Here is a 144,179-nt window from a genome sequence, read left to right on the forward strand (position 1 = left end):
TTACTTCCTCAGTTCCCACTCTCCCTCACTGTACCTTATCCATCAACCTTTTTATGACAAATGGACACAGAAGCTCTGTCTCCCAGACAAAACTTTCTCCAAGACAGTTCCCTCGAGGCAAACGCTGAGATAGAGCCCTATAGGCAGGAAGTGTATAGAGGGAACAGTCAGAGCGAAGGCCTCAACTGATCTCACGAGGAGGGCAGGAGCCGGGACGACCTTTCAGTTCGGTTTTCGCCTTCAACAAAAGGGCCTGGCCATTTTGATCCCTCATCGGATATGGGCTTCCCTAAAAAGGCAGTGTCACCTGAAGCCAGGTGAGGTGTCTACTGATGAGCTGACTGTAAAGGCAGAGGGCCTTCGGCTGTCAATGCTTCTAAACATCGGGGAGTGGGACAGTTCCCCTGCCTTCTCCAGACCGGAGGGTCGTGGGTGAGGTACAGACCGGAGGGGTTTTCGCGCCTTCCGTTTCGTAAAAAGCTCGGCTGATGCTGGCCCTGGATGAAGCGAACAAAATGGGCTCCTACGGTTAGCCACGGTTCTGCGCCCCAGCGGGGATTTCCACGTGAGCCCCGAGCTACGGTGGCGGCCGGATGTACCCGACTTCCGGCTGCTCAGCGCGCATGCGCCACGCCCTCAGCCTTTCCGGTTTCCGGCGCCCACGCCCGGGGATAAGCCCATCACCCAGCCCCGAAGGCAGCCAGAGCCGCCTGTGGAGCGACCACCTGGGCCGGCGCTGGGCACCGGGCCCGGGCACCTCCCACTGGGTGACCTGGGGCTACACAGAGAATGGGCGCCTCGCTGGTCCCCTGCCCACACCAAGAAAACACCAACTCGGCCTCGAGTGGATTCTAACTCAGAGCCACCCACGCGGGCGGAGCGGCCAGGCTGCCCTCGTGGGCCTCCGAGACGGGAAGTGTGTGGGCGTAGGAAGCCTCTTGGGTCCTCAAAGGAGCTGGTAAGTGTGAACCCGTGCCCGGGCCGCCATCCCCGCCAGGAGAACAGTCCCTGCCAACTAGACTCTGCCCGAGATTTCAACAGGCCCCATTTCCCCTGCAGCGGTTAGGTTTCTAAGGTTAGAATTACCTCGGTCTTTGGCTTCCCAAGAGAAAGAAGTCACGCCAAAGCCAGGTTTGTGATCCAAGTGGCGTTTTATAAAGGACAGGAGTCTCGGGTTCTACACAGACCCCTCAGGGCGCTTCCACTCACAGGAGGAGCCCTGACGCCAGGGAAACCAGCAGCCCCACTGAGAAGCCTCTGGAGAAGAGGCGGGGCGGGCGGGGGATGTCTCAAAAGTTTCTGGCTTTTCAGGGCCCTCCGCTGGGAGGCGTGGTCCATGGAACTGCTTGAGTCTAAGGTGACCAGACGTCCCGCTTTTGAACAATTTGACCCACAGTGTTTTAAAAAAGTCCAGGTTTTTTAAAAGAATGCACGACAAGCTAGGGAATGGCAGGAGAACGGGAAGGGAATATACATAATACAAAACGCCATTCAAACAGCTGCTGAATTGTTGCCCGTAGATGTGGAAAATATTGTTATTAAAATATATTCTTATTTCTATGTATACACTGCTCGTAGAAATGCTTAAAGAATTTTGTGAAACAGCGGAAGTCGAATATCAGAAAATACTTAGATACAGTAAAACGCGCTGGTTAACCTTTTTGCCAGCTGTCGAAAGAATTTTGAAAATATATGATCCTTTGAAATCCTACTTTCTATCACAGGATAAATGTCCTAGAATTTTAGAAGAGTTTTTTGAAAAAGAATCTTAAAAAATTTGGCTAGAGTTTGTACACAATCAAGCAGCTCTTTTTTAAAATGCTATCTAACTTATTAAAGGTGACAAAATTTCGATAATCGAAGTAGCAAATGAAGTTAATAATTTAAAATTTCAGTGTCAAGAGCGGTTAGAAAATAATTTTCTTCCATTAACTATCCGTGATAGTATAAGTCAGCTAGAAGAACAAATTGTAATAAATTGTGCAGATATAATGAATCATGTTAAAAAGTCCTATGGTAATTGCATAGATTATTTAGAAGAGTGGGCGGTACATTCCAATGATATTGAACATTTTCATTGGGTTACATTAAAACAAGAACTTAATTGGAATGATGCGCAAAAATCATTTGATCATATTACTCAAAATTTCCCATATAGTAATATTTCCAAAAATGATCTTTTAATGAAGTAGCATTATTTTAAAAGTATATTGATAAGGAAAAGGTTAAATTTTGGGCATCAGCAAAAATAATAATAGAGAACAAATGGTTAGAAATATTTCATCATTTTGAAACAAACCATTTTCCATATAATCTCTAAAAATTGTGAAATACGTGCTGTCTTTACCAGGAACTAATGCTGTGACTGAACGCGTTTTTTTCTACGATAAAGTGTGGACATCAGAAAAATCACAATTAAATGTTGAGACTTTGAAAGCCATTTTATGTGTGAAATATAATTTAACAAATTCTTGTGAAAAATTTCATGACCTTTTAAACAGTGGCAGCAATGTACTAAAAAAATTCACTCAAATGAGAAATATGCCAAAGAATAACATAATACAATATAATACATAATACAATATACAATTTTAATGTATTATATTTGTACATTGTACTTATGTTGAAATTTAAAAAATATTACAATACTATTTTTGCATTCTATGGAAATTTTTGTTGCTCCATATAGAATAAATTTTTAATCAAGAAACACCCCCTCTCTCCTGGTCAATGTTAAAATCTGGTCACCTTATGCTTGACCTTATGCTGAATTAAGCCCATATGGCCTAGATTGGGACCCACTCAGGTGTACCGCACACCTAGGTGTACCCCCCACCCCACCTCGGGTCCTGAATGTCAGCATGCCCTCTAGCCTTTATGTCTGGCTGTGCTCCTCTGATTCTCTGCAGCAACCTCCTGTAAGGGCACCTTGGTATAGAAAGGGACAACTCCCTATCCGGGTATCTAACATTTCTCCACTAAAAGAGCCACATCTTTGGAGTACTGGAGGACAACATCTCTAGCTGCTTCATGCTGTCAAATAAGACACAAATTGAGGTTTTGAGTTCACACCCATCGTACTCAGTTGGAAGGGGCTGTCCACTCAGGGCCCCCGATGGATGAGGTTGGGGTGGTCTAGGAACTGGCAGTCCTGGAGCTGGCACACTGGGTTCAGAGACATTGGTAACCTGAGAACTTCTAGAAGAAACAAACAGGTGGACAGTTCAGGTGAGACAAGGGTAAGGCTGTGAGATGGCAGTGCCCTTGGAGGTGGGGTTTAGTGTCACAAGTTCAGAAAAGAGGGAATCTTAGGGCTGACAGGCATGGGTACTAGTTCTCTTTAAACACAGGAATGGTGTAGAAGCATTTACTGGCTTAAAGACTGTGGTGGATCTGAGGTAGGGTTTTCTGTGGAGGACTTATCTGCTCTGGGGTGGCAAAGGAGCTCCCCCCCCCCCAACAGCTCTCAGGGGTGCTTGTATTTATGGTTCACTTCTGAGGGGTCTGGGTGCAACAGCTTCCCCAGTGACACCTGTGAATGGTGCCCAGGGTTGGGGAAGAAGGAGAGGACAGGATAGGCAGCCCAGTATCTAGGAGGACATCCACTGATGTTGCTGGCATATTGATTGCTCCAGACCCGCTACGGCTCTCCTGCTGCTTCGCTGGCCAGCCAGTCTTCAATGAGCAGCTCACTGGCCTGCGGGCGCCCTCCCTCTTGGCTATCTGCCATGGAACAAGGGACACTGATAGCCAGCTTGCTTGCTGGGGTGGCATGGCCCTTGGATGGGCCTGTTCCAACTAGGGAAGTTCCATGCCCAGTGGCACAGTTCCCAGCACACATAGCACTTGGCACTTTGGTCACAGGTCTGGGAAACCTGGGAGGTGGTTGACGGGCAGTTAGCAAGTGTGGCCAGCACTTGGGCATGCCTGATGTCCTTCTCTCCTCTCCTGAGCCTGCACCTCCCCCTCCTGTTCCCTATTGTACAAGGTAGTATTAGCACCAGCAACCGTCTCTTCTAGGGTGACTCCTTCAGGCTCCTGTGCTAACTTTTGGAGCTTCTTCCAAATGTCCAGTGCAGTCTGCATGAGAAATTTGTCCCTGAGTAAGACTTGCCCTTTGTAGGAATCTACATCTATAGCAGTGTGATTCCTGAGGTCCTCCTTTATCCGCTCTAAGAAGCCTACGGGGCTTTCCTGAGGTTCCTGGTGAATCGATGTCACTTTAACATAATTAATGGCTTCTTGCCTTCCTGACATCAGTCCACTTGGGATACACGCCAGAAAATGTTCCCGTGCTCACTTGTCCTTGAGACAGTTTTTTTAATCATTTTATTAGAGGCACATAAAATTCTTACCACAGTCCATACATACATCAATTGTGTACAGCACATTTGTACATTCATTGCCCTCATTCTCAAAACACTTGCTTTCCATTTAAGCCCCTGGCATCAGCTCCTCATTTTCCCCCTCCCTCCCCACTCTCCTCTTCCTCATGAACCCTTGGTAATCTATAAATTATTACTTTGTCATATCTTACACTGTCTGACGTCTCCCTTCTCCCACTTTGCATACCACCCTCCCTCCACCCTCCTGGTATCGCCACTCTCACCACTGGTCCCAAAGGAATCATCTGCCCTGGATTCCCTGTGTTTCCAGTTCCTATCTGTACCAGTGTGCATCCTCTGGTCTAGCCAGATTTGTAAGTTAGAATTGGGATCATGATAGTGGGAAGCATTTAGGAACTAGAGGAAAGTTGTATGTTTCATTGTTGTTACACTGCACCATGATTGGCTCATCTCCTCCCCACAACCCTTCCATAAGAAGATGCCCATTGCCTACAGATGGGCTTTGGGTCTCCACTCCGCATTCCCCTTCATTCACAATGATATTATATTTTGTTCTGATGATGTCTTTTACCTGATCCCTTCAGCACCTTGTGATCACACAGGCTGGTGTGATTCTTCCATGTGGGCTTTGTTGCTTTTGAGCTAGATGGCCTCTTGTTTACCTTCAAGTCTTTAAGACCCTTGACGCTGTATCTTTTGATAGCTGGGCACCATCAGCTTTCTTCACCACATTTGCTTATGCATCCATTTGTCTTCAGCGATTGAATCGGGGAAGTGAGCACACAATGATGTGATTTTTTTGTTGATGCCTGATAACTGATCCCTTCGTCACCTTGTGATAACAAATGCTGGTGTGCTTCCATGTGGACTTTGTTGCTTCTGAGCTAGATGACCGCTTGTTTACCTTCAAGGCTTTAAGACCCCAGATGCTATATCTTTTGATAGTTGGGCACCATCAGCTTTCTTCACCACATTTGCTTATGCACCGGCTTTGTTTTCAGCAATTGTGTCGGGAAGATAAGCATCATGGCATGCCAGTTTAATAGAACAAAGTGTTCTTGCATTGAGGGAGTACTTGAGTGGAGGTCCAATGTCCATCTGCTACCTTAATACTAAACCTATACATATATGCATATAGATCTGTTTCCACATCCTCATATATAAACATATTAACTTCTGTACATGCTTTTATTTAGACCTCTATATATGCCCTTTGCCTCCTAGATCTTTCCTCTATTTCCTTTTACTTTCCTCTTGTCCCACAATCATGTTCAGCCTTCATTTGGATTTCAGTAATTCCTCTCGGTTACATTACCCTTGGTCATGTCCTACCAGGCCTCCTCCAGCCTCCTCACCACCGATTTGGATCACTTATTTTTCCCTGTCCCTGGGTTTAACACCACTTCCTTTCCCCCACTTACCCCTCTTCCATTTCCCTCTGGAACTGTCAGTCCTACTATTTTCTCCGGATTGTTCATCCCAACCTATCTTATTTAGACAGACCTGCGCAAATAACATGCACAAAAACAAGATAGAGCAAAACCAAGCAGCAAAAGAAAACAAAACAACAAGAAACCAATGACAAAAGATAAAATACAACACAACAACAAAAAAGAAAAGCTTGTAGTTAGTTCAAGGACTGTTGGCCTTTAGGAATGTTTTCCGGTCGTGTCGGATGGGGTACCAAGCCCTGCCCCCAAAGTCTATTTTTGGTATTCCCTGGGGACTTCGTTGCTCTGTTCCCCTTACTGTTCTGTTCCACGCCCTTAGTGTTTTGCCTTGGTGTGGTGGGATCAGATCGAGCGGAATTCCCACACTGTGTCTCCAGTGTTGTCCCCTGTAGGTCAGTGAGGGATGTCGTGTCTCATAGTGGGGCCGGCCATATGATCTTCTCTATGGATTGACTGCTCTGAGTGGGAATCTTGTCAAGGCTTGGTGGGCCAGGATGTGCTCCATTCTCTTTTCTTCTCCCTTCATTTGCTCTTGTGTGCTCTGATCAGACATGTCTCTCTCCCTGAGATACAGATTGAGTGCTATGCTCTGAAACAAATTCTTCTGTGGGGAGGGGCAGGTGTCCATGTAGTTGGGATTGGGGCTGGCCCCTCAGACCTCTCCACTGGTTCCCTATTCCATGCCGGCTTGTTGCATTCACACCTCGGAGCACTGGATTGAAGTCTGGTCCCTCTTTACCTGTGGAGATATAAGCAATACCCTCTCTTTGAGGAGGTTAGTGCCCTGTTCCCCCGCTATCCATTTCTTTTCTTCCCCTGCCCCTTTTTAGTTGGCTATCATATGTATCCCTGGATTTGGTCTGGCAACTGCCATAATACTTCATCTGCCCCTGCCATACACACCCAGGAATGTTTGTATACAATAGTTTTTTTCCCTATGCCTCTTTTCCATTTTTTAAAGCTTCAGCGGATTCATGTTGTACTTGTCCTTTTATGCTTGGTTTATTTCGCTTAGCATAATTCCCTCCAGTTCTTCCCATGCAGAGATGTGCTTCATATGTTCATCACTGCTTTTTAGCGATGTGTAGTACTCCATTTTATGTATGTACCAGTTTTTTAATTCACTTGTCAGTTGATGGAAATTTATGTTGTTTCCAACTCCTTGCAATTTTGAACTGTGTTGCAATGAACATTGGAGCACAGATATCTGGCGTGGTTTGTTTCTTGCTTCTTCTGGGTATATGCCCAGTAAGGGGATTTCTGGGTTGTATGGTAGCTCGATTTCCATCTGTTTTAGATATCGCCAGATCAATTTCCATAGTGGCTGTACATACTTACAGCAGTGGATGAGAGTTCCTGTCTCCCTTCAGCCCCTACAACACTTGTTGCTTCCTGATTTTTTGAATTGGGCTATCTTTGAGGGTGTTAGGTGGTACCTCATTGTTGTTTTAATTTGCATTTCTCTTATGGCTAAAGATCGGGAACATTTCCTCATATGTTTATTGGCCATTCAGATTTCTGCCCCTGTGAAGCTTCTGTTCAGGTCCTTTGCCTACCTCCTCAGTGGGCAATTAGTTTTTTTCTTTTTGGAAGCTATCAGAGTATTGTAGATTTTAGTAATAAGGCCTTTGTCTAATATGTCATTGCTAACGATGTTTCCCAGTCCGTTGGGGTCTCTTAATATTCTCTTGGTGAATTCATTCGATGTAACAGGTGTTTTATCTTCAGTATATCGCACTTGTCAATTTGTGCCTCCTCTGTGTTTGTGTCCTTCCCTATTTCTGATAGCCTGTGTATTCTCTGTGCCAAAGTTCTCAGGTTGGTCCCAGTTCCCTTATTGATGACGCTAATAGTTTGGGGTTTAACCTCAAGGTCTGTGATCCACCTTGAGTTTATTTTTGTGTATAGAGTGAGTTAAGGGTCTTGGTTCACTTTTCTGCAGGTAGCTATCCATTTTTTCTAGCACCACTTGTTAAAGAGGGCATCTGTTTCTGATTGGATATTTTTGGGACCATTATCAAAGATCAGTTGTCTGTTTGCTGATGATTTTATTTCTGGGTTTTCAGTTGTTTTCCATTGGTCTGAATATCTGTCATTTTACCAGTACCATGCGGTTTTGACAACTGTGGCTGTATAAGATGTGCTAAAGTCAGGTAAAGCAAGCCCTCCCACTGTGTACCCCTTCTTGAGGAGTTCTCTGCTACTTCTGGGCTTCTTCCCTCACCATATGAAGTTGGTAATCAGATTTTCCAATTCTTTGAAGAAAGATGAGGGTAATTGTATTGGGAATGCATTAAACTTATATAGTGCCTTGGGCAGAACTAACATCTTTACTACATTGAGTCTTCCAATCCAGGAGCATGGATGTTTTTCCATTTGTTGAGGTCACTCTTGGTTTCTTGTAATAGTGTTCTGTAGTTTTCCTCATATAGATGTTTTTTTTTTCAGTCCAGTATATCCCTAGATATTTCAATTTGTGCTCGGTTATTGTGAAGGGTACCACCTTTTTTGACCTCCTCTTCTGTGGTCTTATTCAATGTGTATAACAGTCTGATGGACTTCTGTTTGTTGATCTTGTATCCTGCCCCTCTTCCAAACTCCTCTATTGCTTCCAGTACTCCCCTTGTGGAACTTTTGGGATTGTCCATATATAAAATCATATCGTCTGCAAATAACGATAGTTTATTCTCTTCCTTCCCCAGATGAATACCTTTGATGTCTCTTCTTTGCCTTATACTGTTAGCTAAAACCTTCAGTACTCTACTAAATAAAGAGTGGGGACAAAGAGCATCCTTGTCTGGTCCCCCTTTTCAGTGGGATTGTTAGTCGTTTCTCCATTGACTACCACGTTGGCTGTGGGATTTCGTATATAGCTTTTATCATCTTGAGGAATTTTCCTTCCATCCCTATCTTCTTAAGTGTCTTAAACAGGAATTGGTTTTGGATGTTGTTGAATTCTTTTTCTGCATCTATCAAAATCATGTGATTCTTAACAGTTTTTCATGTCAATGTGTCAAATGATACTAATGGTCTATCATTTGTTGAACCATCCCTGCATTCCTGATATGAATCCCACTTGGTCATGGTGAAATATTTGTTTCATATACTTTTGTATTCTATCGGCCAGGATTTTGTTAAGGATTTTTGCGTCGATGTTCATTAGGGATATTGTAGGTATCGATTCTTGTGGGATCCTTGCCCAGTTTGGGTATCAGAGTTATACTAGCTTCATTGAAGGAGTTTGGGAATTAGCCGTCTTTTTCTATGGTCTGGAAGAGTTTATGTAGGATTGGTGTTAGTTCTTCTAAATGCTTGGTAGAATTCTCCTGTGAAGCTCTCTGGTCCAGGGGATTTTTTTGTTGGTAATCCCCTGATAACCTTGTCTATTTCCTCTGTTGCTATGGGTCTGTTGAGCTTCTTGACGTCCTTTGGGGATAGTGTAGGGAAGGATTGTTTTTCCATAATTTGTCCATGTCTTCCAAGTTGTTGAATTCATTGGAATATAATCCTTCATAGTAAAGTGTAATTATCCTTTTGATTTCATTAGGGTTTGTTGTAATGTCCCCTCATTCTTGCTATTGAAATTTGTTCCCTCCTTTCTTTGGTTAGGTTTGCTAGTGGTCTGTAGATTCTGTTTATCCTTTCAAAGAACCAACTTTTAGCAGCATTATTTTTTCCAGAATTTGCTTATTTTCCCTCTCCTGAATCTTAACCCTGAGATTTATTATTTCTTTGCTTTTGCTATTAATGGGATTGTCCTGCTGACGCTGCTTTAGTTGTTGTAAATTTTGTGCCAGCATATCAATCATGAATCTCTTCTCCTTTTTCAGGTGCGCATGTATTGCTATGAACCTCCCTCTGATAACTGCCTTCGCTGTGTCCTATAACTTTTGGTACGTCGTGTTCTCATTCTTGTTGGTTTCAATAAATTTCATCTCTGATCTGTGCCAGTATGCACTCCTTTTACAATAGAGAGTTATTTATCCTCCAAATGCTTGCTCTTGTTTTCTTCATCTTCCTTTGGTTGATTTACAGCCTTATGGCACAGTGGTCAGAGAGGCCTATATGATATCAATGTGCATAAATTTATGTAGATTCACCTTGTGTTCCAGCATGTGGTCTATCTTCAAATATGTACTATGCGAGCTTGAAAAGAATGAACTTTTAAAATTTTGGATTAAATGCTCTATGAATATCTGTCAGGTCAAATTATCTAATTGTATTATTTAGATCTCTAGCCTCCTTATTGCATTTATTTCCCTGTGCTGTATCTTTCTCAGAGAGCGGTGTATTGAAGTCACCTACTATAACTGTTGATACTGTGATTTCTTTTTTTCACTTTTTGGAGTGTGGATGACATATTCAGCGGGTCTCTCATTCTGGGAATATATGTTTATAATGCTTAGTGGTTCTTTGTCTACCGTTTCCTTGAACATTATATAGTGTCCCTTGTTATCTCTTTTTATGGTTTGCACTTTGAGGTAAATTTTATCCGAGATTAGATTGCAACCCCTGCTTTTTTTTAATTGATGCTTGCTTGGCATGCCTTTCTCCAGCCTTTGATTCTCAGCGCATTTTTGTCTGTAGTCTTGAGATGTATCTCCTGTAGGCAGCAGATTGATGGGTTGTGTTTTCTGAGCCAGTCTGCTTAGCTCAGTCTTTCAATGCCTGAGTTCATGCCATTGATATTCAGAGTTATTATCTCCATCTGTGGACTCTGTGATGTCATATTATAACTTTTGTGTTGGGTGTTTTCCTCCCTTCCTTTCTTATTAGTGTGTTGTGCGTGTGTGTGTGTGTGTGTGTGTGTGTGTGCATGTGTGTGTATCATTCTTGACTTCTTTCCATCCTTGAGCCAATATTGTCTTGGGGTCTGTTTTCTCTTTGTTCCCCTTTGGGTGAGGTTGTTCTATGTGGCGGTCTCTTATTTATGCTTGGTGAGTGTTGTTTTTCTACCCATTCTAGGTCAGCAAGGATCTTTTGTAGGGCTGGTTTTCTTCTAACATATTCTTTTGAGTTTTTCCTCGTATGGGACTTTTACTTCTACATCTGTCTTGCTTGGTAAATTGACTGGTTGTAGAATATTCTTGAGTTTTGCAATAGTTTATTATGCCAGCCTGGCCGATAAACACAAGTAGGATTATTTGAAGGGCGGAGAGATAAATGGCTCAGTGAGCCTCGCCTTGCTTGTCTCTCATTCTTTAGTCATTGGACCTGCGTGTGGCTGCCTTGCTTGTTTTGTGTCTCAATTTAAAGGGTACACCACCTGTGAGATGCCTAACCTATGGACTGTCGCTGTAAGTTAAGGCCCTTTTAAGTCCACACGATTGGAATGTTCATCTCTGGAGCTGGGGACCGACAGTTGGTGACAGTTGGTGACCTGCCTTGCTGTTTGCTGCCTGGGTGTATATAGCCCAGCTCTCTCTACAGAAAGGAGCTGGTGGCTCTCAAGACTTAAAAGACTGCTAGTGTCTCACTGATTTATAATTTAACTGCTAATTTCTTGTATTAGCCATCTATATATAATTTAACGGTTCTTTTCTTGTGTTATATATCATCTTTATAAATATATTTATATATAATTAAAAGCAATCTGGTTTTGTCTCTCTAGAGAACCCTGTCCAACACATTTTGTTACCAGGAGTGCTTCTAGAGAAATAAACCATAAATATGGGTTTCTTAAATTGGCTTTCCAACCTGATTAGTCTTAACAGCACTTCAACACCCCAAAACATGGATACATCTACTTCAACACCCCCAAAACATGGATACGTCTGCTACTCTTACTAATCCGTGGTGTGAAATAGCAAAGATAAAACCTAAAGTAGCACCACCGTTAGATGAGGTGCTGGTTAAAGGAGATGCTCTGGGTGATCGTATGTTTGATATTTTCCAGGAGTTTTGTAATGATGACAAGTATAGAGAAGCTGGTTGGCTGGTCCTTCTTATAATGGAAAGTGTGATTAAGGAGAGGGGTGATCTCAGAGCCTCAAAAACGCGCCTCAGGCGCAGACTAATGGATTTGAAAACTTTCATCTGGGCTACAAAGGAGAGCCTTCTCTCCTCTAGTAAAAGAGCTGACATTGCTGAGAACCAGGTCCAGAGTCTCATTATACGAGTGGCTGAATTGCAACAGCAGCTGAATTGCATATCTAGAGTAGTGTCTGAAACCAAAGTAAGGGCATTAATTGGGAAAAGTTGGGACCCTGAAACATGGGATGGGAACATATGGGCTGATGATCCAGAAGAGGAGGATATTGAGCCCTTAGAAACACCTGAGCAGATTAGCCAAACTATTCAAGTTGATATGCCAGGTGGGGCTGTATCAGTAGCATTACCTGAGGAAGATGCCTTGCAAGACATTGCTGAGAGCACCCAGGAAACACCCTCACCACCCATTATTTCCGCTAGACCTGTCACTAAAATTAAGTCTCAGAAACCTCCTAAAGGTGAGGTTGAGATGATTATCTAAGAAGAAGTGCGCTATACTCATAAAGACCTGTTCGAGTTTTCAAATACATACAAGCAAAAGCCTGGAGAATATCCCTGGGAATGGTTACTAAGGCTGTGGGATGCACGAAATGTAATATTAGGCCAGTCTGAGTTTCTAGATATGGGACCCCTAAGCACAGACTCTTCTTTCAATATCTCTGTGAGACAGGCTAAAAAATGATCTAATTCTTAATTTGGTTGGTTCAGTGAAGCATGGACGGCCAGATAGCCTAGATTAGACCAACTTGAAGTACCTGACCTACCTTGGTACACTGTAGAGGAAGGCATCCAAAAGCTTAGAGAAATTGGTATGTTAGAATGGATCTATCAGGATATTCCCATAGACCCAAAAAGTTTTTGAAGTGGGCCCCAGTATCTCTTAAGACTCCTGTAATTGCTATTTTATGTGTACCGGGATTAACAGTGGGCACTGCCCTAAGCGAACTCCGACATTTGCCCACAATGGGGTTGATTGGTTCCCGTGATGGTAGAGGGCAGGTGTCAGCACTGAATCAACGGAGACAGAGTCGGCGTGGTTATAATAGACAACAAGGTTTCAATAGTAATCAAAGCAACCTGTCTCGTGTGGAATTATGGCATTGGCTACTTAGCCACGGTGTCCCTAGGAATGAAATAGATGGGAAACCTACTAAATATTTATGTGATCTGTACAGGTGAAAGAATGGTAGATCAGGTGAGCAGCAGAATAGACAGTCACGATCGCTCAATCAATTCCCAGACCTGAGCCAGTTTACAGACCCACAACCCCTTGAATGAGGGGGAGGCCGGGTCCCTTGGAAGGAGGACCCTGCTACATCACCAAAGGTTTATACTGTTAGTCTTTCTTCTAGCCTTCCCCAAAGAGACCAGTGTCCTTTCACAAGACTGACTGTTCATTGGGGGGAAAGGAAACAATCAAACTTTTCGGGGGTTACTAGATACTGGCTCAGAACTGACACTAATTCCAGGAGACCCAAAGTGTTTCGAAGGCCTACCAATCAGAGTGGGGGCTTATGGAGGTCAAGTTATCAATGGGAAAAAAAAGTTATCAATGGAGTTTTAGCTCAGGTACGCCTCACTGTGGGTCCAGTAGGCCCCCAGATCCATCCTGTGGTTAATTCCCCAGTTCCAGAATGCATCATTGGAATAGACATACTTAGTAACTGGCAGAACCCCCATATTGGATCCCTAAAATGTGGAATAAGGGCTATCATGATAGGAAAGGCCAAGTGGACAGCATTAGAATTGCCATTACCTAGGAAAATAGTAAACCAAAAGCAGTATCGCATTCCTGGAGAGATTGCAGAGATCAGTGCCACCATCAAAGACTTGAAAGATGCAGGGGTGGTGATTCCTACTACATCCCCATTTAACTCACCTATTTGGCCTGTAAAGAAGACAGATGGATTCTGGAGAATGACAGTGGATTATCGTAAACTTAACCAGGCGATGACTCCAATTGCAGCTGCTGTCCCAGATGTGATTACATTGCTTGAGCAAATGAATACTTCTCCTGGTACATGGTATGCAGCTATTGATCTGGCTAATGCCTTTTTCTCAATACCAGTCTCAAAGAACCACCAGAGGCAGTTTGCCTTCACCTGGCAGGGGCAACAATATACTTTTACAACTCTCCCCCAGGGGTACATCAACTCTTCTGCCCTGTGCCATAATTTAGTCCGAAGGGACCTTGACCACCTGTCTATCCCACAAAATGTCACACTGGTCCATTATATTGATGACATTATGCTGATTGAACCCACTAAGGAGGATGTATCAAAGACTCTAGATTCATTGGTACGATATCTGCGTACATGGGGTTGGGAAATTAACCCAACGAAGATTCAGATACCCTCCACATCAGTGAAATTTCTAGGAGTCCAGTGGTATGGGGCATGTCGACATATTCCTACTAAAGTGAAGGATAAGCTATTGCATTTAACGCTCCCAACGACTGAAAAAGAGGCACAATGCCTAGTGGGCCTCTTCGGATTTTGGAGGCAACATATCCTTCACTTGGGTGTTCTACTTCAACCTATTTATCAAGTGACACGAAAAGCCTCCATTTTTGAGTGGGGCCCAGAACAAGAAAAGGCTCTTCAACAAGTTCAGGCTGCCTACCATGCAAGCTGCTTTGCCACTGGGACCATATGATCCAGCTGACCCAATGGTGCTAGAGGTGTCAGCTGTAAATAAAGATGCAGTGTGGAGTCCTTGGCAGATTCCTATTGGTGAATCACAGCATAGACCATTGGGATTTTGGAGAAAAGTCTTGCCATCCTCTGCAAACAACTACTCCCCCTTTGAAAAACAGCTGTTGGCCTGTTACTGGGCCTTGGTGGAGACTGAACGCCTCACCATGGGCCACCAAGTCACCATGAGGCCTGAATTACCTATCATGAACTGGGTATTGTCTGACCCACGTAATCATAAAGTTGGACATGCGCAGCAACACTCCATTGTTAAATGGAAGTGGTATATACAAGATCGGGCCAAAGCAGGACCTGAAGGAACAAGTAAGCTCCATGAAGAAGTGGCCCAAATGCCAACAGTCTCCACTCCTGTCACATTGCCTCCTTTCTCCCAGTCTGCACCTATGGCCTCCTGGGGAGTTCCTTACCATACTTTAAGTGAAGACCAAAAAAGTCATGCTTGGTTTACGGATGGCTCTGCACAATATGCAGGTACCACTCGTAAGTGGACAGCAGCAGCACTACAGTCCCTTTCTGGGATCTTCCTAAAGTCCACTGTTCTTTGAATATTCTATACTCCGAGTGAATTTTTCTCTCGATATCATTGTTTCCTTGGGATTCCAAATTGCTATTAGTAAAATATATATATATATATATATATATATATATATATATATATATATATATATATATATAAAACAGTGCTACATAAACAATATACCAGCAATAACTTTTCCCACACAGACTTATAGACTGCACTGCCCATCAATGCAGTCTGATGAGTGTCCATCAATGGAACCTTGCAAGGCCACATCATTTCAGCTTCCCCAGTGTCCATATTGTTGGAACTCTACTTTTACCTCAGGCTCACACTGGTGCGATGTAGGAACCGGCACAGTAACAGAGCCAGTTCCTCCACCACCTTTCTAGTTCACACTGCCCTGTGTGAACTGAACTGCAATCTGTGAACTCACACAGGAATCTGGTCGCATGGGTGAGAAGACCCATGCAATCAGATTTCACTGCAAGAAAAAAGAAGGCACGTATGCCTTTTTTCTTCCGAATCTAAAGTGAGTTCAGTATATAAGCATATAAGCATATGGCTGAACTTGCACAGCTCAGGGATCGCAACAGTGAACTGGGGCTTACACAGCACACAACATAGAACCTCACACTCAACTGAATAGCAATCAGAATATAAATGCACTTACTGTAAGGTGAGCAGATTTTAACATTGATAAAGTGGGACACCAGTGGGACACCATTGATAAAACTCATGTCCTGGTGTGGTAGCCAAAAACCGTATACCCTAGTTTGTCATTCATTCTTTCTAAAAATCAGGACCTTTTTAAAACGCCGCAGGATGCAGGAAGAATTGTTAAAAATCAGGACTGTCCCACGAAAATCGGTATGTCTGATCACCTTAACTTGCTGTCAGTTAAATTGGACTTCCTACTCTTCGTATGTCTGCAGAGCTGAATTAAGTTTCCATGGGGCCCTAGGGAGATTGCCAGTTTGGGGGGTCCCGTGCAATAGCACAGAGCACTGACCATTTGCTGTAACACTGATCACTGACTATTTGCATACCTCTGAATGCTGACCTTTGCATTACCTCTGAGCACCGAAAATTTGCATTAGCACTGAGCGCTGACTATTGTGTTATCACTATGATGCAACCCCCCTAGAAACCACCCCCAACTAACCAACTTAAAAAAAAAAAGACCTAACTTCAGGGGAAAAGGCCCCCCTTAACTGTGTAAAAGGCCCTACTAACTGCAAAATAAAAATAATAGACCTCCTAACTTAAAAAAAACACAACAACTTAATTTGTTCTTACCTCAGTCCTCAGGCAGCAGCAGGCTCTGCACAGGCAAGCTCGTGACTCGTCTGATCACACCCGAGACTGAGAGTCGTCGAGAGACAGAGAGAAAGAGGGGAGTCGAAGAATGTGGCGCACAGTTCACACGTGCACTGCGGCCCAGGCTGAGTCGGCTGCTAAACAGGACAGGCAGCGGAGGTAAAAAAACACCCAGCGGGCCAGGTAAATGTCCTCGGTGGGCCACAGCCGTAGTTTGAGGATCCCTGGCTTAACTGTTATGTGCCTTGTGGTGACTTGTTGAGATTCAGTCTAGGTAGTGTTCTTTCTGCCTCCTGAATGGTTGCCTGGTTATCATTCATTAAGCTGTGGAAGATTTGTTCCAAGAATTCTCTCACTGTTTTTGCAGATGACACTTCTTTCTTGTATCTTCCTCCGTAATCCAATAGCTGTCTAACGTTGTTCCTCTTTATAGCATCAGACATATATCTGAGGTTTTCTTCAGCTTCTCTGATGATCTTATTAGATTTTTGTTTGTGTTTGTCATAGTCTGCTTGGCTGTCCCCCAAGTCACTGATGTGATTCTCTGCTTCCTCCAGTTGATTCTCGAGGTCCGTGAGTCTGCTACTGATATTTGTTATCTCCTCCCTAAGCTCTTATATTTCCCTCTATCATTTCATCCTTTTTTCTGTATTGTTTCCCTCATATCCTGTATGACTCCAAGCAGCATTCTGAAAATTGCTTTCAGTGGTAGCTCAATGTCTGCTTCTTCTATGCATTCCGTTAGGTTCAGGACATCTTCTGCCATTGCCTTTTGTTTCTCCTGTTTGTTCATTGAGGACGTTGGGCTCGATGTCTGTGTGTTGTGTTGTTTTAGAGAAGTCAGTTGCCATTTTCCAGGGAGTTGAAGAGCACTGACTCTCTCTGGGAGACTTGTATGAATTTTTCTTCAAACTGCCTACAGCTAATTTCACTATGGAATTAGCCTACCACTTTATCCTCCTGTGGCTTCCCTCTCAGGGGAGTGAGTGCCCCAGAAGGCTGGTGGGTTGCCTGCTTTGGTGTAGAACATCATGAATGGTGGGCAGAATTGCCCTGGCCAGGTAGATCACTGCAGCAGCTTGGGACGTTGGCAGAGCTGCCTTAGGCCGTGTGAGGCACTAAGGTAGGCAGGAGGAGGTTCCCTCAGTCACGTGGGACAACAGATGAAAAATAGGAGCTCCTCCTGCCACACAGGCAGGAAATCCCCTGTAAGAAGTTGGGCAGAGTATCCCCTGTGGGAGGTGGGCCAGGCTTTCCCCAGACTCTTGCTACCTGCAGTGTGGAGCTCACCTAACTGGGTGGGGTCAGGCATAAATGCCCTAGGCTAAGGGGAGTGGTCTGGAGGTCGGCAGTAGAGTGTAAGAGAACAGGGAAGAGACAAAGAGGAAAAAAACAGCCTGCTGAGACTATGGAGGGATAGAGAGAAGAGAGGGAACCAAAAGTAAATATAGCCCAGCCCTGGTCCCTGCTGTTGGGGCTGCAAGGATTTAATGCATGCCCCGAGGCAGAGGCAAGCTGTGCCTGTGTTGAGATAAAGCTCCTGCACGGTTCCAAATGGTCCTGACTCGAGCCAAGACAGTGGCAGGGCTAAGGTCAAACCGTAGCCAACTTCCACTGTGGTAAACCAAAAGCCCCCAGACACTCAAAACCTTGTGGATTTGTGCCTACTTATCTTTATGATGTTCCTCCTGCAAACCAGCAGTGTTGAATTTCCCTCTTAGTAACTCTCCTGGGCTGATTTCTGCGAAGTCCCTCTGGTATATGTTACTCAGTCGCCATCTTCCCGGAAGTCCACCCTTGGGGTCATTATGATCCCAAGCAGGGTCAATAAAAGGCACAGCTGTTTCCCCTACTGGGTACTTATCAGTCATCACATGTAATCCTTTAACTACTGAAGACGAGTATACACGTGGCCCAGTGCCTTTCCTGGGGGCCCGTGGACGTGTATAAAGTGCTGACTTAGTTCCAGCGACATTTGGAAGCAATATGTCTGCCACTCTCAGTGTCAAGTAATGTTAACAGGTCCCAATAGCGAAAAGGTTAAAAAGAGCACTCTGGGTTGTGCTGTTATGAATCATACCTAGCAGCAGTGCTAATTAACACAAAATGTTGCACAATCAAAGTGATGTGCACAAAGTGATGCACAATCGTAATGGCTTCCATCTAAAAATGTTAACTAGCACTGCTGCTTACAGCATTCTGTAGCAATATGATTCTTTAGGACCTCCTTTAGCCACTCTAAGAAGCTTACAGGAGACTGTAGGTCCCTGGTGAATCACTGTCACTTTGGCATAATTAATGGCCTTTTGCCTACATGACTTTAGTCCATTTGTGATGCACACCAGGAAGTGTCCCCATGCCCACTTATCACTAGGCTCACTATGATTCCAAGCAGGATCAGTTAAAGGTACAGCAGTTTCCCCTACAGGGTACTATTCATTCATTACATGTAATTTCTCTTCTGCAAACTTCCTAGCACTTTTGAGCACTCATTCTTTCTCAAAATCTGTCATAGCCTGTCCCGGTATGACCATTACATCCTTCTAGGTTAAATCATAGGCTAGGGTGGGGTGCTAGAAGTGTTCTATGTACTGTTCAGGTTTGTTAGAGTAACTGCCCAAGTCATTTTTAATTTGCTTGAGTTCAAGAAGAGTAAAAGGTTTGTAAACTGCCTGGGGACCAAATTCCCCTGCTGCCTCTACTACAGGTAGAATGTTGGAATAGTTGCTCCTAAACCCAGGATCCCTCAGGGGTCCTGGGTACACTGGGAACAAAGATCTCGACTGCTCCTCAAAAGGGAAAATGCTCTTAACATATGGAATCTCTGCCCACTTCCCTGTCATCCCACAAAAATGTTCTAGGTGAATCAGGGTTGGAAGGGAAAGTGTACCACTGGCTGTCCACGATTCTCATTTCTTTTAAAGATATTATGGCCAAATAGAGATGCAAAGTAAAATCAGCTTCCGTTTGTCCAGTCTCTCCGGATCAAATCTATCCCAATTGGACAGGATACATCCAAGGGGGCAATTTGTGGGTATCAAGCTGGTAAGTCCCATCTAGAAAACACTTAACAAAGAGACTGTTGAGAGCTTGATGCCTCAAGGTCAGTAACTGCAGCTTCAGTGTGCACCTCTGGGGTGCTGTGAATCTGAGGCCTCAGGCAGGTGTCCCCGGCCCGAGGGTGAGGGTCAAAGTCCAGTTGCTACAGCCGACATTAGGTCGGACTGTTTTCTAGACCACAAGCTAGGAGTGCCACTGTTTGGTGTGGCCCCATGGCCTTTAAAGACGCCTGCTGGCAGGAGCAGATTCTCAAATCTCTGAAGGGAAGGGATGTCTATCTGGCCGCTCAGGGAACCTTTAGGGAAATTGGAATTTCTGGCTGGAATATCATGGCGGCAGAGCTGTGTTAAGAACTGTCCTAAGAGTGCCGGAAGCAGCATCACTGAAAAGTGAAAGTTAACAGTTACTCGGGCTAAGCTTCCAAACACCTTTGGCCTAGGCCTGGGCAGCAGAACACCAGCTGGTAGCAAGGATCAAACCAACACCGGTAGAACACTAAAGCAGCTTGTTTGTAAAACCAGGAGAAAGCTAAAGAGAATGGAGGGAAAAAGGGACACATTTGGCTCTCGGCACTTGGCAAGGCTAACTCCCGGGCCTAAGAAACCAGCTACCTAGGCACTGCCCCTACACGTGTTTGGAACGGTGGGTGCCATCTTGCCAGGAAACATAGTCACATGGCTGGAAAAATGGTGGTCACAGCTTGCAGCCTAGCAAAAAATCAGCAGGGGGCCAGCCACCAGAGCCAGAATCCTGCAGAAACCAACAGGGTTAATGTGGACATATCCATCCATCTAGCTGGATGCAGCACAAACCATACCACTGAGACTGGAAAAGGCTTCGGAAATAGAAATTCTCCCACCCTGCAGGCAACAGCGTCCCAGCCCCAACCCAGAAAGACAGACGGGAAGGCATGCAAGTTCCCAGAAAGGAAGACATAGAAAGGCAAACGTAAAACCCGTATACCAGTAAGAATAGGCGGAAAGACGGACACTAAAGGATTGGGGCTGTGGTAATACAAAACAACATTACGAGTGTCCCCGTGAGTCTGTTCGGGGAGCCATCTGCCTCTATGGTGTTGTGGGAGGAGTTCAGCCTGGCTTCCTTTCCAGCTTATATCCAAGTCACATGGCACCAAATTATGTTATATCTCTCAGGGGAGAGACATATACCTCAGTCCTTGCCTCCACGTGAGAAGGAATTCACGCCGAAGCCTGGTTTGTGATCCAAGTGGATTTATAGAGAATAGAAGTTGTTTTAGGTTCTACAGTAAATGGAACACAAGCCAGACAGAGTCTGTCGGTGACACAGTTGCGGGACTGCAGCCTGGCCACTCTGGACCGCAGCTACATTGTTGTGCTACATTGTGTAGCAGCTTCTGGGAAAGAAAAAAAGCCCAGAGCAAAACTTGTGGCCTTTGCAGGGGCCCCGTTGAGAGACGTGGTTGACAACACAGGTCAACCCCATTGGCTGAATTGAATTTACCTGACCTAGGTGGGCCAATCCAGGTGTAACACCCACCTAGGTGTACCACCCCTCCCTGCAAAAGCTCGAACCTCAGCATGCATAGTAGACGCCCCAGTCCCTATGCTAGCTACCTACAAACACTAGTAGAAGGAAAGCACTGGCAAGTTTCGGGTAAAAAAGAATAATTTTAGCTTTATAAATATATTAAATAAAATAAATGTTTAAGTAAAAGCAATATATAGTGTTTTAATTATCCTATCCACATCCCTGAATCCTCACTTCAAAATATAAATTTAACAAAATTTGTAAATGTGACATGGCCAGCATAAAACTTGCCTATTGCATCAAACGGCCTGGGTTTTAATTGAGTTTGACACCCCTGAATTAGGGTGAAAGGCCTGGGCATTGCTTGGGGACTAAACTCCAAAGTTGTCTCTACTAAGGGTAGAATGTTGGCAGGTTCAAAGCTGGGGGTATAATAGCCCTTGGCTTCAGGGACCCTTAGGGGGTCCTAGGTGCACTGGGAACAAGGGTCTTTACTGCACCTCAAAAAGAAAAATGCTCTGACATAAGGGAACCTCCTGCTACTTCCCCATCCTTCCACAGAAATGTTCTAGCTGAATCAGGGTTGGAAGGGAAAGAGTGCTGTTCTTTGCCCATGGTTCCCTTTCCCCAAAAATGTACTGTGACCAGATGGAATTGCAAAACGAAATCAGCTTCTGTGGCCCCATCCTCCAGGTCAAATCTATCCCAATTACATAAGAGTGTGGTATAGCGCTGAACTCTTGGGGATAGCATTACCCATCTAGAAAACAAAGCAATAGCGCAGTCATGAGAGCTCGATGCCTCCAGGTCAGCGTGCACCACTAGGGTGCCATGAAACGGGCCTTGGGTACAGCCCAGGGGAGGGGTCGGGGTCCCCAATCTTTGCTGGCATACTGGGCCCCGATTGTTTTCTGGACAATCAGCATTGGCCGTGGGCTGGGATAACAGGGCCTACGGACAGAACTACTAGCACGGGTAATTCACCATCCTCCGAAGATAAGGTGGTCTGCCCAGGTTCAGAAGAGGACTTGGAACAAGAGATGTCATTGCTGATGTCAGATGGATCTTGGCTCAAAGTAGAGCATACCAGAGAGAGGTTTGAGTTTGATTGACTATCCCAAGGCATTCAGCTGTGGGCCATAACAAACTATGGCTAGCCCTGAGCACAATGAGGACTCAGAACACTTCACTGTGCTTGTATCAAGTATCTAGAGGCAGTTGAGTGATGAGAGCAAGGGACTAATGCATGGTTTACAATGAAGAAAGATGTGCTTGGGGGGTCATGTGAATGCAATGCTGAAGAAAGCAATTACCATATATACTCGAATATAAGCCGGCCCGAGTATAAGCCGAGGTACCTAATTATTACCTGGGACACCAGAAAAACTGATTGACTCGAGTATAAGCTTTGGGTGGGAAATGCAGGATGTGAATTAACACAGAGACCAGAGGGGAGAGACTGAGCGCAGCCACAGACACATCCTTACCAGTTCAGCTGCTGGCGTAAGTGAATTACTAAGGGTGCTTCTGTGAATTGGAGCTGTTCACATCAAAAGACGGCTCTGATTGGTTAGATGGGAGTAAACAGACATTCTAAGCCCTGCAGTGTCAGCGGGGCTTTGAATGAACAGCGGAGGAACGGCAATCATCCGTGAGATGTTACACCTCGCTGGGGTACCACTCACCCGTGTAAAAGCTGAACCCCAGTTTTTCAGCACACTTTTTGTGCTGAAAAACTCAACTTATACACGAGTATATACAGTATATATAAGCAAAGGTTCCTAGTACTTTTTTAATGTATGGTACTTTGTATAACATTTTTCTCTGTGAAGCAGTACCTTACAAAATTTGCTAATATACCTGGTTTCACTTCTTTTTCCATGGGCAGTGCAAACTCTACAGGCTCTGGTAGGAAATTTCTTTTTTCCATTTCTTGAAATGAACAGCGTTTCATGCTGCTTCATGTCACCTGACAGCCTTCCTGGTGGGTCTTTACGTGGTGCTCTCTCTGCTCTACTAGGGATTGGGCTGCACATCTCTCTCTCTGGTTCCAGAGAGCCTTCATTTTCATTATCAGTAGTGCAGTATTTTGCCACTGAAATGAGAAACTGCTTGTACTTTATTTTTTTTTCTCTCTGGATTCAGGGCACTGTAAATTGTATAACAATTGAAAAGTCCACAGTTTATGAGATAAAGGACAACTTTTTTGTCCATTTCATTGTTTTCTTTAGACTAGGATAATACGAGAGGTACTGATCTGCATGATTAACTCAACTCCCTTCATGTACGCATTATATCGATGTATACACACAGGCTTCAATATATCCTTTCCAGTGTTTCTATTGTTCTTTCCTTTATTTGAGACAGAAGCATCATGAATTGTTGATATTATTTTGACATCTCGCTCGTCTTTCCATATGAGGAGAAGAATGTCACCTTTTCTGCAGAAAACTGTCACCTTTCTTCATTCTTGGTGCTTTGACTTTTAGAGTTAGTGGTAAACCTCTGTTCACTCTAATAGTGCTACTGACTTTAGTTTTGTTTTTCAGTAGTAAATCAGCAGTAGAGGTATTGTTATAGTAATTTTTCTGGTAGATATGGTGCCACGTACTAGATAAGGGTCAAGAACTGAGAGAACAATTTCTTCCCTTCACCAGTATAAATTTCCATATTGCAGATATAGCCTGTGTCACTCTCGCACACCATCCTAACAGGTAAACCAGACTTTGTAATTTTTGCTGGGTTGTATGTTCAAAACCTCAGGCACTCTCTCCAAGGAATCATCCCCTTGTCCAAAGACAACTGTTGCTTTGGTCTGAATTTATTGAGGACATAATCCAGCGCATGTTGAATTTTAAAGAGTCTTCCAGAGGTATTGTCCATTTTCGTGATATCATTAAAGTGCCAGAATGCCCATTATTAGGAATGTAAATATTCAATATGCTAAGTGCTTATTGCTTTACTGAACCTTTGAGCATTTTGTAGTGTCCCTCCTTGTCTCTTTTTATGGTTTGGATCTTGAGGTCCATTCTGCCTTTATTGAGTTACCATTCAATTGGTAAACTTTTTGCCAGCCTTTTATTCTTAGCATATTCTTGTCTGTGTGCTTAAGATGTGTCTCTTGCAGGCAACAGATTGATGGATTATGTTTTCTGAGCCAGTCCTCAAGCCTTTTTAATGTACAAATTGAGTCAATTGGATTTCAGTGTTATTATCATTATCTGTGGATTCATAGTGTTGGATTTGGGAAGGGAACACGAGCTCACCTTGGGCGCATGGAAGAATTAACGACCAGTTGAGATGCAAAAGTGGCAAAAGGAGTTTATTTGCTAGCTCAAGCTAGGGCTTCCTCCCTCTGCTGCCCCGCACAGCAGGGACACAGCATCCAAAGGGAATCAGCCCCGAGCTCTTTGTTCTCTGGGCTTTTATAGGGCCAGAGACAAGGGGAAGTCCAGGGTTGTTGTTCTTTAAACTTACTGGAGAAAACTTCTGGCACCAGCATTGTCCAGCGGTTATTGGTGAGTAGGTTCGCATGTGCTTTTCTGATTGGCCGGTCATTGGTGGGCTGTCACTCGAACTCTATTGGCTAAGGCATCATCAGGCGATATGTCCCTTTGGTTAGGTTGGATCAGGTGATGTCGGGCGATGTGTCCCTTTGGTTAGGCTGGATCAGGCGATGTGTTGCATTAGCGACCAGGAACCTGAAACCAAAACTTAGGCCTACCTTAAACTTTGGTTTTCATACAGCCTTTTTAAACTTTTACTCTGCTGATTCTAGCAGTTGCACACCCGTGCCCCACATTCCCCCCTTTTTATGTTTTAACTATTTGGAGTAATCATACTTCAAAAATGCGGATAAGCAGGTAGACAGAAGCGAGAAACTTAGTGGATTATATTACACATTACATAGTTAATTCAGCTTAGTTTAGGGGTGCATATGTTTGTCTAAGTATCATAAGTTGCACTGTGTTAATGCGGTCTTTTACAAAAGTAACTAGTCTTTTAAGAATACAAGACCCATAGGTTAACAAAAGAGGCAGTATTATTTCAGGTCCTATGATAGAGAATAATAGGGTAGTATACCATGGGGAATTGTTAAACTACTGAGAGTACCAGCTTTGGCTTTGACTGTGTTAATTTTCTGTCTTTAATGCCTTTTTGGATATGTTTTATGGAGTCTTTTATTATTTCTGAGTGTTCAGCATTCTTTATTAAGGGCCATACATAAGCCTCTTTGCTGTAGACAAATTGAATCTAACCCTTTACGATTTTGTAGGACTACCTCAGAAAGAGAGCTTACAGGTTTTTTTTAAGATACATTATTGAATTTTCTAGTCCAGCTAAATCCTCAACGATTAAACTCTGGAGATGGGTCAGTCCGTTGTTTTGGTTGCTTAGAGCAGCTATTCCTGTGCTTGCTTCAGCAGCGCTAACTCCAAGTAACAGCGACTATTAAAACAGTGACAGGTTCTCTTCTAACTTTCTGCTGGTGTTGGTTTAGCCATTGTAACCATTCATTCTCCCACTAATGGTAAATAACCTGGGGGGAAAGAATTATATTTACACAGATCTGTAGCATTCGTCGGGTGTAACAATTTGGCATACAGGCAAGGGGGAAGTCCGGAAGTTGAACATATCCACATACTACCTTTAGTAGGGATTATCCACTTATTGCTCTGGTTGACCTGAGAATTAATGTTTATACATGAGGCCTCATTTATTTTACACATGCTCCAATTCCTTAACATTTTTTATTGTGAAGCTTATTTTTTTTTTACGGCTATTCCAGTCACACCTTTAAGGCTGTTGGAGAGGTTAAAACAACCTGATAAGGCCCCTTCCATTTGGTTTCTAGATTTTTGCTCCGGGACCCAGTCCCCAGGCAAACACTGATGTCTTCCAGCTTCATTGGCCTGCTCCATGGCATTTTGGTAGACAGTTGAATAGCGGGCCAGACATTGGCCTGCACTCGTTGTAAGGCTTCCGTAGCCTCCAGTATCTCAGCCGGCCCTGCATAGGCGGACTGACTGTCCTAGGGATAATGGGGGGTGGTTTACCATACACTATCTTAAAAGGCGTTATGTCGCGCGCTCAGTCTCGCCAGCAAGAAGGACGCGCCACAACAGGATTCTTCCACAGGCGTTTAATGCGGGTTCGATTTGCAGATGCAGAAAAAGACCCCGAAGCCCCAAACTACTGCTGCTTATATGCGCTCTATGGGGACGTGCTGTGCATTGATTGGTGCGTTCGCCGGAACCCTTATTAGCATACTCCAGGGTGGAGTTATGACTACATCATCTAAGCAGTGCGCATGCTCTAAGTGGTTGTTTACCACTTAACTGGGCCACCGCCCTGACTGCCCGGCGCCATCTTGTAATGGCGGCGAGAGCTGCGGCTTCCCACATCTCCGCCTTTCTTATTTATTTTAGGCCTAATCCATCGATCCACCCTGGAGCCTCCAGCAGCCCCAGGAGATCAAGATGGATATAAGAACCCAAATCTGGTCACCCTGATGCGTGCAATGAGCAGAGCTCCGCATGGTGCAAGGGCTGGCCAAGATCCAATTTCTGTCACTCTTCCCAGTGCAATGGGGTCTTCCCCTTGGTGTGCAAGAGCTGACAACTTATGGGGGTTAGTTTTCTTTTAACAAAGAAAGCCAAAGATCATGGGAACCACTGCGCTCAATTGCTAAGAGCGCCTGCGCAATGATGACCTTGTCACACCTTTGCTGTGCTTTAAGTTTGCAGAGCAACCATAGCAACAACACTCCTCCACAGCACATTATTGCAGCAAATGTAAACACCCCCACCCACTCCTTAAAGTAGGAAAATGCAGATGAAAGCCAAGAAGAAAAATTTTCAAGGGTAAGGGGTTCCACGCGTGTTCCATTCAATCGGACAACTTGATTCAGGAGGTCTTCTTGCAGCTGGTTCAATTCTTTGGTCCATTGTCCTGTGAGATACTGAGAAATATTAGCACTCAATGCACTAAAATTATCATATAACACTGGAGTGATGCAAAGCGCTGTGGTGGAAGAGACACAGCTTAATTGTACCATAGTGGTAAGCTGGTTGATTTGCTGCTGGAGCAAATCTGTTTTTTGATTTAATAATAAAATGCCAGAGGTCAGATGGGTATCCACACGCTGACATTGCAGTAACACTTCAGCGGTTTGAGACACAATACTGTTCTTAATTCCCTGTGCTACCGGGGCCCATATCACCATTAGCGTCAATAGTAGCGCTGGATGGATCGCTGTCCTCTTCATTCTTTCTGCTCCCACGATCTTAATCCTCCTTCTTAATTAGTCTCACCAGTCTCTCTGGCACCCAGATGGGGTTTTCTTCTTCCTGTGGAAAAACACAAATTGCTCCCCTGGACCTGATTAATATGGGGTCCGGGCCATACCATTTGTTGTCTAGGACATTTTTCCACCGGGCCATTTCCTTTGGTGGCTTTGGCCATTGCCCGTGTCTGTCTGCAGCTGATTGGCGTTTCTCATCCAAATTTTAAAAATTTAGGGTGAAAAGGGTTAGAGATAAAGCCATTCTAGGGGTAGTGACCGTCACGGTCTCTATTCCCCCTTTTTGCTTTGATAAATATTGCTTTAGAGTGCGATGACATCGTTCCACAATTCCTTGCCCTTGGGGATTGTACGGCAAACCCGTGAAGTGCTTCACTTGCATTTGCAAGCAAAACTGTTGGAACTTGGTGGAAGTGTATGCAGGCCCATTATCTGTTTTTAACATGATGGGCTTGTCCCATGCACTCCAGGCTTCTAAGCAGTGTTGAATTACTTGGCTGGATTTTTCCCCCGTTAGGGGTGTTGCATGTACAATGCCAGAACTGGTGTCCACTGACACATGCACGTACTGCAACTTTCCAAAAGCAGATACGTGGGTAACGTCCATTTGCCAGATGTCGAGAGGCTGGACGCCTCGAGGGTTTACCCCGACCGAGGGTTTGGAAATAAATTTCTGCACACTTGGCGCACTGCAACACAATAGTGCGAGCCTCTGCGCGAGTAATTGGAAACTTAATGTGTAGGGTGGCAGCAGGCACATGATACAGCTCATGAAAGTCTTCAGCAAGTTCAAAGTGGGATTTAGTTAACACAGGGAAAGCTCTTGTAGCTTGATCAGCCAAATCATTACCTTTTACCATGGGTCCCGGGAGCAAGCTATGAGCACGTATATGCTGAATATAAAATGGGTGTTTTCGTTGCAAAATACATTTTTGAATTTGAGACAAGATGTCTGCTACCTTGCTGGATTGCTTAATGTAGCCAGCAATTTCCAGCTTAGACACCGCGTTGACTACGTAATGGGAGTCAGATATGATGTTAATTGGCTCCGTGAATTTCTTAAAAACTTCTAAGACCACCAAACATTCTACTAATTGGGGTGCATCAGCTAAAAATTGTAATGTAGTCACTTGATCATTTATTACATAACATCCTTTGCCTGTTTTAGAGCCATCTGTATAAATGTCTAAAGCTTCCTTAATGGGGTTGTTAACAGTGACACGGGGAAAAATTACTGGATGAACAGTCACAAATTGCAACAAGGAATGTTTAGGATAATGGTTGTCTATTAGTCCATTAAAACTGCATTTAAAAATTGCCCACTAAGGGGGAAGTGCAGAGTGGAGACCCAAGGCCCAAGTGTCGGCCAATGGAGGTCCCCTCATAGAGGGGCTTAGGAGAGGAGATGGGTTAACTAGGGTGTGAGGTAGTATCGATGAAGAACACAGCTTTCCCCCAGATCCTGGATGCTTCCTCCCCCCAACTACCATGATCCGAATTCTACCTTGCAGGGCTGGATAGGACAGAGGCTGTACACTGGTACATACGAGGGTTGGAGGTACAGGGAATCCAGGGTGGATGATACCTTCAGGACCAAGGGCGTGAGGGACGATGCTGGGAGAGTGGAGGGTGAGTGGGTTGGAAAGGGGGAACTGATTACAAGGAGCCACATGTGACCTCTTCCCTGGGAGAGGGACAGCAGAGAAGGGGGGAAGGGAGACCCCGAATAGGGCAAGATATGACAAAATAACGAGGTATAAATTACCAAGGGCATATGAGGGAGGGGGGAAAGGGGAGGGAGGGGGGAAAAAAAAGAGGACCTGATGCAAGGGGCTTAAGTGGAGAACAAATGCCTTGAGAATGATTGGGGCAGGGAATGTATGGATGTGCTTTATACAATTGATGTATGTATATGTATGGATTGTGGTAAGAGTTGTTGGAGTCCCTAATAAAATGTAAAAGAAGAAAAGAGAAAAAAATGATTAGGGCAAAGACTGTACAGATGTGCTTTATACAATTGATGTATGTATATGTATGAACTGTGAAAAGAATTGTATCAGCCCCAATAAATTGTTAAAAAAAAAATTGCCCACTCATCCGTAGTGGCGCACAGTGTAGAAACTTGCTCACTAGTATATGGGACAATGACGCTGCTAGGCTCTCTTCCAAAATGCATAATAGCTGTCTTAACACCCCTTAGGGCCATTGTGGCTACCATAGAAGGGTAGTGTTCAATAGTTTTGGAAGGTGAGGAGTGGGCATGGATCCACAACAAAGGCCCAGTCTGCCACAAGACCGCAGTAGGCGCGCAGGCAGTTTTTAGAATGCACAGCTGAAAAGGAGATTTTATGTCTATTCTATCTAACTGAGCTTCAGAAATGGCCTTTTCAACCTGTTCTAATACTTTCTGGGCTTGAGGAGTGATTTCTCGAGGAGAAGTAATATGGCTTTCTCCTTCCAAGATATTGAACAATGGCTTAAGGTCAGCAGCGGATACCTTTAAATATGGGCGGAGCCAATTGATACCTCCTAGCAACTTTTGAAAATCATTTAATGTCTTTAACTGATCCTTCCGTATAGTCAATTTTTGAGGCGTTATGTGACATGGGCTTATTGTGGCTCCTAAAAACTGTCCAATTGAAGATTGTTGGACCTTATCTGGTGCTATGGCTAACTGATGGGATTCTAATTCCTTAACTACCTCGCTGTATCCCTGCTGCACATCTGGCTCCTCTTCTCCAGTTATTAATATGTCATCCATGTAATGGTAGATTTTTAACTGACCAAATTTTTCTCTTGACGGGTGCTAGGGCGTGGTCCACAAATAACTGGCACATAGTAGGACTATTGGCCATTCTCTGTGGCAAAACTCGCCACTGAAAGCGTTTGTCAGGTTCTTCATGATTAATGGAGGGTAGGGTAAAGGCAAATCTTTCCTTATCTTTCTTATGCAAAGGGATGGAGAAAAAACAATCCTTAATGTCTATTATAATGACGGTCCAGCCTTTAGGTATTGCAGATAGCAATGGGAGTCCTTTCTGCACAGGGCCCATGAGTGACATTTGGGCGTTGATGGCTCTTAAATCATGCAACAATCTCCACTTCCCTGATTTTTTTCTTAATAACAAATATGGGTGTGTTCCACGGGGACACGGATGGTTCTAAATGTCCTAGTTCTAGCTGTTCCTTAACTAGCCTTTGTGCCGCAATTAATTTTTCTACTAGGAGCGGCCACTGTGGTACCCAAACTGGCTCTGCTGAGAGTCACGGAATGGGTAGCGGCTCCGCAGTGGCCCCTAGGAAAAACCCAGACCTGTGCGATCTTTCTTCACTGCTACCTCTATTGGTTCAGGACGACCCTGTAGGTGTTTCCCAACTCCCTTTCCCGGTACATATCCAATTTTTTGCATAAGTTCTTGACTTATAGGTGAATAATCATTGGTTAGTACTAATCCTAGGTCTGTCAACATGTCCCTTCCCCACAAATTTACAGGTAAGGGGAGGACATATGGTTGGAACTGGCCTGATTGTCCTTCCTCAGCTTTCCAGTGCAACCATCCGGTGCTTATCATAGGCATGGATGCATACCCGAGTCCTTGTAGAGACTGTGAAGATTGTGTTACTGGCCAGCAGGAAAGCCACCATTTGGTGGATATAATGCTTTTGTCTGCCCCTGTGTCTAATATACCTTCAAAGGTTTTCCCTTCAATGTCCAATGTCAAAGTTGGGTGTTGATCTAACTGTACTGAGAAAAAGGCCCCAGCTTCTGATGATCCAAAGCTCATTTTTTCTCTAATAACTTTAGTACTTGGGAACAGTGCATGCTTGCTAGGCAACACCAAGAGCTGCACGATACGGTCTCCAGGTGAGATGGCATATATTCCCCGTGGGGAGGAGCACATTGCCTTTACTTGTCCTGTAAAATCCTGATCAATGACTCCTGGGTGCACAATTAAGCCTTTTAAGGTGGTGGAGGACCTACCAAGCAGCAAGCCCATGGTGCCTTCTGGAAGGGGACCATAAAAATCCGTAGGGATGGGCTGGCATCCCTGCTGTGGCGTTAGTACTGCTCTGGTGGTGGCACTGAGGTCCACCCCTGCAGATCCCGCAGTGGCCCTTTTGGGAGTGGCCTCCCCAGTGGGCGGAGGTCGTCCTCCTGGATTGCCCCATACATTTGCGGGCCCTGGGGACGAGGGCCCCGCTTCCCGTTTTTTGGCTCCTGGTCATTTTGCTCTAGGGGGCGCCCCTTGCTATCTTTCACAGATCTGCATTCGTTTGCCCAATGTCTACCCTTACCACACCGAGGGCAAACTCCCGGGGTCCTTTTGGTCCCTATCCCAGTTTGACTCGCGGTGCCAGTAGGGCAATGTTTTTTAATGTGTCCTTCCTTACCACACTGAAAGCATTTTAGGGGGCCTCTTTTTTGGGCCGCCAATACTGCAGCAGCCAATCCTGCATTTGTCAAAGGACCGCCAACTTCCCTGCAAGCCTTAATCCATGCCTGCAGTCCTTTGGACTTCCAGGGCGTTATAACTGTACTACATTCTTTAGTACACTGCTCAAAAACTAACTGCTCAATGAGAGGCATGGCTGTGTCCTGATCTCCAAAGATTTTTCCTGCCGCTTCCAACATACGGGCAACAAAATCTGAGAAAGGCTAAGTAGGTCCCTGTATAATTTTAGTTAAGTTACCTCTAACCTCTCCTTTATTAGGCAAGGTCCTCCATGCCTTGCTCGCGGCAGTATTTATTTGTTGATATACCTGTATTGGGAAGGCTGTTTGATTGTTAACCCATCTTCCCTGACCTGTCAGCATTTCAAAATTCCATGCGGGTTGCCCTGCCATGGCATTTTCCCTAGCCTGAGCCATTAATAGGTCCTGCCACAAGGATTTCCACTCCAAATACTGTCCTGTTGTCAAGACTGCTTTTGTAACAAAAGTCCAATCAGCAGGTGTCATAGCATTGCCTGTAAGTCTCTCAATCAGGGACTGAGTATAATTTGCATTGACACCATAAGATCTTACTGCTTCAGCTAAGTCCTTCACTTGCTTATGCTCTAAAGGCGTATGATAACGAGCATTATTCTGGTCCTCAAATACTGGGTACATTTGTTGTATTGCTCTGCGGGTACCGGGTGGGCAAAAGGAGTATCCACACCCTTTCTGCCTGTTCTTGCTATAAGGGGGTGGCGCGGACCGTCCCTCCTCATAGCGAGCGGCTGCCTCCTCTAACTGTTCCTCTTCTTCCTCTGATAACTCAAGAAGCTCTAGTTCTCGCCACAGGTACAAGGGCTCCGAATGGTGGGCACGGCTCTTCTTCTGTTGATCAACTTCCTCTTTTAATTTTAACTGCGCAGCCTCCTCATTTTTAACAGCTTTGTGCTGCTTCCTACGAGCTCCTTGTTCTTCCTCCCGCTCTGTTTCTGACATGCTCTCCTGAACATCTTCTAAAGCCTGCTGCCCTTGGCGCAATGGCTGCTCACACTCTTTGTCCTCAATGCATGCTTTCACTAGCTTCCAAATGGGTCTAATCCCCGGCTTCAGCCGTCCGGCTTCAGCGGCTCGGTCTATGTCTCGCCCTAGCTTATTCCAGCTCGCGAATGTTAGCGAGCCTGTGGAAACAAACCATGGTGCTATCTCATCTATGTGTTTTACAAATTTACACAAAGTCTGTTCTGAAATTTTTAATTCTCTCTTTCTCAATAGGGCATCGAGAGCTGTAACCGTAGTCTTTATTGCCGCGTTCCTCATGTTGCCTGCTTATGTATACAAGGACTTAACACATGGGCGCGCACGGATTTATCTACACCCGATTTATGCGCGATAAAGAAAAGGCAGCTGGCTGTTCGCCGTTAAAACCGAAAGCGGAAGTATTCACACGCCGGCACTCAAGCACCAGCAAGCGGCTTAACAATCATTCAGGCTCATGTCTCTCAGAACTTACTGTTTCTTCCCACGCCGTGCGGTTCTGAATCCTCCCTGATGACAGGGGGTCTCCGCTCATGCCGGAGGTGGTCGTTCCCAAGTTTCGGCACCACTTGTAGCGCGCTCAGTCTCTCCAGCAAGAAGGACGTGCCACAACAGGATTCTTCCACAGGCGTTTAATGCAGGTTCGATTGGCAGATGCGGAAAAAGACCCCGAAGCCCCAAACTACTGCTGCTTATATGCGCTCTATGGGGACGTGCTGTGCATTGATTGGTGCGTTCGCCAGAACCCTTATTAGCATACTCCAGGGTGGAGTTATGACTACGTCATCTAAGCAGTGCGCATGCTCTAAGTGGTTGTTTACCACTTAACTGGGCCACCGCCCTGACTGCCCGGCACCATCTTGTAATGGCGGCGAGAGCTGCGGCTTCCCACAGCGTTAATCTAAGCATGTAGGGGGAATTCCACACGGAATATAGCAAACGGCAGGAGAGTCACCCAGTTTTCGCCAGTCTCGGAGGCCAATTTGGTTAGAGTCTCCTTTAGAGTTCTGTTTATCCTTTTCACCTGCCCAGAGCTTTATGGATTGTATGTACAATGCAATTTCCAATTTGTTCTTAAGGCTCGGGCCAAATTTTGAACAACCTCGTTTACAAAAGAGGCATTTCATATCTAGGAACTATTTCCTCTAGCACCTTCTTTGCTACTATCAGGGCGGTCTCCCTTTTAGTTGGAAAAGCTTCTACCCAACCTGAAAAAGTCAGTGAAGACTAGCAGGTACTTGTAACTATATTTGCCTGGCTTGATTTCAGTGAAATCCACATCCCAATGTAGCCCAGGTTGCTTACCTCTCTCTCCGACCCCTTGATGCACATTTATAATTTTACCTGGTTTCATTTCTTGGCAGACACGACATTGGCTCACCAGCTGTTCTGCAGTCAGCCTTGGCCTTTGAATTATATTTTGGCAGTTTGCAACACTTGCAGCATTTTCCTTTTTCTCAAATGAGTAGTACGGTGTAAATTGCACAATATCTCTTGTCGCACTTTAGCGGGGAGGATAAGATTGTCCTGGGCCTTCAGTCACTGGGAGCCCTCCTCAATTAGGGCTTGCAGCTCTTGTTTGGCCCACAGTTTTTCTTCAGCTCTATAGCCAGGCATACTTGGAATGGACCCAATTCCTGGAGGGGAGAATTGAACAAGGCATACCTTCCCACCTGGTTCTTCAGGTCCATTTTCCTCCTTTCCTTGAACTGCACCCTTTTTCACCTCCTTGTCTGCGGCACGATTGCCCTTAGCCTCCATGGAGTTGCCTTTTTGATGTCTGGGCATGTGTACCACAGCCACCGCTTTAGGCAGTGCCACAGCTTCCAGCAATTGTAACACTTTGTTTTTATTTTTGATTTTTTCCTTCAGCAGTTATGAATCCTCTTTCTCTGTATAATGTCCCCGTGATGTTCAGAGTCCCGAACGCATACCTGCTGTCCATTTAAACCGTCAACCTCTTGTCCTTGGCTAACTGCAGGGCCTTAGTTAACGTGATAAGTTCGGCTTTCTGGGCTGAAGTTCTTGTGGACAACTGGCCGGTCTACACTACTTGGCCCTCTGCAGTAACAATCGCTGCCCCAGCATACCTTTTATCATCCTGAAAAAACTGCTGCCATCTGTGAACCACACCAGATCACTGTTAGGCAGTGGCCTGTCGATCAGGTCTTTCCTAGGCAGGTGGATTTCTGCCAGAATTTTTGCGCAGTCATGCTCCACTGGCCCCGCCTACAGGTCTGGTAACAAAGTGACAGGATTTAAGACTGGGAGAAGAAAAAGCTATTTGGGGTGCATTTAACCACAGTCCCTGGTAGTGAGTGAGCTGAGCATTTGAAATCCACTTCCCTGGGGGTTGTTTTAGAACTCCCTCTATGGCATGAGGGGTATACATAACCAGGTCCTGCCCCAGAGTGAGCTTGTTTGCATCTTTTACTAACATGGCGGTAGCAGCAGTAAGCCGGCAAGCCAGCCATCCGGCCGCCATGGCGCCTAGCTTCTTTGACAGATAGGCCACCGACCTTCTCCAAGGCCCAAGCAGTTGAGTTAGGACCCCTTTAGCCACTTCTTTTGCTTTGCCCACAAACAGGGTGAACGGCTTGGATGGGTCTTGCAATGTGAGGGCAGGTGGCTCCAGCATGGTCCTTTTCAAAGTTTTAAAGGCTTGATCCACAGCTGTGCTCCAGATTGAGTTCAGTGAAAATAGAGGGACTCCACTCTGGAGTCCCAGTTCTAGCCCATGCTTCTGGAAAGTTCTTTAACCATTGGCTGACATCTGTCCCTTTGAAGCTGAGTTCAGATTGAAATAGTCTGTACTCATCAGCTAGGCTTATAGTGAGGACTGATATATGTCCGGGTGGATGATTTAGGGTGTTTAAACATGGCCCTTTTGAGTCTGTCAAGCGGACCTGTCCATCTTCAAAATATATTTGAGTATTTATCTTAGGATATCTCTTCCCAGCAGGGGTGTTGAGCACTCAGGGATGAGCATGAATGAGTGACTTACCCGACCCACACTGAGATCCACTTTGCTGTCTGAAGTCCATCGGTAACAGTTAGTCCCTGTAGCGCCTTGCACCCAGCTGGTGCGGCTTGACAGCTTTCTATCGTCGCGGGTAAGGACCGAGTGTTCTGCCCCCGTGTCTACCAAGAAATCAACCGGTTTCCCCCTGGGTACAGGGAGGGGTTCTGAACCCCATCCCCCCTAGTCACTATCTTCTTTGGTTTCTGCATAAAAAGTGGGTCTATTGTTTCTTATTACTTCCTTGTCCAATTCCCAGCCCTCCTTTCCACTTTCTAACATAATTCCCCCCCCCCTCCGGGACACTAGTTATCCCAGTGCCCCTTTTCCTGCCAATACCAGCACCAAACCTCCCCTTTCTTAATCAACCCTTCTTCCTGTTTCTTTTTCTCTGGACAGTCACGTGCCCAATGACCTTGATTTTTACAGTAGGCACACTGGTCCTTGTCAAGCTTGACCCTGTACCTGCTCCTTCCCCTGGGTCCCTGGGTGCGTTCTTGGCCTCTTCCCACAGCCACCGCTGCCACCATTACTTTAGCTACTTCCCTAACTACTTTCTTTGTTTCACCTGCTTGAAACCGCTGATCTTCCATCCGCTGTCTTTCTTTCCTCTCTTCCGGGTTTTTTCAATTGTTATAGACCTTTTCTGCCACTTCCAACAAATCCGTCAAAGTCTTCTCTCCCAGCCTTTCTACTCTCTGCAACTTTCTTTTGACATCTGGTGCAGCTTGATTAATAAAAGCCATCATTACTGCAGCCTTACTTTCCTCTGATGTGGGGCTCATGGGGGTATATAGCCTAAAAGCTTCCATAATACCTGGCCTTACATCACTTACCTTGGCCAAATCGGTTGGCTTCCTTGCCACCACTCGGAGACCAACCATGAGAACCAGGTGATAAACCCGGAGGCTCTCCCTACCTTCTGAATGATCGGTAGGCTAAAAGTTCCCTTACTCGGACATCCAACTCTGAACGTCAGCCACGCTGAATGACAGAAAATAATTAGTTTCCCTTTTCTAACTTCAACAGAAAGGTTATTTGCCCTCATTTGTATTTTCTTAAAATTGTCCACCAATAGGGACAACACGGTGCTTGAAAAGCCTCCCATAGCTGTGGGAAAATAAATGATTAAAGCCAAGACAAGCGACACGAAAGTGAGACAGAGGAACAACTTGTGACATGGATGAAACAAAGAGGACGGCCACACAGTGTGCAAACTCTCCGAGGCGCCTAACACCTACCCATCCAAACAGACCCAGTCTGTCAGAACCCAGGTCCGGACTATAACTGGAACTTACCAGAGGCACAGGAGGACGTCTCCCACTCTGAACCGGAGCAGCAACTGCTCTGGTGCATCCGCCTTGGTCGTATTCTGGTCCAAATTAACGGCACCACCCAAAAACCTGTCCGGACAGAATTTTAGAAAAGAAAAAAAAAAACCTCCTACCTCAAGGTCGGTCTGTGTGTCCTTGGCAGGGTCTGTGCTCTCAATCCCAGATCCAGGATGAGCCCCCCAAATGTTGGATTTGGGAAGGGAACTTAAGCTCACCTTGGGCACATGGAAGAATTACGACCAGTTGAGATGCAAAAGTGGCAAAAGGAGTTTATTTGCTAGCTCAAGTTAGGGCTTCCTCCCTCCGCTGCCCGGCACAGCGGGGACCCAGCATGCAAAGGGAATCAGCCCCGAGCTCTTTGTTCTCTGGGCTTTTATAGGGCCAGAGACGAGGGGCAGTCCAGGGTTGCTGTTCTTTAAACTTATTGGAGAAAACTTCTGGCACCAGCATTGTCCAGCGGTGATTGGTGAGTAGGTTCGCATGTGCTTTTCTGATTGGCCGGTCACTGGTGGGCTGTCACTTGAACTCTGTTGGCTAAGGCATCATCAGGCGATATGTCCCTTAGGTTAGGTTGGGTCAGGCAATGTGTCCCATTGGTTAGGTTGGATCAGGCGATGTCAGGCAATGTGTCCCCTTGGTTAGGTTGGATTAGGTGATGTGTTGCATCAGCGACCAGGAACCTGAAACCAAAGCTTAGGCCTACCTTAAACTTTGGTTTTCATACAGCCTGTTTTAACGTTTACTCTGCTGATTCTAGCAGTTGCACACAGTGCCCCACAACAGTTGTCATACCTATCTCACTTCATATCAGTGTGCTGTGTTTGAGTGGAGAATTTCTATATTGTCTTCTTTTCCATCTTAGACCCTGTTGTCCTGGTATTTGTTGTTGCATTTTGGCTTCTAGATGGAGATGGACTATATGGTGGTCTCCTATTTGTTCTTGGTGGAGATTGATCCTCTGGCCATAGGGAGTCAGCCAGTATCTTCCGCAGGGTTGGGTGTCTTGCAGCATATTCTCTGAATCTTTCCTTGTCCTGGAAGACCCTTATCTCACCATCTATCTTAATGGATAACTTGGCAGGGTACAGCATTCTGGGGAGGCGTTTTTTTCGTTCAGATTTTGGAAGATGTTGCTCCATTCTCTCCTCCTCTTCATGGTATCTGCTGATAGATTTGAGCACAGTCTTCTGTGCCTTTGTATGTGACTGTGTTCCTTTCTCTTGCTGCTCTTACCATTTTCTCTTTTTTCCTAGAAGTTGGATATTTTTACTGTTATATGTGTTGGCGTGTTCTTGGGGTCTAGTCTAGCTGGCGTCCTTTCTGCTTCCTGTATGAGTGCCTGGTTCTCTCTTGTTAGGGTGGGAAAGTTTTCTTCCAGAAATTCCTTTGCTCTCTTGGCTGTCGACTTGTGTGTTGTGTTGTGCTCCGGTAGACTGATTTTTTTAATAATATTCTTCTTCATAGCATCTGCCATTAATCTCAGGTTATCTTCTATTTCTTTAAATATACTTTCTGACTGTCTTTCTCGCTTGCTTAAGTCTGTTTGACTGTCCTTGATATCACTGATACGATTATCTGCCTCCTCAAGCCTAATCGTAACCTAATTCTGTAATCCTAATTCTGTGACCGTGTGTGTGGCTTCTGCTAACTCCTCTGTTAGCTCCTGCAGTTCCCTTTGGTGGGTAGACTTCATCCCCTCTATTGCGGACTTCATCCCCTCTGTTGTGGACTTCATCTCCTCTATCATTGCATCCTTATTCTGGGTTGCTTCTCTCAGCTCTTGTATTACTGCGAGCAGACTTCTGAAGATTTCCTTTTGTGACAGATCTATATCTGTTTCTTCTATGAGAGAAGTTAGCTCTGCTAATATGTTTTATCTATTTTTTTTGTTGGGAGTGATGTGGTCTGTTGATTTTTCCTCAATCCTTTCATAGACCACATGTTTTTGGGAGGCCAGGGGGCCCTTATCTGTGTTACTGTTAAGGATTATTTCAGGTGGCTGCCTGTGACCTACTATAAGGATGGGTCAGACTGCTGTGTAGGCAGAGTTTCCCAAAGGCTTAGTGACCAGCAGTGAGATGTTTCAGTGACTGGAGTGGGGGCTGGAGCCTCAGTAAGAGCCCCAGGCTACTTTGACCTGCTCTGTCAGGGTACCCTTAGCAGCCCTTTTTTGTTTAATAAAAAAAATTTAAACGTTAAAAATTAAATAATTTTAAAATTGCTTTGAGAGGATAAATGTCAGGGGAAGCCAGCCCCTAACACATCATTACGGGTCCGGTAGGTGCAATTGTACAGCGATAATAAGTAAAGATCATAGTAAAGTTATAGAGAGCATGAGAGATAGAAGTATAGAAATAAATGGGAGTCAGTCACAATTCATGGTAACATGCTCACCTCTGCCCCACTGATGGTCCACGTGGAGGGAGGGAGAGTTTTTTTCTTTAATGTTAGCCCAAGCCTTTTATATTCTCTAGGACGTGTAAGTCCCCTAATCACAGGTGAGTACATATGTCACAGGGAGGGGTTGTGCCATAGGTAATACAGTAATGAGAAGGGGTGGTCTAGGGACATACATGCAACAGTAAGAGGAGAAATTGGGGGTATACATTTGATAAGATGGGCGTATAACTTAACTTTGGATGTCACAGAGTCAGTTTGGCCTGTTCCCTGACTCAGCTGATAGGGATGGTTATTGGTAGGGTGAGAACGCTTGGCCACAGGCCTCAAGGAGAAATAGTTTATTGTTCCCAGTAGCAGGGAGTGAGGCCTGCCATATAGTCTGGTTGACTAACTGCCGTAGAGGCCTACCCTGTACTCTGGTGACTAACTACCCTGGGGAGGATGTCTGTAAGCATTTGACCTCTCCCTACAAGTCCCCCTTTTAACTCATATGTAAAATTCAGAAGCCACCTAGGCGATATGGTTATTTTCTATACATTAAAGCTGTCAAGGTAAAACATCATGATCCAATTAATATAGCCAAAAATTCGGGCTTAATAGAAACATTTTGAATCTGAGCGCTGGGGAAAAAGTCCCCTATGCCCATCTGCTATTGGAAGAAGGCATGAGAGAGATTGGATACTGCAGCGGGAAGAAAATAGAGCCAAATAGGAATGTCTGCTTCTATAGGGAGAATGAATCAACCATGTGCTCACTCTGCAGCACATCTTTAAGGCAGAAACTGTGGAAAACTTAGGCAACCACAGGAACATGTATTTGGACTATATCCCCAACTACCAGAGTGGCAGTCTTCCAGCTGTGGAATTCTAGTCTTCCAGATTCCCTCCGTTCAAGTCAGGGAATGAGTCCCAGTTTTATTTCTCTACAGTGCTAGTATCCCACATTTCCCCTTTCTGCATTACGTTTAAGATTCAATAGTGTAACGGAGGCAACATGGTCTCTCTTCATATCTCTTAGCTTCCTATGGAAGCGATAGGAGACTGTGAGAATCACAATTATGATGATAAACAACACAGTCAGACTGGAAGTTAAACTATGTGAGATACTTTGCACGCAAGCATAAGGGTCCAATCCTTCCATGCCCTTCACCAATTGCTTAATTATATCAGAGCTAGGAGATGCCTCAAGCCTGTCTTTGAATATATAGAAAATATCCTTTTTAAGCTGATCAACATCTAACGAAAAGTTTCCCTTAAACCCTTGCAAATGTTTCCTAATCAAATCCCAATCATGCAATGTCTTATTATAAGGATAAGGGGTTTTACAGAAGTCAGTCACATTCCAATCACATTTCAGCAGTAACTGATGTTGCAAGTCCATTATTTGATCTCCCAACCACTGGACAGTTTGCTGCAGCTCCGCAACTCCCCCCCCCCCCACAGTTCATCGTCCACCTTAGCCTGAGTAGCTCAGAGTTGATGTGAGTCTACGAAATGTTCAGTCTTGATGGACTCTTGTAGAGCAGCCCCAGCGACGGCAGCAGTGGTGGCAATGGCTATGAGTCCAGTTATAGCTGCGATCCGCATTCCCATGAATCAGCGGTCTCCTCAGCATCTCCGACACCACTTGCATCAAGAAGGACGATTCCGGACTGCTCTCCCATCTGCGCTTCATCTCCACTGGGATCCACACCCCCATCCTGCTCTTTAGGATGAGGATGCTGTCTTTTGAAAGGTTTACAAGCAGAGCATGGTTAAAGCAAATGAACAGTCTTAGATAGCGTCAGCAGTGGAAGAAATAACTCAGCAATCACCACTCAGGAATCTGCCAGGTCTCCTTGACGTTTTGAATAACTTCAGTAACAGGACAGGGTCAGGTCACACATCAGCTTCCTTGCTTTCTTCTGGGCCTTGCTGGCTGAAGAGAAATCCACCTATCTCCTTTGCCTGTGAAAATGTAAACAAAAGCCCCTCTCTTCGGGGTGTCATTAACCTGAAAAAGGAATTGTGATTAATATTGGGTGACTTCTCCATCTCGTCCTTGTTCATCTTTCTCCAAACATGGTTGCGTTCTTTTAAAGGAAGTCCATCAGTTTTATTGTGTAAAAACAAATGCATAGCCCTTTCTCCAGGTGAATAGACCTGGATCTTAAACACAGTTTCCATCATCTTGGGACTTCTTAGGATCAGTTTTCTCTGTAGAATTGAAAATGTGTTTATCTTCCCTAATTTTATTACAAGCTTTTAGTAAGGAGAAATTTTTTTTGGTTAAAATGACTAAATGAACTTTGTCACACATAAGATTCCTCTTCTCCCCCTTCTGTTTTTACAATGTAAATATCAAAGCACTGCTGGCAGTCTCAGTTAACGTGCTAGCCTTTGACTCAACATAAGGGCGAGTTAGATAGCCTTCATTGTTGAGTAAATTTTGGCTTCTTGCTCTCAGGGAATCTGGAGAGCTAAATTTTGAGAACTGCTTACCATACTTTGAAAGACTAAAAAAGTTCTTAATAAATTTGTTCAGCTGTTCTTGAAGTAACTTACCAAACAGACATTTTTTTTTCCTCCAAGCTTACCGATAAGGTTACAGGCTCAATTAAGTCATTTTGCCCTTCAGGCTTCTTACACTGTATGATTTTACAACCTTGCCAATCGTCTCTCTTGGTTAACTTCACTCATTCCTTCCAAGCTGGATTTAGGGGAAGTTAATGGGAGAGTCTTAGGCCCTCCTGAATGCCCTAAAGATATGACCCTACATCCAAAGTTTAAAAACCTTTTCTCTTCAATTTCTAGTTCCATGTGGGGGTGCTGTTGTTTCCACACAACAGCATCCCAGAAGACCCCTTGATTTAAAGGGTGGTCAAACTTCTCAAGTACTCTTTCCTGCCAGCCATAACTTTTAACTCTGGAAATGCAAGGATGCAAAAATTGGCTTAAACGATCTTCTTTTATAAACCATGATATATTAGAATTCATCACAGTCTTAACTTTTTCATAATCTTGTTCAATAATTCCAGCAATGGTCAGAACACCTTGAGAACTTACATTAGACTTTCCTAATAAACATCCCATACTTCTTTCAGGTAGCAAACCCCAATTACTGCTCTTAATAATTTCTGATTCAATTACAGCTTTTGACTTTACTTCACAACTCTGACCAACTCCTGTGTCAATTTTACTTTCTTGAGTACTTAGGTTAAAACTTCCTGATAGAAACTGTATTACTCTTTCAATAAGAGACTCCTGTTCTTTAGAATCAACAAACTGCTGTGAGGGCTTCTGAGCTTTTTCTTGGTTAATCAAGGTTATAGCAGCCAGAACAAGGGCTGCGTTTTTGCCTGTTTGACTAGTTTTGGTCTCCTGCTGTGAGATTGGGGAATGCCTGCCCTTTCTCTTTAAGATCTTTGCTCTGGCAGGCAGACACCTTGCCTCCCATGTTCTGCTGGGTGGGGTCTATATCAGGCTCCTTCCTCTATGACCTGCGCTCCGTTCAAAGGGGCTCAGAGCACGCCCCGTTAGGCGTTTTTTGGCAGGGCGTTACTTCCAGGTAAATGTCCTCTATTGCTAAACTTTGAATGACTATGCTCTGCCCAGTGACTACCTCTCTCACAGCAGGGGCAGAGTCCAGTTCCCTTGGACTCTTTCCCTGGATCTTTTCCGCTGTGAATCGTCCTGTTCTTTTGCAGTATCTGCCTGCAGTTTCTCTGGTAATGTCCCTCTGCACCACATGTAAAGCATCTCCCTTTGGGTCTGGCGTAGCTCGCCAAAGCAGCAGCCATGAGGTTGGCTCTGTGCTCATCTGTCCCTACATCTTTGCAAAGCCTGATATAATCTAACAGCGTGCTCTGTTCTTTGAAAGGGCGTATGGCAGCCTGACAAGATATATTCGAGTTCTCAAACGCTAATGTAAGAATAAGATTATTCGCTGCCCCTTTGTCTGTTACATTCTTGTGGACAGCATCCTGCAACCTGGATATAAAATCTATGTAAGGCTCATCATTCCTTTGCTTTACTGTCGCGTAACTAGGTCGTCTGCTTCCTGATGGTATTAATCTCTCCCAGGCTTTAAGACAGACTTCTCTAACTTGAGCAAAAGTCTGCTCATCAAGTTTAATTGTGCCTCAATTGTGATATAATTCTCATCTCCTAGCAGCTGGTGAATCCCCATATCTATGCCCTCTTCGGCATTTTTGCATGCTCGTGCATGGGCTGCCTCGTTCCACAGCATCTGATATTGCAAAGATTCTGAAGAGGAAAGGCACACTTTCGTCAAAGCTTTCCAATCTGCCGGGATCCAGTTTTCCATATCTGCCATATTCCTGACCATACCAATGACAAATGGTGAATCTGGACGATAACTAGATACTGCTTGCTTGAGATCTTTCAGTAGCTTGAAGGGAAAGGCAGTGTATCGCCTTTCTTGAGTCCCTTCGGGGTGCTGCTCATCAGGCTCCCTGTCTATAATTCTAACAGGATAAGGTATTCTGAATTCTAAGTCTGCTTCTTGAGCTATACTCTTCTCCACCCACGAGAGCAAAGGTGCTTTGCCTCTCTTTCCCAGCCTCACTTGCTAGGTTAAATCTCTCTATTTGCATTCCTTTGGATCTAATCTCTTCTCCTCCATCACTGGCTTGCTTGGTAGTATTGTAATTCCCTGAGCTGTATTCTGGTGGGGCAGATGCTTCTACTCTGCTATCTCCTGAATCAAACTTCATTTTCTCAGCTACACTTAAAATCTTTTCATCTGCCTGAAACTCATTCTGCCTGCTTCTCACCTGATTTAAGTCTGCTTAGTTTAGAGGTTTCTCACTACTCTTCTGGTCTCCATCTTTTGCTCTCTCACCTTGCAGCTGCTCCAACACTGCTTTAATCTGCACCCACAAATCCCAGGTCTCCATGGGTATGTTCTGTCCTTCCCTGTGAGCTTTTCTTAAGTTAATGGCTACCTTTTCCCAGATCTCCATATCGAAGGTTCCTGACTCCGGAAAAGAAGGATTAAATTTCTTTACCAATTGAAGAAACTCTTTCATTCTCTTATTTGTTACCCTTACATTTTGTTTCTTCAAGAGGTGGCAAAGAGTGATACTATACTCTGTATCCTTGCTCTTTGCCTGACCTATATCTCACTCAGACTAAAACACACTTAAAAAAAAACTCAAAAAAATGTCCCGATTCACCCTCACTGTCCGATGAGGCTGTACAATTGTTACACGGGATGTAACCCAAAAGAGTTCTTTTCCCACAAGACCCCACGTAATGGGCGCCATATGTCAGGGGAAGCCAGCCCCTAACACATCATTACGGGTCTGGTAGGCGCAATTGTACAGCGATAATAAGTACAGATCATAGTAAAGTTATAGAGAGCATGAGAGATAGAAGTATAGAAATAAATGGGAGTCAGTCACAATTCATGGTAACATGCTCACCTCTTCCCCACTGATGGTCCACGTGGAGGGAGGGAGAGATTTTTCTTTAATGTTAGCCCAAGCTTTTTATATTCTCTAGGGACATGTAAGTCCCCTAATTACAGGTGAGTACATACGTCACAGGGAGGGGTTGTGCCATAGGTAATACAGTAATGAGAAGGGGTGGTCTAGGGACATACATGCAACAGTAAGAGGAGAAATTGGGGGTATACATTTGATAAGATGGGCGTATAACTTAACTTTGGATGTCACAGAGTCAGTTTGGCCTGTTCCCTGACTCAGCTGATAGGGATGGTTATTGGTAGGGTGAGAACGCTTGGCCACAGGCCTTAAGGAGGAATAGTTTATTGTTCCCAGTAGCAGGGAGTGAGGCCTGCCTTAAAGTCTGGTTGACTAACTGCCGTAGAGGCCTACCCTGTACTCTGGTGACTAACTACCCTGGGGAGGATGTCCATAAGCGTTTGACCTCTCCCCACAGATAAAGAAAAAATGGAAAGAAGGAGAAGCTATAAAAGATCAGATAAAAGAAGTGATAATATTGAAAGTGGAAAAATAAAAAGATAGAAGGAAAACCTATAGAAAATTGGATAAAGAGAAATAATAGTAATAATGAAAAAGAAAGAAAGAAGAGGTAAAAGAAAAAAGAGAAAAACCAGCATAATATATATATGTATATATATATATATATTAACTTCCCCCTTCTTTCCCCCCCAAGTTCTAGCGATGCCTAATAGAAGGCAGAGATGGGCGAGCCCTCGCTGCCACGGGCTATGTGAGAGGAAAATACTCTTCAGATCAGCAAACACTCCCAGGTCCCTGCAGGCCTATAGAGTTGAGACTGGGCAGAGGGTACACAGGCGGGGGGAAGCACCACAGGGGCGAGCCGCCTGCAGTGGGCGGAAAAGGCTGGGGCTGCAAGGAGTGCTGAGGGAGGCACAGACTGCAGCTCCCGCCTCCTATGCTGGCTGGGAAGGGCTGGGGCAGGCTTAGAAGCTGGTGCTGGGGACCACGCTGGGCACCGCAGTGGTAAGAGATGGCCACAGCACACAGATGGCTGCGGCGGGGACTGCAAAGCCGCATCCTAGGCTCCCTAGCAGGTGGGGCGCTTATCCCTTGAGCCACCAGCCCTGTGAGTGGCATAGGTTCCTCAACGACATGGTCCCAGCTGATCGGACAGCGGCGCCTCTGGCGGGAAACACCAGGCAATGTCACCTGCCCTCTGCCCTGAGAGGGACACGCAGCAGCTGGCAGCCTTGGTGCTCTGAGCTGCCGGCCACTGGAAACCCTACAGCGCACTAGCGTAGGCAAAGCCGCTCCGGCGGGAGCACAAAGTCCTGTCGCTCGTGCTCCCAAAAGGCAGGAGGTCCCACTGTTATGCCCGGCTCTGTCAGCGCTGGAAGGAGCGCCCCACAGCAGGCAGGTTTAGCCTCCGGGCCATGGACACAGGGCTCCGCGGTGATGCAGGCCAGCCTGAAGTGGCTCCGGTGGAAATGCAGTGTCGTGGGTAAAAGCGGGATGGGCTCTGGCTGCAGTGCACAGTGCAGCTTCCCAGCCCTGGAGCTAAACTGACGGGAGCAGGAGGCCGGACAAACGGAGTGTCCGTGGAGAAGTCCCAGGCAGCAATGGGGATGGATGTTCCCTCATGGAGGTCGCCCAGGCAGCCCCCGGTAAATTGCAGGTCAGTTACCTGGACCTTGGATGAATGGAGAGAGGGACACGGGCCCAAGGGCAAATAGTGCCATGCAGGGAGAGGGGACCTGTGGGAAAGAGAAGCCTCTCTCCTAGTGGGGTCCCACAAGTGGGCAGCTGCTGTAGGGGCCCCACCACCGCTGAGTGTGTCTTGACAGAACAGGTAAGCGACTCTGGGCATGGGGTCCCAGTCTGGGGGTGGAGTGGGGCTATAGCTGGTGGCAGCTGCGGTTGCGGTAGCCTAATGACCGGAGATATCCTGAGAATTGAATCCCGGATCACCAAGGACCGACTCAAGACAAATGTGTGGGGTAGGGGTGGGGTGCTGTCCAAGGAGGATATTTCACTCACAAGACTCCTTCCACTTGGCTACCTGGACACCAAACCCGCATTGTTCGAAAGAGCTCTGAAGAGTATGCGGGTCCCCTGATCCACCATCTTCCCAGATGATGTAGTACAGGATCAAAGATGTACAGAGTCATCAAACAAACTATTAAAAAGATTAAAAAAGAAATCACGGACTCAACAATCATAGTAGACTTTAACACTGCTATCAGAGAAAGATCACTGGGAAAGAAACTCAGCAAAGAGGCCATAGAGCTAAACAATGTATTTAGGTAACAGGGCCTGATAGACATTTATCGAGCTTTCCATCCAAATGCAAAAGTATTCACATTCTCAAGTCCACATGGATCTTTTTCAAGAATAGCCCACATGGTGGGACACAAATCCAGCCTGAGTAAATTCAAGAGATTATCCAGACATCTTTCTCAGATCACCATGCCATAAAGCTGGAGATTAATAAGAGGACGTTCAGAAAAGCAAGGGCAACTGTATTGGACAGGGTTCTCTAGAGAGACAAACCAGATTGCTAGTAATTATATATAAATATATTTATAAAGATAGATATATAATTCAAGAAATAAACTGTTAAATAATATACAGATAGATAATACAAGAAATTAACAGTTAAATTATAAAGCAGTGAGACACTAGCAATCCTTCAAGTTTTGAGAGCTGCCAGTTGCCAGTCCCCTTCTGTAGAGAGAGCTGGGCTATATATACCCAGGCAGCAAACAGCAAGGCAGGTCCCCAACTGTCATCAACTGTCAGTCCCCAGCTCCAGAGATGAACATTCCAATTGTGTGGGATTAAAGGGACCTCAACTTACAGCGACACAGTCCACAGGGTAGGCATCCCACAGGTAGTGTACCCCTTTAAACTGAGGCACAGAACAACCAAGGTGAGGCTCACCGAGCCATTTATCCCTCTGCCCTTCAGTTAATCCTACTTGTGTTTATCGGCCAGGCTGGCACAATAAACTATAGCAGCAACCGATTGGAGGATGAACAATGATCTCCTGCGACATGAATAGGTACAGGCCCAGATCAGAGAGGGTATTAGGAAGTTTCTAGAAATGAGAACGAGAATACAACATATAAAAACTTATGGGACACTGAGAAGGCAGTTATCAGAGGTAGCTTGATATCATTAAATGCATATATGAAAAAGAGACGTTTATGACAGATACATTAACACAAAACCACCAACAACTGGAACAGAGTCAGCACAACAACCCCTCCAATACCAAGAGAAAAGAAATAACAAAAATCATGGCAGAGTTAAACCAGTGGGAAGATAAGAGAACAATGTAAAAGATTAAATGTAGCTAAAAGCTGGTTCTATGAAAGAACAAAATTGACAGACCGCTGGCAAAGCTTACCAAGGATAGAAAGGAGCAAACATCAATAGCCAGAATGAGGGATGAGATGGGCAATAACAACAGACATCAATGAGATTAAAAGGATAATCACAAAGTACTATGAACGTCTGTATTCTAATGAATTCAGAAACATGGAAGACATGGATAAATATTTGGAAAAACAGTCTCTCCCTAGATTATCTCAGACAGAGGTAATCCACAGCAAAAGAAGAAATAGGGTCATCAAGAACCTACCAACAAAAAATGTCCCAGGGCCAGATGGCTTAACAGAATTCTACCAAGCATTCAGGGAAGAGTTGACACTGATCCTCCTCAAAGTACTCCATAACATAGAAGAGGATGGCAAACTCCCATTTAATGAAGCCAGCATTACTTTGATACACAAACAGGGCAAAGGTCCCACAGGTATAGAGAATTACAGACCAATATCTGTAATGAATATAGATGCAAAAATCCTTAACAAAATATTGGTCAATAGAATACAAAAGTATATAAAGCATATCATCCACCACGGCCAGGTAGGATTCATCCTAGGGATGCAGGGATGGTTTAACATCTGAAAATCCAATATTATACACCACATCAAGAAGAAAAAGGATTAAAAACCATATGATAATATCCATAGATACAGAAAAAGCATTTGACAACGTCCAACACCCATTCCTAATCAAGACACTCATGAAGATAGGATTGGAAGGTAAGTTCCTCAAGCTGATACAAGCTATCTATGAAAGAGCAATGGCCAACATCATAGTCAATGGAGAAAAGACAAACAATACCACTGAAAAAGGGTACAAGCCAAGGATGTCCCCTGTCCCCACTTCTATTCAGTATCATTTTGGAGGTTCTGGCTAACAACATAAGACAGCGGAAGGACATCAAAGGGATCCAAATGAGAGAGGAGGAGGTGAAACTATCACGATTTGCAGACAACATGATCCTGTACATTGAAGACACCAAAAGCTCCACAGCTGGAGTACTTACAGCGATAGAGGAATATGGAAGAGTGGCAGGATACAAGATCTATAAACAGAAGTAGGTAACTTTTCTATACAAATCAGATAGGACCATGGAAGAGGGGATTAAGAAGGAAGTACCCTTCACAGTAGCTAAGAACAAATTGAAATACCTAGGAATATATTTAACAAAAAATACTAAAGACCTATACAAGGAAAACTATAAGACCCTACTACAGGAAACTAAAAGCGACCTCCACAAATGGAAGAACATCTCCTGCTCGTGGATTGGAAGGCCATAGTAAAGATGACAATCCTACTTAAAGCACTTACAAGTTCAATGCTATACTAATTCAAATACCATCAACCTTCAAAGAATTAGAAAAACTGATCACCAATTTCATATGGAGAGGGAAGAAACCTAGAATTAGCAGAGCACTCCTTAAGAAAGACACGGAGGACTCGCCTTACCTAATTTTAATGCCTATTACACAGCTTCAGTGGTCAAAACAGCATGGTACTGGCGCAACGACAGACACTCAGACCAATGGAAAAGAACAGAAAGCCCAAGAGTAAAGTCATCAGCATATAGACAACTGATCTTCGACAAGGGTCCGAAAACCATCAAGTGGGAAGCGGATGCCCTTTTTAACAAATGGTGCTGGAAACAATGGATATCTACATGTAGAAAGATGAAACAAGATGTTTACCTCACCCCATGCACAAGAATAAACTCAAGGTGGATCACAGACCTAGTTATAGTTCTTAAAAGAGGTCAATTTACTGTAAAAACAGTGGTGTCCAGGCAACTACCGTTGTGTATATAAACAAGTAAAATCAATTGGCAATAGAATTCAGCAAGAAAGATAGACTTCACTACAGAAAACAGATACCCACCCCACCCCACCCCCCGACAAAGAATCACACTCAAAAGATAACACAAGACCCAAGACATGCTGGATCACCAAAGTTGCTGACAGTAGTTCCGGGTTTGGAGAGTTTGGTATAATATTCCAGAATATGATGGCATGACTATGCTTACATAGAGCAGCCTGTGTTAGGGCTCATAATGTACACGCTGCATTGTGTACACTGTTTTGGCATGTACTGCATTACTGCATACGCAGCATTACCGCATTTGTATAGGAAGTGCTGACAACACATGCAGTAACACAATAAAGTAAAAAATGAAATATAGCAGACTTAAGTACTATAAATAAATGTACTGCATATCCCAAACCAGGGATATACTGGTACTTGTATTTAGCAATAATTGGGCGGCGCAAGGGAACGTGACAAAACACAGCTAAGACTGTAAAGGCTACGTCATTGGTCACAGCTCTGGAGAAGAGTGGCCGCATCCAACATTCATATGACAAGGACACAGAAGTGGGCAGGTTCTTGTCCAGTATGGCACGGACAATACAGAGGCTACCAACATGCAGAAGAAGAGAAGAGCAGTGATATCAGCAGTCATCAGATCACCCACAGAGGCTGCAGGCACCCACAGATGAGCAGGAGAGACCAAGAGAACACCCATACTGCACCAGAGAACAGGTAAGTGGGACCTTCACTTGAGTATAAGCCAAGGGGGACTTTTTCAGCATAAAAATGTGCTGGAAAACTCAGCTTATACATAAGTGTATATGATACTCAGGAGCTTGGCTTCCAAACGCCTTTGGCTGAGGCTTCAGCAACAGAGAACTGGCCGGTAGGAAAAAACCCAAACTAGCATGCTGGCAGATGCTAAAGCAGACACCCAGCAGGACCAAGCAGCTTGTTTTTAAAACCAGGAGAAAGCTAAAGGGAGGAGGGGAAGGGAAAGAAAAGTGTCTGACCCGTGGGGCTAGCTCCGGGGGCCCAAGTAGCCAGCCTACTAGGCACCCCCCCCCCTCCAGGTGTTTTGAGCGGCGGGCACCATCTTGGCCAGGGTCATATTCTCCATTGCCCCACAGCAAAAATGTCAGATACTGGGAAAAGTCCAGGCTAGCATCCTTTCCAAATCATGTACAGTGCAGTTTTTTTTCTTTCCCCCTCCCCCGCTTTTTTCAGTGCAGTTTTAAAATCAAACTGATTAGCTGTTTCAGAAGCCATATATATCCAAGTCACTGCACCAAAATGTAGCTGGACAACTCCCTAGCTGGCTACTTAATACAACCACACTCTTCCACCAGACCTACCGGACAGTGCTGCTGTAGGTAGGAATGGGGGCACTGAAGCCCGTCCCCAGTATGTGGCCATTTCCTGCTACTCGTGGCCACCTCAAAACAAAGCCACCACTATTGAGTTGGTTCCACTCCTCGTAGGCTGTAAATGTTGACAAGCAGATAGCTGCTTATTTCTACTATTCTTTTTTTCGTTCTTTTTAATGCACACTATTTAGTATTTGTGGCTATAGACCCAAAAAAAGAAAGAAATTTTATCTTGAGCTACATAAACTAGCTTCTTCATTCTGAAGTTGAACTTCACCTGTGGCCTGAGCTCCTGCCTTCCCTCAGTTCCTTCCTCGACTCATAGCAGCTGCCTCATGAGTGCAGAGATTGAGGGTCAGGTGATTTGGCTTTCCTCCTCCAGTCAGTGTCATTTCGTGTGTTTTGTGAGATGGAGGACTTTATGGATTGGTGTCAGACATATGGTTAATGTTGGACTTATGGACTTGGGTAACACTGGGTTGGGATGTTTTATGATGTGCACTTAACCTTTATATAAAACTCTCTCTTATACATGAGTTTCTGTGGAATTGTTTCTCTAATGAACCCAGACTAACACAGGAAGTGAAGGTTATTCCTGTCTGAAATGGTGAAAATGAGTGTGATAAATGTAAAATTTGAGCTTGGGGAGCAAAACGGCCTCTGAACTTCACTGAGACCACGTGCTTAGTCAAAATGACAGCAGAAGGCCCCGCTCTGGCTTGATGTTATCAGAGGCCAAGGCCATATTGCATATGAATGGGATAGTTTAAATAAGGATAGAAATTTGACTTAAAAATTGAGTTTAAGATATGCCAGGTTTATACTGTTTTCTTTTGCCTCCTGTTATTAATATAATGTGTGATAGAAATGATTATTGGGAAGTGAAAATAGAGAGTTTGTAACCCTTCTTTGTCTTCAGCCATTAAATCATATCTTTGAATGGGTGTAGGACATGACTGCTTTGAGTGCTCTGGACATTGGCATTTGAAAAGACTTGCTGAGAGAGCTGTTGACAAACTGAAGGAAAAAGGAACCTTTTGGGCTTTTTGAATTTTGAACTAGTGGTTTGTGCCTCAAGCTGGAAAAATCTGGAACCATGAAGGAACTCCCCTCTCTAGGACTGGAAAGTAAGGGAGCCTGTGTGCAGCCTGTAATACTTGCTAGGTGAACACCTGGATCTACTTGTTGAGTGGAAGTTGGAGAAATACAGCAATAGAGAGATGAGTTGAGTGTGCCCACCAACACCATGGACCTGGTTCACAGGGACTAGAGGAGAAGACGAGAGCAGGTTGGCTTCTCTGAAGTTTAAAGAGTTGTGCAGAAACTTAGCCTATGTCATAATCCGGCTCAAAGGGCTAGAGTTATTGAGGATTTATGACGGGCCCATCGTCAAAGGCAAGGTGGCCAGTGGGCACCTGGTGAGGCTAAGTGAGGCGGTGTCCCACGTTGAGTTGCCTAAACCCAGACCAGATGAAGATGAGATTTTTAAGCCTGTGAATTGGTGCATATTTCTGCTGACTTTATGGATGACCTGTCCTGATTTGACTTTGCTTATGGATACTGACTCACAAGGTTCCAACTGGAATGAAGATTCTTCACGTCAAAGAACATGCTTAACTCCTCAGAGCACTGGGTTGATAGAGTGGGCAGTACAGAAATTAAATACCCAAAATTGGGGGGACGAAGGCATGAAGTGGCTGGCTTACAAACTCTCATGGGTGGGGGAATATGTTCATAGGATTGTGGTGTAAATGTTCACATAATTGCAATTGTTAAGTAGAGAATATTTTTGTTTTGCTTGCTTATAGAATGTTTAATGAGGCTAGCACATTTTGAGTTGTCTGCAATTTAGTTGTATCCTGTTAGGCACAGATATGTTATTATTATTTTTAATTATGGATGTGTTATTTCAACACAAAGAATGTGAAAAGGGGGGGAAAGTGGGGGGAGATGATGGCACTGGGAGAGCAGGGCACTAATCCACCCAGGGGGAGAGTTTGGGTTATGTTTCCACAGAATTGGGAGTGTGTATGTAGACGTCACCATGGCGCCTCACACTTTGAGGGCAACGTAACCACATGAAGCAACTCGTGAAAAGAATGGGCTACAGGGCCAGTCCCAATCAGAGCCAGACTGACCCCCTCCATAGAAGTATGTGCTACAGAAGACAACACTAAACCTACAGGTTGGGGAGAGGGCCACTTTGCCACACCCACATGGAAGCAAACCAAGAAGGAAAAAGAGAGAGTAAGAATCCAGGTTCCATAATGGCACACCAAGTCTGGAGGATGATGTCTTTGTGCAGAGCTGCTAAGGCCAGAGAGGACTTTAAGGCTGATGACAGCTTAAGACATAATGTCCCCTCACTGGAGCATACTGCAACAGAGGACAATATTGGGGACACACAGTGGGGGAGTTAGTTCGGTCTGAACTCTCCCCACAGTGGGGTGAACTGAGAAGGGAACATAGCAGATATGCAATGGGAGCAAAGCAAAGCCACAAAGCCTCTGAGGAGCCCCCAAATAGACTTTAGGCTAGGAGGGACACTTGCCTGATTTCCCCCTGGACCATGGAGAATTATCATAAAGATCAGTGGACAAACCTGGAATTATATATGCTTTTTTGATTTGGGGTTTTTCCCCCTAGTTGTTATTATGTTTCTTACATTTTTTTCTTTTATTCAGTTGTTAATTTTTGTTTTGTCTCCATTATTGTTGGTTTTGCTTACTTACATAAAATAGGCATGGGAAGCCAGCCCAAGGAGAACGCAATGGACTCGTGGGGAGGAGAAGGTGGGAGGAGGAAGCAGTGAGCAAATAATGCCGTAGATGAGAACAACTAGGAAATTAAAATTAACAAGGATGACATAGAGATCCTGGTGGTGCTAAATAAAGGCATGTACATAGGTTAATATATTTATATATGAGGAAGGGGAAATAGATCTATGTGCATATATTTATAGGTTTAGTATTAATGTAGTAGATGGACATTGGGCCTCCAATCAAGTACTCCCTCAATTCAAGAATACTTTGTTCTATTAAACTGGCATTCCATGATGCTGACTTTCCCGACACGATCGCTGAAGATAATGTGGATGCATAAGCAAATGTGGTGAAGAAAGCTGATGGTACCCGGCTAACAAAAGATATAGCATCTGGGGTCTTAAAGGCTTGACGGTAAACAAACAAGCATCCATCTAGCTTAGAAACAACAAAGCCCACATGGAAGAAGCACACCAGCCTGTATGATCATGAGATGTCAAAGGGATCATTTATCAGGCATCAAAGAACAAAATATCATATCATTGTGTGCTCACCTCCCGATATGATAGCTGAAGACAATTGGCTGCATAAGCAGATGTGGTGAAGAAAGCTGATGGTGCCCAGCTATCAAAAGATACAGTGTCTGGGGTCTTAAAGGCTTGCAGGTAAAACAAGTGGCCATGTAGCTGAGAAGTAACAAAACCCACATAGAAGAAGCACACCAGCCTGTGTGATCACGAGGTGTCGATGGGCTCAGGTATCAGGCATCAAAGAGCAAAAAATCAAATAATTGTGGATGACGGGGAGTGCAGATTGGGGACCCAAGACCCATCTGTAGGCAACTGAACATCCCTTTACAGAAGAGTCTCATGGAGGAGACGAGCTGGTCAGGGTGCAGTGTAGCAATGATGAAACATACAACTTTCTTCTAGTTCCTAAATGCTTCGTCCCCACCTACTATCATGATTCCAATTCTACCTAACAAAGCTGGCTAGACCAGAGGATGTACACTGGTGCAGATAGGAACTGGAAACACAGGGAATCCAGGGCACATGATCCCTTCAGGACCAGTGCTGAGAGTGGTCATACCAGGAGGGTGGGGTGAAAAGAAGTGGGAACCGTGACAAGGATCTACATATAACCTCCTCTGTGGGGGGATGAACAACAGAAAAGTGGGTGAAGGGAGACGTCGGACAGTGGAAGATATAACAAAATCATAATTTATTACTTGTCAAGGGTTCATGAGGGAGGGAAGAGTGGGGAAGGAGGGGGAAAATGAGCTGATACCAAGGGCTCAAGCAGAAAGCAAATGTTTTGAGAATGATGATGGCAACCACTGTACAAATATGCTTGACACGATGTATGTATGGATTGTGATAAGAGTTGTATGAGCCCCCAATAAAATGATTTTTACAAAATCCTGGTGGTGGTGGAGCAACAGCAGTCTAGCTGTGAGGATGAAGCTAAGAGGCAGAAGAAGGGTGAGCACGATGGTGGGGCAGGAGGAAGGTGAAAGGAAACAGGAATGATATATGAAGCAAAGTTATTGGTAGAGGTATAAACATAGGTGTGTACATATGTAAATACATTAATTCATAAAAATAGAAGTATTGCCCTATGTACATATATTTATCTGGCAATAAACTGAGTTAGTGGATGGACTTTGGGCCTCTGTTCAAGCCCTCCCTCAGCATAAAAACACTTTGTTGTAACAACCTGGCATTCTGTGATGCTCACCCTCCTGGCACCATCGCTGAAGACAAAATGGGTGCATAAACAAATGTGGTAAAGAAAGTGGATGCTGCCCAGCTATTAAAAGATACAAGCTAAATAAGCGGCCATCTAGCAGAGAAGCAACAAGCCAACATGGAAGAAGCCCACCAGCCTGTATGATCATGAGGTGTGAACAAGATAGGGTAACAGGGATCAGAAGACCCAAAACAAACAAAAAACATGTTGAGAATGAGGGGGGGTTGAAGCAGAGACCCAAACCCATCGGTAGATAATGGGACATCCCCTCACAGAAGGGTCACAGGAAGGGATGAGTCAGCCAGGGTGTAGTGAAGCACCGATGAAACATATTTCTCTGGTTCTTTGATGCTTCCTCACCCCCCACTATCACGATCTCAGTCCTGCCTTTCACTGAGGGCTAGACTGGAGAATATACATGGCACAGATAAGAGATAAGAGCTCAGGGCACATGGAATCCAGGAACAGGAATGAAAGTAGTGATACCAGGAGGGTAGTTGAAAGATGGGGAGGAAGGAGGAACCAATTGCAATGATCAACACACCGACAACCCCTGCTCGGGGACAAACAACAGAAACCTTGGAGGAAGGGAAACACTGGTCAGTGTAAGATATGAAAAATATCAATCATTTATCAGGGGCCATTAGGGGAGGAGGGAGGGAAAAAAAGCTGAAACCAAGGACTCAGATAGAAAGTAAATGTTTAGAAAATAATGGCAACGCATAATCAAATTTGCTTGATATAACTGATGTATGGATTTTTATAAGGGCTGTAAGAACCCCCAATAAAATGATCTTTTAATAAAAATAAATGGAGTAAGTGTGTGTCTCTTCTTCACTCAGTGGGGGATCTGGGCCATGTAGGACATCAACCACCTGCTGAGAATCGTCACTAGGCTATCCTGAACCATCTCAAATTCACTCTGCCCAGATGCACCCACCCTTCTCCTTGCCTGGGTTCTCTCATGGAAGTGCCAAACTGGAGGTGGGGTGGTACTGAGGCAGTTACGCTCAACACTATCTTCTTAACCCTACATCAAACGATACTCCATCTCATAAGGGGGTATTAGATTTTGCTTCAAGTCTCTTCATTTCATCCTCTTCCATCCTCACTGCCCTGGCTCAGGACCTCAATACCTTGTTGTAGGATTGTATATGGTTAATTGTTTCATATATACATAGTTCTAAACCCAAAGCCCACTGCTATTGAATTGATTCTGACTCATGGCCTCCCTATACAAGGTCTCCAAGACTGTGAATCTTGAGAGAAGGATGAGCAGACAACCTCATCCTTCTCCCAAAGAGTGACTGATGGGTTTGAATCACTGACCTTGTGGTTAGCAGCCCAATGCTTACCATATATAATTATAAATTAATTATTCACATTATTCTTATTAAATTTTCAACTATATCCTTTGAAAAGTGATTTCAAATATTCCCCAAGAGCCATAAAGACATTATATACTCTAAACCTTCCAGTCAACTGCTATTGTGTCAATTGCAACTCACATTTGAACTTAGGAATTCTAATTAAGAATGTTACACATACAAATTGTTTGAAAGATGAGGAAAAATATGAATAAAGATGCTCATGTTAGCATTATTCTGGAAATTGGAAGCAGTTAAAATATCTACCAATAGAGGATATATTAAGTAAGCTAGTTTGTAGTACACAGCATTATAAAACCATTAAAAGTAATAGGCAAAAAATATGTAATAACATGGGAAATTATTATGAAAATGGAACATGAAAAAACTAGGATTTATCATGCTTATGCACTAGGATGGAATCCATGTAAGAAGTATAATTAGAGAAATCAAACGGAAAGAAAGTGCACCAGTGTGCTGACCGTTTTTGTATTAAAGAGAAATGTCAACCCTGGTAAATATTAGACCTCTCTCCTCACCACAGCCTTCATCATTTTCCTTTCATTCTTTGATATTGACAATATTTTCTACGTCATACATATAACATTACAAAAATGCAGCATTGGTAAACCTATAGAGAGAGACAGTAAGTCGATGAATAGTTCCTGAGGGTTGTGGCAGGCAGGAGCCTGGTGGCCTAGTGAGTTTTGTGTTGGGCTGCTAACCACAGGCCAGTAATTCTAACCCCCAGCTGCTCCTCAGGAAAAAGATGAGACTTTTCACTCCTGTAAAGATTTGCACTCTTATGTATTTAAAAAAAATGGACACTCTTGGAAAGCCACAGTGGCAGTTGTTCTCTGTCCTGTAGGGTCACTGAGTCCGAATAGCCTTAACAGCAGTGAGGATGGCAAGAGAGGTGGGAGAAATGGGGAGCTAATAGTAATAAGTACAATATTGAAGAAATGTCCTAAAATTGATTGTGGTGATGATTGCACGAGTCTCTTTAATATATTTGTAGATTCAATTAAATATGGTATGTAAGTTATATATCATAAAATTTTTGAAATTTAATGCAAAAATACAAGAAGCTTTGAAAACTATTCCTTTCAGAGTGTCATCCCAAGCCCCAATTAAACAGTAATTAGGGACTCACCACTAGCCTTCTGTAATCTCAAAATCCACTCCCATCAAGTTATTTCCAACTCATAGTGACCCAGTAGGACAGAGTATTCCCTTTGGGAATATGAAATTAGAAATCTTTATGGATCAGACAACTTAATCATTCTCCCACAGAGAGACTGGTGGGTTTGAACAGTTGACCTTATAGTTAACAGCCCAACGAGTAACTCATTATGCCACCAAGAGTACTCTATAAACCCAGAGCCCTACTTTTCACATTTGTAGTTGGTGGCTTTTTTTTCTTCTTCATGAAATCATCCCAGGCAAGATGACTGCCAACAGAAACAGGGAACGCAGTGGTTTCTTCAATCTTAACAAGGCAAAGTTCCACCATTTGCTCATTCAGCTATAATTTGCACTAGGTATGCTGGTGAATATGACTGGCTCTCACATTCATGGAAAGTCAGAAACAGTTTGGACTCCGTGAAGAGCCATTTCCTCTACCCTCTAGGGTCAAAATTGCTTCTACAGCAGTGGGTTCTAGAGAATAGCCCCAGTACTGCAGGACCATCCTTAATTCATTAAAAAAAAAATAAAACTCCAGCAGAAGAGAATTTCGAAACCCACTGCCATCAAGTCTATGGTAACTCAGCGAGTAGCACTGTCCCACAAGGCTTCCTAGACTGCAGTCTTTTTTTTTTAATCATTTCATTGGGGACTCATACACCTCTTATCACCATACATACATCAATTGTGTAGAGCATATTTGTACATTTGTTGCCCTCATCATTCTCGAAACATTTGCTCTCCACTTGGGCTCTTGGAACAGCTCCCTAGACGGCAGTCTTTACAGAGACTGCCACATCTTTCTCCTGTGGAGCAGGGATGAGTTTGGCCAGCTTAGCTGCTGCACCACTCAGGCTCCCTGGGCCACTCCAGCTCCCTGAATAAAGGACACCAGTGCTTAAGCGAAGAGTGGTGCTCTGGGTTGGGCTACTAACCACAAAGTCAGTGGGTTCAAGACCACAAGCCTCACTGAGGGAGAAAGAAGAGACGGTCTATTTCTGTGATGATTTGGAAGTTGAAAGCCCTGTATATTGGTTTGCTATTAGGAACCCTGGTGATGAAGTGATTATACATTGGGCTGCTAACTACAAGGTCAGCAGTTTGAAAACACCAGTCCCCCTGCAGGGGAAAAATGAGGCTTTTTATTCCCATAAAGAGTTACCATCTCAGAAGCCCACAAGGGCAGTTTGACCTTGCTCTGTCGGGTTGATATGAGTTGGCACTGAGTTTGTGTGTTTTGTGGTCTCAGACATGGTAGTAATTGTGACAATGGCAAAGGCCCAGGCAGTGTTTCTTCTGCTATACGTCAGGTCACTGTGAGTTGGAACTCAATGGCACCTAACAACACAACATGGGTTTTTTTAGTTTATTATTTTCCCCAAGGAGCCCTGCAGTGCAGGGGGATAAGTATTGGGCTGCTAACTAAAAGGCCTGTGGTTCAAACCCCTCAGCCACTTTTCTAAAGAAAGATGAGGTGATGTATGCCTATAAAGATTTACAGTCTTGGCAGTCCTGTGGCGAAGATCTGCCCTATGTGGTCACTGTGAGTTGGAATCAACTTGATCGCGATGGGTAGTGGTTAAACACAGGGCTGCGAACTAAATGGTTGGCAGTTTGTACCCACCAGGCAGATGGTAGGAGAAAGATGTGGCAGACTACTTCCTTAAGTGGAAACCCTATGGAGGAGTTCTACCTTCTCCTCTGTAGTTAGTGCCATAGAGTTGGTGGTGATGTATCGTGACCTCTATGTACAACCCTGATGTCCAACTCTTCATCTCGTCCAGCTTCTTGTATTGTTTACTCAGCATGTTGTTATTAGGTGCTGGCCAGTTGGCTGCAACTCATAGTGACCCTAAGAGCAAAATTCTGTCCAGTCCTGGACCACTTTCACAATTGCTATGCTTAAGTTCATTGTTATAGACACTGTGTCAATTCATCTCCATGATGGCCTTCCTCCTTTTTGCTGACCCTCTACTTTATCAAGCATGATATTCTTTTCCAGGGACTGATCTCCATGAAAACATGCCAAAAGTACATGAGACAAAATCTCACCATCCTCACTTCCAAGGAGCATTCTGGCTGTTTTTCCTCCAAGACAGATCTGTTTATTCTTCTGGCCATCCAATACTTATAATATTCTTTGCCAACATTAGAATTCGAATGTATCCATCCTTCTTTGGTCTCCTTGATTCATTTGCTTATTTTTCATATATGAAGAGATTGAAAATAACATGTCTTCGGTCAGCTTCACCTTAGTCCTCAAAGTGAATCTTTAACATCTTTAAAAAGGACTAGTGAAAAAAAATAAAAAGGTCTTGTGCAGCAAATTTATCCTGTGCAGTATGTTGTTTGATTTATTGAATGCTGAAATTTATTGTGGATCCAAATAAAACGAAATCACTGACAACTTGAGTTTCTCTTATATTTATCAGGATATTATATACAGGGTTCGGTGGTAAGGATTTTGGGGGTTTTTTTTACACTAAGTAATTCATATGGAAGATAGTCTGATCTTCATCAGTAAATGCTTCAAGTCATCTTCCCTTTAGCAAGAAAGGTTTGTCATCTGCACACCACAACTTGTTAATGAGTTTTCCTCATGACACGTTCTTCTTAACATAGTCCAGCTTCTCAGATTATTAACTCAGCATACAAATTGAGTAACTATGGTGAAAGGATGGTAAGCCTGATGTACACGTTTGCTGATGTTAAACCATACAGCATCTCCTTGTTAAGATCAAAGTACTGCCTCTTGGTCTACATACAGGTTCCACATGGGCATAATTAAATACTCTGAAATTTCTGTTCTTCAAAATGTTTTCATTTTATTACAATCCACACAATGGAATGCTTGTGCATAATCAAAAAAAGCACAAGTAAACGTCTTTCTGGTAGTCTCTGTTTCCCACCGTAACCTTCCGTATATACTTGAGCATAAGCCGACCTGAATCTCAGCCGAGGCACCTAATTTTACCACAAAAAAACCGCATTAAAATGTGCTGGAAAAACTTGGCTTATACACGAGTGTGTATGGTATCTGGCATCATTAACAAGATCCCTCATTTCATGTCTTCTTCTGGATCCAGCTTGAACTTCTGGCAGCTACCTGTCAATGTACTGCTGCAACTATTTTTTATTTATCATTAGCAAAGTTTTACTTGCATGTAATAGTAATGCCATTTCTAGGTAATTTCCACTTTCTATTGAATCATCTTTCTTTGGAATTGGCATAAATATGGATCCTGTTGACCAGGTGGTTTTCTTCTGAATTTCTTGGCACAGATGAGTGAGTGTTTCCAGTGCTGTAACAGTTGGTTGAAACATCTCAATTGTTATTCTGCCAGTTCCTGAAGCTTTATTTTTTTGCCAATGCTCTCAGTGCAGCTTGGACTACTTTCTTGAATGATGTCAGTTCTCGATTATATGTTGAAATGGTTCAACATTGGCAGTGCTTTTTAGTATAGTGATTCATTCTTTGAAGTTCTTTGTGCCATTCAATGAAAGAAAAATGAGGCTTTTTACTCCTGGAAACAGTTTTACATTCTTGGAAACACAGGAGCAGTTCTGCACTGTCCTAGAGGGTCACTATGCGTCGACATCATCTCCATGACCTTGAGTTTGGTTTTGGTTTGGTGTCATTCAACATTTTGCCCTTAGAATTCTTCAATTTTTCAATTCAAAACCTGGATTTTTCTTTAGTTTTTTTCACCTTAAAAAATGCTCAGCAACCTTCTTTTGGTCCTGGATTTTTCTTTAGTTTTTTCACCTTGAAAAATGCTCAGCAACCTTCTTCTGTTGGTTTTCTAAATCTAGGTCGTTCCACATTTCATTATAATACTTTGTCTACTTGAGCTGCCCTTTGAATTCTTCTGGTCTGCTCTTTTGCATCACGAGTTCTTCTGTTCATCTTAACTACAGAGTTCAAGAACAAGTTCATATTCTCTTCTGACATCCATTTTGGTGTTTTCTTTCCTGTGTTTTAATGACCTTTTGCTTTCTTTGTGTATCAGCCTAGAGTTTATTTGTGGTCATTAGTATTCAGTGCTTCAGATCAATTTTTGAGATGGTCTTTAAATTTAAGTGGGATATACTAAAGGTCATACTTTGGCTCTCATGGACTTATTTTTATTTCTTCAGCTTCAATTTGAACTTGCATTTGAGCAATTTATGGTCTGATTTACAGTCTTCCACTGGTCTTATTCTGACTGATGATACTGAGATTATCATATCTTTCCACAGTTGATTTGCTTCCTATGTATTTCATCAGGTGAGATCTACATGTATAGTTACTATTTAGGTTGTTAAAAAATGTATTTCCAATGAATTGACCATTGGTCTTGAAAATTATATCATACAATCTCTAGGGCAATTTTTATCACTGATGCCATTTTTTTCCAGCTATCAATTCTTCTTGAAAAGATCTTCAGACTGTGGGAGGGGTTCAAAAAAAAGAAAAGATCTTCAATTTCTTAATTTTTAGCATGAGTGGTGACGCATAAATTTAAATAATATTCTTATTAACTTGTCTTTCATGTAGGTATATGAATATGATTCTACCACTGACAACAATGTATTTTTTGGCCTATAGAGTTGTTATAAGTTGGAATTGACATGACATCAACAGGTTTAGTTTGAAACTGTCCTCAGCCTCTCTAAGTCAGGGAGGATTATGCTCAAGTCAAGAATGCACAAGGGACACATAACATGGGGTGAGTAAGCAAGAGTGGAGGTGTCTGCCTCTGATACTTTGGATTTTTAATTTATTCATTCAACACTTGGTGTGAGTCAGGCATCACATTTAGGACTGAGGAAAGGATGGTGAGCAAGAGCAGCTGTGAGTGCATTTATCCCTGTGTGGAGGATACAAGCTGTCTTCATGAAAGCTGCTGCATTCAAATTCTGACCCACTAGGTAACTGATCTCATACTGTGCTCTGAGGTCTAGCGTCGAAAAAGATACCACCTTATGTTGAACATAACATATTTTTGAGCTCTCTTTGGAGCTGGCCCTGAAACTGGCCGTCAAGACTCATTCCAGTCTGACGGGAGGCCCTGGATAGGATAGAGAGGCATTAGGAGAGAGGAAACACTGCTTTGGATTAGGTGACTGGGCAACTTCTCTGGAGGTCTACCTCCAGGCTGAGATTTCTAGGTGCTAGGGAGACGGGGACTAAGGTGGAGTTGGAGGCTGAGCTTTTCCATCCATGCAAGGCAGTAGCCCCTGGGTGAAAGGGGCCAGGACTTTAGCAGCCCGGCATTATCTATACTGTGTGGTAGTCGGAACCAGAAGAGATGTCTAAGCCACAATTCACTGACATTTTTGGGGCCATTAGACCTTAATTCAGCACAGAAACAGACCAGAAAGACTAGAAACTTTCTCAGCAAAAATAAGTCTTTCTTTCCTCAGAGTCATTCTCTGCGGTCATATTAAAGTACAAGTACCATGATTTTTTTTTCTAACAGCTTTGAGATTTAATTTCCACACCACTTAAAAGGAGCAATTTGATGACTTTTTTATATTCACAAAAGTTGTGCAACCATCACCCCAGTACACTTTTAGAATATTTTCATTACCCTAAAAAGAAACACCACCTCTGTTAGTCACTCTTCACTGTCTCCCTACACCCGCTGCCCTAAGCGAGCACTACTCTTTATTTCTCATCTCTTTAAAGTTTCCTGATTCTAGACTTTTCATATAAATAGAATCATACAATAGGTCTTTGTTATTGACATCTTTCACATAACACAATATTTTAAAAGATTTGTTTATATTGTTGAATGTACCAGCACTTCACTTATTTTATTGCTAAGCCCTGTTGCATTGTATGACACACCATAGGCTGTTTATCCACTCATCCCTCGGTGGACATTCATGTTGCTTCCTCTTTTGCCTACGACGAGGACTGCTGCTATGAGCATTGGCATACATGTTTTTGTGTGAACATATGTTTTCTCTTGGTTATGTTTACTTAAGAGGGGAATTTCTGGGTCACATGGTAAGTTTTGAGGAGCTGTTTGTTGAGAATCTGTCCTAAAAGGTGTGATCAACCAAAAAGAGCAGCTACTTGCTCTCGAGGCACTCCTAGAGTGCTTCCCAGGGTGGCTGCACTATCCCATGTGCTCATTAGCAGTGCAGAAGGGCGCCCTATCCCCATCTGTGACAGCACTTGCTACTTCCCCTTTTTTTAAATTAAAGTCATCTGTCATGGAATGAACTGTGTCTCCCAATTGAATTGTGTCCAATTGGCTGAACCATGATTCTCAGTGACTTGCGAGTTTTGCAGTGGTGGTGTATTGTGGGAGTTATGTGATGATCCCCTCCCCCCATGATGTGATCTGAGTGATAAACCAATCAGTTGTAAGATGATAAAGGTTGAGACATGGGGGGGGGGGGTAAACAACCCCAAAGAGTAAAAACAAAACCCCAGTCTCACAGTCATGGAATCAATGCTGACTCATAATGACCCTACAAGACAGGATAGAACCACCTCAGTCAGTTTCCCTTATGGGAGTAGAAAGCCCCAGTTTCATCCCAAGGAGTGGTTGTTGGTTTCAAACTGTTGACTTTGTGGTTAGCAGCCCAATGCATAATCACTACTCATCCAGGGCTTCCTGAAGGGTAGGATGCAACACCTTTAATCCACTTCCTAGCACTGGTCCAGGGAACTTTCCCTAGGGTGTGCCCTGTGATACCTTTTATCAGAGATAGAAAGATGGAGAAGGGAGCCCAGAGTGGTTCCTGCAGCCACCAAGAAACAAGAGCCAGGAGTGGAGGGTCCTTCAGACCAATGGCTGGAAACCTCCTATACTCAGAGGAGATTGATGCCAAAATTCATGGAGCTCTCTGAAGAATTCTGGGCCCGTAGATGCTAAAAGGAGACATGGATTCCCCTCCTAAACTGTGAGCCAAAGGAGAAAGCCTTTCCTTGGCTGGCACCTTGAATTCAGACTTCTTGCCTCCTAAATTTTGAGAGAATAAATTTGTTAAAGCTGCCTACTGGTGGAATTGCTGTTTTCAGAGTACTAGAGAACTAAGATACCATCCAAATGACTGTGAAGTGATATTTCATTTGGCCTTGATCTGTATTTCCCTCAGGTCTAATCAGATTCATCATTGCTCATTTTTAACCAAAACAACATATTTTAAACAGTTGTATAGAAATGTTCTCCTTTTAAAAGTAATTCATGCATATTATCAATTATTTGAGAAAGACACTTATTCAAATTATTTTAAACCACACCCAAATAGTACCATCGAGAGAACTATTCTATGTTTCGGGAAAACTCATTTGAGTGTCACCTCCTATCCCCACCCCCGCCAATCTCTTCTTCCTGAAAGGAGCCCTCGCGACACGGTGGGTTAACTGTAGGTCTGCTAACCACGTGGTTGGTGATTTCAGTCCACCAGTCATTCTGCAGGAGAAGAATGAGGCGATCTGCTCCTATGGAGACTTGTCCCACACACCTAAGGAGCAGTTCTACTCCACCCTCCCTGTAGGTAGGGCAGCATGAGTGGGAGCCATGACACTGTTTGCTTTTCTTTCTAAAAGATAACTGAAGTCACATGACATTTACAAATTCGATCCTGGCTTTTGCACTTAATGTGATAAAATGAAAATTCCCTTAAACCTCTTTCTAAACAGTATAGGATATACATGCCCAGTAAGTGAGACACACCTGCGAAGTCCTGGATTGAGACAGCAGCTGACCACCAACAGCTTCTGTGGTGCTGGAGCTTATGTGGGGTCTTTCTGCAGGCAATCTTCTGTATAACTTGGAGGAGGGCAGCCCCGGCAGGGGCACCTACACACAGCATGGCTACATCTTTGCCAACTGCCTGACCAAGAGCAGCAGGATCGGCACACTTCTTGGGGTGCTGGTGTTGAGAGAGACGGAATCCGTTATTGAGACATGCACCTTTTGCCAAAGTGAATGGGGTCCATGCCCCTTAAGAACTTGATCTGAGGAACTGTCCACATGGGAGAGGTTTGAGTTACTGAAAAAGGCAAGGCTGAAATTGATAAGAATTTCCACCCAGGTGACATTGTCTTAGGCCAAGGGATCTCTCTAGGTGGCCCATAGTAAATCAGGTGTCCAGATGGTTCCCATCAGCACCCTAAAACCCACACTAAATAATTCTGGGAAGTGGCGACAGCCCGAATTCTTGCAGACCTAAGAAGCTAGATTTCAGCCCAGCGGTAGAGCTGGTTCTAAGAGTTCATGTATGAAAGTAGCCTCAAGATGCCATTGTCTTTGTTGAGAGCCTTGGGGTGAGCCAGTTACCACCTCTCAGGAATCTGCCAGAAACAGACTTTGTAAGCAGAGCATTCTGAGCCTCCGTGGGTTCCTGTTTCCCCGGATGAAACATTTCTTCCACAGGCCCAGTATACAAACCCTGTGATGCTGGGAATACATCTTCCTCCTAATAGGCCTTATAAGATATATGGTTTTCTATTGTGATGAGAATTTTTTATTAAAAGGATTTTATAGCTCCTGTGATCTTGAGGAGGGAAAGGACTCTAAACAGCGTCATGCCATGAAGAGCAGGGGTTTGCTACCAGAAACTCAGTGAAGTGGATGATGAACGCAAGCTTCGCACCTTTTATGAGAAGCGAATGGCCACGGAGGTCGCCACTGAGGCGCTGGGCGATGAATGGAAGGGCTATGTTGTCCGCATCAGCGGCGGGAATGACAAGCAAGGTTTTCCCATGAAGCAAGGTGTCTTGACCCACAGCTGGCCATGCCCGCCTGCTGCTGAGTAAGGGGCGCTCCTGCTACAGACCAAGGAGAACTGAGGAGAGGACACGCAAATCTGCCCGCGGCTGCACTGTGGATGCCAATCTGAGCGTTCTCAACTTGGTCATTGTAAAGAAAGGGGAGAAAGACATCCCAGGACTGACTGACACAACTGTGCTTCGTCGCCGGGGGCCCAAAAGAGCCAGAAGGATCCGCAACCTCTTCACTCTCTCTGAAGAAGATGACGTCCCCCAGTATGTTGTGAGAAAGCCCCTGAAAAAAGAGGGCAAAAAACCCAGGACCAAAGCACCCAAGATTCAGCGTCTGTGACTCCGCGGGTCCTGCAGCACAAGCGACTGCGCATTGCCCTGAAGAAGCAGTGCACCCAGGAAAACGAGGAGGAGGAGGCCGCCGAATATGCCAAGCTTTTGGCCAAGAGAACAAAGGAGGCCAAGGAGAAGCGGCAGGAGCAGATTGCCAAGCGACGGAGGCTGTCCTCGCCGAGGGCTTCCACCCCTAAGTCTGAGTGCAGTCAAAAATAAAAGAGCCTTGAATAAATAAGCTCATCTAGTAAAAAAAAAATTTCACAGACTTTTTGAAGTCCCCTCATATGTTACTTCACATAATATTTTATTGTAATTAAAAATTGTATGGCGATAGATCATTGTAAGTTCTCATGCAGTTGTAAAAAAGAATAAATTTTTATCTCGTTTCCATCACTGGTGAGATTTCATCAAATTGTTGTTTAATAAATTCCATGATAAGAAAAAAACAGTTCTGGATATAACAGTTATTGCTATTCAGTTTCCAGCAGTGTTTGCTATTAAAAATAATACAATAATGCAGTGTGTTTTTTCCCCACAGTTGCTTATAGATCCATGTTCCATCTGTCCAGTAAGGCTGAGATCTTGGGTTAAATGTTGATCTTAAAAGGTTGAATATCCTAACACAGGGATATTTTTAATTCCAAACCTGGAGATTAATGAGGACCCATGGGTCAGGGTAGAACTGCCCTGTGGGTTTCCAAGACGAACCCTTTACGAGAGTTGGGAGCTTCCTCTTTTTCTTGCAGAGCAGCTGGGGGTTTCAAACTGCTCACCTTGTGGTTAGCAGCCCAACGAATAACCACCAGGGTTCCTGACACTTCGACATCTATGACTTCAAACCAAGCAGACTTTTTTGTGTCACCATAATTTAATGATCACATTCAGGAAATTTAAGATCAATCTAGGGAAATATATATATGTATAAAATCAAAATTTGCCAACTATCCAAATAATATCCTTTCAGCAAAAGTTTCTAATCAGAGTTAAACCTTGCATCTATTTGTCTTATCTGTTGACTCTGCTGCCCTGTGGCTTCTGACTCCTGGCCACCCTGTGAGACAGTCGAACTGCTCCCTTGGGTTTACAAAGTGGTAAATCTTGACAGGAGCAGGGAGCCTGTCTGCTTCCTGAATCCCAGCTGCTTAATCCTTCCCATAGGGCTGCTCCAGCAGTGAGTGTGAGTTTTGAGTATGGAAGCTTTAGGTCTGCTTTCATGGCTTATCACTGTCATGTGTTTGTGAAGAACACATGTCAGGCGTTTCCTAGCCTGGTGCTGAATGTGGGGCTAATGTGATGGTTTCCCCAGTTCTGTATCCTCAGCTTCTGCCTCTTTGGCATGAAGGCTACCTAGGTGGTGGTGTGCCTTCCAGGGCTGCCCATCAAGAGGATGCCAGTTGGTCCCGTTATGTTGTTGATTTTGATTGATTGCTGAAGGCGTCTTAGAATTTTCAGTGATCTTGTTCTATTTTTCCTGCTAGCCTGTGAGCTTCAAGGGGGCAAACTCTGTTGGATCCACACCTGTATCTCAAGGCATGAAAGGCGTAAAGTGGGAAGGTGCCAGGTGTCCTCCCGTGTGCTGAGTCTGCCTCCCAGCTGCCCTACCCCGTTGCCTTTGAGTAGAGGGGGGATGACCCCATGTGTCTGCGTCAGAACTGTTGGTTTGGGATGCCTGTGTTTTCAGAAGTGGATGGCCGGATCTTCCAAGGATGCTCTGAATGTGCTCAACCCTCCCCCCCTCCCCAACCTTCCAGTTCACTGCCAGTGTGTTAATTCAGGGTCTCCAATGGCTGCCTCAGATCTCAGAGGAGGAGAATAAGGCTTGAGAAAAAGACACCTACCCACCTCCCAGGTGAGATGCCTACTTGAGCCGCTGGTTTCCCCTTCTAAGCCTCTCCCTGCGGAAGCCCCTCCCTGGCGCAGGGAAACAGTCTTCACTGGAAGCAGACAACTCCCGAAATGAGGGACGCACGTTGCACATTTGTTGTCCAGAGCCTAGAGGGTGGAAGCCCGATTTGCATTTTTTCCATTAACAAGCTGAAGTTGAGTTCGCTTGCCTGGGGAGATAATTTGAGAGGGAAATCTTTGCATATTTTATTTAAAAGCACGCTGCGTTAGGCGGGTAATAATGCAGAGTGTGGCGATTAGGAGAGGCCTGCAGGGGTCCCTCCCCTCCCATCCCCCTTCCTACCAACACCTAGGCCTAGGCACCAGCTTCCCAAGGCCCCAGAGGCAGGTTGGGGGTGGGTCAAGCCTCAGGAACGCTAGACTTTTCCCCGCCCCCCTCAAGAGTGGGGGGCGGGGGCGGGCTGAGGTGGGCAGGAAGGTTGTGGCAGTGGACTGGTCCCGGTGGACGAGTGCTTTGGCGACTCCTGCCCTAGGAACAAGTCTATGAGCCAGCCAGGAGACCATGCCGCCACCTTGGCTTTTAAAGGACACCAGAGGGACCCAGAGGGGGCCTTTCCCGGGACTAGAATTACCCTAAGCAGCCCCAGCGTCAAAGCCCACTAGTGGCGCTAAGGTAAAGCCCCTGGAAGGGAAAAGGGACTGGTAGGGGCGCCTGCCAAAACTGCAAGGTGGCGAAGGTTCTGAGGCTTGGGCTGGGTGTCACAAGAGGACCCAGAGGACTCATTAGCCTGAGGGCCTGTGCAGCCCTCTTGAAACAGTGGAGGCTGACGTCACCATCACAGATGCCTCAGTCAACTATTGGGATAAAGTGATTATGCTTTGGTTGAAAACAGGAAAGAAGAAAGGAGGGAGGGAGGGGAGGGAAGAAGGAAACAGGTTGGGTAATTACCTCTTTAACAGCCCTGGTGGCTCAGTGGTTAAGCCCCATCTCTTGTGGCTTCTCTGTCCTAATCTACTTTTCTTATATCAAAGCTGAAGGGTTTAAAACACACCCAGTATTAATATGGCCTTTCAGCATAACAAGGGGGAGCCCTGGTGGCATAATGGTTATGCTTTGGACTATGACCCACAGGTCTGCAGTTCAAGACCACCAGGTGCTCTGTGGGAGAAAGACTGTAAAGAGTTGGAAGTCTTGGAAAACCACAGAGGCAGTTCTAGCCTGCCCTATAGGGCTGCCGTGAGTCAGAATCAACTCGATGGCAGGGAGTTGGGTTTTTTGTTTATTTTAACGTTAACAAAGAAAAAAACATTCCTAAATGGGGGGTTATATCCACAAGTGTAAGGATTAGTATTTATAACATTTTTGAGAGATACAATTCAATCTGTAACTTATCTATAAAGTGGGGGTGATAATAGTCTCTTCCTAGGGTCACTGAAGATTCAATGAGTCAAAGCATGTAAAGCATCAAGAATGGTGTCTGCATCCACCTGGACACGGAATAAGTCATCTTTGCACTTATTTCTGTTGTCATTTGGTGGAGGCTGGTTGGGCTATAAAGGAGAAGGGATTGGGAAAGAAGCTGCAGAGAATGGATGAGGGTCAGCTGGCTATGGGGATGGGACTAACTCAAGGATGAGACAGGAATAAAATGAGAGCATGATATTAAACACACACATTAGGGGAAGGTTCTTCCCCTGGAGGAGAGAGAGACTTCCCTACAGATAGCACCCTGAACCAGACTTCCTAAACTGTGAGAAAATAAATTTCTGTTAATTAAGTAGTTACCTAACCCTATAATGTCTGAATTTTTAATTTCAGGGAAAAATTTTTGTTTTATTCTTTCACAGTTATCAATATATATTAATATTTATATTTAATGAAATGTTACAAAAACATGCTTAGCGTTATAGGCCTAAGACTATATATGGAAAAGGGGTTGGGGTGGTGGGGGCAGGGAGGGCTAGGAGTGTGGAGGCCTGCACAGGATCCGGAGGGCCTATGGGAGGAGTCGAAGGTGTGAGGATGAGGTTGCGGGGGACTGAGGATGTGATGGGGTGAGGACACACCACAGGAAGGGTTGTATATAGGATTTAGAGGTGAGGTAGGGTAGGCCATAGGGCAATCATGAGCACATGAAGAGTCTGAGCACCTGCTTGGGTTTCTTCTGAAGACTCATCTGCCTCAGATTAGACCACAGTTTCAGGACATTGAATCCTCAAGGGCACAATTCTTGGAGTCCTTTCTAACATCTCTCCTCAAAACCAAAAGTCCCAAACCCACTGGTGAAAAGACACCTGAGCTTCCTCACAGGTGCTAGACACACACCTGCATGTTCTGGAGCATATTGTATGCTATTTGGGTGAAGTCACTAGAGTACCCCACTTATCTTCAGGACCACTCAGAACTCCACAGTGTGTGTGTGTGTGTGTGTGTGTGTGTGTGTGTGTGTGTTTTGAAGGACCTTTGTTGGCTTTGAAATGAAGCCCAAGGCCTTGGGCACAAAGGACTGGTCTGGCGCTCGAGATTCATATGGATTACTACACCCCCCCCCCCACACACACACACACACACTGTGGAGTTCTGAGTGGTCCTGAAGATAAGCGTGGTACTCTAGTGACTTCATCACACTGCTCAGCATTCCAGGAAATGGTGATAGGAGCAAGATTTTGTTAACAGTTATATAGATGAAACTTGCTTGATCGATAAAAAAACAGTGACAGCCTGGCTCAAAAAGAATCCTGAGCCTGGGGCAGTGCTGTTTCTGAAACCCTGTTTCTGTGCTTCCCCAGAGCTTCCCCTGTTTCTGCACTCTTCCTCCAGATTAGTATCGGGACCTCTGTCAACTCTTTCCTCACGGCCCTTACTCCTCTCCACCCCTGTCTCTCTGTTCTCTGTGTTTTCACGGTCATGTCCCTCCCAATGGTCCCTGGAACACTGACTCTCTGAGATGATCCACGTAGAAAGTAAAACAAAATGTGTGCGTGGGGGGGGTGGTGAGTGCTAGGGGAGAAGTTTCCTATGCTCAAAACCTGGGTCAATAAACATCCTGACACATGGAGAAAATATTGACGTTGAAAGGATTTATTTTTACTTGGCTCCATAATCAGTGTTCATGGAAACAGCAGTCAAGAAACCAAATGTATTACATTGGGCAAACCTGCTGCACAAGACCTCTTAAAGCAGCGGTTCCCAACCTGTGGGTCGCGACTCCTTTGGGGTTGAATGACCCTTACACAGGAGTCGTCTGATTCATAACAGTAGCAAAATTATAATTATAAAGTAGCAACGTAAATAATTTTATGGTTGGGGGTCACCACACATGAGGAACTGTATTAAAGGGTCGCGGTGTTAGGAAGGTTGAGAACCACTGTCTTCGAGCGCTAAAGATCAAAGACGCTACTTTGAAGAGGACAGACAGAGGTGTGCCTAATGCAGCCATGGCGTTTGCCATCGTCCCATGTGCACATGAAAGCTGTACAGTGAACGGGGCAGACTGCAGGAGCATGATGCTTTCCCGCAAGCTGTTGGTGAATCATACTGAAAGTAGTGCAGACCGCCAGAGGAACAAACAAATCCATCTCTGAGGAAATAAAGCCAACGGGTCCTTAGAAGCTAGCATCTCATCTACTTTGAACATGCTATCAGGAGGGGCCAGTCTGGGCAAGTTGGTCTGCATGCATGGCAAAGCAGAGTATCAGCGGAGAAAGAGGAAGGCCCTCAAAGAAATGGGTAGAATTTGGGATCATGATAGTGGGTGAGGGGCTGGGCATTGAAGAAGTAGAGGGAAATTCTGTTTCATTGGCGCTATACTGCACCCTGCCTGGCTTGTCTCCTGTCCATGGCCCTTCTGTAAGGGGATGTGCAATTGCCTACAGACAGACTTTGGGTCTCCACTCTGCACTCCCCCTCATTCACAATGATAGATTTTTTGTTCATTGATGCCTGATACCTAATCCCATTGACACCTCATGATCACACAGGCCAGTGTGCTTCTTCCATGTGGGCTTTGTTGCTTCTCAGCTAGATGGCCACTTGTTTATCTTCAAGCATTTAAGACCCCAGACGCTGTAGCTTTTGATAGCTGGGCACCATCAGCTTTCTTCACCATATTTGTTTATGCACCCACTTTGTCTTCAGCGATTGTGTCAGGAAGGTGAGCATCATGGAATGTCAGGTTAATAGAACAAAGTGCTCTTGCATCGAGGGAGTACTTGAGTAGAGGCCTAATGTCTGTCTGCTACCTTAATACTAAACCTTTAAATATATTCACAAATCTGGCTAGACCAGAACATGTACATGGGTACAGATAAAAGCTGAAAACACAGGGAATCCAGGACAGATAAACCCCTCAGGACCAATATTGAGAGCCATACCAGGAGGGGAAGAGGAAGGTTGGGGGAGAAAGGGGAAACTTATCATAATGATCTACATATAACCCCCTCCCAGGGGGATGGACAACAGAAAAGTGGGTAAAAGGAGACATTGGTCAGTAAGACATGAAAAAATAGTAACAATTTATAAATTATCAAGGGTTCATGAGAGAGGGAGGGTGGGGGGTAGACCCGGAAAAATACGAGAAGCTGATACCAAGGGCTCAAGTAGAAAGAAAATGTTTGAAAATGATGATGGCAGCAAATGTGCTTGCCACAATGGTTAGATGTATGGATTGTGATGAGCTTTAAGAGCCCCCAATAAAATGATTTTTAAAAAGGAGTGGGTTGATACAGTGGCTGTTCCAGCAGGCTCAAGCGTAACAACTGTGAAGATGGCACAGGACCAGGCGGTGTTTTGTTTGTCATCTATAGGATCACTGCACATGGGAACCAACTCGACTGCACCTAGCAAAAAACATACTCCAACATGGGATCCCTTGGGTGGTGTAAAAGGTTAACACACACTTCACTGCTAACTGAAAAGTTGGGGGCCTATGTCCCCACCTTCTGGTCACACAAATCTTTCACTGACCACCTCTCCGAATGGGCTCTGGAAAGTGCTTCCACAGCATAACTTCTGCCAGCACTCATCACACTGCACTCACTGTCTGTCTGTCTGTCTGCCCTGCGAGGTCCCCGCAGACTCGGGCTGTAGCTGGTTCATCTGTGTGCCCAGTGCCTGCAGAGGGTCTGGCCCGTGTTACACAATAACGATCTGATGAACGCAGTAAGTTCCTGCCTCTCACTAAGGGGCAGATGTGAAGAGCATCTCAGAAGTGGTTCTTGGTGCCACCTGGATGGAGGTGACAATGGTAGCAGTAGTAGGTGACACAGATATGCCTACAGAGTGTGGAGTCCTGACGCTCAGGAAAGGCCCCTCTTCCTGAGGGGTCTAGAGGCTGAGATGTTGGGTGCGGAGTGAAGTAACCTCACAGGCCCAGAGTGTCCCCTATCATCGCTGAGGCCTGAGGGAACTCAAAGGACAGAATTTCATTAGTACCCTTTTTCCAGCCTGGGAGACCAGTTGCCTTGTGTGTTTGGGCCAGCACGCAACCATCTTTGAAGGGTCTGGTTTTCCTGAATGGGTCATAGGTTCCTGGACATTGGGGTTCAGATGGGTGGTTGTGTGAGGAACAGGCTAGTCAGAAATATTTCATTCCCCACGGTAATGGGATGATCCCATGACAGTTCTTGAAGGTCTCTGTGGACTAGACTGTATGTGTAGAGCCTCAGAGCCTGCAGGAAGATGAGGCCAGAGAGGATGGAGGCGCCAGCTCAGGGCCTTGTCAGCCACTGGAGACCCTTGGGATGTCTCAAGTTGGGGAGGGAGAGGGCCAGATACTCTTTTAGAAGGAGGCTCTGCAGTGTGGGGAGTGGATGGGCAAGTGCCGGACGGGTAGCTGTTTTAGTTGCCCCTATGAGGGGCCGGGGCCTGAACCAAGGCGGTGGGAGTCAGAACGGAGGGAGAGGCATGGGCATCGAATGGTCAGCCCTCGGCGATCAGTGGGGTGAGCCCTGAAGGGGAAGACCGTGGCCTATGGCCAATGGAGAAGCACATTTGTGGGCCATGAAGCCTTTGAACGTATCGGGCTCAGGTTCCAGTCGCAGAAGGTAGAGCTGTTTGGGGGTCATGTAGGTGGAGCTGTCCGGGGAGCACTGGGACATGCGGGTGGGGGGTCAAGGTGGAGGAGACAGGGCATGGGCTTCTGAGGATGGGTGGGAAATGAAGGCTTGGACCCACCTCGCCCTCACTGCCATCAAGTCCGTTCACCTTGGTGCCCCTTTGGGTTTCCCAGGCTGGAAATCTTTACCGAAGCAGAAAGCCTCATCTTTCTCCCCTGAAGGGCTTGGTGGAGTCAAACTGCTGACCTTGAAGTTGGTGGCCCAAGGCTAACCCACTAGGCCACTAAGCACAGTCTATTGAATGCTGAAGGCTGCTGCTCAGCGGGCAGCTGGGCGAGGATTCGGATTCGAGGCCAGCAGAACAGCTGGGGCTGCGCCAGCCTGCTACCTCGCACCCCCACCCCTGCCCCCGCCCCCCACAAATCCAAACCCGCCCCCTTGTTCCCTCCCATCACCCCCCCATCCCCTCCCAACCGCCCTCCCCAGTTTTCCCCTCCCTCAGCCTCGGGGTTAATCCGCCCCCTTCCCCTCCCCCAGATTAGGGGCGCTGCCCCAGTTTTGTGCGCCCGAGTGCGAGTGCCCAGAGGCAAAAACCCCGGGACCCTGCGTGGCGGCCTTCCGGGCAGCTGAGCTTGGGGATGGCAGAGAGATACAAAAGGCGGGTGCCGGCTGCAGCTGCTCCGTGAGGGGCCGGGACAAAGGGCCTGCTGGCGGCCACGGGCCTGGGCCGTTGTGCTTGAGATTAGGCTCAGCGGTAGCCGGGCTGGGCACGTTTGAGGTGCCTGGGCCCCGCCTGCCTGCCACCCTCTATGCTGGGGCAATGGGGGCAGGGGAGACAGTCCCTTTGTGGCAGAACACCAGCTGAAGACAGAGCTCCAGCCCGCTCTCTTCCTTCTCCGCCCCCACCCCACCCACACAGTGCACTGTCACCGCCTGCTCCCACCCCAGGCCTCCAGCCTCCCATCAATCTAGGCGAGGAGGGGAGTGCTGCCAGGTATCTCAGGCTGGGGGCGGGGGGAGAAGGGGGGGGCTGAGGAAGATGGGGATAAGGTCCTGGAGAAGAGGGGCCATCTGACTTGACTTTCTAAACCCTAAAGCAGCGCAGGGCATGGACACCTACCTAGGCTGGGCACAGGGGGCAGGGGTTGCATGCATGTGGGACCATTTCCAGCATATATTGCTGTGTGTCGACGGGTACCTGGTGTGTGTGGGCATGTATTCCAATGTGGGAACACCAACATTGTGTACTCAGCTAGTAGTTGAAAGTCTGGTGATGATTGGAATCCACCCAGTTGTACTGTGGAAGAAAGGCCTGGAGATCTACTTCCTTAAGATTGTTGTCAGAATACAACACAGAGACATATATATGCACACCTATGTTTATCACTGCAGTTTCCATAGTAGCACAGAACATGGAAATAACTCCCAAATCCTATTAGAGAGGAAGGAATGGACAGACTCCATACAGTGGAATATTATGTATCAATAAAACAGTGACAGTTCTCCCGCACACAGCAAGCTATGGACAAAACAAGAGAACATTATGCTTAGCAACTTAGACCATCATACAAAGCTAAGTATTTAATAACACCATTATTCTAAGGGAAAACGTGATGTCTACACCCAAAGATAAGATTTGAAGACTACAGGGAGGCCAGGGACCTGGCGGGAACAGGGAGAGGAGAGGGGGAGGCTATGAGGAGGGAGAATGTGAACAAGGTGGGGGAGAAAGAACCACATATATGGAGGGTTTAACAGGGCATTGTTTTGAGATTCATTTCTTGAGATGGGCTGTGTAAATATGTGCAGTATACTTAAAAAAAAAATCCCTCCAGGTTCCTTATCCCTCAAACCTAAACACTGGTCTGATTGGGAAACTGAAAAGGACGTGAAGTCTGACATGACAAACAAAGATTGTTGTTGTCTGCCAGGGAGCCAATTCCCACTCATGCAGCACCCTGCGCTCCCAGCATAACTGCTCCCGAATCATTTGACACTCCCATTAACCTCAGAGAGGTACTATTATTGTCCCCATTTCACAGTTGAGAAAAGTGAGGCACAACTAGCAAGTAGAAGCTCCAAGGCATATGGCTTAAAACGCCATCCAAGAGGCTGGAAAGCGGACTACTAAAGGAGAGCTAGGAGGGAGCAAGCAGATTGGGCCTAGGGTCTAAGAGAACCTCTTAGACCCAAAGACAGCAAGCAGCAGCAGAAGAGAAACAGCAGCTGCAGAGTCAGCAGAAGCAGGAGACCTCTGTGAGGCAACAGGGGACTTCTTGACACAGGGAGCAAAGTGGCTACAGGGGGTCTACTGATGCACTGAGAGAGAGACGTAGGTTTGTCTCGCATTCACTTCATAGGAATCAGTCTTGGGTTGCTAATGCGGATTTTGGTTCTCCTTACACGTTGGCAGGAGCCCTAAAGGCATAGTGGTTTCGTGTTAGGCTGCCAACTGCAAGGTAAGCAGTTCGAAACCATTAGCTTCTCTGAGAGAGAAAGACAGGGCTTTCTATTCCCCTTAAGAGTTATAGTTTCCAATGGGGAGCTGATATCAGGGGCTCACGTGGGAAGAGAATGCTTTGAAAATGATGGCAGCATATGTGCAAATGTGCTTGACACACGGGATGAATGTATGGATTGTCATAAAAGATGTAAGAGTCTCCAATAAAAGTATTTGGGGAAAAAATTAATTCAATGCAAAAAAAAAAAGAGTTACAGTCTCAGAAACTCACAGGGGCAGTTCTACCCTGTTCTATCGGGTCACTATCTGTTGGCCTGGACTCAGTGGCAGTTTTGGGGTTTTTTAGTTGTTGCTTTTTGGGGAAGGGTTTCCACCTGGTAAATTTAAGCTCAGATGCCTCCACCATGCCATTTTATAATCCCTGCTTAGGACAACCTCATGATATGTGTCAAAGAGCTGCTTCAAAAATGGATTACCAAAAAAAGATGACCTGGCTTTTCTCCTGAGGCCCCAGTAGGTGGAACCAGCCCCAGTCTGCCGGTTAGCAGAATGTTAAACTGTGCCTCACCCAGGGATTGTGCCCATGCTTGACAGGGCTGGCCTATTTGTGGTCCCTAGAGATAAAGTTCTCAAGAGGACCTAGCCCTTCTTCTTGTCAGCCCCAGTCTCGAAGGACCCGGGCTGCAATCCCTTCCCTGTTTCCTCTGGTCACTAAGGTTCTGCTCAGGACGGTGTGATCTGCCCCTGCTGGTCTCTGGCTACAGTCACATCCTTCATTCTAGCAGAAGGTAGGACAGACTGACCAAGACCCTCCCTAGTAAAACACTCCTGAAGATTAACGAACAGACCTTGAACTATTTACAGTCTTTTCTTTTTCTTTTTTTGTCATTGGTTTTTTTGTTGTTGTTTTGTTGCTTTCTCTTGTTCTGTCTTGTTTTTGTGCATATTATTATCTCTGCAAGTCTATCTAGATAAAATAGGCTGGATGAGCAATCTGGAGGAGAAAACTACGGGACCCACAGTTCCAGGGGGAACATGGGAGAGGGCGAGGCAGGGGGAAAAGGAAGTGGGTGATAACAAACCCAGGGACTAGGGAACAAGTGATCCAAAATCAGTGGTGAGGGGGGTGTAGGAGGGCTGGTAGGGCTTGATCAAGGACAATGTAACTGAGAGGAATTACTGAAACCCAATGAAGGCTGAGCATGATAGTGGGAGAAGAGGACAGTAAAAGGAAATACAGGAAAGAACTAAGAGGCAAAGGGCATTTATAGAAGTCTAAATATAGACATGTACATATGTAAATATATATATATATATATATATGGATGGGGAAATAGATCTATGTGCATATATTTATAGGTTTAGTATTAAGGTAGCAGATGGACATTGGGCCTCCACTCAAGTACTCCCTCAACGCAAGAGCACTTTGTTCTGTTAACGTAGCATTCCATGATGCTCACCTTCCCGACACTATCGCTGAAGACAAAGCAGATGTATAAGCAAATGTGGTGGAAAAAGCTGATGGTGCCCAGCTATCAAAACATATAGTGTCTGGGGTCTTAAAGGCTTGAAGATAAACAAGCGGCCATCTAGCTCAGAAGCAACAAAGCCCACATGGAAGAAGCACACTAGCCTGTGTGATCACAAGGTGTCGATGGGATCAGGTATCATCAAAGAACAAAAAAATCATATCATTGTGAATGAGGGGGAGTGTGGAGTGGGGACCCACAGCCCATCTGTAGGCAAATGGACACCCCCTTACAGAAGGGTTGTGGGGAAGAGATGAGCAGTCAGGGTGCAGTGTAGCAATGATGAAACATACAACTTTCCTCTAGTTCTTTAATGCTTCCTCCCCACCCACTATCACAATCCCAATTCTACCTTACAAATCTGGCTAGACCAGAGGATGTACACTGGTACAGATAGGAACTGGAAACACAGGGAATCCAGAACAGATGATTCCTTCAGGATCAATGGTGAGAGTGGCAATTCTGGGAGGGTGGGGTAGAGAGGGGGAACCGATTACAAGGATCTTCATATAACCTCCTCCCTGGGAGATGAACAACAGAAAAGTGGGTGAAGGGAGAAGTCAGACTGTTAGATATGACAAAATAATAATTTATAAATTATCAAGGGTTCGCGAGGGAGGGGGGCAGGAAGGGAGAGGAAAAACGAGCAGATACCAAGGGCTCAAGTAGAAAGCAAATGTTTTGAGAATGATGATGGCAACAAATGTACAAATGTGCTTTACACAATGGATGGATGTATGGATTATGTTAAGATTTGTCCAAGTCCCCAATAAAATGATTAGAAAAAGAAAATCCTCCCTAGTGCAGGAGTCCCTCTGATGTCCCTCCTGTCTGGAGGCTTAAGAAATCCCTCCCTATGCCTGTTAACAAAATCATCTCCCAGTGAAGTCTCTGTCTTCTGGCTTTTCCTCTCTCTAGGGCTTGGAACAGATCCAGCATGAGATTCTGGCTGCAGGTCTCATCTACCTGCACATGCAGACGGGCTGCTCCAGGAGGCCCCTCCTGCACAGGGCCTGGCACAGAGCTGGTGCTTCTCTTTCTAATAGCCACACAGCACCTGCAGGTTCCCTTTCCTCATGGAAATCCTCAAAGGGACCACAGCCAAAGAAATGGAGGCTCTCTAAATAGTCCCTAACCCAGGTCTGCCCCACATGGAACACGCGGCCTCAGGGCTTCCCTCCATCAGACTGAGTGATCCCTTAACCCCGCGGGGGAACCACAAGTTTTGGGGTGTTAGCCTTTATTGGGCTCCTGCCTCCGTTTCCCTGCTGTAAAAGCTGCCAGCTTGGCTGTGACTCTGACTCGCTGCTCTTCCCAGTCACCCTCCTCCCTCACCCTTGCCTAACTCATCAGCTCCCCGGGGTCTGCCCTCAGACCTCCCAAGGACAGGCAGGAGTCTGTAAGCAAGCAATGAATCGCTTTCCTGGTTCTGGTTTTCAAAGCTCGGAGAACAAGGTTACGTCAAGAAATAGTAGGCAGTTTTATTTTTTAAATGCTTCATTTTTTCCATTCAAATTTTAGGTTCAAATTCCTAAAGGAAAAAAATTTAATGAAAGAGTTTACTGCTATTGCAAACGAGTTAGGCATTGGATTGCTAATTGCAAAGTGAGGATTTTAAACCCAGCAGCCATTCCAGGAGCGAGGAGGCTGCCTGCTCCATAAAGGTTGACAATCGGGAAACCCTATATAGAGTCCACGATGGCCCTGGGTCTGGGTTTGGAATTGCAGAAGCACTATAATAACCCTCACTGAACCATATAATGTGTCAGAGGTCCAAGCAGTTTATATGTACATGCCAAAGCCGAGCTCACTGTCACTGAGTGAGACCCAGCAAGACTGTGGGTTTCCAAGACTGTAATTTTTTACAGTTGTAAAAACCACACCTTTGTCTTGTTTGCATGTGTATATAATCCTTTAATCCTCGAAACAACTTTTCTCAGTTTTTAAGATTAGGAAACTGAGGCACAAGGAAATTAATTGACTCACCCAAGGTTGCAGACATTAAGTGAAGGAGCTAAGATCCAAATCCAGGGGTCTGAGGCCAGTCTACATTCTGTCTTCAGACATCTGCAAAGCGAGCCCCTTCTGAAAATGCACCATCTTGTGCTTCAAGGGCTTGATTTTGTGCCACTGTTAGAAGTCTCCATGGATAAAGTTATTAAAATTCAGCTATAACCCCTTGCTAGAACAATGTAATTAATAAATGAAATTTTGTTAAATTTGGTTCAATTTTGTTTCTAAGTGTCAAATGTAGAGATGACAAGAATTATTAACATTTTGGGTCACTGATGAGAGTTTCTGTAAAATGTATACTTTATGAAGTTTAAAGTATCTATTCCTTGTGAGGGCTGAACAAAGGAATAGATATTTTAAACTTCATAAAGTATGTATTTCTCTGAAAGACTTCAGTTTTTTTGGTAAGTGGAATATAATTATATTTGTATAATTTAAGATCAAGGAATTGTGCATTCAATCAAAATACAACTGTGATAGACCATTCTTAGGATGGCCCCGGTGATTGCCACCTCCTGGCAGTGAGAGCCTTGGACAGTGTCCTTGCCTTGAGTAACTTACTTCTAATCAGTCTGAGATGACAGCCCTGAAGGGGTATCACTCGTGATTAGGTTCCATAAAATTGTGATTACTATCGTGCTTTCTGGTCTTGCACTATGGATTGAACTGTGGTCCCCTAAAAGGTGTACTGAAATACTAATTTGTGCTTCCTGTGAACCTGGCCTCATGTGTAAATATGGTCTTTGAAGATGTGACTATCATTGGGAGGGCACACTGCAGTAGGGTGGGTGCTAACCCAGACCAGCTGGTGTTCTTATAGACATCCAGGAACAGGCAAGAGGGAAGGTAGCCATGTGAGGATACATCTGACAAGCCACACATCTCCAAAGAATGTTGTCTAGCATTTCCAGAATCTGGAAGACACAAGAAAGGATCTTCCCTAGAACTAAGAGAGCATGGCTTTGGACTCAGCCTGTAGAATGTGGGACAATATCTTGCTCCTCAGCTGAGCCACCCACTTCGGGGTACTTGCTAGAGCAGACCTCGGAACCAAAATGGAAAGAACACTTTCTCAGGCTGAAAGAACTGAAAGGAAAATCCAAGCTTTGATTGTGCTATGAAAGGACGCAAAGGGCAAAATATTGCACAACCCAGGAAGCTTCAAAAAAAGATGGAAGGAATACGCAGGGTCACTGGACCAAAAGAGGACCGGTCGACAGCCATCTCAAGAGTAGCACATGATCCAGAATGGATGTTATTCAAGGACAGCACCCATGCTGTGTTGGAAGCATTGGCAAAACACCAGGCTCTCGGGATCCACGGAGCACTAATGGGGGTCGTTCGACAGATGCATGCAAACCGGAAAGCATTCTTCCACACCAAGCAATTCAGAAGACAGCTATTTGGTCAAGCGACTACGAGAGATCCATACTGGTGCCCATTCTGAAGAAAGGCGACCCACAGAGTGTGGAGCTTTCAAGCAGTTTCATTAACATCACATGCAAGTAAAATTTTACTTGAGATGATTCAAAAATGGCTGCAACAAGAAATTGCCAGAAATGCAGAAGACCTGGAGTGACGATAATCATTGCTCACACGCTGCCATAAATGGGTCTGGCGGACAGCAGAGAATATTAGGAAGATGCTTGAGTTTCAGCGGCTGTGCAACGGCGTTTCACAGTGTGGACCACGGCAAACTGGATGACATGGAGAATGGGAATCCCAGGACACTTCCATATGCTTGAGAGGCAGGCAGTCGTTCTAAAGAACGAGGGAGTGTTGGGGGGTTTGTAATCAGCAAAGCTGTGTGGCTGGGTTGCAGTCTTTCACCACAAGTATTCCATCTGTACGGTGAGCAAATCATCTGAGAAAATGGACTTGCTTGCTGACAGTGAAGAGGATTGGAGACCCTTCAGAAAGTCAGACTACAGCCTTAGTATGGATTGGGCTTCAACAAAGGGGGAAAAGCCGTACAATTGGACCAATAAGTACATAAACATAGACAAGATTCAAGTTATTAAGGACTTCATTTTACCCGGATCGACAATCAATGCCCATGGAAGCAGCCAGATCACAAATCCAAACAACATGTTGTTGCACTGGACAAATCTACGGGGGAAATTGCTTTGAAAATGCAGAGATGTTACTTTGAAGGCCTAGGTGCACACAACTCAATGCATTTTCAGTCACTTCCTATGCACGTGAAAGCTGGAAGATGGGAAAATTGAGGCCTTTGAGTTACAGGGTTGGCAGAGAATATTGAATGTACCATGGTCTGCGAGGATTAACCTGTGTGTCTTGGAAATACAACCAGAATGCTCCTTAGAATCCAGGACGGTGAGAGTGTCTCTCTTACTTTGGACATCAGTGTGGGTAACCAGTGTGTCGGGGAAATGAAGACCCGCAATGAGAACTGACACCGGCTGCAGTAAAGGACTCAAGCATAATGACCGAGGATGGTCCTGCTGCTGCGCATGGGGCAGCTGTGCGGAAGAGCGGACTCAACAGCGTCCTGCCACAGAAGCTAACGGAGCTTGCATGCTTGGATGAAGTGAGCTGCCCTGTTGGGAAGGCCCAGATAGCAAGGAAGTGTGGGTGACCTACAGCCACTGGGGGGATCTGGAGGCTACCATCAAATGATAGCCCAGACCTTGACCTGACCCTTCGATTTCAGCCTCGTGAGAGACTCTGATACAGAGGACTGAGCGAGGCCGGCCCAGATTCCTGGCCCACAAATACATGTGCATTGTTTTTACCGAGTTTTCAGATAATGTGTTATGCAGCAGTAGATAACTAAGGTACCTTCTTTATAAAAACAATTGTTGAGAAATGAATTATAAGAGCAGTGGAAAGTAGAAGCCATAACGTAGACCAGCAGTAGTGAACGTCTGTGTCGTGTACATGGTAGCAACTATAAATGTGTTAAACCAGCTGAGGACCCAAACTCTATCTTTGCAGTGGTGACTCCAGGGCAGGGTTGAGGGGTATGTGTTATGTCACATCCATGTCCCCTGCCTCAAGCCCAAGGTGCCTTTGGGTGGACACTCCCTCTTGGGTCAGGGACTCTTCCACAGTGCTACCAGGGCTCTCCATCTTTAGGGAGCTTTCAGGGCGAAGGCCAACTCCACTCTGCCAGACAGGGTGGCAACCCTCAAGAATCCAAATTATCCTTTCCTATTTTCTCCCCCTGGGGTGCCTGGGAGTGCAAGTGGTAAACACACTTCACTAATGGAAAGATGGGTGGTTCAAGTCCACTCAAGACACCTCACAGGAAAGGCCTGGTGATCTACTTCCCAAACCTCAGCTGGTGAAAGTCCTACAGAGCATAGTTCTGCACGTGGTGTCACCACGGGTAGGAGACAACTTCCTGGCAGCTGAGGCATCTCTGTTCTTTCACTGCCACCTACTTGACTCTGACTCACAATGACTCTCTAGAGCAGCGCTTCTCACCTTCCTCGTGCCACGACCCTTTCAAACAGCTCCTCACGTGGGAGTGACCCTCCAAACAAAAGCATTATTTTCGTTGCTACATCACTGTAATTTTGCTGACTGTTATGAATCAGGCGACCCCTGTGAAAGGGTTGTCTGACCACCAAAGGAGTCGCGACCCACAGGTTGAGAACTGCTGCTTTGGTTGAACTGCCCTTGTGAGTTCCTCAGACTTACTCATGATGGGTGGTTGGTGATTTGGATTTGACCTTGTGGTTAGCAGCCCAAAGCATGACCTACTACGCCCGACAGCTGCGGTCTTCATTATCGAGTGCAACTGTCTTAGAAATACAAGTGGGTGGTGGCTTTACCCAACAAGTTTATTTTCTCACAGTTTGGGAGGCTACAAGTTTGAATCCTGGGCATAGGTTCTAGAGAAAAGCTTGTCTCTCTCGGCTTTAGGAGAAGCTTCGGCTCAGAGGTGATCTACAAGTGGCTGAGCATCTTTCTTCCCCATGTCTACTTGTCCCCATCTTCTGCCGATACCAATCCTTCCTCATTAATGCGCACACAGACAGCCCATTCCCATATGGGGATTGAACCAGAGGTACAAAGAGGTACGGCTTTACAACACACAGTATTGGAGACACACTTCAACCCATAGCATTCCTCCAGTGCCCACCCTCCAGCTCCCCTCTCTAGACTTTGCTCAGAGAGGGAGCTCAGATGATGAAATGGACTGGTGGCCCCCACACGACAGGTGGAGTAAGAAACACATCCTCGAGACATCAGTTGCTCTGCCAGTTTATTTGCCCTGCATTGCACCATAGGCCAGATTCTTACTCGTCATGCAGAAGTTTGACAACAGCCCAGGAGCCCACCATGCTTCACTTACTCCTCACCCCTTTCCCCTGCCCAGCAGGGACAGAAACCCTTAGACACGGAGAGCCACCCATTTTACCAGCGGAAATGTCTCCCTCCCATCCCTCGGATCAGCCTTCCTTGGGTCCCTTTCAGTTCATCCATCAAGATCTTGCATCCTCTTGGCTCCCAGAAGTGAAACAGAAAGCTGGCCAAGTCCTTGGTTCTCCTGGGAATTCACCCTCATTCCACCTCACAGCGCCTTAGCTGGAGTCTTGTCAACATCATGCAGTGAAGGAAGCACCCTAAGCTTCCAGAGGCTCTGCTGTCCCCTGAAAGCCAAGTGCTAGCTCCTCCCAGCCAAGATAGTCAGATTTCAGGGCAAAGGGACCCAATCAATTTGACAGTCAGTGTTGCTACAGCCAGAGAGGCACAGTGAGGGTGGAGGGGTTTTTCCTCCTCTCAATACTCAGTCCATCACTTGTGCGCTCATAAACACACACACATTCCTTTTCATCACAAGTTCAAAGTCAAGATGGGTTCCAATAGTTCCTTCTGTGGTGAAGAGGTTGGCTCACTTGGAAACTGGAATTTTAGAATTCCCGTTGTTTACTGAGTCTGCCACTGGCACCTTCCCCGTGACGTGCCTAAAGGCAGAATTACAGAGGGACAGTCACCTGCCTCCTTCTTTGATCCCTCCCTCTATCATGGTCTCTATCGATGCCCCCCTCTCTCTGCTGCACCCCCGTTTCCCCCATACCAATTCTCCACTAACTGCCCTGACCAAATCACTGCCAAATTGCCACGGCAGGCCAAAGCCACTGACAATCTTGCCATTAGAGACAACAGACTTTGCAGAGAGAGTGGGATAGGTGAGGAGAAGCAGGAGGGGGGGGGGGGGGAAGGAGAGGTGGCCCAGGAAATCCTAGGAGGGAGCAGGGAGGAGTGGCACAACCCTTAGAAGGTGGGCAGCGGGCTAGCTCGCTCTCTTCTCCAGGGGCAAGTGGGGCTCTGTGGAGAAAAAGAGGCTGTGGTGAGCCAGGAAACTCCTCCCAGAAGCCCCGTCCCTCCCAGGTAACTGGATATATATGTGTACACACCTGTTCATGAGCCTGCCTGCAGGCACACACAGCCCTAATACATCCTTCACTTGCACCCCTACACACAGGCCTTCTGCACTCAGTATATCCAACTTTAGCCTGCATACTTAAACTCACTCTTACACACACACACACACACACGGGTCTGTATATAAGCTAGCGTGTGTGTGTGCATACTGCACACTTAGTTCACAGGTGCCTACTGTATTTTCATTCAGGTAATGCATACAGTATATGGTATTTTGAAAGGCACAAGACCTCTTCACTTGTTTGTTTCCTGTATGTACAGTAGCCATACCTACATCTGCACACCTACCTACATGCTAGCATTATATACTCAAGTATGCTCACCTGCATGCATGCCAGGAAATAATCATGTATCTACCACATACACATGCCTTCAAATTCACACACGCACAGGCTCACGCACACCTTAGCCCTGGTCCTGGGATGGTGCTGCCCTCTGCTGGAGACAGCGGATAAGCTCTTTGCGGTTGTCTAGGATGGTGTCAAAGCTCTCTTGGAGGCGGGCCTGCTGGTCAACCAATTGGTGCTGCAGGCCTCGGATCCACTGGAGCAGGGCCAGGCGACGGTACATCACCAAGTGCACGTGGTGCTTCTCCTTCTCTCGCTCTTTGTAGCGCTCCTGAGCCTGCAGCTGTTGCACTGCCTGGGCCACTGAGGGCAGAAGGCCTGAGGGGCCAGGATCTCCAGAGGTCCCACAGGCAGGCTCAGGGCTGCTGCTGAGGCTGTCGATGCTCAGAGAGCTGCTGGCATAGCCGTTGTCCTCCAGCGGGGAGCAGGCCATGCTGACACCCCCCATCTTCTCAGACTGAGCCCTGGGAATCTCTGCCCCTTCTGGGGGACTGCGAACCTCCTCCTCAGGGAGCCCAGGGACGTGGAAGGCCTGGTTGTCAGAGGGCGATTCAGGGGAGCTGCCCATCAGGATGGCTTCCACCTTGGCTGGCATCTTGTGCCAGTTTTCATTGGCATCCTTGGCACTTGCCATGAAGTTGGAGTTGCTGTCTGGTTGGAGTTCGGGCTGGCAGATCCCAGGAGGTGGGCCCTCCGGGAACTGGCCCCCCTCAGCTAGCCCTGGTTGGATGGCAAACATCTGGCCTGTTAAGGAGGAAGCAGAAGGAATCATAGGAGGGCAGGGCAGGGTGCCCGAAGGCATGCCAAACCTGCTGCAGGGGCAACACTGCAAGTATGAATCAAGTTACTCCTCCTAGTCCTTTTCTCCGGACTCGGGTCACATGGCCCCTTGTGATTGTGATGCCCTAGCTTAGAGGTTCACGTCTACCCACAAGCACCTTGAAAGAAAGGTCTGGCAATCTATTTCCCAACAAACCCTGACTGTTCTCGTGCTTCTGCACAGGGTTTTCCCTCAGGCCTTCCTTGGCATACTGGTATCCCCAGCCCCGAGGTGGAGGGTCTTCCATTCTCATTTTATATGCACCTTCCCCAGATAACCCCATCCTCTGTTCTTGTTTCAAGAAGTAGCCATCTACTGGTGACCCCAGGTCTGTCTCCACCCAGATTCAACTGTCCTCCAGCCCTGCAACCTAGATATCCCCCGGCTCCACAGATTGATTCTACACGTCCAACCGGGCCTCCCTCTTCAGTGGTCACAGCCAAAAGGCTCCACTCACCATTCCGCCACCCCAGCCAGAATCCTGGGAGCACCCTGGACCCCTCACTCTCCTTCCTACACCTACCTAATCAGCCACCACATTCTATGGACTGTTCCTCGGTGACTCTGTCTGTGTGGAGGCACAGCCGCTTCCCAACATTCACTTGGGCTCAATGCCGACCACGTCTTACCACATCTTACTGCCCGGCCTTGTCACTGCTCTCCTTGCTTACAGTTATGAAAATGTAAGTGGGAGTTGTTACTGCTCTCTGTGCCCTCCCTAACCTCCTGCTAAATTATGATCCGGCCTACACAGCTCTGTCAGATCCAGCCCACTTCCCACCCCACCAAGCCGCTCCCTTGGCTGACAATCCCCCTTCCTCTCCTCCCTTTCCCAAGCCCTAACCCTTTGCACTTCCACATTCAGCTCTACTATCCCTACCTCGCTGAAGCCTTCCTCAGCGTCTGCCCCCTTCCTCTGGATAGACAAACACACCCGAGTTTAGTTACACCTTCCCCTGCGTCCCCATTGCCCTGGTACACATGGCCTTCTTCCGCGTTTGTTTCCTGGCACTGGCACATGGTTGGTGGCCAATACATCTATTCAACTTCCAAACACAAAACAAAAGCTTCTGTTTCTTGTAATCTCACTCACTGCCACTGAGTCGATGCTAACTCAGAGACCCCATAGGACAGGGTAGAACTGCCCCTGTGAGTTCCTGAGACTGTAACTCTACAGGAGTAGAAAGCTCCATCTTTCTCCCTCAGAAAGGCTGGTGGTTTTGAACAGCTGACCTTGTGGGTGGCAGCCCAATGCATAAGCACTATGCCATCGGGTTCCTTTATCTTGTAAGAGTAGCTTGTAAATCTTGCTCCCAGATTATACTGGAAGCTCCTGGTTACAGTCTCCATTCCATCACCAGGTGGGGCAAATGGTTAATGCACTCAGCTGCTGGCTGAAAGGCTAGAGGTTCAAGTCTACTCAGAGGCAGCTTGGCAGAAAGGTCTGGCGATTCGCCCCCCCCCCCCCCCGAATCAGCCAATGAAAACCCTAAGGAGCACAGGTCTACTCTGACACACGTGGGTGGTCATGCGTCAGGCTCAATCAAGGCAGCAACTGGCACCTAGTTGTAGCCCAGGAGCCGCCACAGACTGGCACTGACCAGGTGTTGGTGCATACTCCCTGAGAGAGAACAGGAGAGAATACAGCGCCTGTGGGCAAGAGGCTAACGCTGACTCTGAATCCTGGGCAAGCGAGTGAGTGCTGCTGGGAGATGTCATGATCCTGTGTCCCTGCACAGGACTGCTCCTCCCTGGGGCCTGGAAGAGATGGCTTGCCACGCCATTCCTGCTTCCCTAAAGGAGGGCTTGAATCACGAAGAGGTTCCTGGGGTTAGAAAGGCTGAGGATCAGTGACGTGAGGGCACTCTGGATGGCGCAGGCACCCTCCCTGCACTGGGTCCAGGTATTAGTTGGGGCTTGGGGGTGGGATAGGGATGACTCTTTTGGAATCTGCACCCACCCCCATTGCTCATCCGTCCAAGCAGAGTTTTTCAAGGTGGCTGGAGATCTTCCCAGCTTCAAACTTTTCCCCCTTAAACGTGGCCCCGAAGGCAGATGAGGGTGATGTTAAGAACCACGGGTTCTGGAGCCCAGATACCTCCGGATCAGGCCTCGCCCCAGCTAATCCACCATTTGCCCTGTAGGGGGTGCCCTGTAAAGACTGGGGCGCGGCAGGATCCCTCCTACCTAGCCTCGCCCTAAAGGGAGCTAAGCCACCCCCGGAAGACCCAATCTCGCAAAGGAGGCGCAGGGCGGCGGCCGCCCCTCCCCCTCCCCTCCCCTCCCCTCCCCCCGCGGCTGAGTCCGCCCCCGACTCACCGCTCGCGGGGCCGCCCGCGCAGCTGGGCCCGATCCCTCCCGGGTCCGCGGGCGGGAGGCTGGCAGGCCGGGGCGTGTGGGCGCGGGCCGGCCGACCGGGGGCGGTGGGTGAGCGGTTGCAGCCCAGCCCCAGGCCCGGCTGCGGAGTCGGCGGCGTCAGCGCGGCGGGCGGGGCGGCGGCCCACGTGGGCGCGTTCCGTTCGCCGCGGAGCTGCGCGCTGCAGCCCCCGGCGGGCACCGTCTCCCCCGCCCCGGGCTTCCTTTCCAGATCCGCTGGGATCGCCTCCCATCCCGGCCCCTCCGCCGTTCCACCTCTCTGCAGACGCGGCGATCTTTCCCAAGGAAAACCCGAGCCTGCGTCGTAAAGTCTTTCCGTGGCTCCGCGGCTCAGGGCACATCTTCCTGGCAGACGCGCCTCGGTGCGCCCACCGGTGCCCCTTTGCCGTGGCGGGGCCTGCCTTCCTTAGGCCTCCGCCTTAAACTCCCCCCCACCTCCCATTTCAGAGCTCTTCCGAAAGAAGCCTTTTCCTCTCTAAGAGCCCTGACGGTGAAGCAGATTTGTCCTAGGGCCACGATGCCTAAGAGCTGTCAGAACACACCAGGTGCTCCGCTGGACAAGGCGCGGCTGCATGCCCGAGAAAACGTCGACTCGGAGACCCTGCAGGGTCGCTGTGCGCAGGAATCACCTGCTGCACTGGGTCGCCCGCCTTTCTATCCTCTTAGGGCACTGTGTTTCTTTCCTCACTGCACTTGTCACAATTAGAATCGACATTAATTTTGTACTTGATTCAAAAACATTTCATGAGAGCTTTGTTCTAAGAGAAAATTCACGCCGGGACAGGTCTTGGGGCATATGCTCTCCAAGCAGATCTCCATCGTCCCTCAGAAGGAAGGATGGCTTCCCCCTTTCGGGAAGAAGGGGACACTTGTGCCCAGGTAAGGAGGAAGCACAGGGTATCCATCATATGGCTCCAAACTCCCGTGGATTCTGCTTCCTCTCTGAGGAAAATGCATGGGCCAAGAGGCCCAGTTTGCACTCAAAGGGCCTTAGAGAAATTGCTAGAAAAGGCATGTTTGGTCATGGAAAACGAGAGGATCTCTAAATGAGATGGGGGACACAACAGCAATGAACTCACACATGCCAATAACCGGAAAGATGGCACAGAAGATGTGTTCCCGCCGAGTTGAAGCTCAGTGATTGGCAACTAACGATGACAGAGCCAAAGAGCCTGGCTGGTATTAGGGAGGCTGTGTCACTGGGCCTGGCTAGTTTTAGGGAGGCTGTGTCACTGGGTGGTTCTTCAGCATAGCGATCACACAGGACAGAGTAGCCTAGACTGGAATTAAAGCAAACCAAACAACTGTTGGTTCATAATCCACATATTCAACTTAATGGTTCAGTCATGTCAAGGGCTTCGCAGTCGTTAGCACAAGCAATTGTAGGACATTTCCTTTAGAAGAACCAACCATTTGTGATCAAAAGGGCAGCATTTACCCAAGGATGACATTGAGAAGAGTTAGGGAAGAAGGAAGGATGGACACAGGAAACACAGGGAGGGATAAGTGATGCTGTTGTGTGGGGATTGCAATCAATGATATGAAACATTGTATATGAATTATTCCATGAAAAACAGATTTGCCCTGTAAGTCTTCATCCAATTCACAATAAAAATCTTTTAAAAGAGAGGCAGGGGGGAGATAAAAGGGAAAGCCAGAGGTTAATACAATCTTTGAATCTCTCCCAGCTAAGAAAATAGAAGTGGAAAACATTTTTCTGTACCAGATCCTGAGGCCTCACTAAACCAGGTGCCCAAATCAATTACTTCTGATGACCACGGGTAGATCCAAGTCAAATGGAACGGGCGGGCTTTCTGGAAGCGCGTCAAGGGGCCTTTTCTTCACACGTGCTTCTGCGTGAGCTTAAACCAACCGCCTTTCTGCTAACAGCCTAGCACCTTCGTTGTTGGCATCGCCCAAGGGCACGCAGGCCTAGCTGGACTCCCTTTGCATCAGGTATGTGGGGGCCCAGAGCCTCGCGCCCGACAGCTGTTAGCCTGTGGTGCAGAGTTGTTCTGGGGTTCTCTGGGGATAACCATCGTTCGTCGCTGGGGCTGTGTACTCCTTTCATCTTCCTTTGAAGCTTCTTGTGTCATTCAAAATTTTGCTTATAGAATCCTTCAAAATTATAACTCGAGGCTTGAAGCTTTGCTTTAATTCTTTCAGCCAAGAAACGTCGTGTTCTTTCCTTTTGGTTTTCTGACTCCAGGTTTTTGCACATTTCACAATAATACTTTGTTTTGTCTTCTCCAGCTGCCCTTTGAGATCTTCTGTTCAACAGTTCTTTCCCTTTGTCATCTCTCACTTGCTCTAGTTCCTCCACATTCAAGAGTGATCTTAGAGTCTCTGTGACATCTACTCTGGCATTTTCTTTCTTTCCTGTCTTTTCAGTAACCTTTTGTCTTTTTTCACATATCCTTGATGTCATCCCGTGACTCAGTCACTAGTGTTCCATGCATCAAGTTTATTCGTCGAATGATGAGTAAGTTCAGATGAGATATACTGGAGGTCATATATGAGCTCTCCTGGACACGTTTGATTTTCTCCACCTTCAATTTGAACTAGCCCGTGAGCAATTAATGGTCCGTTCTGCAATCAGACTCTGGCCTTGCTCTGATGGATGATATCGAGCGTCTCCATCATTTCTTTACACCAATTGGCTCACTTTGGTTCCTGGGTTTTCAGTCTGGCAAGGCCTACATGTATAGTTGCTGTCTACACTGTTGAAAAAAGGTATTTCCAATGAAGGGGTTGTTGTTCTTGCAACAATCTATCACCAAGGCCAAATATTAAACAATTCAAGAAGAATCAAAAGAGAGTGGAAGGACAGGTCTGTCTGAATAGGACAGGCTGGATGAACGATCTGGAGGAAAAACAATGGGACAGACAGTTCCGGGGGGACAGACAGATCCGGGTGGAGGAGGGGGAGGAGGGCAAAGAAGTGGTGTTAATAAACACAGGGACAAGGGAACAACATGGGACCCAAAATGGTAGTGAGGGGGGAGTGGCAGGCCTGATGGGGAACGATCAAGGGTAAGGTTGCGTAGAGAAGAGCTATAGCTGTAGCCCAGGTGGGGACGGAGCATGGTGGTGGGGCAGGAGGAAAGTCAAGGGAGATGGAGGAAACAGCTAGGAGTCAAGGGGCATTCATGGAGGTCTAGACAAAGACATGTACATGCAAACATATATATGAGGATGGGGAAATAGATCTAATTGTCTATATTTATAGGTTTAGTATTAAGGTGGCTGAAGGACCTTGGGCCTCTACTCAAGCACTCTCTCAATGCATGAATACTTTTGTTTATTAAATTGGCACTCTATGATGCTCACTCTCCCGACACAACTGCTGTAGCCAAAGTGGGTGAACAAGTAAATGTGGTGAAGAAAGCTGATGGTGCCCGGCTATCAAAAGAGATAGTGACTGGGGTCTTAAAGGCTTGAAGATAAACAAGCAGCCATCTAGCTCAGAAGCAACAAAGCCCACATGGAAGAACACACCAGCCTGACTGAGCGAGTGATCCCAAAGGGATCAGTTATCAGGCATCAAAGAACAAAAAATCATCATATCATTGGCTGCACACCTCCATGATAGGATCGCTGAAGACAAATGGGTGCATAAGCAAATGTGGCGAAGAAAGCGATGGTGCCCGGCTATCAAAAGAGATAGTGTCTGGGGTCCTAATCTGGGGTCCTAAAGGCTTGAAGGTGAACAAGCAGCCATCTAGCGCAGAAGCAAAAAAGCCCACATGGAAGAAGCACACCAGCCAGTGCGATCACAAGGTGCCCAAGGGACCAGGTATAAGGCATCATGCAAAAAAAAAGAATATATGTATGTGTATATATACCATATTGTATATATATACCATATATATATATATATATATATATATATATATATACACAATATTGAATGAAGGGGGAAGTGCAGAGTGGGGACCCAAGGCTCAAGTGTCGGCCACTGGAGATCCCCTCATAGAGGGGTTTAGGAGAGGAGATGGGTCAGTCAGGGTGCGAGGTAGTACCGATGAAGAACACAGCTTTCCCCCAGATCCTGGATGCTTCCTCCCCCCAACTACCATGATCCGAATTCTACCTTGCAGGGCTGGATAGGGCAGAGGTTGTACACTGGTACATATGAGGGCAAGAGGCACAGGGAATCCAGGGTGGATGGTACCTTCAGGACCAAGGGTGTGAGGGGCGATGCTGGGAGAGTGGAGGGTGAGTGGGTTGGAAAGGGGGAACTGATTACAAGGATCCACATGTGACCTCCTCCCTGGGAGAGGGACGGCAGAGAAGGGGGGGAAGGGAGGCAAGATATGACAAAATAACTATGTATAAATTACCAAGGGCACATGAGGGAGGGGGGAGCGGGGAGGGAGGGAAAAAAAAGAGCACCTGATGCAAGGGATTTAAGTGGAGAGCAAATGCTTTGAGAATGATTGGGGCAGGGAATGTATGGATGTGCTTTATACAATTGATGTATGTATATGTATGAACTGTGATAAGAATTGTATGAGCCCCAATAAATTGTTAAAAAAAAAAGAAATTAACTCAAATGAGAAATATGCCAAAGAATAAAATAATACTATACATAAAAAAAAGAGTTGTATGAGTCCCTAATAAAATGTAAAAAAAGAAAAGAAAAGAAAATGATTAGGGCAAAGAATGTACAGATGTGCTTTATACAATTGATGTATGTATTATGTATGGATTGTGATAAGAGCCCCTAATAAAACATTTTTTAAAAAAAGAAAAAAAAAGAGAGTGGAAGGAATACACAAAGTCCTGTATCAAAAAGAAATAGTTGATGTTCAACCACATGATCCAAAACTATGGCATTGAAGGAAGAAATCTAATTTGCATTGGATGCAAAATAAAGCTATAGGAATTTAGAAAAACAATTGAGATGTTTCAACAAACATTTAACAGTGGAAGTGCTCACTTGTTCATGCCAAAAAATTTGAAAGACAGCTACCTGGCCAACCAACTGAAAAAAATCCGCATTTGGGTTTACTCCAAAGAAAAGTGATAGAACAGAATGCATGCTTTACAGAACAATAGCATTAATATCACATGTAAAATTTTGTTGGAGATATTTTAAAAATAAGAAACAGCAGTTCATCAACTGCAAACTGTTAGAAATTCAAGCCAGATTCGGAAAAGGACACGGAATTGCTGATATCACCTAGATCTTGGATGAAAGTAGAAACTCCCAGAAAGATGTTTGTTTGTATTTTACTGACTGTGCAGACATTTGAGTATATAGATCACAGCCCCCTTTTCAGAAAAACAAAAGTAAAAAACACTACTTAGCACCCCATAGCAACTAATCGCTTTTGTACTGCAGCTCATTATCCAGGACAAAGTGTAGGTATCTGCTGCTGCAGCCCCTTGGGGTCACTTCTGCACCCGCGAGGGCGTGGTGTCACCCACTGTGGGAAACACTGATGTAGATTAGAACAAATTATGGGTAACACTGTGAAGAATGGAAGTTATTTTCTTGTACTTATGCAGAGCCTGTACGTAGACAAAAAGGCAGGCTTTCTGTTTGTTAGAAACAGATCAAAGGTATCCTGTGTGGAGTAAAACTAAGAAATGGGGTGTCAGTCATCATATATGTGTGTCAGGCATCATCTGGGTGTGTCAGGCATCATATCCTTTCACCACACTTAGTCTGGAAACCATCCAGGAAGCTGGTCAGTGTGAAGGAGAATTCAGAACTGGTAGTAGAGGAGGATTCATCAACCCTCTGCGATATGCAGATGACACGACATTGCTTGCTGAAAGCGAAGACTTGCATCACTTCCTGATGAAGACCAAAGACTTCCATGTGGATTTTGCCTCAGCATTAAAAAAAAAACAAAACCTCTACAAGTAGACCAATAAGGCCAATAAGCATCATGACAACTAGAGAAAAGATTGAAATTGCCAGGGATCTCACTTTACTTGGATCCACAATGAACACAGCACCCAAGAAACCAAATGGCATATTGTATTGGGCAAATCTGCTGCAAAAGACCTCTTAGCACAGATGTTACCGAGAGCACTAACGTGCACTTGACTCCAGCCAGGGTATTCTCAACTGTTTCATGTCCAGGGGAACGCTGGGCCATGAAGAAGGAAGTGTGAAGAACGGATGCCTTTGAATTGTGGTGTTGGTAAGGAATATTGAGTATGTAGTGGACCGCCAGAAGAAAAAGCAGGTCTGATCTTGGAAGACCTCTTCTCAGGCACGTTGGACAAGTTATCAGGAGGGACCAGTGTCTGGAGAAGGCCATTGTGCTTGGTAAAGTAGAAGGTCAACAAAAAAACAGGCTATCCTCAATGAAATGGAGTTGACTGCAATGGTGGGCGCGAGCATAACGATTCTGAGGAGGGCGCTGGACTGGACAGTGGTTCGTCCCATTGTACAGAAGGTTGCTGTGGGTCAGAGGAGTGGATGGATGGTCCGTTTAACACCAACAACTGGGGGGCCTGCCCAGAATGGCCTCCCCACCCCATTCTTCTGGCTCTGGCCCTCCCTGCTTTAATCACATGAGCCAGATGGGTTAGTGATGGGTGAAAAGCCGAGGAATAAGAACCTCGTGCCAGTTGAGTTTTCCTCTGGGACGTTTTGAAATGAAAGTAGAGATGTGGGCCTACGGCTGCAGCACAATCCGATCCCCTGCCAAGTGAAGGAAGTCAATCTGTAGTAGGAGAAAATGACGCTGACACACTGAAGCAAAGACGAAAAAACAGAGAAAGTCTTGGTCACATTCCAGTCCCTGTTTCCTGGAGCCTACCAACTTCCCTGCCGTTCAGTATGCTTTCCAACAAGCTCCTGCTTTTGGCAAGGCTCAGCGGAGTGAGCTTTCTGTCACAGGCAATCAGAAGCATCCTGATGGTGCAGCAGCCCACGCCTGCCCCTCTCCGTCCTCATCTGCTTGTAGCAAGTCCATTCCCCACCGATGGCCATCACCGGCACAGCCCACAGTGGTTCCTGACTCCTCTAGCTGGGTTCACGAGGCTCCTGAAATGTCTGAAATAGTGGTATCATTTCTGTGTTGTCTGGTGGAAACATTCCTCCCGAGATGCTGAATCTCCCAGGGAATAGAACTTCAGAGACAGGAAGCAAACTCTTTTGGGAGAGAAAGCGAGCATTAGTGGGTGTCAACTGCCACCCCCACAAATACCTCTTGGTATGTACTGTAGCTCCAAAAGTATTATCATGCTTAATTGTTGCGTTAAAACCCATATTGTACTCTGCCAGGCAGCACCCCAACCTCACCAGATACTCTTCTCGGCTGTCACCGTAACTGAGTCATCAGTTGGCCATTCCATTGTTCTGTAAGCTAGTTGCTTCTAAATAACACAATAGCTGATCAAATCAAGGGCATCAGATGGTGGCCCCTCTTTTCTTAGTCAAAGACAATGTCGTGTGGGATGTTCTAGCCCTGCATAATGCAATACTCAGACTGGTTCTGGTGAGTTCCCAATGTGCAGAGAACAGGGAGCCAGGAGAACAAAACACCCCAGGAAGGCAGGGTCACCCATGTCTGCCACATGGCAGACAAGCAGATGGCTAGTTGTCTGTCCTCCATTCACCAGAGGCTTCCCAGTCAGGATGCTGGAAGCTGGTGAGCCCAGGTGAAGGGGTCCCTGTGGCCGTCTACTCACGCATAGGGATTTCATTGCCAAGGACATAGGGATCACCAGCGATGGCAGTGTGAGCAGGTCAGCTCATCATCAGCGCCCAGCAGTGGGCAGTGACTGGCAGATGGCCTGGCAAGCAGAGAGCTGCCAGGGTCAAGGGAACCTTAGTAGTGAGTAGCCAGGTCCAGTGTTGGGCCAGGGAAGGCAGGCAAGGAGAACCGGGGTCGGAGAGAAGTTTGACTCCAGGACCAAGGACAAGCATCAAGTAGACCGTTCTCAATGGCAACGCTCCAAGGAAGAAACACTCCCAAGACCTGTCCGCAGGCGCTGAACCTGGGAAGCTCCTACATCAGGAAGGGGGATGGACACAGGAAAAAAGGGGGGGGGTGTTACACGATGTGATGGGTCCTGCAATGGAGCTTAGAACTGTAGCTCCGGCGAGTGTGAGGAGCACAAAGGATGGCAAGGCCAGGATCTTGGAGAGTAGCAGCTCACCAAGCGAGAGTGCGAGAAAGCACGAGACACTGCTGCATCCCGGAGTGGGCTCAGGACACACTGAGCACGCCAGTGTGGCTGGGGCTCGGGAAAATGGAGTTGGGAGACTAGGCTGGAGACTATGGAAAGTCTTGACCACCATTCCAAGCAGCTTGAGCTTCATTCCGCCTGTGGGCAGCAGCAGCAGGGAAATTTAAGAGGGATTATACCTAGATGGTGCCTGGCTATCAAGAGGAAGACCCCACAGAATTCCACGCCACCCCAAAAGGCAGACATGGAGTCCTGGAGTACAAACCACCACCGCATTGCTACCTGGTTTATTCTCTTCTCTGCCCGACTTCTTACAAGGTTCGGGGAACTTGGGCAAGTTCATTTAACCTTTGCTGCTTAACTAGGCATGATAATAAGGTATCATCACTGGGTTGTGGTGACGGTCAAGCCACTGTGTGCACAGACCTTGAAGATTACGAAGTACCTTATAGCTGTGAACACTGCGACTTGCCTCCCACCACCAGGCGGCCCCAGAGGACCTGACACACTGGAGTGCCCTTCCCGCAGATTCGAAGGAAAATCATTTCCAGAATTGGATCATCTCCAGAAAGGAAGGCCAGGGGCTGACCTAATTGTTTTGTTCATCCATTTCTCTACTGCCTCTTAAAAGTAAAGTGCCCCTCTACTGAGAAATGTCATTGTGACCACCTACCTTACTTATGAGATGACCATTCCCCCACTCCCCATATGTTCTCAACTGTAAAGCATGGGGCAGGCAGGTACAGCAAATCAGAAGTTTTAAGGCTAGAGTCATGTTTGTTTCTCTAAGCAAAACTGGTGTGATCCACCTAGGCTGAGGTTCTCTCTCCTGCCTCGAGCTCCTCCACGCTACTTGGCTTCTGAGGGTGCTCACAGGACGCTTCTTGCGCTCCAGCGGGGCGGTCTTAAACCCACCAACCCCCCTGGACCTAAGCGATGAAATCTCCTTTTTGCTCAAAGCATCCACCCTTTCCCACCTGGAGAACAGAAAAAACAAATCCAAAGTCTTGAAGTATTGAACACTCTCGAGTTTAACCCAGAGGGAGTGAGCTGAGTGGAGAAGCTGAACTGGAGGAATCAGACAGGGTGCCTGCCCCTCCCCCTCCTAGCAGCTGCTTCTGTGGGTTCCAGAATCCCTCTGGCCTTCACACACACCCCTCCCTTCTCCATCCATTCCATTCATCAGTAGGAGGGGACACACCTTTTCAAGGCCTGACAGGTCCTTTCTGGGTGCCCCCCACATGTAACCACTTAACCTCCAGCACAAAGGACCGGGCTGAATGGGCTTGGAGCCGGCGGCTCCTGCAGAGGGGGACGCCTCAATAGGATTTGGAGAGTGGGGTGTATAAACTACTCTGCTCCAGCGGCCGTCAATGGAGAAGCTGGGGTCGGGCATGTGCCGCGGGAGGAGTAAGGCAGCTGCATCGCCACCCCTGAACAATGATTTGTTCATTCTCTTGGCATGCATAGAGAAGACGGGCTGGGGACCGTGGCCCCGCAAATCGTCCTCAGCCACAGCTGATTTCCACAGCAATCACCGTGGTTCAGGGGCCCCTCCCACTAGTAACCTATTGTCTAAAACTCCCCCTTCCTCTTCCCTTTGCAGAGGCTGAGTCCTTTATAGGAAGCCTTAAGGGTCCGGTAGACAAGGTGTTTGAATTGGCTGCCCCAGTCTTAACCTCAGCTTCCTTCAGGTTTTCTTCGCACCCATTTCAGACAGGGAGCTGCTGTTGTCCAGTTCGGCACCGTCTTCACAATTGTTATGCTTGAGCCCCTAGCTGCAGCCGTAGTTTCCATCCACCTCCTCGGCTTCCTACTTTACCAAGCACGGTGTCTTTCTCGACTGTTTTCCCCTGATAATATGTGCAAAGGATGTGAGACAACGCCTCGGCTCGCTTACTTCTAAGGAACATTTCAACTGTCCTTCTTCCAAGACAAATACATGTTCTTCTAGCCATCCACAGTACTTTCAAAATTCTCTGCCTGCTTCTGTAGTCTCCCTTACTCATTGTTCAACTTTCAGACGCTTATGAGATGCCCGGAAATACCATGGCTTTAGTCAGATCCCATGGGCCCTGGAGGCAAAGTGTTTATGCACTGGGCTGTAACTGCAAGGTCAGCAGTTCAAAACCACCAGCCGCTCCTGGGAGAAAGAGTCTCAGAAATGCTCAGGGGAAGTTCTGCCCTGTCTTATAGGGTCACTAGGTGTCAGAATCGACTCCATGGTGACTTTTGGTTAGGCTAGATGTGCCTTAGACCTCAGAGTGACATCCTTCTCTTTATAGAGGTCGTATACAGATTTGTACAATGTAACCTGCCGTTTGATTTCTTGATTGCTGTTTCCATAAGCATTGATTGTGGATCCAAGCAAATGAAATCCTTATCCTAATGCTGTGTAGGGTTCAGTTGTAAAGATTGTGGTGTTTGACATTGAGCTAGGAGCCCTGGTGGCCTAGAGGGTTGAGTTGGGCTGCTAACTGCAAGGTCAAGGATTCAAAGGCACCAGCTGCTCTGAGGAAGAAAGACGAGGCGCTCTGTTCCTGTAGATCGATAGCTTCGGAAACCCAAAGGGGCAGTTCTATCCTACTGTCCTATACAGTGACTATGAGTCAGAATTAACATCAATCAAGGCAATGAGAGCTTGTTTTTTCTTTACATTGAATTGCAACCCATATTGAAGGCTACAATCTTAGGTTTTCATTGAGTGCTTCAAGTCCTCCTCACTTTCAGCAAGCACGGTTATATCATCTGCATATCACAGGTTGTTAATAAGCCTCCCTCCGCTCCTCATGCCTCATTCCTCCTCATATACGCCAGCTTCTCTGCTCAACACACAGACAGAATAAATAGGGTAAAAGGATACAACACTGACGTCACTTTTCCTGATTTTAAAACACTCAGTATTCCCTTCTTTTGCTCAAACGACTTCTCTTGGTCCATGTGCAGTCCACGAACACAGCGAAGAGAAAATCGAAACAGACCAAAAACAAAAACGCACAACATGGAAGCAACGGAAGTCCACCGACGGAGGAGAGGACAAACAAAACGACACAGTGCGTACATCCGACGGGACTGTCTCAGCAGTAGAGACAGGAAGTCCTTGAGCCTATGACTGCGTGGTGAACCTTGAAAACATTATGCTAAGCAAAAATAAGAGGGCAAAAAGGGCAAATACTACATGAGCTCACTTATATAACATAGAGGAGCCTTGATGGCTCAGTGGGCTACATATTAAGGCTGCTCACCACAAGGTCAGCAGTTTGAAACCATCAGTCACTCCTTGGGAGGAAAATATTGCTTTCTGTTTCCATCAAGATTGAGTCTGGGAAACCCCCAGGGGCAGCAGCCCTATTCTGTCCTAGAGAGTAGCTGTGAGTCAAAATCGGCTGGATTGCAGATTGCAGGACAGAAAACAAAGCTTATTCATACTTCCCAGTGGGGGGGGGTGTTGTGCAGTGCGGAGGAGACATTTTTGCTGAGGGGGCTATGAGTTTATGTTCATGGTCAGGGACAGCAAGAAGGGCTGCATGACTTCAAGGATGTAGACGTCACTCAACATGTATGTGGAAACTGTTGCACTGACCTGATTTCCTGTGCACATTTTCATGAAAATCAAAACAAACACACACACACACACACCCTACCCCCCCCCCCCCATAGCAGGGCTCATCTCCACTCTGTCCCTAAAAAAGCAGCAGGGAGCTGGGGAGTTCAGCCTTGAAACAATTGACAGGGAGTGGGATTACCACGAAGCCTTGCAGGATGAGCTAATGGCTGCTAATAAAGCTACCGCTCTTGCTGTCTCCACACCACTCCCCGCCCCCTCTCTCAGGCCACATTGGGCATCAATCTCCAAAGAAGCTCTGAGCGAACTCTGAGGTTTAGGAAATAAAATAAAGGCAACTAAGCTAAGATGCTAGAACCAGTTGATAAAAAACAATGCCGGGTGGGTGGTTTCAAGAAGCTAAATTGTGACAAGAATAAATTTGCTCTTGCCCTCTCGCCTCCATACCTCATGTCACCAGGGCCAGCTTACACACACACACACACACACACACACACTCATCATAATAAAACTGAAAAATCAATAACGTTAGCAGAACTGGGAGATCCAGATTGAAGTGACCATTCGACTGGCCCATGGGCCTCCTGGCCCCAAGCTCGTAATTACCTTGTCACACAGAAAACAAATCTATCGTGGGTGGGAAGTGTGAGAGGTGGGAGATGCTGGGCAAAGATGCTGCCCAGCTGGGGAGGGGGAAGGGGCTGCAGCAGGAAGAATGATTGACTTTCATTGCTGGGGAGCGGAGGGGTGTGTGGAGAATGACAAAATGAAAACCTAGTCAGTTCTAGAAAGGCTTTCCCTCTTCGATGGGCCTGTGAAGACACTAAGGGAGGCTGTCTTATCTAGTGGTGGAGGAGAGGGACGCCAGGGGAGAGGGTTTATGACCACTTGAGGCCAGGAAGCAGGTGGGCAAGCTGCTGCTGCCCTCTGGTGGGGATTATGTGGAGCACCAGAACGTCTGATAGTGGAAACAAGAGTGAGGGCGTAGCTTTGGCTTCTATGACTGCACTTTCCCAAGCTGTATTCCCCAGGAGGCAGACCCTGAGGCCACTGGGGTGTAGGAACTTTCTTAAGGAATGCTTATGGGAATCACAGAACCCCTACTAGTTAAATAGAGGCTTAAATTCCTGGCTGTTAACCACTAACTGCAAGGTCAGCAGTTGAAACCTTATGGAGCAGTTTTATGTGAGGGGTACCCACCAAAAAAACAAAGCAACCGGAATTGTGAGGGCTGGAGCGGAGCTTTCATAGTATGCATCCCCTCAGTTAGCAGTGAGCAACTTGCTCCGCGTTAGTGTCCTCAGTGGTGTCGCCTGGGAAAGCTCTCTCTGCTCACAGGGAATTTTTCATAAAAGCAGTTTTGCTCAAACCTCATTTTTTGTGATGGCTGATTTCGGAGAACAGCATGCAGCCGTGAAATTGTTTCCTGCATGGGGTGGAGGGGATGCTGCAGAAACTGTTGTGATGTTGAACCCAGTTTACAGAGACAGCGCTATGGGAACAACTTATGTACAAGCAGTTTTCTCATTTCAAAAAGGCAAAATGTCACTTGATGACAAGCCTTGTTTCTGATGACCATCAACTGCCCAATTTCGATGTAGTGCATTTGGAGTTTGTTCTACCAGGTCTGTTAATCAAGCTTTCTATTTAGAGGTTCTGAAAAGATTGTGTAACAGTGTGAGATGAAAAAGGCCTGATTTTGTGGCAGATGGGGGCTGGTTTTGCCACCACGACAATGCACCTGGCTCACACACACACATACACACAAAAAAAGCTTGCCTCTCTTGCCCTACATGTCTTACTCACCTGACCTCCTGCCATGCGACTTTCGTTTCTGCAAATGAAGAGGGACACGAAAGGACAGTGATTTGACAACATAGAAGAGGCGAAGGAGAAAATGAGGGAGGTGCAGTCAGCCATCCAAACAGATGAGTTTGAAAAATGTTTCCAAGAATGGAATTGCAGATTTGACAAATGTATTAAGCGTAATGAAAGTTTCCAAAGAATTTTCAATGAAGGTTGTTTTGCTAAAAAAACATTCCGTGTTCTTTTTGGGGGTAACTCCTTGTACTGTCCTTTAGAGCTGCTATGAGCCAGAATCAAGGTGTTGGCAGTGGTGAGACCCTTGGAATCAACATCTGTGGAAGGAGGGACAGGAAACAGGAGTGGGCAGAGGAAGCATTTGAGGTGCCACATAGGCCAAATAGCAGCTTAAACCAATCTCTGAGGCTAGAATGGTCTTTCAGATTTGTCTTTTGCTGAGTTGATATGGTCAGCCTTTGTACTCCTGCATGGTTGACAGTTCAAAATGACCAGCGGCTCTGCAGGAGAAAGACGGCTTTCTACTCCCGTAAACAGCTCCAGTCTTGGAAACCCACATGGTTGACTTGAATGCAGGGAGAACTGTAGACGGGCAGTCTCCGGATGCTGAACTATATGAAGGACAGAGGGAAGAAACTCATTAACAGCCTGCAATGTGCAGATGACACAACCTTGCTTGCTGAGAACGAGGAGGACTTGAAGAAGCACTGATGAAAATGAAGGACTAGAGCCTTCGGTGTGGATTACTGCTCCATGGAAAGAACCGAAAGATCCTCGCAAATCGCGAAAAGACTGAGGTTAAGGAAGTTGTTCCAATGCCAACAGAAGTAGCAGTTCCAATGGATAAATCTTGTGCAAAGAATTATTTTAACATGGTAAAAAGCAAAGATGACCCATTGAGGACTAAGAAGGCACACCTGGCGCACCTAAAGGTCAATTAAATGGCCTCATCAGCAATGCAAAAGCTGGACAATGAATAAAGACCACAGAAGAATTGAGACCTTTATACGGTGGTGTCGGAGAAGCACATTGAATCTACTACGCTGCCAGAAAAACACGAAAATCTGTCTTGGGAGAGGTACAGCCACCATGCCGCGTTATCAAGAGGATGAAGCCCCCGGAGAAGGACATCGTCCTTGGCAGAGGGTCAGAGAATAAAAGGAAGCCCTCCAATGAGATGAAGTTACGCAGTGGCTGCAACACGCTCAAATACAGCAACGATTATGAGGATGGGTCAGGAACGGGCAATGCTTTGATCTATTGTACAGAGGTTTACAACGACTCAGAACCAACTTAATGGTACAAGTCTTTGGATGTGGACTGGAGAGGGGTTATCAGTGTGGGCAAGGTGTTCTCCGTGGAGGCAGTCCCTCATCCAAAGGGCAGAGTGGCACTGCACTGTGCCCCACACCCCATGTTGCGTTAGTTGCTGTTGAGTTGGCTCGGATGTACAGTGATCTCTGTGTAGCATAACACTCGGCCTGGATCTGCACCATCTTCATGATCATTGGTATGTCTGAGCCGTTGTTACGGACATCATGTGACTCCATGTCATGGAGGATTTCCTTCACCTGCATTGAACATGCTAAACTAATGGCAGGGTTAGATCATGGCTCAGCTTCAGTTCTCGGGGTGACCCCTGTAAATGCTCAGGGGCAACTGGATTCAGGGATTCATGGATTTGTTTGCTCGGCAAGCATTTAGAGATTTCCTGTGTGCCAGGTCTTGAGGCAGAATCTTTATAAAAATTTTTTAAAAATTTAATCTTCACATAATTGTGCACCTAGTATAAATGCAGATTATTGAGATGAGATCAAGTTATTAAGTGGTTTTTACAGTCCAATGACATTTTAAAAAAATGACAACACACAATGAGACAAACACTGTGACTGCTGCCAAGGACTCTTCAGGCCAGAAGACTCTTTCGGGTCTTGGTTTCCCTTGGTGTGTGTGTGCATTTGTGTGTGAAGAGGTGGTTCTCTGCGTTTTCAACTTGAGCACCTCTCTCCCCTGTTGCAGCTGAGAGCTCTACCTTCAGAGCATCCTGCTCACTCCTCCCTAATGTTGCTGCCCGGAGGGGACAGAACCAACAGCATTAACAATTCCTGTGGTAGGGATATAGGGAGCCACTGTTTCCTAGGAGGAGGCTGGTTAACTTGGATACATTATGGATAAATAAAAAAACCAAACCCGTTTCCATCAATTCCAAGTCACGCGACCCTATGAGCTGTAGAGTAGAACCACTCCAGATGGTGTTCTCGGCTGTAAAGACACCCCCTCACCACCCTGTCCCACGAGCTAGACTGATAGAGTGCCTGCAACAGTGGGCTCAAACACAGGCACACTTGCAAGGATGGCACAGGACAAGGCAGTGTTTTGTCCTGTTGTGCAAAGGACCGCTATGAGTAGGAACTGACCTTATAGTACCTAACAATAACAATAATCTTTGCGGGAGATAGATTGAACTCTCCTGTGTTCTTTGGCCAGTCGATCATTAGAAAGCTAGGCAAGAGAATAAGAGCTTCGCTAATGTTTAACTCGGGTAACTTGATACAATTGTGCTGAAACGAGATTAAAGGGCTGAGAGGTAAGGCTTTCTGCTCCAGGAACCTCCTGAACCTGCATCTCTCCTTAACCACGCATTCTGTGGAGGGGAGAGGGCTAGAGGCAGAGGTCAGCACCTGCTCTCCCATGTCTTTGGCCAATAAACTTTCAGTACTCCCAGCCACTGGCGTGAAGATGTTCACCTTCCTATTTACAATCCAATCAGAAAGAACTTGAAGGTAAAGGGGGGGCTTGTCACAGAGCAATTACTAGTTCTGACTATAAAACACAAAGCCCCTCAACCCTGGGGCGGGCAGGGACATGCACATGCGCGCGCGCACTCACGCATGTGCACACACATACACACACGCGTGCCCGCGCCTTCCCTCCTGGCCCCCAGAACCTAATTTTTCACGTTTGTAAAACCCAGATGATTTTTGCCTGGGTCCATCTGGTTTTCCAAATAACCTGTCTTTTTGATAAATAACGTAAGTTAAATTAGACAAGACAAAGAGCGGGGTGGGCAGTCAGCTACTATTCCCTTTCTCTCAGCCTCTCTGAGTGAGAGGTGGGGGCTAAGAAGCCTCAACTATGACTCAGACTCCCAACCCTGCCCTAGCACTTTCCCTCCTTAGGACGCCCCCCCACCCCCAACACACACCCCATGTTTCACCAACCTCCTTCACCCTGCCTCCAGCCCACCAGCCATCAAGAACACCACAGAATAGTATTCTCAAATGAATTCCCTGTAAAATGAAGGGAAAGTGCCCAAGACCCCAGTTCCAGTGCTTCCTCCAGTCTCCCTCAGGCTTGTAGCTATTTCACCCCCCGTTTCCCATTATGATCCCACCACAGGGAAGAACTAAATCAATAAGCTGAAAATGAAAAAGCTTTAAGGTGAGAGGAGAGAGGACAAGAAGATGGGCTAGAAAGGCTGCAGACAGTGCAAACAAAGGGGCACCATGACTAGAGACCGGACACTAGGGTCTCCCAGAGGGAAAGCTGTGCCTGCTCCCGCAGATTTCCACTTGTGCTCAGGCACCCAGCAGACTCCCATTCCTACACCCACCCACCCCCCCCACACACATTTAAGTACACAGCCCATGCCCACTGGCTGCTGGGATAGGCTTGTGGGCTGATGGGCCATGGAGCCTGGTTGACCCTTGGCCTCTCCTTCCCACTCAGCCAAAGAATAAGGAGGCACTATTACACACTAGGCAGCAGTAGGACAATTTTCCAAATGTGAAGTCATTTCGCATTCATCTGTACCTATGCTTCTAAATGTAACTCTGTGAGCGATAAAGCAAGCCATTTCACTTGAGCCTCAGTCGAGGAAAAAATTTCAGATAGAATGACTTACTCAAGGTCATGTCTCTTTTAAGTTGCAGATCAAGGTTCCAAGCACTCCCATAGCAACCACGGCTCTTCGACCTCGCATTAGGAAAGGGCATTTGTAGGTAATGCAGCTCCGAGCTTTTCACCATTAGGCTTCAGGCTTCCTAGCATTCGCTGATCAATAAACAGTTAATGAACAATGATTACATGCCAAGCATTGTGCTCAGCAGACTTTTTCTTTTCCAAACAAAACATAGATATGGCTTCTGCTTTCAGAATTGATAGTCTCACGGGGAAGGCAGATCTAACACATTCAGAAAGCAAACTATACAAAAAGATCCAAAAGAAAAGACTAGAAAGCTAACAGAAGTTGACCAAATTAATAAATGATGTATTTGCTTCCAGATATTTTGATGATGCCAGGAAGCCAGGGAGCCCTGGGAGCAAAGTGGTGACAAGTTGAACTTCTAACCTCTAGCCGCTTCTTGGAAGAAAGGCAAGGCTTTCTACTCCCAGAGTTAGTCTAGGTGACCCTCACATGATCAGTTCCACGGGTCCTATCGAGTCACCATGAGTTGGCATCAACGCAATGGCAGGGAGTTTGGATTTATGTTGGTGGTCAGGGAAGGTGTCCCTGAGGAAATTAACTTTAATTAACATGTGGAGAATTACACATTAGCCAGTGTGAGAGGGCATTCAGGAAGGGAAAGATGCTCTGGAAGGCCCCGAGGCTGGGTGTAATGGGAAAGGGGAGGAATGGGTAGGTAAGGAGGCAGGGCTACAGCAGACAGGGCCTTGTGGGCCAGAAGAGAATTTAGATTTTCTTTTGAGGACACTGGAAGAGACACCAAAAGGTTTTAAGTAGGGCAGTGGCATCTGCAATCAACATTTTCACAAAGTTCACATTTGGGCCCCTGTGCCCAGAATGACTGGAAGGAAGTCAGAGTAGAGGTGGGGAGTTAGGGTGCTAGTCTCTTGGAGAGAAGTGATGGGGCCTTGGGCGAGGGTGTTAGGTAAGGAGCTGTAAGAAGTAAGTTGCTTCATGACACACTGTGGAAACGGAAATACTAATAGGCTGTGGGCTTGCTGAATTTGGGACTTAAGGGAGGAAGCATCCAAAATGTGCTTCAGGTTTCGAGCCTGAGTGACTGGGAGGTGCCGCTTGCTGAAATGGCAAACAGGAGGAGCAGGTTTCTGGGAATGGAAGATCAAATGCCTAGAGATGTTATGGTTGGGGGTACTTGTAAGACAATGGTCCTTGGAGGCGTAAACGACCAAACAACTACTACTGTTATCAGCGATTTTCTTATGCTTGCAGAGAAAGAAGCATTGGGAGTGCATTCACATACGATTTCCAACTGAGAGCAACTCTGAGAGCTGAATTACCTTTCTCCCTCTACCAATGTAAACAGTGGCTCGGAAAGGTGTGGTGTTATCCACTTGGTATTTTAGGGGCCGCCACGCTCTAGACTGTGTGCCAGGCAGTGAGTATGCTAGAGGCAGAAGCTATGATACTATCCAAACCAAGACCAAAATGCACGGCCAACAAGACAATGCTGGTTCATAGCAACCCCCTGTGGGTTCCTGAGACCGTTAACTGTCGATGAAGGAGAAAGTCTAGTCTTTCTCTAAGGAGTTGCTGGTGGTCTCCACCTGTCTACCATGCTGATCACAGCCCAACATGTAACCACTATGTCACCCCGTGCTAAGGTGCACAAATCCCAGGACAGGAAACCCCAAGAGCTATTAGCTGTAATTCCTGAAGGTAAAAGCAGCAGAGACACCCAGGAGAGCCTGCCAGCCTCAGCTGCTAGTGATTCTCTCAAAGTGCAAACGGCTGTAAAGAGGCTGTTGAGGTGAGGACTCCTGCAGGGAGTTGTGAGCATCTGTCTGTAGGGTGCTTCAGCTAACATAACTTGGTGTTTGATGGAGACTGGAGCGCTGTGTGCAATGCGCATTGATTATGAGATGAGAGATTTAAATGAAGCAAACGCCCAGTGAGAAGAACAAACGTTAGAAATGACCCTCGGACTCACGGGGGTCTCACTCTCCCCACTCTGTCAGTTTCTAAGCTGCAGAGCTAAGCAGCAATAGTCTTAGTCGCAGGCCCTAGGGCTTCAGTCTCACTGAGGCACAGCTTATGCGACGGCTCGACGCTGTGCACACGGGGCACAGGGGCAGGTCACTAGTCTCCACGTCAATCCTGTCGTCAAAGCCAGCGCTCAGCTTGCCTTATGGCAGCTACATCAACACGAGGAAATGTCACCCGACTCAAAACTCCACTGCCCTTTCTCCAAGGAGAGTGCTTTCCCATGGACCCTAGAGCAGAAACCGTTTGCTCCCCTGGTTTCTCAGGCATTAATTCTTTTATCTTCAGTGCTCAACACCAACCCTGTTCCATGGGGGAAGCAGCCAGAGGGGAGAAATACCTAGCCCTTTGTCCCAGTTGCCTCGTCTTGGGCACTCTGTAAGGCTGCACGGCTTTAAGGAGGAACAGGGAGAGTCAGTTAAAAAGAAAATACCCGTGAGAGGGATGTCACACTAGGTACCACTTATGTAAACTGTCCTCCGAGCCCTGCACTGACCCCAAACAGTTTGGGGTAAGTTTATTTGATCAATTTCCAGAACTTACAAGCAGCCAGGAGACAACTGCAGCAGCCTCACTGTAGACTCAGAGTTCCCTTGGGAGGGAGACACACGGATGAGGAAAGGCCCCTCAACAGCAGTCAGGTGCTAACCTAAGGATGGACATTTGGACATTCAAGCTGGGCAATAAACCCTGCCTCTGAGGCATTGGCATTTATTGAAAAAGGACACACATGTTAAACATCTTTGTACACATTTCCCCCATTACAAGATTATAAATACACAAACGTGTTCTGTCAGTCAGCAACTTGAGTCTTAGGAAAAGAACTGTGGAAAACCCATATCCTACTTTCACCAGTTAGGCAGGTGTTCCCTATCTCCAATACAGACACGGGCACAATGTCATCCAACTCCCGAGTCAGGCTCTTGACACTGACACTTGGCCTCACGTGGAGTGGTGTCCTAGAGCAGCAGCAGGACTCAGTGCTGAGGGGTAAAAATCATCTACAATTCTGAGAGCCTCACGGTAGTTCAGGGAAAGGGGGCAGGGAAGGCAACTCTCTTCAACTATAAACTCCATGGTGGTCTTCTAAGTAATGAAATATTCAAGTACCGGCCAGGATGAAGTACCAAAGTCAAGAGACCGCCACAGATAAGGGTGACAGTCGTTTTTGTCAAGCTGGAAGGGAGCTCCATGAGCAAGTGTTTGACGTTGAGAATGGAGATCTGTGCCAGGAACATCTTGAGAAGGCAGGACTGAGTGAAAGCCTTTATCTTACTCTTCGTCCTCCAAGGTCTCATGGCTTAGCCCTGTTTGAGTCCTTCTTCTAAAGGCAGCAAAGGCCAAGTGGAAGTCTTCAGAAAAGGCACCCAGGGAAACGGAGGGGGGCGACTACAACAACCCCTTTGAGTGAGCTCTAGGTCTTCTAAGAAGTCCCTTTCTCGGATTCCTGGTCACTGCGGTGCTGATCTCAGAGGAGAGAAGGAGACACTCTGACTTCCACTATTCACTATAATGCCACACTCTTTCCTCCTTTCAACAACCTCTGTCACGTGAGGTATCAACCCAGGAAGCTGCTAAGATAAAATGTCAAGTGTTTAATGGAAGAAGTGAAGCGTCTCTCAGGTATTCCATGAATAAGGGCTGTAAACACAACAGCTGCCATGATGAATGGCCAATGCAGGAAATAACACTCGAACAGAGATCCAGAGCCAGGTCCAGGCAGTGGAACTAAGTGGAATTTCTGTCTGTAATTCTTAATGCAGTGATTAGGCAAGGAGGAGGGTCATCAGTGTGGGCATCAGTGCGGAGCATCTCAAGGCAGTCTCAACATAGCTGCTGGCAGTGATCCTTGAAGTTAGCTTTCCAAGAATCTGAAAATGCTTTGTTTCAGTCCTGAGGTGCTATCCTCGGTTTTGTGACGCTTTGGTGAGGGAGATGCAATTAAAGATGGACCCCTTCTCCTTCCCTGGAGAGCAGAGAGGGAGTTTAGACCAACTCAAGAGCAATAGCCTACCACTACGCATCTTTAACTGGCTCCTAAGCACCTCATAGTTAAATCACAAGCAATTAGAACAAGGGGGGAAAAGTGGGGATGGGGAGGCAAAATTTCCAAGTAAGTCTGAAAGTTGATTATTTACGAGCGGTAGCAATTCTCTTGTTGGAAATGTCAACTCTGCAGTAGCAGCATATCTCTTTAAACCCCCCCACCAATTTTTAATTAAAAAAATGCATTAGGGTTTAGGAAGACACGAAATCAGCCACCAAACCAGCTCTCACATTCGTACCTGAGGCCTCAGAGATTCCTTTGCCACCTCAGCCTTGGGAGGAGAAAGTGTATGGAAGACAAAGTTTCTTGAGTTTCGGGGAGCCGTAGGGTTGAGGTCAGAGAGGGCTGCCAGTTTCTGAAGCACAGCTTTGGGCTGGTTGAGCAAGGAGCCTGTCTTCAGCTGAGGAAAGAAGAGTCATTTGGCATCAAATCCCAAGTGCTAAATAATGAAAAGCCAGCCCATTCCTGCTGCTCCCCCAAAAGTTATGATGACATAGTCCTGCTCTCCTGATATCTACTTATATTTTCTGAAGCCCCTCGCCCCCACCCCCAAAAGCAGAACCAAACTCACTGCCACTGAGTCGATGCCGACTCATAGCAACCTTGTAGGACAGGGTGGAACTGCTTCTGAGAGTTTCCAAGACCGTGGAAACTACTCTTTACGGGAGTAAAAAGCCCCATCTGTCGCCTGTTGAGTGGCTAGTAGCTTTGACCTGTGACCCTCGTAGTTAGTTAGCAGCCCAACTTAGAACCACTACACCGCCAAGGATGTCTCCGAATAGCAAAGAGTGTGCATTTATGCCCTGCAGACTAGGACATCAGGCTAACAAGGTCCCCAACCAACCTGGTGGGCACTTCCTGGTTTGATGGCTTCAAAAGGGCTTCGGAGTAATGACTTTGATTCCTGAACCACCATAGTGCGATTAGCTAGAGGGGAAAAAAGACAAAGGTTGTTCTAGGCAGAGTTTGTGTGTGAGTGTGTGTGTGGTATCCTTTTTCAATCATTTTATTTTTGTTGAGCTAACAGCACTACAATTCAGTACGTCTACATGGATGATTCAGCGACAGTGATTACATTCTTTGAGTGTGTAATGATTCTCACCCTTCTGAACTGTCCCTGCCCCATTAGCATGAATTGACTGCCTATATTATGTATCTACCTATTTTTGACTTGCTAGTCAACTTCATCCCATGTAGACGGTTCGAAGCAGACGTGCTTTCCTCATTAAGCAAAACGATTGTTTGGTTTTAAGAAGACTTCAGAGGCTATTTTTCTTTAAGGTTTAAAGGTGATCTCTAGGCGATAGTTTCAGGGGTTCCCCAGTCTTCGTAGCTCAAGAAAGTCTGGTGTTTGCATTTGGAATTCTGTTCTGCATTTCCCCCCGTGTGATCAAGATTCTCCTGTAGTCTTTGATCAAAATGTTCAGAAATGGTAGCCAGGCACCATCTAGGTATAATCCCTCTTAAATCTAAACAAGCCTTCTAATCAACAAGCCATAAGAGCCCTTGATTATATTATAGTGACGAGTTTCTAACTATAATAAGTGGTCCCATGAAAACAGACAAGTAGGTTGAACAAATTGACTAATGATTACCAGTAAATATTCAAACAAACAACCCAACAACAAAAACAGGAACAGTAAGACTGTGGAATAGCGTTGAAGAGCTTCAGCTTTGGAGAGTTATATATACCATCCTGGGCCAGCATCTGCGACTGAGTTGCCTTAGAACATACAGCAAAGCCAGTTATATATGCTGACAAGAACAACCTCTATTTCCCAGGCTACTAAGAGCCAAAAACACTGTTCTCTCCTCACTTCTGTGGGCCTCATTAAGACAGTATAAGGCACAAACCCTGGAGGCTGCAGCCCCCCCACGGAGCCACCACCAGCAATCTAAGAAGTAACCCCGAGCACTGGAGCATACCAGTCTTCTGAAGGGCTTTGGCAGTAACTTTCTTGGCCAGCATCATAAACTGACTGTCTTCTCCAATTTCTTCTTCTTCTTCAGCTGCAACTTTCCCCTGCTGTGCCTGAAAATGAAAATCAAACCACGCTAACAGAACAGTCTGCAGCTTCCCACAGACAGTTAGCATGGCCTGGGTTATGAAGTTAAGGTACTGGCTTTCTTTTCTTTTTGTGTGTGTGCAAACTTTTCTGCTTTAGGGGGAATTTTTTTTTTTTTTGGCAAAGAAACAAAGGGAGCTGCTTGGTGATGACCCTATCTCAGAGCACGCACATAAGAAGACTCAAAGATTAAACAGGACAGCTCTACCCTGTCTGCGTTTTGGAAATTATGATAAAATGGGTGCTTACTCCTCCAAAAGTGACTAAGTTATAATAGACAACTTTCTTGCAGACTGCCTACCTGGTCCCGAAGCCACTGCTCTCGTTCAATTCGCTCCTTTCTCCACCTGGCTTCCGTCTCATCCAACTGTTCTTCATTCTGATCATCATCAGAATCTCTGTGGAACAAGTCCACCTGGGATGCATCATCTAAAGCAGAGTTAAGCCTATCAGTATCCTGCAATCCCTCCTGGAGAAGGTACTTGGGACAGGCATAACATTAACGCTTATTACTCATTTAGTGACACAAACTTTTCCAATCCACTAGCTGAAAACCATGGTTACTGTCAGGTCCTCCACTACAGCCTTGGGTAGTTTTGACTTCCAGTTGTCATTTCAAACTGAACAAAGTGTACGTATGTACATCATAGCCATTTGCTTTCAAAGGCAACAACCAAGATACCTATGTTTTTCCATCGGAATTTCCTCATGCGCCCAGGACCGTCACTGTGCAGATCGCCGTCAGCTAGGTACCTCTCCTGGTATAAACGTAACTGTCGCTTGTCGTCATCCAGCATGGCTTTCCTAGAGCAGGGAAGAGAAGGTGTCTGCGGTTACAGAGCTGCTTGAGGATGCACTCCAGTCCGCAGAAGGGGTTGCTGGGGTACTGACATGTGTATTTTCTTGATCTGACTCTGTAATTCTTCCTCAGAAGGAAGTGCTTCATCAATTACATCCTCTTCATATTCATCAATATCTTTCCCATCATACTCATCTTCACTTCCCACATCACTGCCGGACACCTCGGCCTCATCTTCCAGGTAATTCTTCAATCTCCTGGAAAGAATTTTGAAGATTAACAAAGGCAACAATGAGCATAAATAACCACAGAATGTGAAAGCAATGAGCAAGGAGTATAGAGCCAACTTTAATAACAATAAGCTTGAAGTCACAGTAAGATATTTTAACAATATCAAAAAGTCTATCATTCAGTTTATACTGTGTGCCAAAATCTGAGCTCCATGGACGTCATCTCCGGAGTGGGAACTGTTATGGAATCCCTGGGTGGTGCCAATGGTCCCAAAGGTTAGAGGTTTGAGACCTCAGAAGAAAGGCCTAGTAGTCTACATCTGGAAAATCAGCCACTAAAAGGCCTGTAGAGCCCATTTCCACCCTGGTATAGATGGGCTTGGGGTATTACTAGTCTCTTCATTTTACTGGTGAGCTAAGTGAGGTTCAGAGACATTAAACAATTTGTTCCAAGTTCTCACAGCTAGAAGGTATGCAAAACCAGGATCCAACCCAGGTTCATTCTAAAGTAAAAACTCTTGGCTTTCTCTATACAATTGGGACATGTCTGCTGAAAGGTTTGAAGTATTTTGTTTTGCACTGAAGCATATCAGCTTTAGGAGACAGACTAAAGGTTGTTGTGTGCCTTCAAGTCATTTCCAAGTCAGCAACCCTGTGCACAACCTCATAAACATTGCCTGGCCCTGGGCCAACCTCACAAACACTGCAGTTGGAGCCCACTGTTGTAGGCAGTGTGTCAATCCATCTCCTAGTGTTTCCTCCTGTCCTCCGACCTGCTCTCTGCTTTACCAACCAGGAAGGCTTTCTAGGGACTAGTCGCTCCTGATAACATGTCTGAAGTGTGGAGTATACACAAGTATCACCATTGTTACTTCCAAAGAGAATTTTAGCTGTACTTCTTCCAAGACAGATTGTTCTTTTGGCAGTCCATGGTATAGTTAATATGCCTTGCCAAAACCACGCAGAAGAGGAAAACGGAAGTACCATGGCTGTGTCATGTATCTTTTAGTCCTCAATATAATATGTGATTTCTTTCCTTCCCCCCCCCCCTTTCCAGGAGACTTTCTGTTTTTTTAAACATTTTATTAGGGACTCATACAACTCTTATCACAATCCATACATACATCACTTGTATAAAGCACATCTGTACATTCTTTGCCCTCATTATTTTCAAAGCATTTGCTCTCCAGTGATTTGATTTCTTGACTGCCGCTTCCATGGGTGTTCATTGTGGATCTAAGTAAAATGAAATTCTTGACAACTTCAATATTCTCATTATGAGAATATTGCTTATTGATCTATGTGAGGAATGTTTTATGATGAACTACAGTTAAAGGCTTTATATTAAAGGCTTTGATCTACATCAGTAAATGTTTGAAATCCTCTTTGCTTTCAGCAAGCAAGGTTTTTCCATCTGCATATAACAAATTAACAAATCTTCCTCCAATCCTGATGCCAGGTTTTTTTGTTTTGTTTTTTACATTTAATACCAGGTTCTTTATATAGTCTAACTTCTCTGATTTTTTTTCTCAGCATACAGACCCAATAGTAAACTATATCACTGTCCAATTCAAAATGGCCAATACCAGCCCATTTCCACTCACTAATACGTAGGATATTGATCTTTGTGTATTAACTTCATTTTTTGGACAACTCCTAATTTTCTTAGAGTCAAACCATACATCCCATATTCCTATTAATGTTTTGGTTTTTTTGTGCTTTGGGTTTTTAAAAACTGAGCTCATCTTAATCCTAGGGCCTCTGGGGAAATCATTCACCTACCTCCACCATCTTTGAACAATTCAACTTACAGCTATCGATTTCATTTGAACAAAGAGCTCTGCAGTTAAATATGGTTTAAGAACTACTGTTTTAGGAAAGTCTATGAATGACCCAAAGATGTATGAAAGTTAATAAGACAGGTGACAAAATCAAACCAAAAACTAATTTCACAGAATGGGACAATATAAATCTAATAGGAATCAATATAATGTCCTAAAAATAACTTCCAAAAGTCACTCACATAAAATAATATAGAATTCCCCCAAAAAGTGATTTCATTAAATATTTTTTTCATGGTTATGGATAATGTTAAGAGGACAGAAAGATGCAACATTTTACATAAAATTATATATAGAGTGATCTCAGTGCAGACAGAAATATATGCATAAAAAGAAGAAAGGCTAAGAGGAAATGACCAACACCAACATTTTACATATATTCTGGACAATGGACTTGAAGATGATTTTTTAATTTATATCTCTATATGTTCTTTTTTATTTTCTAAGAGAAACTTTGTACATTCATAATAAGAATAAAAATAAAACACTAAACATTTTAAAGGGTCAGTTGGTAATAGCAGGTCAAGGGACACTTAGAATGACACACCAATACATACGCAAAAAGACCTAGAAAGTTTGGTTACCGAGATGCAGTGAGTTTAGCAGACCATTAGGATCTAGAATATAACCCAGCTCCTCCAATCTGGTGCAATACTAGGCCAGATGCATCTAGACCAGGGACGCAGCAGTGCCACCACACTCATCAGCAGTCAGACCGCACGTTAATAAGGGGAATACCCAGCGCATGAGGGCTCTGGAAGCAACATCCCATGAGACACTTTGCCTGAAGGAACTAGAGATGTTTGGGACAGAAACTACTCAATGAAAATGGTAATGAGATGGATATGACTATCATCGTTAACTATTCAAGGGAGGTCACCGGGCAGGTGGAAAGATTGTCTTTAATCTATGTTAACCACACAAAGGAACAATATAACAAGTAAAAATGAACTGTTAGGAGAACTTGCTAAGTTCTACAGGGAACTGTTACACACTTACATTTGCCTTTTCAACTTCTCGGATTGCTTCAGGAATTCTTCTTCATCATCATCTTCCCATGGCAGAGCTTCCTGGTCAGAGTCATTCTGACCACTGTGTTCATCCTATAGAGTGAGCATCACATCCAAAATTAAGCACAAAAAAATGGATCCTTAGCTAATAAAGGGTTTATAAAATCCTGTCCAAATATTCGTCCTAGGAAATTGCTTCTGATAAGGTACCAAACTCAGAATTTTCAAGAACTTAGGGGGGGCAACAATATCTGGAGTTGTTATCATTCATTTGTTCCCTTTATACTCACCTCCTCACCACTATCAAACTCGTTATCATTTGGGACAAGCCGGAAGTCTCCAAATTCCTCTTCTTCACCTTCTTCCTCCCTAAAATGCAAACCAACAAATCAGTAAGTTGTTGAAAGCAAACTACAAGCAGCCAACACAAACAATCTCTTCAAGAAACTACAGACAAGGGGTTGCAGGTTTTTTACTCTGTTCTCCATCAACTCAATGAAAGTCTTATAAATTCCTTACTGTGTTAATTACTATGAGACTCAAAGTCACTGCAAGACTCTCAGCTGGGATAGGAAGTCTGACCAATTATAGGTAAGCTCAAAGGATGTGATCCCAGGATTTTACGACTATCAAAAGAGAGCACCTTCCCCAAACCCAGCCAGTCCCTGAGACTCACCTATCTGTTGGAAAAGAACCTGAACAGAGAGCAAGTGCTGCTTCCATCGGAGCACCTGTGCTGCTTTCCTCCTCCTGCATACGTAACTCGGAGACAGCTGGAGTGGAAGTTTCTACATCAAAACAAAGACAAGATATGTCACCGTGACTGACAGGTTTCGCCTCTTTTCCCAGCCATGCCAGCTCAATATGGTTGTAGAGTAAGCTTGTCAAAAAGAGCCCACCGTCCGTTCATTTAACAAATCTTTTCAAAGTGTGTGCCAGGCCCTACGGGAAGAGTAGTGAACAAAACAAAGGTGCCAGCCCTCATGGAGCTTACATTCTAGCAGGTGTGGGTATGGGGCAACACAGGTAGGAAAAGGAAGTTAGCATTTATATGACATGTACTATGCACCAGACACTGTGCTAAGCTTCACACATAAATGAATATGGACCATCAATGGCAAATCACATGGCCAGAGCTAAAGCAGTCTTAATACTTTATCACACTAAGAAAGGGAGAGCTGTCAATGTCAGGGAGCTGGGCAGTGAGTTCAGCCTATATGTAGATTCTATCTCTCTTCTGAGAGCTGTCACCCAGAGGGTCAAGGGCTTCAGGACGCTGGAAGTTCCCGTGGCTCGTTACCCTGAGAAGCGAATTTCCCTGAGCAAAGGCTCAGAAGCTCCTCCATGTTCCCTTTCTGGCCATTCTTCCCGGGTTGAGACTTGTCTTCCTGAGACGTGAACTTTCCAGTACACAAATCCAACAGCTCATCCATGTTCGCATCCATAGCATTCTCATCCATGCTTGCCAACGGCAGCCGGGGTTGCAAAGCCTGGTACGGATTCCTGTGGTTCCGGACATTTAAGAACCTGCAAGCACCAAGAATAGGGAAGAACTTCTCCAGGCAAGAAGCAAAGTGGTGCGGAGGACTCTAAACCCATCTATCACACCGAAGTTAGAAGCTGAATCCAAAACCAGACAATAAAAGATTCAGACTTGAGACCTGTGCTAGATAATCTCATAGGGAGTTGGGGGCCGTAAGTTAAGGGAAAGGCTGAATGTGATTTACATAGTAAAAGATCATTTTTTATTTCAGATGAGACAAGAAACCAGAAGATGGTGTCATTTCTATGCAGTGTGCCCAGGTATGTCAGTTCTCATTCCCACTCAACTATCACAAGATCTGAGGGGCTTCAAAGAGTTTGTGCAAGAATTTCACTACCTTTTAACTCCCTTTTCTCATCAACTTCAAGGGCCCTTGTAGTCAATATGGATGCAGAGAAATCTGATGCCCTTGTGATATCTGATGCCCTGTGATATCAGATCTATGCATTTCAGGTGAGCCAGAGATCAAAGGATCAGGGTGGTCAGCAAGCGATCTTTACGTTCTCTCTTTTGGAGACTTTGTTTAAACTAGAGACTGAAATACTAATCATCAGTACACCTTCTCTTTCTCAGAAGAGAAAGCACAGATGGAGTGACAGAAGCTCACTTTATTTTTAACCCAAATTAAGCAGTACCCAGCACCATTTCCACCCACAGAAACATAAAACTACCTACCCATCTGCGTCCAACAGTTGGCTCTGAGTGTCATCTTCTAAACAGAACTGGAAGTCTCCTGCTCCTAGGGAAAGTGTCTTAGGCTCTGGGGAGGCGTTATACAGATCCTGGGAATCCTCTATGGGAAGTGAAGGCTCAGACAGCTTCCCTGAACTCTGGCACCCAAACCAAACAAAACAAAACATTTTACAAATGTCATTCACTGTCATGACAACAACAGAAGTTGCTATTTCCAACATTCATCTATTCTCAGGCAATTGCAGTTGAGGACAATGCAGAGCCAAGAGCAGTGTAAAAACAAATACCACGGAGAAAGTGAGACGTGCATGAAGCTTATTTCTAATACACAAAAAGGGTGGCGTTTTAAAAGTGAACATACATAAGCTCAGTGCCGCTGTGGTGGGAGTTGGTTGGCATAGACACACTTTATTTAGCAGTGTGGGAAGCAAAAGGAGGAGATTAGAAAACTGATACCATCTCACCTTAGATGCTGAGCTAACCAAACTGCCCCGAAATAGCCCCGGGGAAGGAGATCTGAATCCCCCTGCTGTAGGGAAGAAGCTGGTCCCTCGGCCTACTTGTCTGTTGCAAGGCTGATAGGAAGGAATCGTGGAGCCAATCAACTCGAAGCTGCTATTGTGGCTGCTTTCCTTTGTCAGCAGAGAGCATGAATCATCTTCATCTAAAGAGCCAACGAAAACTTTTAAGTGAGTGATTCCAAAAATGAGGTGGATTTGTTGAAAAAAAGAGTTGATAATAAAACTGCCAGGTAAAACTCACAGGCAAACCCCTCAAATTATGTGTTTTAAAACATTACGTTAAAGGTAAATGACACTACCAAAACAGCATTATACAATCAGGGTTTAGCACTGAACCAAATGACATCAGAACTTTCCCTTTGTTTTCTAACCTCCTTAATGCCTTTGCTGACCTCAGTTAAGCAACCAGACCTCTTCCTCTTTGATCTATAACTGATAGATCAATTCACCCAGTTCACTCAAGTCAACATGTATTCACAAAGGACCTACTCTGTGCCCACGATCAACTGTAAAGTGACTGCATATGTAAGTTCTCACAAAATGAATTGAGAAAATTTTACCATGCTTAAATTCCCAGTATTGCTGCCTCGGAGACCAGATCACCACCAGGAGTGGTATTGGAGTCCTTTAGTATCAAGTACTACTTCAGAGTCCCTACTCACCCAGTTTACCAGGCCTTTTGCTTGAGGTTTCATCTGTTTCCGACTTTTCTTCCGAAGCAAAGTAACTACAAGATAGGAGAGTAAAATGTCTGAATAGCTGCTCGGATTCTAATCAGAAGAGCAACTCCAAGGGACTCTGACTTATCTCTAGAGAAAACTCACTTACCCCATCTTGGAAGAGCTGTCCTTAAACAGAAGTAAGGTAGAATCTGAGGAGAGAGGCTTGGGAACAGAGAGAAGACCAACTGACTTGCTGCTTTCACTGCTGCCATCATTTTCTTTCTCACCTTTGGCTTCTGTTTCCTCACAATGAAGAAGGAAGTCTGCAATCTGTGTGCGATTACGCCACCGAAAGCAAAGTAATAGTACAAGTCAAACGCTCGAAGAGTAAATGCACTGCTAGCCTGAACATAGGTGTTTGATTACACGTCACATCTTCAAGCTGGAAAGATAAGCCTGAGGGAAGTTTCAGACCATGATTTTTGGTATACTTTTCCATATCATTTCTAGAGCTCTTTTATACTTACCTTACTCCGCCCTTTTACTTTCCCACTAATGCTAATATATCTTAAAGGATGACGAGATGACCATTTAACTGATGCAGTTCAGAGGCAAAATAAGCCTGAGCTTGCAGTAAGACTACTGACCTCAAAGCAGCCACACCGTATGTGCTACCCAGCTCAGCCGTCGTCCTCCTCTACTTGGTCATATACTAACCACCTCTTTCAAGTGACCCCAGTACCCAACCAGGATTCTTACTTATCCAAACAAGGAAGCTTTTCTCTTTTCCCATGCCTACCAAGCCCACTACCATTCTTCCCTAGGTAGAAGAAGACAAATCCAGTCATCAATGTAAAAAGAAATTAACTCAGAAAGATCTCTGCTCAAGAAGTTTTCCCAGACCTTAACCTGGTCAAGGTTAAGACTGCTTATTATTCTGGGAAAAGAAAAATAAGCAAACGAAAGATCAAGTTAAACGTCCCTATTAATACTAGGAGACTTCAAAAGTTCATGGAGAATTAGAATTAAAAGATAATGGAATTTTTTTCTATAACCTTTGAAGGGCCCTAATACAAACTCACTCCAATATTAGCATTTTAAATGAGCATATGTAAACTAACCAGTAGAAACCAAGGCTATGGTTCTGGGAACTTGGGGTATTCGATGGTTCTGATAGAACTGATCAGTTAAGATTTAGGCGCTAAGAGGCAACTACTTCCATCTCTTTTGGTAAAAGCTTTTATACAACTGAATAGGTTTACTCTACTTTCAGGAGTCCTAGGAGTTTGTGGTTAAGCATTTGAATACTAACCAAAGCTTGGTAATTTAACCTCACCAGCCACTCCACTGGAGAAAATGTGGTCTACCTTCATAGAGGTTACAGCCTTGGAAACCCTAAAGGCAGTTCTGCTTTGTTCTGGAGGGTTGCTATGAGTTAGAAAGGTGCAGGCAAGTATTCTACTCTTAGTCAAAGCTGACTTTCTTTTCCCTTGTTCATCATAACTTGGGAGCAGATATTTAAAAGGTGACTAAATTACATAATTCATAGAGACCTCCTGATTGCTTTCTTCCTCCTCGGCCGCCTCCTTCTCTTCTTCCTCTAGTTCTTCTTCTTCCCCCTCCTCCTCCTCCTCTTTCTCCACCTCGTCTTCACCATCTTCCTCAGATTCATCTGTCATTTCTTCCTCTTCTTCCTCCTCTTCCTCAAACCCATCTTCATTATCTAGTTTAAATAATGCTTGGCGCTTTTGACGCTCCTCAAGTCTCCGGAGTTTCATTGCTTCTTGCAGTTTAGCTTTCAGCACCTGAAGCTTTTCACCTGAACAGAAGGATGTGGAACTGCATTAGACATAATCAGAGACTGTGTACTATAACAACTTAAGTGTGCATTTTAGGCAACTCTTAAAAAGTGTTCCAATCACATCCACCCCCAAAATAAGATACTTCAGTACTCTCCATTTTGGTTACTGAAACAAATGGGACTATTAGGAGTTGAAATGTGGAAGAATACACTCACAAGTAAGGTTGCACATCTTGAGACGGCATACTACTTAGAGATGATAAAATTACTCTAACAACAAAACTAATAGCATGAAGTTTTCAAGTCTTTGGATCAGAAGTCATGAAGGAAAATATTGTTAAGAAATACATCAAAAAAAAAAAGAAATACTTACATTGATTAAAAAGACAATTCATGAGTAAAATGGATAAAGGACATTAACTGGTAATTTACAGAAAATAAATACATCTTAACAAATAAAAAATGTTTTCCCTCACTTCTAATTCAAGAAATACAAATCAAAATCACAAGATAGTATTTCCTACATATGAGCTTGGCAAAAATTAGAAGCTTTAATAATATCCATTATTGACAAGAGAAAGCAGGAACATCTAGATACTGGGATTTACAGCGTAGATTGACGAAACCTTTTTGAAGGGCAATTGAATGATGTTATGTATCAAAATTCAATTCATTATTAGACTGAAAGGAACGTTCCAGCTAATGCTAATATGCCAATATAATCCAATATACAAGGGGTATTCCCAAAACCCAGAATTCCCCCCTCCCAAAGCTATGTATTTAATTTTTTTTACAAAACAACCTTATCACCTTCAAAGTATTTTTCAAACTCATCTGTGTAGATGGCTGACAACACCTCCCTCATTTTTTTCTACACCTCTTCTACATTGTCAAATCCCTGTCCTTTAAATGCCCCTCCTCATTCTCGGAAACAGAGAAGTCACACAAAGTCAGGGGCATGGGGCAAGAGAGGCATGCTGGATTTTGCCAAAACTGGCACACAGAGATGGCTGCGTGAGCAGGTGCATTGTTTGCTTGGCAAAACCAGTCCCCAGTCTGTCATAAATCAGGCATTTTTTGCCACACACTGATGCAGTCTCTTCAGAACTTCTCACTAGAAAGCTTGATTAACAGTCTGACTTGGTGGAATGAACTCCAAATGCAGGAAGGAGTTGATATTTTCATCTATTTGGGAAGTTGACGAATGTCCAAAATGAGGTTTGTCATCAATTGACATTTCACTCTTTTTGAAACGAGAAAACTACTTATACACTTGAGTTTTTCCCTTAGCTCTGTCCCTGTAAGCTGTGTTCAGCATCACAACAATTTCTGCAGCATTTTTCCTGGCAGGAAACAAAATTCCACAGCCACATTTTGTCCTCTTAAATGGGCCATCACAAAAACGAAGTTTGAGCAAAACTTGAACTTTACAAAAAAATTCACTGTGACTAGAGAGAACTTTCCCAGCTGATGCCACTGGGTACACTAACTCAAGACTGAGTTGCTTGATGTTTGTGTAGTGGGAAAAATGCATACTACAGAAACTCAGCTCTTTCCAGCACAATTCCAGGGTTTTTTTTGGTACCCCCTTGTATATATGCAACAATGTATGAGTTAGCCCCAAGCTGAAACAAACAAGATGTTCATTGAGTTGTAGTCAACTAATATTGCCCTTCTAGCCATAACTCTTTATGTGATGCATTATAAATCTGGCCTCTGCCTATAGCTATAATGGCATTTTGGAGGGAGTTTTTTTGCTATGTTAATGGACTGGATTAAGATAGGATTAAGTCTCCACTTTAGTAGAGGATGTGAGCCAGGTTTCCTAGGTCTGCTGAAAGACAAAAGCCACACACATCAGTCATTCCTCTGTGTCTAACAATCATCTTGAAAGCACAGAACAAAGTCCCAGGATGATCTGAAGAACCACCAATGGAGCATGTTGGAGATCTCTGCTCTGTTCGAAGTAGCAGAGGCTGTGACCACGGAGACCATGAGACAAACCAAGGAGCCAGGCTAAGATCAGAGGCCAAGGCAAAAAGATGATGAAACAAAACAGTGAAGCAGTGCCAAGACTACGAGACAGGGCATGCACTAGCTTCCTGGTCCACAGAGGACACAGGGCAAGGAACCACATGGCTGAGAAGCTGAGGACTGGAGAGAGACATGACTACTGATCTACTGATTAAGGAGAGGTGTTGGGCAGCATTGTCTGTGAGCTCTGTGCGGCCACTGCAATGAATTATCACACTCAGCACAGAAGCAGAGTGCTGTGGGAGGAATGGCTGGTGTCAGAACAGGGTAAAGAAAGATGGTGGGTGGGGGCAGGTCAGGCATGCCTCTGCCTTGTGGCAATAGGGAAGCCAGAGGAGGTCAGATATGGCCCCTGTTTTTGTATCTATCAATAGGAATATGATTAAATCATTTTATAACCACACAATGGAACACAATACCTTAAAAACAATATATTGAGATTTTAACTACAGATCTCTGGAGTTTCGTGGTCTAGTTCTGTGTATCTAAAGTTAACTGACATTGCATTTAGCAACTTTCCTCATACACACGGAATGAAGAGTCTAACATCATACCTCATAGGGCTGTGTAGGTTAAGTGATATAGCCCATGGTAAGCACCTAGCACAGTACCTGACAGAAGAGTAAATGTTCAACACACACACACACGTTCATAGAATGAAATGCAAGAAATTATTGATGGTAACTTTGAGAAGACTAATTTTCCCTTTTATATCCTTTTTTTCCCCTAATGTTTCTGTTTTTTCTATGTGATACATTACTTGTATTTTCACTGAGTATGTGGGAGGGGTGGGAGCAGAGTCTAACAGACCTGTCTATAATACACGGTATTTTAAAAAGCAGATTACAAAGCAATATACAAAGTATGTTTTAGTTTTTAAAAACATAGGCATCAACACATGAAGAAGAGAACTTCAAAGGATGAGAATGGCTATCATGGCTGTCTCTGATACAGGACTGTGGGTGTTTTTTAATTATTTCTAGTATTTTCTGTAACGGATACATAATACTTTACATAGGAAGACACAAGATATTTCAGGAAATAAAATCATCCTGCCTACCCTACACCTCGAGGCAATGTTATACACGGATCATGCCAGAAGTATAGCAGTCCAATTTCCCAAGCTCCAAAAACAAAGATCCCCTCACTTTTCACCGCTCTCAGTAGCCAAAAAGGCCTGTCAGCGAACAAAGCAAATGGCAAACACCTGAGGACTCAGATACCTGGCTTGGCGTGGCTCGCTGCGTCCAGTTTCTCAGCTGCCAAAGTCACAGGCACCACATCTGCCTTCAGCTCTTCCTTTCCATCCATGCCCACTTCTCTCACGATGACATTCACATTCACCTTCTGACTGACCCTCGCCTTGGCTGCTGGATGAGCATGCTTCCAGAAACGCTGCTTCAGGGCTTCCAGTTCTAAACCCAAATACCGGAAAGTTGGTCAGTTTGTGATGTTCAAATGCATTCTTTTTGGATTCCATGTAAGAATGGTAAGCTAAGTTCTGTATTTCAAGAAAGTTACAAGGAAAAAACCACCCCCTATTCAGAGAAACCAACAATAAATACCCTTGTAAGACTCAACACAACAGTTCTTCCTCACTGTGCTTCAAAAACCATAGACTTTAACAGAGACACTTATACTGGGAGCTTCTAAATATATGTATATATTAAATTCTAAAAAGATGTATTAAATTGAAAGAAACAAACACCATTCTTTTCACCTATTCAGGGGCTTCATTTTCCAGGGATTTCAGTCTCTCCTTTATTGTTTATTTTGAGTGCTTCATTATTTATCAGCTATCTTACTAAAATGTAGGCAAGGATTTTTTAAAAAGATGCAAATAAACACCAAGCTAGTTATACAGAAATGTAAATATGTATACCAGGAGAGTAAGATCAGCAGTCCCATGATCATAGAACCTTTCTTCCCTCTCTTCCCTAATGTTATTGCTTAGAATTTTCTCACTCAGCCAGCTGCTGCCTGGCACCATCCCTTACTCACTTTGCCTAACACATCACACTATAGTGGAATCTGTTGTGTGAGAGTTGGCAGCTACAAAGAGAAAGGAACCAAAAAGAAGAAAAATCTCCTTTGGGGTTGAAAGAATCTGGATATATCCGTGTGGCTTGCCCTTGATAAAATGTCCAGGACCCTGAATTTGGTGATCTTTCTAAACATCCACTTTAGTCATACTTCAGTGACTTTGTGATAAGCGCCTCCATGCAATTTTAATTTTTTGGTATTGTTTTCTCTTTTCCTACGGTACTTAGTAGTAACAGAAAAGAATTGGAAGCAAATCTCTTAATTCCGAAACCTCAAAAGTAAAGACTACATTCGAGAGGGCTGTGGGGCTATATTACAAACAAGAGTAGGGAGACAAGCTACACATGTTGCCTCCGTCTTACAGTGGTCCAGTAAGGTGATATGGTTGAGAGTCACAAGAGGGAGGAGGGGGCGCAGTAGAAAGAGAAAACAGGTAGGTCCTCATGGGTGCCAGTATGTTTTAAGCTACTCAGGAACCCACCCCTTCCTTGCCCTTTACCACATGACTCAACGATCAAACTCCTCATGGTGGAACCCGTTCAAGCTCTTCTCCCTCCACTTGCCTTTGCCCAGTGCCTTTCATCAACTCTGGATGTGAAAAGTCTCGGCCCCAGCTCATCTCCATCAGGAGCTTGGAGCTCGGGCTGTCTGCATTCCTGTGACTCTTAGCCCAGAAAGGAAAAGGAAAAGGGCAGGGATCATCTACTATGTTACTGCAGAAGATGGGAGAGAGATTTCTGGTACCCCAAATTTTAAATCTGCATGCATTTTCTCATGGAAACCTACACAAAATTAAGAAAACAGAGGGTTCCCCACTGTCTTCCCGCATACCCCTTCCCATTTCCAGTGCAACTGCCACACTAGCCACCAGATGGAACTTCCTAAAATGAAAATCTGTTGGGGTCATAGATTTTCCTGGCTAAAAATAGTCCTCTACTCACAAAAAGGGAGAGTTCAAGCTCCCAGCATACCTAAACATCCTATTGTCTGACTCACCCCTGCATCCCCAATCCCCTGATAATCTTCACTTCAAGCAAATCAGTTCTCTCATCTCTGTCCCCTCCACCAAGAAAAGTCCCCTCATCTCTCTGCCTTGGGGTCTCCTATTCAGCCTTTAGCACTCAGTTCAGGTACAGCTCCTTTCAGTTCACTCGAGGTACCCCCCTTACCTGGGTCTCAATGCCCCCACACAAGTGCAAACCGATCAGCTAGTACACTAACGGGCTGCTCACTTATCTGTCACTCCTGCCAGACTTAAATTAAGAACAAGGATTGTTTTATTTGTAATATATAAGGGAGTTTCAAAAAGCCCATGTAAAAAATAAAATTAAAAGATACTAGAATTCTTTCAGGAACTTTTGGGACCTTCCTGGATAGCACCTAACAGTGCTAGTCAAACACTTAGTGAATAAAATGAATGAGCTGATCCTCAGCTCCACAAATGCCATGGAACAAGTGCCTACTCTATGCCAGACACTGTGCTGCAGTCCCTGAATACATCAAGAGTAATATGCAGGAGAAACTACCTCACCTCTTGAAGCCTCATTCTCCCATTTTGCAAACTAACAAATGGGCTATGAGAATGAGTTCATTTCAACTCACAGGAAGCCTGTAGGGTAGAGCGGAAGTGCCACATAGGGCTTCCAGGGTTGGAATCTTTACAGAAAACGGCCTTCGCGTTTCCTAGAGTGGCTGCTGGATTCCAACTGCTGACCTTTCTGCTAGCAGCCAAGCACTTAGCCACTGCACCACCAGGGACCTTTATGAGGATTAGCCAGGAACCTATCAGTGTCTAATATTCAAACAGCCACTGCCACTGAGTCAGCTCTGGCTCACAGTGACCTTAAAGGACTAAAGTAGAGGGGTTCCTTTGAGCTCCGTTGACTAAATCATCACAGGAGCAGATGGCCTCATCCCTCTCCCAAGGTGAGGAGCCACTAGTAGGCATGAAGTTCAGAGCTTGCAGCTCTCCCAGTGGGTAACCCACTACACCACCAAGACTTCTTAGTGTCTAGTACAGGTACTCAAAAAAGGTTTCTTCCCTTCCGTCTGTTTGGAACTGTTTAGATAACTTATGGGTCGGGTTCATTAACAAACGTTCCCTCAACAACTCATTCTCATGCTTCTTTGCTCAAGGTCCCCCCCAACATGCACTGAGCATTGTGTCCTTTCCAAGTTTGCACTTCTCTCCACTTTGAAAAGGCCCATCCATTCAATCAACAAGACTCACTAAGCATAGCATACAAGCCAGACACTGGCTGACAGCAATGCCAACAATAAACTATTTAATGAACGAGTCTTGATATAAACAATTGCACTAATAACAGAGGAAGCAGTGGCCAATTTTTGAGTGCTTCTTTATGCTACCCATTTGTAAGCATTGTTTCAATGATTTATAGTCACTAGAGTTCTATGCAGGACAGTTCTACCCTGTCCTATAGGGTCACTGAGTCGGCATTGACTCGATGGCAGTGAGTATAATCCTGTGAGTCAGATAGTACTAGTATTTTCTTTTTTTAAAGACATGGTTTAAAGAGGTCAATTAGCACCCTGAAGTTAAACACTAAGCAACAAAGTGCAGATTTTAATCCTGCTCTAGCTATAGAAAGGAGCCCTGGTGGCCCAGTGGGTTAGGCTTTGGGTTGCTAAAAGGCAGGTCAACGATTCTAACACACCAGCCACTCCACAAAAGCAAGATGGGAGTTGTCTCTCCCATAAGGAGTTACAGTGTCAGAAACTATGTAGGGTTGCTATCTGAGTCAGAATTGGTGCGATGGCAGTGAGTTTTAGGTCATGGTTATAAAACTTCAACTGAAGTTGAGGAAGGAAGGGTGGGAAAGGGAGGGGGGAAATGAGAAGCTGATATCAAGGGCTCAAGTAGAAAGAAAATGTTTTGAAAATGATGATGGCAACATATGTACAGGATTGTGCTAAGAGCTGTAAGAGCTCCCAATAAAATGATTTATAAAACCAAACCAAACGTAAACTTCTCCATAATGTCACATCGTCTCCACACAGAGGATGAAGCACCTCTATCCACAAGAGACAGGGCAGTTTATCAATTTAATAGTCCTTGAATTCAGTTTTGAAGGCTCATCCATGTATGCATTCATTCACAAAATATGAATGCCTACAATGGGCCATCCTCTATAGAAGCTATAAAACACAGAAATAAATTGAGACACCCCCCCCCCCCTATTCAGTGTAATGGGAAGGCAGCAAACAGGTCATTTCCTACACCTACCCGCCAACCTTTCCTTTAGCCATCCCTTTGGGCTTCCTGGGTGGTGCAAGTGGCTAAACACTAGACTACTAACCAAAAGGTTGGTGGTTTGAGTCCCCCCTAAGGTACTTTAGAAGAAAGGCCTGGCAATTGACTTCTGAAAGAGCAACCAGGAGATTGACAGGCCCGCCGACAGTGCACGGTTCCACTCTTGACACACATGGGGCACTGACTTAACATCTTAGTGAACCAGTGCTCTGATATTGAAGCAAAATAAAACTAGCTCTTTTTAGCTGCGATGGACTAAAGGTTGTTAAGAATATCTTAATAAGATTTGACACACACCCTCCCCAGACTGGAACAGCAATGCACCTCTTTTGCAGAGTATCTATCTACCAGCTGCCATTTTAAACAAGGCTGACACCATCCTGATAACCTGGCAAGCTTATGTAGATGGGATTCGAGCTGCATCTGCTATGTCTGTAGATCTGCAATGGATACCGGTCAAATCCCATCGTCATAAGTTTGCCAGGGTTGCTGTGGGTCTGAATCAACTTGATGGCACCCAATAACAACTACCATCGACACAGAACAAGATCATGTGTATCAGTTTCTCCTCTGTTCCCTGTCCTCCACAAAAGTAACTAATTGAAAGCTATTCTCCAGCATTTAAAGGATTACCTCTGTTGGTTTCAGGTTCATCAAGTATCACGAACGATTTTTCATCAGCACCTAGCCGAGGTTTAATAGAAACATCTACTCCCAGTTGCTTAAGTCTATCCAGTGTAAACCGCCTGGCTTTTTCAGGTGGCACAGTGCCTGCTGACTTAGTTTGCTGCCTTGGCTCCTCCACTTTGCCATCTGCTTCTTCAGGTTTTTTCATGCCTTCTTCCTCCTCAGGGGCATGAGGTTCAGGTGCTACAAGCCTGTCAGTCTGATACTCTTCACCCTCCTGGGGTCCCAGGAGGCCGGGTTTCTTTGGTTCCACTGAGCTACCCTCAGAAGCATCAGTCTGTTTGTCCTGAATTTCTAGTGTGTCACTTCCCACCAAATCCTGATGGCAAGATTCATCTGCTCCAGCAGTGATCTGAGGTTCCTTTATTGCTGCAGGAGGTGGATTTATTTCCATTTCATATTCTGTGCCTGCTGCTTGCTCGGAACTCTTGCTGTGGGCGTCACTGTTCATCTCAGTTGTATTTGCAGTGCTTATGGCCTCCTTGTTACGGCTTGGCTGATACTTAGTTGACCTAGAGAAGGGAAGAGGAACTGCAGTTTAAAAGTATCCTAAGCCTGAAACACACAATGAATCTGCCAAACCAGTTCCAAGGGAGTGAAGAATCAAAATTCTTTATGCCAGATGTTTGCTACAAAACTGAATGCTAAATAAAAGTATAATCACAAGGAAAGCGGGTTCTTACTTCAGCAGCGCCCTGGCATTTCCTTGGCAAGTGGGTCGGGGTTTACGTTTGAAGAAATCATGAATGGTCTTATTCTCAGGCATGTGATATGGAAGATTAAGTGCAGACTCTATCATATGGAGCAAAACAAGCAAAAGCAAATATTACACATTCTGAAATGTCATTTTATAGTCAACTAACCAGCTAAGTGAGTCCAACACCAGAAACTGAAAACAATCTCCATATTAACAAAGGGAGGGTCAAAGTACAAAAAGAGGCTTCCTGGAAACCTGGGTCCTTAAACCTGTGGTGAATCAAAATGGTACCTGTGGTGAATCAAAATTTTAAAATATTGATTCTTGGACCCCATTCCAAATTTATTGAATTGGATCTGTGTGAGGTCTCGGAATATCTATCTTTGAAAAACTCCCAGGAGCTCCTGATACAGCTAGTCCACAGACAGCCCTTTAAAACAAAAACAAGTGCTCATGACCTCCACTAGAGTTCTGGAAACATGCTCAATTTATACAAATGTTCTATGGCTTTTAGAAAACAGTCATTCATCAAGATTAATTCTAAACTTGATACTAGATTTATAGCTCATATGAAAAGTTAAAAAAAAAACCAAAAACCCCAACATCCACAACGAGCTTCCAAAGAACTACGGTATTTGTCTTCAAGTTCACTGTCCTTGTTTGCATTACCTCGAATAAGGCGCTGAGTCTCACTATGCAGTTTTTTTAATGCTTCCTTACTTAACTTGGCTGCTTTCCTTTCCTTAAAGAAAACAAAAAATGGAAACTATGTTACTGGGATTATTCAGAAACACAGGTGTTCATCCCTCCAGCGTTTGCTCTCTTTAAGAAAGAGGTTGCAAGAAGAACAATAAGCGTTAATAAATTAAATACAATATAAACTCAAGGAACTCATTAATTTGCAAATCTTAAGAGAATTAATTCAATCCAGCCCATATTTGGATTCCTAGTAGGCACAAAGCAACATGTTGGGTACCAGGAAAATATTATGATAGATGAGGCAAAATGTTTATCCCCCAAGAAGACTATAATCTCCTGATGAGAAAAGAGCCCAAAGGCTGCATGACTACTGCATAGGACTACACCTCACCTTCCTCGTAGAGCCTTCTGGCAACTCAGTTTCTTCTTCACGTGAACAGAGTCCACTCTCCAGAGATGGTCCCTTTTTCTAAAAGAGAAAACTAATTAGCATGGACAAAAGCTTAACTAAAGTAAGATGATGCTTCTTACTCAAAGACTGAGTTTGAACTCCAACATTGCATCAGGCTCTATTAAAAATAAATGAATAATTATCAAACAGAAGCACATGGCATCCAATAATGCCCAGAAAACAAACTGTATGTGTGAAAAAAAGAAAAGAAAAGTCTAAACCCTCATTTCTTCTGTCGCGCTGACATCTTTCCTTAGGGAGGGCCAACAAATCCCACAGAGCAGAGAGAAGTGTTAGACCACTGCTGCTACTAGACACTCAGTGCTTTGGCTGATAGAGCTTCTCTTGGATTCCCTTCCTGAAGTTCTATAGGGTCCATTTCTTAGAGCCCAAAGGAGTCTCAGATTTATAACCTGCTTTTGACTACACCATACAGGATCTTACTTAACTAGCCTAACATTCCTAAAAGGGCAGTAACGAAATACTCATGTTCAAACAACTTAACAGGTTTGTACAACAAGTCTCCGAAATTAATAGCTGAAAAACTTAAGTCAGTTGACACATCTCTTTCCCAAGTTAAAAAGAAAGGGAGAAAAGGTTGCAACTGTAAACATTAATTTTAAAAATGCAAGAGTTAGCAGCAGTTTGGATAAATTTTAACTGAGATCACCCTTTTACTTGCCTTATGCTTTTTAACTTTTTTTTTCATTGCTGCCCTTATGGATTCTAATGACTCTTCATCTTCCAGTGGAGAATGATTTTCCTCCTCCAATCCAGTTTCAAAAAGGTCATTATCCACAAGAAGGCAGCCGCTATCATTTAACGGCTGTTCCATACTCTCTTCCTGGATAATATATAAAGGAAAAACAAAATCCAACCAGTTTAGAATCCAGTATCACAAAACATCCTATGAAAATTTGGTTCAGGCCAGAAAAGGCTTATATTTTATCAGCAGACAAGTACGTGGTATTCTAGAACATTCTCAATGGGTCCTAATCTGCAATTATCTTTTGAAAGGCAAGCTCTGGTTTTTGTTTTTAGTTCATTTATTTATTTTTTTATCATTTTATGTAGGACTCTTACAATGCTTATTATAATACATACATCAATTATATCAGACATATTTGTACATGTGTTGCCATCATTCTTTTCTAGACAGTTACTTTCTTACTTTCTATTGAGCCCTTGATATCAGCTCTTCTTCCACCCCCTTGTGTGTTTTTTTTTAAGCTCTGGTTTTATTTATTGTCAAAAATTAAGTTGATAACCACTATTTTTTTGGAAACGTCACTAAGAACTTATTAAATACCAGTTGGCATTGAGTTGGCTCTGACTCATGGTACCCCCGTGGGTGTCAGAGTGAAACGGTGCTCCACAGGGTTTTTAAGGCTGATTTTTTGGGCAAAGATCACAAGGCCTATCTTGCTAGGTGCCTCTAGCTCAGTGGTTAAACCTTCCTCGTGCTGTGACCCTTTCATACTGTTCCTTATGTTGTGGTGATCACAACCATAAAATTATTTTTGTTACTACTTCATAACTAATTTTGCTGTTATGAATCGGGAGACCCAATTGGGCAACCCCTTGTGAAAGGGTCATTTATCCCCCCACCCCCCAAAGGGGTCGTGACCCACAGGTTGAGAATCACTACTCTAGCTCATAGGCTTCCATTTGCCCTATTCCCGCCCACAATACAGGAAAAACCCTTCAGCGCCCTCCTGGTAATGGAAAACTTTTGTACTGTAGCCCATAATCGAGGACGAGGTGTTACGGATCTGCTTTTGCAGCTTCCCTGGATACCTCCAGCATCCAAGGGACAGACAGTACCACCTAGCCCTTCCCCTTAGCAGTCAAGTATGTTTCACTAAAGTAAAGCCTCAGAACCTGTCAGAGAAGAAAAACTCAAATATTTTCCACTAACCCAAGCAAGAGGAAAGGGCTGAAACCACACTGTATTAACAACAGAAAACTTGGAAAACCTGGAAAACAAGGCACACCTATAGAGACATGGCTCTCACAGTTCAGAGCCAGGGCTTATTAAATAGTTTATAAAACTCAAAAACTTTCTTTTTTTGGTTAGCAGACAAGACTTCTGACAACGGATTCATGAGAAATCCTCCTTTGAAGTAAATCATCTATTGAGAACAGCAAAGGACTATGCCACGAGTTTATCAAACAAAAAACAAACCCAGAAACCCATTTATTCAGCAGTCTCTCTGCACATCCCATATGGAGAATGAGATCAACAAGACTTCACATACCCCATTACTCCCAATGCAAAGCGATCAACTCTGCTATGTTCTGAGTGCAGGAACAATCTTAAAAATGAAAGCTAATTTTTCTAAAATGTCAGTCTGCCTCTGAAATAGTCAACTTCTTTAAGATGTACCTTATTTAAAATGTACTTCTTAGTTATAACCAACATCTTGACAGAAAGACTTACTGGTCTCAGGGACTTAGAACCACTGTCTCGGAAGATAACGAGGTTAATTGGCACACAATAAATAAACTGTACCTCATTGTTTGTTGCCTTCTTTTTTAGCTGCCTAATTTTTTGCATCTTTTTTTCCTCTTTCTCAAGTCTTCTCTTTGATTTTACTCTTGCTTTCTCCCCAATTTCTCCCTTATCACATACAGATTTTCTGGAAATCTTTCTGTCAACTGTACTGTTCACAGACTTTTCTGACTGGTGATCCAATTCTATGCCAAGTGTTGCCTGGGTTTCCAGATTTTTCTGACAGAAAGACTCCTCGATGTCACTGTCATCACTGCTGGCCAGAGTTTTGTAAATTCTTTTGACTTTTCCTTTTTTGCCAGCATATATGTTCTCCTTATTTTCCTCCTCTGCATTGTTCCAGGTAGTGTGCTCTGGAGAGGCATTTATGTCTTCCACTTCAGAATCACTGTCGTGTAGCGCCTTCTTGCTTTTTGATTTCTTACTTACAAAAATCTCTTCATCTGAATCTGAAGGAAACACAATTACAAAAATAAAAGTATTTAGCCACCTCTTTATTGTTCTCGCCCTCAAAAAGATATGCAATTATACAAGTAATTGTTACCTGTAAAAAAAATTTTTAACAACAATTAGAACTGAATGTAGTAAAGCAAATATAAAAATACATTTTAAAAACACTTTTCCCGGGAGGGGGCGGGGTTCGCTTACTGAGAAACATAATTATATATATATTTACAAGGTGTAAAGTTGAGTCATACATCATTGTTCTAATCCTCTTAAAGGTGTCAAAAATTGTTTTGTTATTCAACCAAGAGTAATGCATTCACCCAGGCAATGGGATAGGTATTTTATACCAATTATTATATCAATAATGTAATCGAAATTGCTATTTTCAAAAAGGCACACATACTGCCTTTTGCTTTTATAAATAAGACAAAATAGAACATTAATACTTTAGTAAATCAAGGAAATATTTAAATCATTTTAATACCAGTTTTCATGTTCTATTTCTGAAAAGAAAAAAAAATACTTAAGATTTTTCAAACCTCTTTCACTTGAGGCACCATTTGTATCCAAGCTGCCTTGTCCACTGTCTGATGGACTATTTACTTCCTCTTGTGAAATGAGTTTGGGATCACTGATTTCTAGATGAACCTAGAAAATATGAATATACTTTGCATTAGCCGACAGGTGACAGAATGCTCCAAGCACATAATGGTATACAAAGTATCATGGAATCATCCTGAAAGAACTAGGAAAGAACTAAGATAATGGTTTGATATGAAATGTTTAATATCATCCCTCCAACTAAAAACAAAAAAGCTTCAATGATAACCTTTAAGGGACACCACAGAACCGACCAAGAAGCTATACTAGATGCCTTCAGGATGGGAAGACGACTCATTAATAGCCTGTAATAGGCTGAAAGTGAAGAGGACTTGTGACATTTACTGAAAATGGATTACACTCTAGTATAAAAAAAACAAAACCAAATTCACTTGTACCAACTGATAGCAACCCTATAGGACAGACAGGGTAGAACTGGCCCTCTGAGTTTCTGAGACCTTTTATGGGAATAGAAAGTCCAGTCTTTCTCCAGAGAAGTGGCTGGTGGTTTCAACATGCCAACCTTGCAGTTAGCAGCCAGACTCGTAACCACTATGTCACCAGGCATAAAAATCCTAACAACTGGACCAATAAATAACATCATGATAAAAGAGAAAAGACTTAAGTTGTCAAGGATTTCGTTTTTACTTGGATCCACAGTCAATGCTCACAGAAGTAGAACTCAGGAAATTAAATGATGTATTTCACTGGACAGTTCTGCTGCAAAAAAGATCTCTTTAAAAAGCAAAGACATCACTTTGAAGACTAAGGTACACCCGGCTCATGCCAAAGCATTTTCGATTACTTCATATGCATGTGAATGCTGGACAATAAATAAGGAAGACCAAAGAGGAAGTATAAATGCCTTCAATTTGGGGTGTTGGTGAAGAAAGAATATTAACTATATTCTGCCAAAAGAACAACCAAGTCTAAGTTGGAATAAGTACAGCCAGAATGTTCCTTAAAACCAAGGATGGTAAGACTTTGTCTCACATACTTTAGATATGCCATCAGGAGGGTCCAATCCCTGAAGGGCATCATGCTTGGTAAAGAATATGGTCAGGGAAGAGGAAAACACTCAATGAGATGGACTGAAACAGTGGCTGAAACATAGTCATTCTGAGGACGGGGCAGACCCAGACGGTGTTCTGTTGTATACAGGGTCACTGTGAGTCAGAATTGACTCAGTAGTACCTAACAACAATAGAATCAAAAGGTGATGCCATGGTTTAACTCTTGCCTTCTAATGGAAAGGTCAGTGGCAAGTTGGTTTCACAGAACCAACTGTTTATTTTGAATAAGTAAAAGAATCAAGAATGCATGATGCTTTCCCTGTCTGAACTCAGTACGTACAAATGACTGATGAGGAGAAGTTCCTCTTAGAGAAATATCCGAACTAATCAGTGAAAGAGAATAATAGAATTAGATGATCACAATTTTAGTCATCTCCTATCAAATAACAAGGAACCTGGTGGTGTAATGGTTACAAGGTGGGCGAGCAGTTTGAAACCACCAGCTGCTCCCCGGGAGAAAGACGGGCTTTCTACTCCTGTAGAGTAGTCTCGGAAACTGACAGGGGTAGTTCTACCCTGTCCTATAAAGTCGCTGAGTTAGCACTGATGTGATGGCAGCGAGTTTGGGTGAGTTTAATCAAACAACAGATCCAAGCAATAGACAGTGGCCTGCTGAAAGCACAATGAAACCACCCGTAACTTTGTGCCACCTGACAGAAGTAACCGACACCTGTGAAGCACTCTTGCCAAAGCAATGAAATCAGGATCTAATCAGACTATCCACTTCAGGAGCTAGAGGAATATGTCAGTAAGAAACTACAGAACTACATGGTTTCTCTAATGGAGAACCTATCTATTAGTGTTCAGAGATATAACAAGAGAATAAGAAATTAATCCAGTATACTTTCAGCATGGGCCCTTACGCTCTATTTCTGAAAATAAAGGTACTGAATATTATAAGTCTCTTTCACTCAAAGCCCCAATTATATCATAATTGCACAGAAATATGCAGTTTGTTTGGGTTCTGATCATGTATGAGTCACAGAAATATGAACACTGAGTAGATATTTAATGTGAAGCAGTAATTCCAAATGCTTAAAGTGTGGCAATAGATTTGTGGTCATTTTTTTAGAAACTATTATTTTTTAGAGATCCAGAGATATATTTGTGGGTCAAATAGGTTATCTGGGATCTGCTTCCAAATAACCTAATGAAGGCAAAGTGGATGAGGATATGAAAGATTGCTCATGATTTGATAATCGTTGGAGTTAGGCAATGGGTTTGTAACACCAATCTCTCAATGCTTCTCTAGGTTGGGAAATTTTCCAAATACAAAGTTACAAATAAAAACACTTCCGGGAGAAGGTGGGTGTTAGATGACTTTACAAGTTATGACCAAGCTGACCCTAGATGCCAGGTCTCCTTAAGTCCCTGGATACCGAATCAGAAGTGTCAAGATATGGAGGTACAGGCACATGTCCTTACCCTACTGGTTTCTCAGATCATGATGAAACTGATTTGAATGGTTGGTACGAGTATTAAAATAATAAAGTTAATAAGTACTGAAGAATCACTGAGGAGTGTGTTAATCTTCTATGTAATCCAAAGTGGTAAGACTAGTCGTTTCTTTTTTCTAATGGGAAATTTTTTCAATTTTCCAATGACTCCTGTGTTTGGGTAAACACACCGCTTACTATGTGGTGATGCCACTGGGCTGCCAATCAAAAGGTTAGCAGTTCGAAACCACCAGTTGCCTGTCAGAAAAAAAGAAGAGGCAGTGGTTCTCAGCCTTCCTAATGCTGCAACCCTTTAATACAGCTCCTCATGTTGTGGTGACCCCCCAACCATAACATTATTTTCATCGTTACTTCATCACTGTCATTTTGCTGTTATGAATCGTCATGTAAAATATCTGATATGCAGGATGTATTTTCATTGTTACAAATTGAACATAATTAAAGCATAGTGATGAATCACAAGAACAATATATAATTATATATTGTGAAATATTTCTAATTACATATAAATGAAATTTTGTCTTGAAGCATGGTATAGCATGTGGGCAGACCCTCCTGGAGATGGGTAGAGGTGCGGTGTCTCAGTGTTTTCCGATGTTCTTAGGCGACCCCTGTGAAAGGGTCTTTCGACACACACACCCCAGGGGTCGCGACTCACAGGTTGAGAACCGCTGCCCGAAAGAATTACCGTTTCGGAAACCCACAAGGGCTGCCCTCCCGGGTTGCTGAGACAGAATGGACTCCACAGCAGTGAGTAATCAATGGATCAGTAACAGTCCAGGGCAGCGGTTCTCAACCTGTGGGTCTCAAACTCTTGGGGGCTGGGGTGGTGGTGGTTGGTGTGTGTGTGTGTGTGTGTGTGTGTGTGTGTGTGTGTGTGTGTGTGTGTGTGTGTGTGTGTGTGTGTGTGTGTCAAACGACCGTTTCACAGGGGTTGCCCGATTCATAATAGTAACAAGTTTACAGTTAGGAAGTAGCAACGAAAATAATTGTATGGTTGGGGTCACCACACAACACGAGGAACTGTATGAAAGGGTCGCGGCACTAGGAAGGTTGAGAACCACCACACCAGGGCCCGTAGAGGGTAAGCCAAGGGGCAGCCAAAATAGGAAGGAAGCCTATGTTAACACCTATGCGGCTGAAGTGAGGATGACGTGAGCGGGCTAAGTCTCGAAAGCTGTCCCTTTATTTAAAATGCTGATATTTAGTTCAATATCAAACCATGTAATCTTTGGCATTCGTGCTTTTGCTTTTCAACCCTAACTCTCGGAAACCAGACTCTCGGCCCCCGCGTCCAGTCTGACCCAGTGAACTATCGCCCGGATTGGGGAGTTGCTGGTCACTCCCGTACCCAAGGCCTCGGCCATGAACAGAGGTCACTGACTGACGCGGTTTCCACGCCCAACGTCGCCAGCTACCACCCGGGCCCTGCCACACTCCTGGGTCCGTTCGGAAGGGGGTCAAAGCAGGGTAACCTCCAAGACCCCTTCCGGACCCACTCTTCCTCCCCGGCACCCGCACCGCTGCGGACGGTGGGCTAGGCCTTGCTTTCTTCAGGGTCACCGGCGGCGCAATGGTGACGAACAGATGGCGCTGCGACCCACCGCCCCCGGGCGAGAGCTCTGGCAGTCGGCTTCAGACGCGACGGCCGTGGCAACCCTGTGGGGAGGCCGACCGGACTCGACGGCAGAGGGAGTTCCAGTCGCAGGAAGGGCTCCCCCAGCAGCAAGCGCGCCAAGGGGAAGGCGCGCGGGACCGACGCGCGGAGGAGGGGCGGGCGGCGGCCGAGCGCGCCGCGCGGACCAGGGGCTTCGCAGGCCGCCAGGAGGACGCCAGCGCGGGAGCCCCCCACAGACACCCTCGTCTGGGCCACCCGGGCTCGTCGGCGGGGCAGTCCCGGCTGGGCCCGGCGCGCTGCACGCCGGGAACTGTAGTCCCGCGACCCCAGCCTTTGCACGTCTCCCTCCCAGTCCGACCCGGGGGTGCCGGGCATCCACAGACCGGGCTAGAGGGACGTGAGTATGCTCACCTCCGAAACCACCTCGCCGGACATGATTTCTGCCTCCACAGGGCTCCGTCAGCCTCCTGTTCCCTCAGCTTGAACCACTCGCTCCCGCCTTCTCCAGCTCCTCCCGGCCGTTCGATCTTTCGCGCCCAGCCTGAGTGGAGGCCACGCCCTCGGTGGTTTGCACCAATCCAAAGGAGCCTTTCTAAAGGAGGCCCCGCCTCCTTTGCTCCCACCCAATCACGAAGCGCCTCCCAGCCGGCTCCACAAGTATAATGCGGATTCGGTTGGCGGGTCCTGGTTCCTGTTGTCAACCGAGCCTGTAGGAAGCTGGAGGCGCGTTGGATGTGGGGAGTCGGATATTCTGGCTCGAGTATCAATCGAATGGTGGCCTTTGACCTTTGACCTCTACCAGAATTCAGCAGCTCCCTTCCTGTGCAATCCGGAGAATGAACCGTGTAGATGGGGAGTGACTGAGAAAGGATTCTTACCCCCGGAGTGTCCTGAACCGGAATCTTTTCAGGTGAAGTTGAGGCCCCCTCGTGGGGATTTTCTGGTGTAGCTCCATCTGGAACCGCAAGATCTTGCTTGCCCCTTCGTGTACATGACACACCGTTTAACATCAAAAAGAAAAAGCTTCGTAAATTGCTCAGATACCAAAGAATATCTATCCTTGGCTACTTTTTGTTCGCTGTCTTCTGTCATGGGGTCGCCCTGACTCATGGCAAACTGCACAACAGAATTAATGCTGCTCTGTCATGTGCTAGTCCTGTGTGATTCACAAGGTTCTCATTGGCTGATTTTTCGAAGAGGGTCGCCAGGCCATTCTTCCTACACCAAGTCCAGAAGCTCTGCTGAAACCTGTTCAGCAGCTGGTGTTGTAGTATGCTGTAGAATGAATTCCAACTCAGAGTAGCTCGACAGGTCAGAGTAGAACTGTCCCAAAGGTTCTCTTTACATCTTTTCTTGTGCCACGGCAGTTGGTGGGTTCAAACTGCTGCCCTTTGTTTGGTAGCTGAACAGGCTCCTTGTTCAGTGTCATAGCAACACAAGGCTCCATTAAGAGATGCCTGGTTACCACACATGAAGAGCATTATTCGTAATTGAACCTGGGTCTCCTTCATGAAAGGTGAGAATGCTACCACTGAACCACCAATTTCCCCTTCTCATGGCCCTTCTGTCCTCTTTGACCTGCTCTATGTCCAGGCAAGGCTGACCTCCCCAACTACATTACTCCAGCTCCATTGAGCTCTGGCTTCAGGATGACTTAGGTTAACCCTTAGGAAGAGATCGAGGGCACCGGAAAGAAAGGTCAGCGTACTTAGGACTCTGACTTAATCCCTATGGTCCTATCCATGGTAGGGTGAATAATTTGTCTCCGTTAGCTCAAGACCTTCTCAGTTTTAGCACAATAGATCCCACATCCCAGCAACTCCTTCCATTCCTGGAGAACTAGGGCGGCTGTTAAGGAAGCACTGGAAGTACGCATGGGCCCATGCCAAGCAATTTGGAAGACAGCCATCAGGCCAACTGACTGGAAGAGAGCCATATTTGTACTCATCCCAAAGACAAGTGTCCCAACAGAATGCAGAAATTATCCAGCGATATAATCAATATCAAATGCAAGAAAAGTTTCATTGAAAATCATTGAAAAACAGCTGCAACAGAACATCAGCAGGGAACTATGAGTTCAAGCCTGATTCAGAAGAGGAGGGGGCATGTTAATGCCGAAGTCAGATCAATCTTGGCTGAAAGCAGAGAATGCCAGAAAGATATGGACTTGTGTATTATTGACTGTGCAAAGGCATTCAAGTGTGTGGATCTTTCAGAACATTTCATTGTGCGCCTGGTAACAGATACAACGTGGAATTGAAACAAGCAGAATAGAAATGAGAGTGTTGATACAATGTGAAATATGTAATCAATATCACTGATCATTATGTCTAGCAATTGTGAAGTGGGAGTAGATTCTGTATGTTTTCACCAAAAATAAAGAAAGAAAAAAGCAATTTTGAGATAACATGGCCATGACAAAGTAGACTATAGAATGTTTGTTTGCTGGCTGACAAAAGCCAAAGAAAGTTTAGCGAACGACAATTAGCAGAATTATAGCTCTCACTTCATCTTTTCTGAAAAGTAAGAACACCCACCATGTTACATTTTTAGTGTGCTATTTGTCTGGAAAGAGAATTGAGAACTATTCGCTTCTCTGAAAGTCCTAGTCATGGCTGTGGAGTCAATTCCACCACTGATGACCCATAGGACAGAGTAGAACTGCCTCCAGCGTTTCCCAGGTCTCAGTTGTTAGGGAAGCAGACTGCGGACTGCTTGCCCACCAAGCCAAACAGCTAGCTGCAGGTTCCAACAGTCAGTCTTTGTCTCTTCAGCCGAGTGTGTATCCACTCTAAAGTCCTAAAAGAAAAACCCAAACTCACTGCTATCAAACGTCGATTCCCACTTATAATGACACCTCTCCAAATAAAAAAAATAAACGCCGGGCATCAACTAGATTGTGACACCTTCAAATGGGGGCATTTCATCTTCATCCCTGGAGAAGCACTGCCACCATGTGGCATACCTTGGTCATGTCTACCTGTCTGTGGCCTGCGGTCTTTTCATGGTGCGACATTTAAAAACTGTAAAGCAGTGGTTCTCAACCTTCCTAATGCTGCAACCCTTCCACACAGCTTCTCATGCGGTGGTGACGCCCCCGAACCATAGCATTATTTTCGTTGCTACTTCATCACTGTCATTTTGCTACTGTTATGAATCGGGCAACCCCTGTGAAAGGGTCGTTCGACCCCCAAAGGTTGAGAACCGCTGCTGTAAAGAGTTTGTCCTGGCCCACCAGGCCATGAGGATGATGTTCCTGAGTAGAGCAGCCAGTCCACAGAGAGAACAACATGGCTGGCCCTACTATGAGACATGATGCCCCTCAGTGACTAAGGGCGATACAGGGGACAGCACCAGAGACACAGTGTGGGAATTGCACCTGACCTGATCCCACCACACCGAGGCAAAGCACTGGGGGAGTGCAGTGGAACAGCAAGGGAATGGAGTGGCAAGGTC

The 144,179-nt window shown here is 45.2% G+C and overlaps 2 protein-coding genes and 1 pseudogene across 3 annotated transcripts; 1 reads left to right on the top strand and 2 right to left on the bottom strand.

Annotated features, from left to right (window-relative positions):
- Positions 1 to 279: 279 nt before the first annotated feature.
- LOC142423789 (small ribosomal subunit protein eS6-like) lies at positions 280 to 67,760 on the top strand (annotated as a pseudogene).
- Positions 67,761 to 85,669: 17,909 nt separating this feature from the next.
- On the bottom strand, positions 85,670 to 90,763 carry C1H1orf216 (chromosome 1 C1orf216 homolog). Of its 2 annotated transcripts, XM_075553824.1 has the most exons (3): positions 90,354 to 90,763; positions 87,272 to 87,958; positions 85,670 to 86,750 (listed from the first exon to the last, which is right to left on the bottom strand). In XM_075553824.1, exon 2 carries the CDS (start codon positions 87,951 to 87,953, stop codon positions 87,273 to 87,275), a length of 681 nt encoding a protein of 226 aa, XP_075409939.1. In that variant the 5' UTR covers positions 87,954 to 87,958; positions 90,354 to 90,763; the 3' UTR covers positions 85,670 to 86,750; position 87,272. The 2 variants fall into 2 exon arrangements, with proteins under 2 accessions (XP_075409939.1, XP_075409944.1); XM_075553829.1 differs by having other exon boundaries at positions 85,670 to 87,958; positions 90,354 to 90,758.
- A 19,774-nt stretch (positions 90,764 to 110,537) lies between these two features.
- CLSPN (claspin) lies at positions 110,538 to 141,274 on the bottom strand. The gene is made up of 25 exons (XM_075553838.1): positions 141,135 to 141,274; positions 136,515 to 136,623; positions 135,529 to 135,977; positions 133,699 to 133,860; positions 132,957 to 133,034; positions 132,536 to 132,608; positions 131,853 to 131,961; positions 131,116 to 131,681; positions 126,392 to 126,583; positions 122,887 to 123,152; positions 121,500 to 121,663; positions 121,334 to 121,398; positions 120,615 to 120,814; positions 120,133 to 120,287; positions 119,215 to 119,441; positions 118,591 to 118,702; positions 118,205 to 118,283; positions 117,904 to 118,007; positions 114,926 to 115,090; positions 114,717 to 114,838; positions 114,336 to 114,463; positions 113,895 to 114,000; positions 112,813 to 112,895; positions 112,207 to 112,368; positions 110,538 to 111,887 (listed from the first exon to the last, which is right to left on the bottom strand). Exons 1-25 carry the CDS (start codon positions 141,156 to 141,158, stop codon positions 111,777 to 111,779), a joined length of 4,011 nt encoding a protein of 1,336 aa, XP_075409953.1. The 5' UTR covers positions 141,159 to 141,274; the 3' UTR covers positions 110,538 to 111,776.
- Positions 141,275 to 144,179: the final 2,905 nt, after the last annotated feature.

The sequence above is a fragment of the Tenrec ecaudatus genome, chromosome 1, assembly GCF_050624435.1.
Source record: "Tenrec ecaudatus isolate mTenEca1 chromosome 1, mTenEca1.hap1, whole genome shotgun sequence".
In the NCBI taxonomy this organism is placed as follows: domain Eukaryota; kingdom Metazoa; phylum Chordata; class Mammalia; order Afrosoricida; family Tenrecidae; genus Tenrec; species Tenrec ecaudatus.

Bases quoted from the DNA above. Each gene is read 5' to 3' on its own strand.
- C1H1orf216 (XM_075553824.1), bottom strand. From the start codon at position 87,953: ATGTTTGCCATCCAACCAGGGCTAGCTGAGGGGGGCCAGTTCCCGGAG.
- CLSPN (XM_075553838.1), bottom strand. From the start codon at position 141,158: ATGTCCGGCGAGGTGGTTTCGGAG. The intron at 133,035-133,698 runs GCAAGTAAAAGG...TTTCTCTTTTAG, and splicing joins AAAAAGTTAAAAAGCATAAG to AAAAAGGGACCATCTCTGGA. The intron at 126,584-131,115 runs GTAATCCTTTAA...ATTTGGGTTTAG, and splicing joins TGAACCTGAAACCAACAGAG to AACTGGAAGCCCTGAAGCAG.